Source organism: Sciurus carolinensis, chromosome 16, assembly GCF_902686445.1.
Source record: "Sciurus carolinensis chromosome 16, mSciCar1.2, whole genome shotgun sequence".
Taxonomy (NCBI): domain Eukaryota; kingdom Metazoa; phylum Chordata; class Mammalia; order Rodentia; family Sciuridae; genus Sciurus; species Sciurus carolinensis.
The window spans coordinates 32,891,682-32,998,762 of NC_062228.1; the positions used below are offsets into that span (position 1 = coordinate 32,891,682).

Genomic DNA, 107,081 nt, shown 5'->3' on the forward strand with positions numbered 1-107,081 from the left:
GTCAGTTCAAGACCAGTCTGAGCAACTTAGTAAAATCCCATCTCAAAAAAATAAATAAACATAAAAGGTCACTCTGGCTGTGGTGGCAGAGTACACTGACAATGGGGCAGAGCGGAAGCTCCTGCTTGCCGATGCGTGGCTCTTGTTGAGTCAATGCCAAGGTACATAGACGTGGGGCTGTTTCTGCCCAACAGGGGCATCTGGGAAGATTTTGAGGAAAGAATTTTATTCCAGGTGGAGTTGGACGGGAAGACAGGGAGAATTCCTGTGTCCCACTCCAAACTTTTCCCTTCTGTATAAAGGGAACACCTTTTTCCTTTCTCTGCCCCATATAAAGAAATGCCTATTCATCTGTGTCTTCCAAAATGCTTATGTGTAGGGTTAAACACCAGTAACGACCAACCAAGAGCACGTCCAAGTGCAAATAACTCAACGACGCTGTAAAAACTGGCATAAGTAGAGCAGGGCTGATAATGGCAGCAAGCTCAAGTCTGATCCTCCCTGGCCTCCGAAAGGCTAGGCTGCAGGGAAGAGAGGGTAGGAAATGTCTCCCTGGTTGCATTTCCCGGAGCAAATGAGCACATTTGCTTCTTTGATAAGTAGGGCACGTGTCAACCCAGCCAATCAGAATCGAATGCACAGGAAAGAACTTTCCTGCCAGCTCTTTGTTGGTGACCAGTCTCACAAGGGGTGTTAGAATTTTGCGAAGCACATTCTGTTTATTAAATGTAGTGTGTCTCTATTCAGGAACCTGCCTGTCAGCCTGGGTCATGCGTGTTGGTGAGGTGCCTCTGGGCTCCACTCATCTCTGAACAGTTAATGGTCCTCACTGTATACGTCCTTTCTCCTTGGACTCTCCCAAATATAGTCCCCTCAAGCACACAGATATGCTGAGTTTAGAAACTGCTCTGGTTTTGTTTTCGTATTATCTATTCAGTATCCAATCTCCAATCTTGTGGGAATAAGCACCTCATTTTTCTTGGGGATACCAATTTAGACCAAGTAGCTCAGGTACCACTAGCCTCACACCCAAGCTCCAGGGGGTAGAAGACTTGTGATTTAGTTTGAATTGTTCCTGAGTTCTACTACCATCATTTACACCCTCTCCACTCCCACCATGCCCCTTGGTGGTGATTGGTAGGCACATGATCTAAATCAGTCCAATGAGATAAAGCCATGACTTTTGATGACCCACTAGAGAAAGTAGAATTTATTTTGGATTGTGATCTACAAGGATGTCGCCCAAACATCATTAAAGCTTAACTGACAATGGGCCAGTGAAGAAAGTAGGACAAAGAGCAAAGCAAGCCTGAATCTTGCAACATCATTTGAGTTCCTGGATATAGCCCTACCTGAAGCTTACTTTATTAGGGATGAATTTCTGTCTGTCACACAGATGCCAAGAAATACAACAGCAAGAACCAGGCATCTGGATTTCTAGTCCGGTGCTCTTACCTGCATCAAGTTCCAGGTGACTGCATCCAGCCACACACATCTCCTCTAGTCTGTAGTGTGGCTTTTTTTTTTTTTTTTTTTTTTTTTTTTTTTTTTAGTGTAGAGTGTGCTGAAAGATGGGTATTTCAAAAATAAAAATATTTGATCACAATAGTGATCACATGTCTGAGTCACAGAGCCATGGAAGGGTCCTTGGAGATCATATCACTGAGTGGTTTTCAAAGATTTTTATCGACTCCTTGTCTCAAATGAAATCTTAAGCAGAGCTCCTATGTATAAGAAATAAAAATGGTATCTTGTTAGTGTAAGTGTACTTTATCTTCGAAGTTAAAAGTTTTAATTTTTACTTTTATAATTAATGAAGACTCAAATTTTAAGGTGTTGTTTTCAACGAATGGAATTTGATTACAATACTTTTGCATGTGTGGGGCTCTTTTTTTAAAATTGTAAACAAATGGGATACATGTTGTTTCTGATTGTACATGGAGTAACAGCATACCATTTGTAGAATCATACATTTACATAGGGTAATGATGTTTGATTCATTCTGTTATTTTTTCCTTCCCCCCACCCCTCCCACCCCTCTTTTCCCTCTTTATACAGTCCCTCCTTCCTCCATTCTTGCCCCCTTCCCACCCCCCATTATGTGTCATCATCCGCTTATCAGCAAGATCATTTGTCATTTGGTTTTTTGAGATTGGCTTATCTCACTTAGCATGATATTCTCCAATTTCATCCATTTGCCTGCAAATGCCATAATTTTATTATTCTTTATGGCTGAGTAATATTCCATTGTATATGTATACCACAGTTTCTTTATCATTCATCAATTGAAGGACAGCTAGGTTGGTTCCACACTCTGGCTATTGTGAATTGAGCAGCTATGAACATTGGTGTGGCTGTATCTCTGTAGTATGCTGATTTTAAGTCCTTTGGGTATAGGCCAAGGAGTGGGATAGCTGGGTCAAATGGTGGGTCCATTCCAAGTTTTCTAAGGAATCTCCACACTGCTTTCCAGAGTGGCTGCACTAATTTGCAGCCCATGGGGCTCTTTTAATCATTATTTTTTAATAGTTAAAAGTATTTTAAGGAAATTTTTAAAAAAGAGTTAGCTTTTCTTCTTCTTTCTTTGGGCTTGTGAGTAAAAATAGTGGGCTCCGGAGTTTATTCGACTGTCAAAGTTCTTTTGGTGTCCCGTTCTAACTTTATAGAGAGGTTCCATTTTTCTTGTCCAAGAAAATCAAGTGTAGGCATGAGCTAATGTTCTAAAACGGTGCTTCTCAAACTTTAATATGTATATATGAATCACCCAGGGATCTTGTTAAAAATGTAGATTCCAATTCCACAGTTTTGAGTTAGGGCCTGAAGTTTTGCATTTCTACAAAATTCCCAGGTGCTGTAGATAGAGCTGGTTCACAGACCATACTTAGAGTAACCAGGTTCTAGAATATACCATGGAGAAGCATCCTGAATATGTCCCTGAGGCAAGGAGATGAGAATCACTACCAAACACTAATGTGAGAAACAAATTGGAAAATATCTGGAATGACATATACCGAAGTATTACAGAAAGTGGTGAGGTTATGAACAAAATTTTAAATTTTAAATTTTAAATTTCAAAATTTAAAATTTCTTTCTAGGCCCATCTGTATTTTCAAATATATCTATGATGAACACATATTGCTTAGGCAGAAAATAAGTTTAAAACTAAGTAACAGGATCAAGAGAAATCTAAGATACACCCAAATCTTTAAAAGAAAACTTCTTTTCAGACACTGACAGATGAGATGCTCTTCTCCACGGCAACAGAGTTTAAGAGCAAACACCTAGCCTCTTCCTGCAGCCCGGTGGAGATGGAGGTGGTGAGGCCCAGGGAGGGAAGAGACATGCCCAGGTTTCACAGTTGGTTTTGGCAGAGGGCTAAGACATGGGAGGACTGCACAGCTCCATAAAAGCCCCGAGCCACAGTCTGATAGGAGTCCGTCCAGTACACAGCCACTTGGCACAAAGGGAATTCAAACCTGGGCCCGTCCCCAGAGCAGGAGGTCCAAGAAGCAAAAGGTGGAACAGAAGCCTGGGCCTGCAGCATACCCTGGGCCGGTGTCCCAGTCCAGGGCTCCTAGAAAATGCCCAGCCCTTTCCCCACTTCACCGGGCGAAGTCCGCACCCCACCCATCTCCAGGATCCGAGGCCTGGGTGATCCTGCCTCCACTCCTCTTGCTCATCACACCTCAGTGCGCTGGCCTCGTGGCTCTGCGCCCTTGAACCACCTCTCCCCAGCCCTGAGCAGAGCCTTGCAGGGACTGTACCCTCCAGCGGCTGGCCCTGCTCTCCGTATCCCTTCCTGCCCCTAATCCCTGCTCCTCAGTCTCCTCTGCTTCCATCTTGTCCTTCACTGAGCTAGTCCATCTAGAAGTCCCCCATCCCCAGCTCCATCTCCTCTGCTCACTCTGCCCTCTCCTCATTTGCTCCTGAGGTCCCAAAGACACCTCTGTGCCAAAGCCTGTTTTCAGACCTCACTTCTCTGAGGCCCAGACCCATGCACTCAACTTCCTCCTTGGCATCACCTCTCAGGTCATTCACAGGTACCGCTAACCCCCCAAATTCTTCCTCCTAAACTCTCAGAGTATTCCATTGCGCCAGCCACGCCCCCATGCTGGTCCAAGCCAACACCCTCTCCCACTTGGAAACCATGACACTCCCCAGCTAGTCTCTGACTTGTCTCCTAAACCCACTCCAGTTCCTCCTCCACGCAGAGCTGAAGTGCTCTGCATCAGTCACAAGTCCAGCCGGGCCTGGCTGCATCTCCCCAGGCCCTGCCCAGCCCTACTTCTCCTTGATGTCTTCCTCCCTGCTCTTGCTCCAAGCCTGGCCGTCTCTCTGCCCTGAATGCACCCAACTTGGCTCATGTGGATCCCTCTGTCTGTCTAGTGGATATAGCTGATGCCCCAAGAAGCCCACCTTTCCAGAGGGGCATCCCACCAGAGAGGTATCGCCTGCAGTTGCGAGTGTTGGTTGCCAAGCGCCTGCAGACATCACTTGCTTTGGAGAATTGCCCGGGACCAACTGAGTCGCCTCTGCAGCTGAGGACCCCAGAGCGGACCACACTAGCTGGTGCAGACTATGAAGAGTAGGCCCCGCCCCACAAAGAGGAACCACTCCACCTTGCAGTTTGTCCCACAGTCTCACACAGCTTGTCACCACCGTGGAATCAGACTGAAACTGAGCCTTCCTGACTTTGCTTCAACCCTGCCCTCGCCGGCTGCCCTCATTCCTGAAATCCGGCTGTCCCTGATTGCTGCCCCAGCTGATCCCTAGCTCTACTAGGCTTCCCACGAGGGCACCCGACAGATCTAGGGGGGTCAGAGCTGGATCCCAGGAGTGCCCAGTGGCCTTCCTGCAGAACAGCACACCCGTAATTCAACAGTTATCCGCTCAGTCAATATGTGTTCATTACGGATATATTTGACAATACCGATGGGTCTAGAAAGAAATTTTAAATTGCTTACAACCGCACCACTTCCTGTAACATTTTGGTGTGTATCGTTCCAGATACTTTCCAGTTTGCTTCTCAAAGGCGACACGTGTCTCCCTCACTGGGCCACAGACTCCGTGAGGGCAGGACTGTGTCTATTTCCTCCCTCATCTTCCTAGCACCTAGCATCCCCTGGCACATAGTAGGCACGCAACAGATAGTGGATGGAGTGGGGGAAAGAGAACCTCGTTCTGCCTCCTTCCTATTTGATGGGAAGCTCCAGTTTATCCTTGCGCTGGCCAGAGTCTGGGTCCCAGCGGTTTCCAGGGCTGGCAGCAGGGAGCACCGTGGCGAGAACCCCTGCCCTCCAGCAAGCAGTTCAGGACCACCTGGTGCCTGCGGCACAGGCGGAGCCCCACACGGACAGCTGCCACCTGCTGCCTCCCTTTGGCTCCCTCAGAAGCAGGCATCGGGTTGCTCTGCCAGTGACCGCAAGCCCCTGGACGCTGCACTGTCAACAGCCCGTCACCGTGAATCACCTCAGGCCACTGCATCCCCAAGAGCTCCCACTGAACCAGCCCGGCCCCTGCCCCTCGGGACCTCTCCCAGAGGCACTGACGAGCTGGCCCCACGAAGGCCCCGCACCGCCCATGCTGCCCAATGGGGCAGCTGCTGTGGCTGCCAGGGGCCTGGGCTCAGGAAATGCCACTTCCCTCCACTTGCCAGAGCTCCCCCACCCCAAGTCTCCGGGAAAGCTGGTCCTTCCCTGCCCGTCCTCTGCCTTGACCTTCCCCGGGTCAGGAGCCCCCTCGCTCCCCGTTTTTGCTCACCCACCTGCCGACCACTGTTCCACCTCTTCCGCAGATGAGAAAACTGGGATTCAGACAGGAAGACAAGGGAAGAAGTAGCGCAGGATGCCCAGTCTTGGGAGTTCCTGCCCGCTTCACTGCTGCCCGGGGGGCTGGAGGAACCAGGCCAGCAGAGGTGAGAGGCTCATAAGTCCCTGATGTTCAGGACTTTGGCTCCCAGAAGTCCCTTTTATCAGTTGGCTGAAGAGGATATCTATAAAGTGAAGGGTCACCAACGGGTCTCCAGAACCAGGTCACTGAGTTGGGTGCACACATCCCCAAACCTGCCCCAACCATGGGAGGCTCCTCTCCACCCCAGGATCAGGTGGCCAGAACATTAGCTGTGTCCCAGAGCGACCCCTCCACAGGAGCACCAAGGCCTGAGGCCCACCGTAGGGGGTCACAGCACACATCAGAGTAACTGATCTGCTGAGGGCTAGGAGCCTGACCTGGCCTCGGGCCCCTGGACACCACTTCTCTGCAGAGAGACCAGGCTGGAGAGGGGCCAACTCTGAGCTAAGCCAGGCAGAGATTTCCTGGGAATGCCACACCCCCCAGTGGCCAGCCTTCCACGGTGCCTCTCTGTCCTCCACAAACCACTAAGATGGTCACCTCTGTCCCTGCCAGAAAGAATCCCGGGGTTCTCCTTTCTAGGGAAGGGAGCACTATCATAACACAGTGGTAAGTGTTCATTCATGCATTCAACAAATAATTTTTGAGGAGCTGTGCTGAGCTAACTCTGTGGTAGATGTAGGTGACAGAGCTATGAAGGAGAGACCCCAGACCCCATCCCTATCCTCATAGTGCTGAGAATCCTGCAGAGGAGACAGATAAGAAATAGGTGAACAGATAGGTAACATGACACCAGAGGATATGTCACAAGGGGAACTCAAGGAGTGCAGGTCCAGAGACAGGAAAAGGGTTGATATAGCTTCAGAGAAGCATCTAAAGTGTCACAGTGTAGACAAGGAAGATATGCAGTATTTTAGATATAGAAAAGTATTTTAGATATAGAGAAGAGTAGAGACCAAGGTCCTGGGGCAGAAAGTGGCCAGAAGCAAGCGAGAAGGCCAGTGTGGCTGAGCTGCAGCCATGGAGGCTGGAAAGGGTGGGGCTAGATCGGACTCTGAAAGCCAAGGTGTGGATGTGGCTTTGACTCCGAGTGGGATGGGGAGCCATGAGATAGCATTGCACAGGGAAATGATATTATATTTTTAAAGAGCCACAAATTTAAAAACTAACATTAGCAGTGGCAGTTATTCAGCACTTACTACACACCAGACATTACACCTAGTGCTCTGACCTTGTTATCTTCTTTCCTCCTTGCAACTGCCTTATTGCAGGCCCGATTACTTCCCCTTGTGCTAAAGAGGAGACAGAGGTTCAGAGTCAGGGAGCCCTTTTAGGAGGTGCCAAGGTTGCTAAGCTGGTGAGGCTAAAGCCAGGACTTGAACAAAATTTGTTCATGTCCAGACAGGTAGGCATTCCCTGGCCTGGGTCTCAGTCCTGACTCCCAACAGTTAGATGGTGACTGTTTAGTTTTGCCACCGCATCACCTGGGTCTTCTCAACTCTTCAGAGAAGACTTGCAGTCAGTCCCAGATGGGTGACTCTGGGAGGTCACTGTCCTTACTGTACCCACTCTTCCTTCTGCAAGACGCATATCTGCATCCTCCTCCTGGACTGGCAGCGAGGACACTAACCACAGAACAGACCTGGTGGCAGGTGTAGAGCAGGTGCTCAGCAGAGTTGCGTTAGTTATTCATCCCAAAGCTTTGGGGACTGTGTCCTGGGGATCCATATGCCAGTCAGTCCATCCTGAGAAGAGAAGGCAACCCTTCCTGCTTCCACGACAGAGCCCAGCAGCAAACCAGGCTGCAAGAGAGGCCCACAGATGGATGCAGATGCCAGGGAGGAGGAACCAAAGTACAGAGTTGGCCTGGTCCCCTCCCCGGGATCGTGCTCTTCAGCCGGGAAGTACACAGGGGCAGAGAACTGTCCATCTCCCTCCGCCGCCAACTGCTGCCGGGACCGCCTCTTCAGGACCAGTCAGAACCATCCCCCTCCCCAGGTCTCACAAACCTGAAGCGTTCTCATTAAAGAGTTAAGCAGCGCAGTCATCTTTCCTCGGTCCAGTTCTCCTCATCGCTCCACAGAACCCACGAAAATCCATCAATATCCATTAATGACGATTCTTCAAATCGTCTTCTGATCTTTTTCAATGCACGAGCGTGCGTGTAGGCGCGTATGCATCCTCTTTTGGTCTCGGTTGTAACTGAACACTGTTCCCGACTTGCAGGAAGGGATGTTCCACGCTCTGGTCCTCTTTTTGAAGAGCAGTGTGGTGAGGGGATGGGAAGGAAGGCGGGATTTGGAGGTAGGCAGGTATGGATTCAAAGTCCAGGTAGGTAAGTCATGTGATCTTAGATCAACCACCTGGCTTCTCGGGGCTTCAGTCTCCTCACCGGGAATTGGGAATAACAGAGGTCCTCTGCAGGCCAGGATAAGGATAGAAGACGGTAACACGTGCGACACTTCAGCCAAGTGCCCCACATAGGCAATTGCTTCACCAACAGTCGCTCTCCTGATGCCTCTGTCGTCCTTCCTGCTGAGATCCGCAGCAGGTACAGACGATTCTTTCTGAGGGGATGATATTGTCTAAGCTGTCTACCACTTTGTAACATACTTACCCCAAAACTTAATATATAAGTAAATGCACACTCATAACCTCCTGGTTTCTGTGCATGAGGAGTCTGGGCACAGTTAGGTGGTTCCTCTGCTTCCTGGTCCTGCACAAGGGTGTAAGCAGGAAGTTGGCCTGGGCTGAGCTCATCTGAACGCTTCACGGAGGAAGGATTTGCTTTGAAGTTCAGGTGGTTGTTGGGAGGCTTCAATTCCCCAAAGGCTGCTGGGTCAGGGGTCTTGGGGATGTGGACTGGATCCTCAAGTCTGTGCCACAAGCATGGTGGCTTTTTTCATCAAATCATGCAGATGAGAAGGCAGTGGAGAGCATTGGCTAGCAATACTGATATCGGTGTTGTGCAACCTAATCACAGAAGTGGCTGTCCATCAACTGCTGTATCCTGTTGGTTAGATGCAAGTCCACACTCAATGGAAGGACATAAACACCAGGAGGCAGGAGTCTGGGGGTCGTGTTAATCTGCCTGATAAGCAAGGTGCAATTCAACTATCATTTTTCTAGTGGCTTCTGTGTACCAGGCACAGGACTGCTGCTGGGAATTCCAAAGCGGATGAGTTGGAGGTTCCTGCCCTCCAGGAACTTTTTCTGGAAGGTGTTCTTCTGCTTTGTGCTCTTACTTTTCACTGCTGTGAACATTCTGCAACATATGTAGAATCGCTCCAAAGGGAAGTTACTAGTTCTATAGTGTAGATGAGATAAGCAGATCCTTTTCCTCCATCAGAGGGTGGTCAGAGAAAAGAGGGAACCAGCTCCGAGTTTCTCTCTTTAAGATCCAAACCATCTGCTCAACAGACACAGAGATAAGATGAAGAAAGAGAGAACCAACAGCACCAAATAATTGGTTCCCATCTTCCCTCAGGCAAGCTTCATTCCAGCCCTTTCTGGGCATGTAAACCAATAAATCCCTTTTGACTTACTTGAAGTGATTCAAATTGGATTTCTATCACTTGCCAGCAATAGGGTCCCAACGTATAAGCCCAAAATTTCACCACTGGAAATCAAGATAAAACTAAAGATCTTTCTGGGAGAGGTGATCCAGGAATACAAATTCTCACTGTACTAATCAGCTTTTTCCATTGCTGTAACCAAAACACCTGACACAAACAACTTTAAAAAGATTATTTTGGCTCCTGGTTTCAGAAGTAGCAGTCCAGGGTAGGCTGGCTCCAGTGCTTTGAGGCCTGAAGTGAGGCAAAACATCATGGCAGAAGGGCATGGCAGAGGAAAGTTGTCAGCTCATGGCAGCCAAGAAACAGAAGGAGAGCGTGCCAGGAAGGGACAAAGGACAAGATATGGTCCCCAAGTGGATGGCCCCAGTGCCCTACTTCCTCCAACCAGACCCCACCTGCCCTCAGTTTCCACCACCTCCCAGTAGTCCATTCAGAGTATTAATCCATGCCTTGAAAGCAAAAGGCCCTGAGTTCAATCCCCAGCACCACAAAAAAAAAAAAGTATTAATCCATCAAATGGATTAATCCACTGATGCAGTTAGCACCCTCACGATCCAGTTATTTCCTAAAAGCCGCACTTCTGGATATTCATGCATTGGGACCAAGCCTTCAATGCAGGAGCTTTGGAGGGATGTTCTAGATCCAAACCATAACACTTACCAAGGTATAAATGGCTGATATTAGATCCTTTCTTGAGACAAGGCAGTGATTATGAGCTTATACACAGTAACTATAAGGTTAGCTATAAGGTAACTATAAGCCAGTCAGGATATCCTTTACCATCTCACAAATGAAAAGGACGTGTGAAACCTGGATCTGAATCCTATCTACCACTAACTGGCAACTTACTTCTCTGGGCACCCATTTCCTCATCTATAAAGTGAGAAAAGAGTCTGTCTTACTTTCCCCATCTTACAAGGTTGTCATATAGATAAATATTAACATTATTTTATTTCCCTATAGCCAACATTCCTGGATGTACTATAATAAGCACATCTTAATACAGTATATTTGAGTCAATGTCAATCAGCTAAACTGTGAGTATCCCACACTCCAGGAGGACTCAGCAACTAAAGATAGGAGTGATTGAAAAAAATAGAAAATAAAAACAAGGATGAGAAGAACTTAAAATAGGATTGAGAAGTGAACATCTGTATACAAACTAATAGTCTGCACCCTGGCTTAGTGTGAGTCCAACAGATACATTTTCATTATTTTTTCCAGCTTAATTTAATTCAGATAATTTAACTTCTGAATTTTATCTTTTCATTTTGTCTTTGCTTTTCATTTTATCTTTTCCTTTATTCAAAAGCTGGCACACACATTAGAAATATTTCAGAGACAAGTATAAAACTAAAATAATTTGCTCCCCTCCAGCACTGGCCACCGGAGAGAAACACTGTTCTACAGTTCCGGTGTATCCATCCACAGTCTTTTTATACAGATGTCAACACTTACTTTCATAAATAGATCTTACTAAACACTGGTCCACACCTGCTGGTGGTCGTTTTTAATTAAGATCTTGGAGGGCTTCACCTACCGTCACATAAGGTTTTGTTTGTTTTTTAAATTAGAACCCTTGAGGTGCTGGGTCTGCTGGACCCCGCATCCAGTACAATGGGGTTCAATGGATATTGCTAACAGAAGCAAGGGAAAGTGGAAAGATAGGAGGAATCAGGGAAGGAGGAAGGGTACGAAATAAAAAGGAAGAAAGGCGGGATACGAAAGGCGAAAAGGGAGGAGAAAACAGGGAAAAGGACGGAGAGACAGCAAGCAAAGAAAAAGGAAAAGAGGGAGAGCAAGAGAAAAGAAGATGCTGAGCGACAGGCCCCGCCCCGGCCCCGCCCCCGGTCTGCAAGCTGCAGGGCCACCCCCAGCCGCCAGGGGCCGCCACGCATAGCTATCCGCACACCGAGTGCACGGTGGACCCTCTCTCCCGCCCGTGCGCCGGCCGCTCGCCGCTCCGCTACCGCTGTCCGGCTCCGACCGCGTCTCGCGCCCAGTCTTCTCGTGAGGGGCCTCGCGCCGCTGGGCGCGCGCCGTCCCCCTGCCTCGCGGCGCGGGGTCTCGTGGGCCCCGCTCCCGCCCTCCGCTTGCCTGGCCCGGACCGGAAGCGGCGTCGCACGGCCTGGGCCTGGCGCGGGGGGCGGGCACCGGGGCCCGGTCGGACATGGGCAAGAAGCACAAGAAGCACAAGTCGGATAAACACCTCTACGAGGGTGAGGAGTGGGCAGCCGTCGGGGCGGCCGCCCTGCGCGGTGTTCGTTCTCTCGAAATCGCTCACGCTCGGGCGCCCGAGGCGGGCCAGGCCGGGCCGCCCCTCCCACGGCAGGCCGGGACCCGCGGAGGGGGCGCGGCCCGCCCGAAGCCGCGCAAACCCCAGGCGGGCGGCGTTCGAACCGGGTCCCCTGCCGCGGCGGGCGTCTGGCGGGCAGCTGGGAGGCCGCCCCAAGAGGCCCGGGGGCGTTCGGGCGGGAGGCGCTGCCCTGGCTGGCGAGGGTCTGTCATTCAACAGGTGCTTCGGGACGCCCACGCGTGCCGAGCTCCGCGGCCTGACAGCGCCTTCGTGCCCCGCTCGACGGTCACCGCGCTGTGGGCACTGCCCGGCCACTTCCCCCTTTAACCCAGGCGCGCTCCTTTTGTTTCAGAGTATGTGGAGAAGCCTTTGAAGCTGGTCCTGAAAGTGGGAGGGAACGAAGTCACGGAACTCTCCACCGGCAGCTCGGGGCACGATTCCAGCCTCTTCGAAGACAAAAACGATCATGACAAACACAAGGACAGAAAGCGGAAAAAGAGGAAGAAAGGAGAGAAGCAGGTTCCGGGGGAAGAAAAGGGAAGAAAACGGAGAAGAGTCAAGGTAAAGTGGTTGCATTGCTTCAGTTTTGCTAAAGTCACGGCTCTCTGGGTGGTCCAGTGCCAACCTAGCTTTATCTTTGTGCCCCGTGAGACACTGAAACGCCTGTAAAATCTGGCTTGTTATGAGGTCGAGCAGGGCAGAGTGGAAATTTGAATCATCTGTGTCAGCAGCGTTCATGCTTTAGTGTGTAAGTGGCTTTGGAGCAACTGCTTCAAAGAACATTTATGAACATCTAGGAAGGGTAAAAAGTCTTGCCCAAGAAAGCCTTCGTGTTCTAGGTTTGTCGCAAGTAGTTCTTTCCAAAGTGAATGAGATCTAATTAACTTTCCTTCCAAAAATAATCAAATATGTGTCTGGAATTATCCCAGAATTTGGTACATCCCAATTTTAACCTGCCACTGTGTGGCTTAGTAAAGTCAATTACTGTATCATGAAGGTAAATCTTGGCATAGATTTATTCTGTACAACAGAAGTGTCTTATTCCAATGTTTTCTTCACCCTAATTTTTTATATCATGTCCCTTTCTAGAAGCAACCAGCTTTTTTAAAATTAATTTTTATTAATAATGAAATCATGAATGTAGTTTTTAAAAGTCAAGAGTGCTCAAGACTTTTAATACACAAGCATTCCTCTTCATTATAGTTTTATTTCCTAAACTTTTTGTTTTTTTTCTTTGGATATTTATGTCCATTTTCAAATGTAGGTTTATTTGCCATCTAATGATTTTCAGTTTATATCTTACTGATGCTTAAAAAGATGAGAATTTAAATTAGTGTTCTTGTACTGCTCCACACCCCCAATGGTCTACCTCCATTCTCACCATATTGATGCATCACAATTATTGGTTAAATAAATATTTGTAATTACTTTAAATTGTTCACCAGAGGCGAGTACAGTGTACAAATCAGATCTGATCTTGACTGACTCGTTAATTGCTTCATTTGTTTATCACATATTAATGCTTCCCAAACTATCGTCTTTGTGAAACCCATCAGTATCATGTTTTTCAGATGACTCCCTGTCTAGCTGGTTTAGTTGCTTTCTGGGGCTCCTTTATTCTGTCTCTCTAGATTCTTCATATAGGTTAATGTTTTGAATTGGGTATGGAATTTTAAATTGAAAGTTATTTTCTCATAGAATTTTAAAGGTATTACTCTGTTGTCTTCTGGCTTCACAGTTTGCTGTTCAAAAGTGTGTTGCTAGGGCTGGAGATTAACTTAGTGATAGTGTACTTGTCTAACATGTGCAAGGCCCTGGGTTCAAGTTCTAGCAGCAACAGCAGCACCACAACCACCTCTGCAAAAAAAGAAAAAGAAAAAGGCTGTTGCCATTTTGATTCTTAGTTCTTTGTGTATGACCTATATTTGCTTCCTTGGAATTTTTAGGATTTTCCTCCTTTTGTCTTTAGTGTTTCAAGTTTCACAGTGGATATTTATGCCTTCAATTCTGAGATGTTCTCTGCAAGTATTTCCCATCATAATTTCCTTCCTTCTGTTTTCTCTCTTCTCACTTTCTGGAACCCCTGTCATTTAGATGTTGAACTCCTGAATCAGTCCTCTAATTTTTTTGTTTCCCTCTCTTGGATTTCTGTGTTCTCCAAGGAAAGTCTCTGAAGTTTTAAAATCCTCCTCTTCTATTGGATTTTATTTCAAATGTTATAGTTTGAATTTTTAAGAACCTGTTCTTCTCTAGTTGTCCTTTTAAATAGTATCCTCTTCTTGATTTTAAATGAAGTATCTTTTTTCTCCGAAGATATTAAAGTATTTTTTCCCCTTTAGTTTTCTTTTGGTCCCTTCATTATCTTTATCTCACCCAAGTTCATCAGATTAGGTCTCTCTAATGTTAAAAATATCCTGTAGTTATCTATTTTTATTTAAACCTAAAGCACAAAAGAGCTGATAAATACTTTGTGCCTAGACACAGTTTATCAGTTGATGGATATCACTGTAGAGCAACCAAATGGGGACCTGATATTTTGGTGGGAAATCCCTCAAAGTTTACATCTTACAAATATTTTCTTTGAGTTTCTCACTTTCTCCAGAGAAAAGTTATCCCTTCCTGGGAGTAGGATTTTCAGAATTTCTGGACACACTAGGGAAAAGAATGCTGAAGGTCTTACTATTCTTACTACTAAATTCTCTGCTTTCACTCAAGCATCTCAGCATCTGGAGACTCTGATTGTTCATGTCTCCAAGTTCAGAGCTTTTCCAGGGTCCTAGGATCTTGGCTGTTTTCATAGGAATCCAACTCTGTGCATAGACAATTTCTTACTCTCTCTGTTCTGCATTCCTCTATTTGCCTTCCATCTCCCAAGTAGGGTTGACACCTTTCATCCAGTGTTGTCTCTTTTGTTCCCTAGTCTTGCTATCATCTTGATTAAATAGAAGTTGAATTTATCTATTTTTGGTTTTAGTTCTGGCAGCTACTGCCATGACATCATTAATAAACTCATAGCCTTCTTGATTTATCAATTTTCTCATTTTTATCAACTACATAGTATTTAGTTTATGGATATGCCACATGTTATTTAATACTTTTTTTTTTTTTGGTTCTAAGAAATGCTACCTTGAGCCTCGTTTAACACATTTTGTATGCTTTTATAAGGATATCTTCAGGATGGGTTCCTGGAAGTCTCCCCCTCTGTTCTAGCCACTTGGTCCTTTCTTAACTGTGTCTCTGATTATCATTAACCACCTTATATTTTGATGCCATTGCAAACTAATACACATGTGCATCTACAATTCCATCTGGCCATAATACCGTGCAGTGAAGTATATGTAGGTAGATGAGGAGTGAAGCAAATTTGCCCAAATTTTCACTTTCCCAGGACTCAGGACTACGAACCGTGGGACGTTTTTAGATTCTGGGGTATCATTGTTTCTATAAAAGCTGTTTCCCGACCAGACTGGTCATGGGGAGAGGGATTCTTTTTGCTATTGTCATCTAGGAGGAAGTCTCCAGAGGATGTGCCTCTCTGAGCTGTGTTCTGACTCTTCAGGGAGTTTTAGGAGTCATTGGTCTCTTGAAAAACTCAGCTGTGTGACACCCATCATCAGCCTATGAAGTGTGGTTCTGAGGAGTTGGTGACTCTTAGTCGCATGCAGCAGGATGGAAGAAAAGAATATGAAAAGAATAAATTACACCATTTTCTTTTTAAAATGTTTTTCTAAAAGGCATACATGACTTCTGCTATTTCATTAGGCAGAAATTAATCACATGCCACTCTAGTTAATAGGGAATCCAGGAGATGTTGTCTTTCAGTTGGAAGGAATGAGTGGAGGCATGGTACCTTGCCAAAAATTAGGAATCTGGGTGTAGTGGTACATACTGTAATCCCAGCTACTCAGTAGGCTGAAAGAGGGAGATTGCAATTTTGAGACCAGCCTCAGCAACTTAGCAAGACCCTCTCTCAAATTTTAAAAATAGAAAGTGCTGGGGTGTAGCTTAGTGGTAGAGCACTTGCTTGGCTTGTGTGAGGCCCTAGGTTCAGTCCCTCAGACCTCAGGGGAAAAATCAGGAATCTGTTACATAGAAAATTAAGAAGGGAACACACACACACACATACATAAAATGCAAAACCCTCTAACTTTTCAAGTTGTCTTAAGTGATTTTCTTCTTTTCACTATTAAAGGTTAAATGCCCTAACAGATAGAATCACTGGTATTTAAATTCATCTCATTCATTAATTAAAAAACTATTTAAAAATTGAAAGCATTAACAAATATATTGTTATTTATAAAGCTGAGATTAAAATTTATAAAGAAAATTTAAAACTACTACACAGTAAATTCCAGTTCCAAAGGGGATATATATGCATGAAAACTAACATTTGAATGTTTATTATATGCCAGTTAGTATTCTAAGTTCTTAATGTATTTTTATTATTTTAATTCTTAAAAGCAACTTCATGAGGTAGGTACTATTAGTAGTTCATTGAATGCTGATTTAACTGAGGCAGAATATAAGGAAGCTAATCTCTAGAGAGGAAAGGAACAGCAAATGATTGATGGTATTAAGCAGAATGGGAATTCTGTCAAAACACAATTCATTGACTCATTTGGTGTAACATCTGCCACATGAAGGATCTCAGCCATTATGGCTTTCCCAGATTGGCAGAAAATCCTCTCTCTTCGTTCTTGATGCTGTTCTAAAGTGCATCTCTCCTGAGATTGTCCTCTTAATCACAGAAGGTCTTCCCAAAGAAGGAAGGACTCTGACTAAGGGCATATGAGTAGTGTTGCTCCCATGACAGAAGTAATGCCTATCATCTAGCCAGACTGTACTAGATGCACATGATGAAGATAAATAAGATAGATGATAGAAAAGAAAGGAAGAATGAACAAATTCTACAGGAGTTCATACTTGGACTGTGGAATCAACTACGAAAGGATAAATAAACTTGACAGCCTGGTAAATCCTAATAGAGGTTTGAATAAAATGTTCCTGGAGTCTAAGGAGAAATTTTTCTCATTCTGCCTTGGAAAGCTAGGGGATATCATCATAGAGGCAACAGCTTTCCTGTGTAGCCAATGCTGCTTTCAACCTAAGACCAAAGGTAAGACATAGCTGCAAAGCAATAAAACTGATTTTTTATTGGATTCTAAAATCAGTTTTTAAAGAGGAATTCTGAAATTGTTTTGCACGTTAAATTTACACATTAGATATTCACATTATTCACTTCTGTGTTTTCAGAGATGTGGATAAATCATTAGTGTTGTATGGGCTACTTCATGAAGTAGTGTAAAGATGAAGTAGCTCCCTTTTTAAGTACAGAATACATGAAGGGGATGCTACTTTTGTTGCTGCTTCCAAAAGTAGCCAGTCTGTAGGATAGTACCTATAACTAAGGACTTCAGCTATTTGTATTCATTTATGTTTCTATTTTATGCTGTCTTCTGAAATTAATTAGTACTACAAATACATACTTAGAAAATATTATGTATTAGGCATTGTTGAGCTTAAGCACAGAGCTGGCTAAGACAAGGGCCTGTACTCTACTGGAGGAAACTCCAGTAAAAGAGACAAACATGTCTATAATATAGGTCAATGAGTGTTATAATATGAGCAGAAATTTGCTTCAGAAGTATCACAGATTAATAAGATAACTTTCCATTGAGTCATGGACAAATAAGAATCTAGTCTGAAATAAGTACACTGTTACTTCAACAAGCAACAGTCATAGTAGGATTCTGTAGTATATTTTGAATATATATATATATATATATATAATATTTTTTTTAAAAAGAATAATGGGATGAGAATTTTAGGTAGAGAAGACTTAGGGAGATCAAAGCCTCTTGTGTAAATGAGAAACAGACTAGAACAGTGGGGTGACTTGTTCAGAGTCATGTGTTGATGAACCTGAAGATAGTTCTCCCAATTCCCAACTAGCAATAGCATGCTACAATATCTCCATTTTAGCTGAGTGCAGTGGTGTATACTTGTAATCCCAGCAACTTGGGAGCTTGAGGCAGGAGGATTGCATGATCAAGGCAAGCCTCAGCAACTTATTGAGACCCTGTCTCAAAATAAAAAGACCTGGGAATATAGCTCAGTGGTAAAGTGCCCCTGGGTTCAATCCCCACTGCTCACCTGTGAGCTGGCAGGGAGGGTTTTCAAGGGGGTACAACTCCCATTTAGTTCAGCGTAATTTCCAACTATATGTTTGTAGTCTTTTTCTCTTTTGGACTCCTTAGCCCAAAAGGCTGACCAGATAGATAGATAGACAGACTCCTCCTTAGCCCAAAAGGCTGGCCAGATAGATAGAATTTTTTTTTTTTTTTCTTTTTTTGTTGTACTTAATAATAAAGTTGTTACTGTAGACCAGACTAACTTTGTAAGTTACCAGATAAGGGTAGTTCAGAGACACCATACCATCATACCATCCTTTGGTCCTTTTTCAGCTTTTCCTTTTCATGACCATATTTGACCATCTCACTTGACTCTAAGTAATAATCAACAGTGAAATTTCCATTTTGTGGGTGGTAAAGAAGTCTGGTAAGAGTAAGTGACATTGGGCTGGGACTGTATGTAGCTCAGTGGCAGAGCACTTGCCTAGCATGTGTGAGGCACTGGGTTCAATCCTTAGCACCCATAAAAATAAACAAATTAAAGAAAGGCATGCTGTCCATCTGCAACTACAAAAAAAAAAAAAAAAAAGAGTAAGTGACATTGCATAAGGTCACAGGGTATTTTAAGAGTGAAGATGGACTTCTAGTCTTTGGGTCAGCAAACTGGCAACACTTATCTGGTTTTGTAAATACATTTTTGTTGAAACAGCTGCACCCTTTTATTGATAAAAGCAGTCTATGACTGCTTACATGCTACAACAGCAGAGTTTAGTGGTTATAAGACCTTAGAGACTATAAAGCCTAAATGTTATCTGGACATTTACAAAAAAGTTTGCTGGCTCTGCTCTGCCCTGGCACCTAACCCTAGTTCTCTGTACCTGGGGGAATGCACAGTACTTACTGCCTTTTAAGCTGTCCTTTCTTCACATTTGTGTCTCTGGGGGTCTTTTTCTACAGAATAGATAGTCTGAATCTGCCAGTGTACAAAAGATTCATGCCACTTCGGGCAAAAGAAACATTACAGAACAAAAATCACTGCTATAGAATACATGTTAAGGTCGTAAAAACCAGATGCCAGCCAACTTACATTAATGGCATTTGGGATCAAATACATAATGAGTTCAGTTTTGTTTTGGTTTGGTTTTTTTTTTGTTTTGTTTTGTTTTGTTTTGTTTTTGTGGTGCTGGGGATTGAACCCAGGGCCTTGTGCTTGACAGGCAAGCACTCTACAAACTGTGCTATATCCCCAGCCCAGTGAGTTCAGTTTGAAACCATGTTTGGGGATATAAAATATCTCTCTCTTTAGGTACAGAATACACAACAGGGAGTATAGGATAGTATAAACTGATTATGTAGTCTATATTAGGTGCTTTGGAGCCTGAAGATGGAGTGCAAGGCTCTATGTTAGTCTCAAAGTGTGATTCTGTACCAGCAATACCCACATGCCCTGGAAACTTGTTAGAAATGTACATTCTCAGGCTCTTCCCCATATTTGTTGGATCAGTAATTCTGTTTTATCAAGACCTTTAGAATGACTGTGATGAATTGGGTTTGGTGGGTTTGTTTGTTTTGTTTTGTTTGATCCTATTCAGAACTCTCAAGAGCATAAAATGGGTATTTGGGACAACTGTACTTCCAACTTTAGTTTTAAAAGATGGAAAGTAACAATAACTGTGCATATACACACCTGTAGTCTCAGCTTCTCAGGAGGCTGAGGTAGGAGGATCTCTGGAGCACAGCAATTTGAGACCAGCCTAGGCAACATAGTAAGATCCTATCACAAAAACAAAAATGCAAAGTACAGAGAATACAGAACTGCCACCTGTGCACCAACCATTCAGCTTTAGCAGAGCTCAGCATTTTGCCTTGTTTATTTTTTCATTTTGCTTTTTTTAAAAAAATGAAGAGTACAGACACTGGTGAAGGAATTCTCCTGTGTATTCTTTCAGAATCCCATTACTCTCTCTGCCTTGAGAGACCACTCTCTTGAATTTAGTGTGCATCACATGCCTTTTTAAAAATGATTTTACTAACTCTGCATACATCTATAAAGAATATATGCTTGTAGGAGCCAGATGCAGTGCTTGAAATTCCAGTGACAGGAGACTGAGGTGGGATCGCAAGTTCAAAGCCACTCTTGGCAACTGGCAAGACCCTTTCTCAAAAATAAAAAGAACTAGGCGTGTAGTTCAGGGGTAGAGTAACCCTGGGTTCAATCCCCAGTACCACCGAAAAATTAAAAAACACCACCAAAATATATACTTAGACATTTTTAAACTAAATGACTAATCTTATAACATGATTCTGCAACTTTTTTCCCTCCAGAAATTGTTTCTAAATATAACCCATGATGGTATTTTAGTTCATTTATTTACCTGCTATTTAAATCTGCTGTAATTTACCAATCTATTTTCCTTTTAGTGGCATTGGATAGTTTCCATTTTTTTTTATTATTTGAACTACTGCAGTAATATACTTGTATTCATGTACAATGTTTTGTGAAAGGAAGTTTCTCAACAGTATATACCTGAAAAGAAATAGTTGAGAAATAGGGTAAAAGCTTTTGCAATCTTTGCTAGATAATGCTAAGTGCTTTCCAAATGATTATCCCTATTTACTCATTCATCTGCAAGGTTTGAGAGTCCCATTTCATTTTTATTAAAACTCGACATTTTCAAGTATTTTAATTTTTGCCAATCAGACTTAAAATGCCTTCTAGTTTTTCAATTTATATTTCACTTAGTTTGGGGGAGCTTGAGTTAGTTTTCGTGTTTCTTGACACTTCAAGTTACTTCTGTGTATTACCCCTGATATCCTTTACTAGTTTTATTTTGCCTTATATGGATTTATAAATGGAGTGCTTTGTTAATACTTTTATGAGTATTTGTGTTTCAAGTACTTTATCTCAGTCTATGGCGAGATTTTTAGCTTGGTTTATGGGTTTTAATGAGGCACCAAAATTTAATGTCGAAGTTATCGAGTTTTTCCTTTAGGATTTATTCTTTTTGTGTCTTATGTAAGGAAATCTTTCCCAACTTTTGGGTCTTAAAGTTTTTTTTACTGTTATCTGAACTTCTAAAGCTTTGTATTATACACATCTTTTGTTGTTGTTGTTGTTTTTTACCAGGGATTGAATCCAGGGGTATCTAACCACCAAGCTACATTCCTGGCCCATTTTTTAATATTTTGTTAGAGACAGGGTCTCGCTAAGTTGCTGAGGCTGGGTTTTAACTCAAGATCCTCCTGCCTCGGCCTCCTGAGTTGCTGGTGTGAGCCACCACACCCAGCTTCTGTGCACTTTTTTGGGGGTAGAGGTGTGTGGGGCCAGGAATTGGACTCAGGGACACTCAACCACTGAACCACATCACCAGCCCTATTTTTTATTTTACTTAGTAACAGGGTCTCACTGAGTTGTTTAGCACCTTGCTTTTGCTGAGGCTGGCTTTGAACTTGCAATCCTCCTGACTCAGCCTCCAGAGCTGATGGGATTACAGGCATGTGCCACTGTGCCCAGCTTCTATACACATCTTTATCTGGAATTTACTTCAGAATATTACTTGAATGATCTAATTTTATTTTCTCTTTCCATGTAGATGACCAGTTATCCCAGCACTACCTTTTACTGGCTTATAATGCCATCTGTATTATATGCCAGCATTTTCCTATGTGCCTGGGTCAGTTTCTGACTCTCTAATCTGTTCTGTTGGTCTGTTTGCCTATGCTTATGTTCAACTCACATTGTCTTATTTACCATCACTTTCTACAAATACTATCTGGTAAGTCACATTACTGTGACCTTTTCCAAATCGGGATGTAACTGTTCTTCTACTCTTTAAGGAAAACTATACATTTGTCTTGTTAAATTCCATGAAAAATTGTTTTACATTGATATTACATCGAATTTATGGATTACTCTGAAGAGAATTGACTTTCAATTCATGAACATGGTATATCTCCTTTTTTCAGTTCTTCCATTATGGTTTCAATAATATTTTGCAGTGTGTCCTAAAAGTTTGGCATCTTTTAGTAGTCTTATTCAGCATGTTGTATTGCTTTTTGATTAGTATTATTTTTCTAATTGGTTCTTTCTGGCCTCGAGAAGCACTTTTTTATCCTTTTATATGGATGTTATTCTCTCCTTTTCCAGTAGATGGCAGTAAAATACATAATTTCCTTAACAAAAGTATTTTCCTTTTTCTCACTGAAATTAAAGTGACTTATATATTTAAAGTACCGATTCTGAAATGTTCCTAAATTATCCACCTTTGTCCCATTTAGGAGGATAAGAAGAAACGAGATCGAGACCGTGTGGAGAATGAGGCAGAAAAAGACCTCCAGGGCCATACCCCTGTAAGATTAGACTTGCCCCCTGAGAAGCCTCTCACAAGCTCTTTAGCCAAACAAGAAGGTAGGAGTAACTCTGAATTATTTGTTCTGAACAAAGAGGCTAACATTGTTACAGCTGAAAGTAGTCTTCACCTTCTAAACTAAAGTTTAAAAGTTTTGTGATGAAATGTTTTCTAAAGTTTTCTTATTTTTCTCTTGCTGCATGAGAGCTTTAAATTAGCTTTGGTTTTGAGTTGATATTCTGAACCTTCAACATGTTAAGATAAATGGAACTTCTGTATAAGATAGAAGTATGAATGTAGAAAAGTCATAGAAATGAAATCATACTCTCTAAAATATTCCTTTTTAAAATACCTTTTTCCTGTCTTCTTTGCTTCAGAAGTAGAACAGACACCCCTTCAAGAAGCTTTGAATCAACTGATGAGACAATTACAAAGGTAAATGTTTCCAACATTTTTATACAATAGAAATTAAAATGGTAAACATAGAAGTTCCAAACCACTTCTTCATTTTTTATTATCTAGAGCCACATTTTGTGACCTAAATCCAAAAGTACCTCCTTTTAAAGTGGTTGGTAAATATTTTGCCTGGCAATAGAAGTACTACATAAGAACTTTTAGATGTTCTTATTTGGTTTGTTTTAACTGGCATCTTGTAAGGTGTTACATAATACCTTTAATGGTGAATTTCTCTTTTTCCAGAGTAATTTCTGATGTTAAAAGACTTTCAAGCCAGACTTGGTGGTGCTTGCCTGTAGTCCCAGCGACTTGGGAGGCTGAGGACTAACAATACCCTGTTTCAAAACAAAAAATTTGGGGTACTGGGGATTGAACCTGGGGGCCCTTTACCACTGAGCTACATCCCCAACCCTTTTTATTTTTTATTTTGAGATAGTCCCATTAAGTTGCTAAGGCTGGTCTTGAACTTGCAGTCCCCTTGCCTCAGCCTCCCAAGTTGATGGGATTGCAGGCACTATGCCTGGCTCAAAATAAATTTTTTTTAGAAACAACTTTAAAGCCAGGAATGATTCACATATTTCCACTTCACTGATAGATGGAAGTGTCTTTTGTATATTTGTAGAGCACCTATGCTATAAGCGTTTGCAGTTGTTAAGTGCAGGAGAAAAAACAAAATACCATAAATAGAATGCCCCATTTTTAAATACAAAAATTCCTTCTAAAAATTTCAGCAGACAGATTAAAACAATGTTAAACATTTTTGTTTGTTCGTTTTTAGTTTTTGTTATTTTGTTTTGGTACTAGAGATTGAACCCAGGGCCTTATACCTCCGAGGCAAGTGTTGTATCACTGAGCTATATCCCCAGTCTTTTTTTTTTTTTTTTTTTTTTTGACAGGTGTTTAAGTTGCCCAGGCTGGCCTCCAACTCCTGATCCTCCTGTCTCATTCTCCCAAGTAGCTGTGATAATAGGGTGTGCCACCACACCTGGCAAATGTTTATTAAAAGAGAAACAAGAACTCACTATTAAAACATTTAATATCCTTCTTTACTCAGAATTTGGATTTCCATCTCAAAGTTATTTACATTATTTATAGAAGATTCATAGTTTCAGGGCTTGCATTCTAATAGTTAACATTCTTTTCACTCTTGCCCTTTCATCTCACTGTGTTGTCCTTATATGTTAATGCAGAATACATCACAAATTCTGTTAGAAGATAAAACCTCTAGTCTTGTCTGTATTCTCAATACCTGTTTAGCTTTATAATTAAGATCAGAAGTTACTGGCTTTTCTTCATTTTTATTAACAGTTGTTGCTATTATGTAATGAGTGATTAGTTATCCCAAAAGACAGAGCAGGTAAGTATAAGGTATTCATTCTATCCTAATTAGAAGGTGTGGTTAAAATGTTTGTCCGCCTTTTAGTTTTATATGTTGTAACATAAGGCCAGAATGTAAGTTAATGTCACCCTAAAAAAATCTACTTAAGATCCTAAGTCTAAATATGCTACCATTTCTCAAAATATTTTGAGAATTAGAATCCAGAACCACGTTCTTTTGTTTAGCCTTAGTGACTAGATGACTTCATTCTTGAGACTCAGAGCTAAGCTTGGTTTAAAAAAAAATTGTAATTGATAATGCCATTTTTGGTCAAAACTATGTGGGGTTCTATATTAAAATGTAACTACTATGGACAGCTCAGATTTTGAGGTGTAAGCTCCAGACTTGATGTTTTTGCTTTATGTGTTTGTCATTATTTTTTAGTCTTACAACTTAAGTATCCTTTGGTAGAAAATAGAGGCAGATTTACATAGATCTCATTTCAGATTCCAACTCTATCCTTTATTAGATTGATAACCTAGAACCAGTGATTTTACTGCTCTGAGGCTTGGTATCCTCATCTATCAGTGAGGGTACCATCATCTTGATGCTTTTATGAAGATTAGATATAAAATATGTCAAGTAGACCAGGTGACATGGTAACATTTTAAAATTTTTTGCCGTTATGACTTTATAAGCCATTTTTGCTGTTATTATTTGAAATTTTAAAAAATTTTTAAAAACTTATCTGTCAAAGTCCAGAGGGATAAAAAAAAAAAAAAAAAAAAAAAGTCAACCTAATGACTTAATCATAAATATAGTGATTATCAATCCTGGTAACACTGAAAACACCAATGCCTAATATGCAAATACCAATATGAGAATTCAGCCTTGGAAATTCCTTAAGAAGATTCTGATTTAATAGATCTAGGATAAGTTTTTCCTATCCCACCCCCATTGGAATTTATTCCAAGCTCCTCTGATTCTGATGTACAGCCAGAGTTAAGAACCTGTGATAGAAAACACTGGTTTTTAAAATTTGGGGGTATTAAGAGAATCTTGTTTTAATGTTAATTTTTTACACAGAATAGAAGTTATATCCATTGATTGAGAAAATGTGCATACGTGGACCTTCCTGGTGAAGCCTATTAGTTTAAAAACCAATATGAAGAATTGCAAATGTGCATTTATAGTTATTCTGCCTTTTTCCCAATGTGTCATAAAAAATTTGTGGTACTAATCTCCCAAAGCCTAAAACATTGGTCAGTTAGTCTAGGTTATGTATTTAGCTTCATTTTTTCCCTATGTAGAAGGTGCTTTGAATTAGGCTACATTTTTAAAGAGAAAGATTCTGTCTTAAGGGTACAAATAGTGTGTACTATAAATTTTTTCTTTTTTTTTTGGTAGTACTGGGGATTGAACCCAGAGGTACTCTACCACTGAGCTTCATCCCCAGCTCTTTTTGTTTTTTATTTTGAGACAGGGTCTTGCTAAGTTGCCCATGCGGACCCTGAGCTTGCAATCCTTCTGCCTTTGCCTTCTGAGTTGGAATTACAGGTGTGCACCACCGTGCCCAACTTATATCTAAAAGTTTTTTCCTGATTTCTTCTAGACCTATAAATTTGTTTGTAGTAGAAATAAAAAATAGCATTGCCTTTTTCATATCTTCTCAGAAAAGACCCAAGTGCTTTCTTTTCATTTCCTGTGACTGATTTTATTGCTCCTGGCTATTCCATGATCATTAAACACCCCATGGATTTTAGTACCATGAAAGAAAAGATCAAGAACAATGACTACCAGTCCATAGAAGAACTAAAGGTAATTGTAATTATTTGTTTTAGTTGTTGAAATAGACCAAACTATTATACAAAATAATGTACATTTTATTAAATTGAGATTGGTAGAAATTTGCATATCTGATATTAAGAATTTTCTGATTGACCTTTTATTTTGCAAAAAACTATTTTAATATTCAAAATCTTGTGTTTTTTGCTTTAGAAGACTTTTAATGACGTGATAGAAAACCAGATGAAGTAAGCCTTCTATTATCTTTTATTTATTATTTTTGTGTTTAATGAAAACTTTGACGTGTTCTGCAGTGTATTTTCTCCAACCTTTGTAATGAAAAGATGTTAGATTTTTAATTTGAAATCAATACAAGTAGAATTGATATTTTAACAAAAGTTGAGTTTGTTTTTCTATTTCTAAACATAGAAAGTGTGCATGTCTTCTAGTAAGAGAATAAATTGGCTTATCTGGAAGTACTAAGTTTAATTACATTTTCTAGTTTGATGAAAGTGAATTGCTCCCTGTGTTCACTTTTGCTGTGTTGAGCACATTTTTTTTTCCAACTTTAAGAGGAGAATAAAATACTTAAAAGAACTTAAATACAACTCAAAATTAATGTATATGTCTAATGTTATAGTTGCAGTTTTTTCCTTATTTAAATCGTTTTGGTATGTGTTTACTTCAGGGCTACACTTTTTGTTTTCATTATACAAAAAAAGGGAAAACATATGTATTTAAAATCTGCACTGAACCACCACAAACTTAACTGGTTTAGATAATAACTATTTTACTTTTATTTTTCGACATAAACATGGTGTTGCTCACCTGATCTAAAGTTTAGATCCTAATCAGTTATAGGAGGAAAATAATAAACATTGTCTTCACTTAGTTTCCTTTTTTCTTTTTTATCCATATGTTGATCAACCGAAATTAGGGAAAACACCAACATTTAATTCTTTTTACTGTTAATATGAATATGAATGTTCTACTTAATTCCGAAAAACCTGAGTTCCATTCTCTCTTATTTGGAGAAATGGAAATTTTTCTGAGGGTTTCATCTGGTGAAAATTAGGTTAAAAATGTGTATTTCAGCATATTTCAGATGTTATTGTTGCTTAATAGGAAAAAATTTCACAGTTTGGTTTTTTTTTTTTTTTTTTTTTTTTGTATTTGTTAACAGATTTCCTCTGATCTTTTGCCTATATAACAGGAAAGAGTTGAAGTTTGTCCCCTGAGTATTTTTAAGCAGATTCAGGTTTCTTATAATTGAAATAAGGCATTAAAGTTTTCCACATTAATAAATGTAGGTAGGAAGATTCAGCTCTTTGAGCAACAAAGTGCTATTATGCAGGGGCTGGAGCACACTCCTATAATCCCAGCAACTCGGGAGGTTGAGGCAGCAGGGTCATAAATTCAAGACCAGCCTCACCAAATTAACAAGAACCTATTTCAAAAACCAAAAATAAAAGGACTTGGGGTATAGTTCAATGGTTGAGCACCCCTGTGTTCAATCCCTGGGACCAAAAAAGGAATCTAAAAGTTGCCTTGGGCTGGAGATGTAGCTCAGTGAGTTCCTGGGTCTAATCCAAGAACACAGACAGTCAATAAAATCACCTTAACAGATCAGACCCATCATCATTAGTATAATCCAGCCCTTTCTTGCTATTTCATAGTCTTATTCATTTTCTTGCCACTTTTAGCCAAGGTCATTTACTATGCCTATATGTAGTCATCTAGTGTGTCTACTCACTTGCCTGCCCCCCAGTATATATTTAATAATTCTTGATGGAATGGAAGCTTTTCAGAAAATCTATAGCAAAAGTTTTTCTGGGTCCTCTGAGTAGCCATAGCTAAGTGTTTAGAGGAACCAGGAGCCTGCTAAAATTATATGAAAATTCTTTTTGTAAAGGTGTGTGTGTGTACAGGTACACACATAGGTAACACTTGGGGAGTACCTCTATATTTTTCATCAGATTCTTGGAGGCCCAGGGCTTAGCAAAATCCTGAGTTATTGGAGACTTGGCCATATATTCTTCATGTTAAATGTAGTAGCAGATTTATTGTGACCCTTGAGCCAATCTTATCATTTACATTTTTTTAAAATATATTTTTAGTTGTAAATGGACAATGTCTTTATTTTAATGTGGTACTGAGGATTGAACCCAGTGCCTCAAACATACTAGGCAAGCTCTCAACCACTGAACTACAACCCCAGTCCTATCATTTAATTTTAAATATAATTCAGTCTACCTATTTTAATTCCATTTAAGTGTGACATCTAAGGTATCGTCATTAGCTATTAAACAGATTTGAGTGTTTTTGTTTTAAATTTGGAGGAGTTTATAGGAGCAATTCTTTTTTGTTGGGGACTTATCATTTTGACTTAGTAGGGCCTTGGCATGATCAATGTCACATTTATAGATATGTATATATACACACACACATACACATACACACACGAAATTCAAACCAAAAATACAGTTCTGATAATTTGGCTACTCCAGTTAACATGGTTTAAACTCCTTGAGGTTATATAGTTTATTTCACATTGGTATTTTGCAATATTCTGCAAATTATATTTAATTTATGATAGCATCTAAATACTCAAAAGAAAAATAATATGTTTTGACATTTCTGCTCAGATAACTTGAATTCGGCAGGAAATATTGTGGTAATTTAACATCCTTCTCAGATTTCAGTCAAGATTTGAAATAAAATACTTAATACCCAAATGGAAACTTAAAATATATGTATTAAAATTAATAGTAATATTTTTAACTACATGAACCACTCAGCTAATATTATTAAATGAGATAGAAGTGTTTTCTTCATATTCTATTTTGTATATTAGATTATACTGAAAAGCCATTTAAACTTTTCATTCTAGATCTAAAGTTTATACAGAGGCATTATAAAATGCTTAAGAATTTGAAAACAAGTTAGTAGTATTTGTTTTGTTGGAGAGTCTTAAAACTTAGTAACTTACTATTAGTATTTTTTTAAGAAACATTGCCAGAAAAGAATGTTGTTTTTAAAATTCTTACAGGGTCTGGGTAATTTCAGACGAGGAGTTGTTTTGTTCTAATGTGTTTTCCCTTTTAATATTCTCTCTGTAGGATAACTTCAAACTAATGTGTACTAATGCCATGATTTATAACAAGCCAGAGACCATTTATTATAAAGCTGCAAAGAAACTTTTACACTCAGGAATGAAAATTCTTAGCCAGGTAAAGGAAACTCTTTGTCATAAATAATAATTATTAAATCTATATGCCTGTGTTATATGAGGATACAGATTTGTCTTGTTGGCAGATCATGTTAAAGTAGGAAAAAAGTTGAAACAAAATTTCAATAAATTTAAAGCAGTAAGATTCTCATTTGAAGTTGGTGCAAATTAATATTGTCATCCACTTATAATTAAGAGGTTCCTGAATTATTACTCACCAGATAGATTTGTTTGCTGTGGGAGAAACATCAGACTGAATTCCAGAATAAGATTGGATAAAGTGTGAGACCTTTCAGGAAGAAAGCTGTTTCTCTTTAAAGAGATGGAATCTAATGTTCTGTTTAGCCCTGTCTTCTAAGTCAGACCTTCTAATGGAAAGAAACAAAATACACAAATGAGAAATAATTTGGAATTGTCTCAACCACACAACACGAATTGTCTATGCTTCTGCATACCTTGAAGGACACAAATTAATGCCTAATGGACTTGAGGTGGGAGAAAGATGTGCAGAGGCACGGACGCATCACTGTGAAGCTGCATAAGAGCTTAGACATAAGATACTGAGATAATGGCAAGAAGTTATGTGACTATTGTGAGGCAACAGCTGATGAAAGCCCTCAGATGATAAACAGGGTGATCACTTTGCATCTGCTGGGAGAAGAGGAAAATTTGCAAGATAAGTCTCATGTTTTAAGATTTTCTCACAGCTCTGAGTAGGATGAACCTACTGTTTAGAAACTACTTTCAGGAAATTGAGGGTCTCCCCTGGCACCCATACATAAAGAAGGATTTATCTATGATTTCTAAGATGATTCCTGGCGTAAGTGTTCTTATTCCAGGTAAGAACTAGAGTAGGGGGAGACTGAAAAATAACAGCCAGGCTCAAGGAATGCTGTTGCAAAGAAGTGCGTGGGCAAGGCACAAGACAGGAGAAAGGAATCAGAATTAAGAACTTGAGCTCAGGCGCTGGAGAATTAAAGAATGGTAAAAATGAGTCATATGTGTTGCATGTGGTTTTCTGATTTTTATGGTTTTACATTTTTTAAAAAATGCCTTGGTGTGCTGATGTCTGAGTGTCTGTGTTTCTCTCTGAGAGATTCTTGGATCCACTTAAACTAGGGAAAGAAAAACATTTGGATTGATGATTGTACTTGCACTCTTAATATTTAGACATCCGTTCCCTCCCTTTCCTAAAAACTTGGGAAACTGTAATGTAAGCCAGTGATATGTCTTTGGCAAAATTTGCAGAGGAAAGGACACTATAAAATGTTTATCCCATGTTTTATAGGAAGATTCTCAGAATCTTAGCCATATTCCAAGTTTGAAAACCTGACAATGCTTGTTGTCATTGTATTTGAAGTAAAAAAAAGTACATTCAGCTAGTATAATCTTTATTCTCTCCAAAATATATACATTGAATTTTGGTGGGAAAGTCTAATTTTTTGTAAACAACTCTGATTTACCATTATTTTCTTTAATGTAGTTAATATAACATGCAGAAGATTCTGATATCTTCAGTTTCACTGGGGATAGGGTGATAGGAAGCACAGAAAGTAAAGTTTCTTCTCCCCTTCCTCCCTCCCTCCCTCCTCTTCCTTTTTCTCCCTCATTCCCTCTCCCCTGCTCTCCCTTGTCAGTTGTCTTCCCTTTTTTTCAGATGTCTTCCTGTGCAGGAGCCCTACCCATCCTGTGTTATAGCTTCCTGTTAACTGTTCTCTCCACCCTGGGAGGGATCCTTACAGCACTGATTTTAAAATGTTTAAATTTAGACTTCTGAGTTGACTGTACTAATAACAGTGCTCCCAGGAGAGCCCATCACATCCTTCTGTGAATGCTTTGGTCAGAGATAACATTTTTGTATATTCATTGAAAAGATTGTAGCATAGTCATTGTCTTTTTTCTTTTAGTTATACCCAGATAGTGACGGATAGTAGTTGTTATTTTTATAAAGAAGGTACAGATGAATAATTCTCTTGGTTTCCTGAATAAATACTTGAGTAGAGTCCTGCATGATAGTACAAATAGTACTATTTGTAGCATAGTGACTTTGGAATCAGACAGGTCAAGATTCAAGTCCCAGCCTCACCCTTTATAAATGGTGCGCCTTAGGCCATGCAACCCTTGTAGGAGAAAGTCTTCAACCTTTTTCCTATAAGGAAGTAATATCACTTACCTCTTATAGTTATGTCTGGTGCAGGGAGAAGTACTCAATAAAAGCTATTTTAATGGTAAAGACTAAGCATTTTCAGTCATTTAATATCGTAAAATTGGAGATCAAATAGTATGCTTAATTTGGAGACATTTGGAGAAAAGAAAAAGACATGCTTGCAAAGTAAAATTATACATTTCCCTATGACTTATTTGTTAATTTAGAAAATTTTCTCTAATTGAATTTATTTTGTATGTGTTGTGGTGTTTTTTAAAGTTCAGAAATGTTTTTGTAGTTTCTGCTTTATAAAATTCTAAAGTGGAAATAAAAAGTTTATTTAGAACTTTGTGATCTGAGCTCATTTGTTTAATGATTTATTGAGTAGCTACTATGTGCCAACCTATTTTTAGGGCAAGCTTGCTCCTTTTTTTTTTTTTTTTTTGGTACTGGGGATTTAACCCAGAGATATTTTATCACTGAGCACATCCCCTACCCTTTTTGTGTTTTATTTTGAGACAGGGCCTCTCTAAATTGCTAAGGCTGGCTTTGAACTCACAATTTTCCTGCCTTAGCCTCCCAACTCACAGGGATTACAGGCATGTGCCACCACACCTGGTGCCAACCTATTTTAGGTACTAGATATTTTTTAAGTATGTAATAAAATTAAACATGCTTTCAAAAACCAAATTGGGTAGAGGATTCTTGAGGTCTTTTAGGGTTTTTTAAATGATACTATTCAATTTGGCAAGGATTCAGAGAAACTTTGAAACTAGTATAAACTGATAAAATTTTTCTGGAAGGCAGTTTGGCAGTATCAAAGGCCTTAAAAATACTCATTCCCTCTGACCTCCACTTCTAGGAACTTATCCCAAAGAGAGAAAAAGATTCCTAGAGAGATATATTTATAATATTTATGGAACTTTTACTTGTAATGGAAATTTGGATACCTCAATGTCTAGTTGCAAGTTTTTATTTACATAGGATGTAATATAATACAGTTATTTAAAACATTTTAAAGAGTATTTAATGAGATATCAAGGGGAACTGGTTGTAACTTATTAAGTAAAACATTTTTTTTTTTACCAGATATTTAGTATAATTCTCATTTGCTAAAAATTTTTCATTGCTTAGAGAGCAATGGGATGGTAACCTGTTACACTACTTCTTTTGGATGATCAATTAGCAAGGTTTTATTTTCTCTACCCATATTGTTACTTGTCTATGTAAAATACATTTCTTCAATAGTTTTAAGATTACTTTAGAAGTCCAGTAAAAATGGCAGGGTCCCTGTTCTTAGGGGAGCTCACCATCTGCACCACTGGTAAAACATAGCATGATGAGAAAAGGCCCAACATGAGTGAGAGGAGGACTGGTGCTAGTCACTGGTTCTGTGCCTGTGTGAGTCATTTAGAGCTGCTGGGCTGCACTGTTCTTGTTTAACCTCTAGTCCTTTCCAGGTTCTGTTGTTCCGTGGAAGTTTTCCCTAGTGTTGCAGTGCAGGCTAAGGAGGGTGCATTCCACATTTATCCAGTGATGACTCTCAGGTTTAAAAGGCAGAATAGTTGGTAGGAACAAGTTTGCCTCTTTAAAATTTACCCAGAAACCTCAACCCCTCAACCACAATGAAAATTTCACAGCACATCATTGCAGTGGAAAATTAAGCACATGTTTCACAGAATAGAAACAGGGTTTATTGGTCGGTGAGAACATTATGCACTCTGAGAAAGGAATTATGCTAGCAACCATTTGTTCTCCCAAAGGCATGTCATTTTCACACAAAGCAAAATGGCAGAGTCATCAGTGATCCCCATAGTATGCCAGATTATAAAAGTCCTTCACATGCTCCATGTTTTAAATAATCATTCTTAAGTTTCAAAAAGATTTTTAATATACTATTAAGCTGAATTTTACTTTTTAATTTCACTAATACAAAGAACATTTAGTCTTAATTCACACATTTCTGTTAACTTTTCAGTGGTATGACAAAGTTGTAAGCTTTCTTTCTCTTACATTGGAAATTAAATGATCTGAATTGAAGGAATTGACTTCATTGTCTCGGTTCCTAAATGGGATACTCTTATGGTAGTAATTACATTTAATTATTTTTGTTTCCCTACTTAATGACAGGATGAGTGCAAACTCTTGTGAGGAAAACAATGCATTACTTTTAAAGTTGGTGACACCCATTCAATAAGTATTTTTGGATATTTTTAGGAAAGAATTCAGAGCCTGAAGCAGAGCATAGACTTCATGGCAGACTTACAGAAAACGCGAAAGCAGAAAGATAGAACAGATGCCTCACAGAGTGGGGAAGACAGCAGCTGCTGGCCACGAGAGAGGGAAGACTCTGGAGATGCTGAAACACAAGCCTTCAAGAGCCCCAATAAGGATAATAAAAAGTAAAGAATTTTGGAATATTAAGGTTAAACTTTTATTAAGGTTAAGCTAATAAAAGGGCAGGGGCTAATGATTCAAATCCTGACTTAGGAAGACAAGTCCCAGTGTATCAGTGACTGTGGCTTGGCATGAATGTCCATTCTGATGATCTAATGGTACCTTTCTTCTCATAGAGAGCACTGAATGGAATTGTCCAGACAGTTCAGGAAACAGTTCTGAATTCTTTTTAAAGTATTTTTAAAGCCAGTAAATTATCTTTAGGAACTCATATTGTCAGGGAGTTTATTTAAATAGAACTATTTGTTTCGGGAAAAAAAATGTGTATTCATAACCTCATTCCATAAAGAGAAAGGAGTTTGGCATAAGCACACTTAGAGTGCCTTCTTAGACAAATGGGCTGTCACTGAGATGAGTGCATGTTTTCCACTAAACATCAGCCAATGGGAGCAGTAGAGTCACGGGTCCTCCTGGACACGTCCAGCATAGCTGAACAGCAAGCAAATCCACCTGCTTACAGCACTGACGCCCTGACTGACCCGCACCGCACTCTGTCAGGGAGGACTCGAGTTAGCAGTTTGGGATTTCTCCTGTCTTACTGCAAAGAAAGTAAACGTGTGACAAGTTTCTTTGTTGTTTCTAAGATTCACCCATTTCAAATGTCTGTTTTCTTCTTAAATTTTTAAAAATTGAATTTAAACTATATTCTCCCTCCCTTTGAAGGTAACGTCCGAAGTAGAATTCATTTTTGTTAATGTACCCAGAAAAACATTTCAGACAAGTAACACTGGACAAAAATTTTGGAGGGAAGTAATCACTCCATTAGGTTTGCCTTCTTGATTGTGCATCATTTAAGGCACTTGTCATTAGAGAACAAAACTTTTAATTGGTGACAGTGTTGCAGATGTCTTCACCTACTGTATTCATATTTGGAATTCATTTTGATGTTTTGTCTTGTATTTTTTAACCTCATGTATGTTTCAGGAAAGACAAAGATGTACTTGAAGATAAGTGGAGAAGCAGCAACTCAGAAAGGGAACAGGAGCAGATTGACCGGGCCGTCCTGGAGTCTGGTGGGAAGCTGACTCGGCGGCCAGCCAACAGTCAGGTGGGGGACCTCCTTTCCCTTTTCCACCCACCAACTTGGAGCCTCTAAAACTATTAGCTTTTTAATTTCTGGGGGTGTTTTAATTTTTACTGCCATAGAGCTCTTCATCACTGAAATACTCAGAAGAAAAATAATGTGTTTGTAAAGTTTGATTACTGTGTCCTCTTTTGCTAGGATGTTGTTTTGTTGTTTGTTTTTCCCAGTGAAGTTAATGTGCTCTAAAATTAGAAAGTGAACCACATACTTTAAATTTATAAGAAAGCATTTATATTCAGGTCCTTTGAAATCATACTGTTAGGCACATTAGTTTTAAAACCACCTGGATTCAGACATGACTGAGCAAGTCACTCCCTTTCTCCGGTCTGTAGTATTCTCCTTTGTTGATAGTTGGGAAGAACCAGGAGGGTGACCTTACAGATCCACGCAGTCCTTTAAAATTCTGAGATTTCCATACCCCCCATCTGGCTAACCCGTCAACACCTTTATGCACGGAATACAGGTGTGAAAGTCAGTATTCAAGTTTAATAATGATAGACACCTATAATTTTACTTCGATTAAAGTAAGACTTTCTAGTGTGCTTTGTTTATGGGTGGAATGTATAGTGCTTTATTCCATTTCAATACTTTGGGTTATTGCAGTGCGAATTTGAAAGAAGAAAACCAGATGGAACAACAACATTGGGACTTCTCCATCCTGTGGATCCCATTGTAGGAGGTAGGATCGATCATAGCAAGAGTGCACAGGAACTTGATGCTATTTGGCAAAAGTAACCTGGGTTAACATCTTAAAGTAGCAAGCTTAAATATTGATTAATTCAACCATATCATTATCCACAAAGAATTAGACATCATGCATTTCATAATAACAGCTAACCTAACTTTCACTTAATGTTAATTTATGTTATAAATATACATTTTTGTAATGTCATGAGAAAGATAACTGGGCATATAGAAATTGATAATAACAATCCCTACATTTCAGGAACTAGTCTCCAGTATTTCTTTGGCTGTGGCAAAGCACTGTCATAGGAACTACAATTGGAGCTAGGTGTATAGTGGGGAGCCAAACAGAAGAGACAGGTCCCTTCCTCTTAGATTCTGTGGGATGGGGGAAGGAGGATACACTTACTAATAATAGGAAGAGATATCCGGCATGAATAAATACTACACACTTGTCTGTCATGAATAAGTACTAGAGAGAAATAGATCAACCATGATTATATGTAAGAGAAGGTTCCTTCCTAGTGTTTGGGGGGCCAAGAGGACTTACTTAGGAGATGATGTTTAAGCAAGTAAGGGATGGAGGAACAGGTGAGGGACTAACAGACCACAGGTGGAAAAACCCTGTAGCAGGGAAGAGCTTAGTGCAGCTGAAGACTGAAAGGGCAAGCCTGTTAGTGCTCCCTAAACATTAATAGAAGAAAAGGAGCCAGTACCGTATTTTCTTAACAAAACTCATGTTTTGCTTTCACATGAACTTTTCGTAGTAGAATTTTTATGGCCTTTGGTCACAGAAGATGCCACAGCATTGAAAACATTGTTCTTTATAGTATAGCTGTGGTGAAAATCTGATGGGGGAAGTTGAAGCTAAGTGGATTTGTGACTGTCTGAGATGTGCCTGTTTCTTTGTCTGGTCTTTGCTCTCTGTCTGGTTTCCTGCTCCTGTGGGCATAATCAGATGTGGCCAAAGTTGACTTGACTCCTCACACACAGCCAGCCACTCCCTCGACGGGCCCCTTGGCTGGCTTAAGGAGGAAGACGCCCTGCTCTTTATCTTAGCTTCATCCTCCTGATGGAGGTGCCAGTGCATATTAGGAAAACAAACCGCAGATGATTCACCAAGAAGATACAGTCTGATTTCAGTGTTTGAAGTTTTTTACAGATGCTTTCGTCACCCCTGATCACTTGTGGCAGTGACCTCAGACCAGCTTTATAAGAGAAATCACCCTTTCTGTTGGAAATTATTGCAGACCACTTTGCTTCTGAAACCATCCTTTTCCATCCTCCTAGATGCCCACCTCATAATTTCTGCTTATATCATATTCCCAGCTTCAGTATGAGAAATCATTTTGGATTTACCAAGATCATGTTTTGAAAGGCCATGTTTCATTACAGTAAAAGAATACCTGTTATAGATGTTAATTTATCCTTAATGCATTGTGAGTTCTTATTTTTAAACCAGGTGCTTTTCCTTTACTTAATCTTTTCTAACCTTTCCACTCATTTTCCTCCATCATCTTAACATTAAGAAGCCCAGCTTTTAAATCTGTTTTTTGGGTTTTGCTTTTAATAAAAATCTTTAAGCCATTCATCACCATGCACACCTGTAATCTTAGTGATTTGGGAGACTGAGGCAGGATGATTGAAAGTTTGAGGCCAGCAACTTAGTGAGATCCTGTCTCAAAATTAAAAAAAAAAAAAAAATTTAAAGGGGGGATTTAACTGGGTGGTAAAGTGCCTCTGGGTTCAATCCCCAGTACTCCTCTGCAACCCCCTGCAAAAAAAACTTTAAAGATGAAGTGTAACAAAATTATAAAGAATTCCAGGAAGCAATGGAGTATAATGAAAAGGTCCAGATTTTCGGTCCCAGGTCCACATTCCTGTCTTTCTGAACTGAAATTTACTTGTCTTAAAAATGAATATAGTAAGGGCTACACAGCTCCTTCATGGTCATGTAGGTAAGATGAAGTACATGAAAGCACTCAGCTGCATACCCTATGGATCTTTCCCATGTATGCCTCCTTCATTGTATTTGGTTTTATGTCTTAGAACCAGGCTACTGCCCTGTAAGACTGGGAATGACAACTGGAAGACTTCAGTCTGGAGTGAATACCTTGCAGGGGTTCAAAGAGGATAAAAGGAACAAAGTAACCCCAGGTGAGGCTCCTACATAGTTATCATGTTTTTTCTCTTCTCTTGCTTTAGGGAGTTAGAGAAAGGAAACATAATCACCATTCATTGCTTTATTCACTAGCTCTCTTGGTGGTATTTTTGCAATATGAATTAGATATTTTATTAACTTCAAAAGAAACTAGAAAACCAGGTATTAGTATTCAAAATGAGTTTTGTTCTTTCTGTTTTTTCTCTCCCTTTGTGGAGAATAATTCACTTGAATTGCAGTTTCACAGGTAGGGTTGCCCCTCTGTATCTGGATTCCATATCCATGGATTCAACCAAATGTGGATCAAAAATATTCAGAAAAAAAATCATGTTTGTGCTGAATATATAGACTTTTTTCTTATCTCTAAATAATATAGTATAACAACCATTTATGTAACATTTACTATCTGTATCTTAGATTTGTATACCAGTCAATGAAGTAGTAAAGTTAGAAGGGAATAAACATTAAAACAAGAAATTAGATTGTCACATAAAGAATAGTATTATGGTGTTTAATTATTTCAACAGTGTTATACTTGAATTATGGACCCTACAGTTCTTATGCCCCACATTATGACTCCACATTTGCAAATATCAGCAAGGATGATTCTGATTTAATCTACTCAACCTATGGGGAAGACTCTGACCTTCCAAGTGATTTCAGGTGAGTCACTAGTTAGGGTTCTGAGCACCACATTTCTCCAAAATATTAATGTGCAATATGTGACTTCTGGATACACTTACAAAGTTATCCAAAAGGTTTAAAAGGTGCTCAGTAATTTTTTTAAGTTGACAATAATAGTCCCATAATTACCATCCTTTAATGGAAACAACACATTTTAAAGAGAGACCATATGTCCCTGATAAGTGTTTCTTACAGAAATTAGATGCTGTGTATCTTGTTTGATAACAACAGTTTAGGAACTTGTTACCGCAGAATGTTGATGAGTGCCATGTGCTCTTCTGTCGCATTTTGTGTGTCAATGAGTTATGCTCCTCCAAACTTGATCTGTTTGAAAATTCACAGCACACTTTCCCCAAGCTCTGAGGTATAGGACATGATAACTTGATTCCTAAGGCAACCCCATACAAGCTTGTTGCCCATCATGTACCAGACAGACATTGCATTCCTTCGATTCAGCCATCCCTTGTTGCGTGTTTCTGTGGGACAGTAACTTCTGCGTTCCTATTTAGGATACTGAGCACTTTGCATCCCATCAACATAATGAGATACTGTGCTGATTTACCAGGACTGTGGCTCAGGGTGGGGTGTTGAGCTTGGATATTCCCTTCTCATCACTGGTAACTTGTAAACTTTTATTATGTAAAAGAACTTAGCACTGCAGATTTACCAGTTCCCTGGTTTTCGACAAAGGGGGAATCTGTTTACTTGTACGTAAATGTGTGGTTTTGTTGTTTTTATAGGGTCCCTAAGTTATAGATTGGCTGTGGTTTCAGATCAAACCATCTATATATCCTTAGACTTCAGCAGTGTAAACAAATTCTTTTGGATTATTCATCTGTGCATTCTACAGATAGGCATATACTGCCCACTGTGTGGTGGACATTCTTCTAGATGCTGGGAATTCCATAGGGAAACAATAGTGTTAGAAGCCTGTGCCCTTCTGTCAGATGGTGACATTGCTTTGGAGAAAGGTAAAGCAGTAAAGAAAGAGAGAATGCTGGAGTGAAGGGAAAAGTAGTCAGAAAGGTAATAGGCAGGAATAGATCTTCCCAAGGGAGAGTCTACTGGTAGATTGTGAGCTAATAATTCTGAAAGGATTCCTCTGGCTTCTGTGTGGAGAGTAGATCCCACACACTAGGCAGAAGTTAGGAAACTGCTATCATAAACCAGATGAGAAATGCGCCAGGGGAGTAGCCATTGAGGTGTTGAGAAAGGGTAATTAGTAGGATTTTTCAGCTGGTCGAAGTGGGGTATGAGAGAGAAGACAGGATGACTCCACGGTTTTCAGGCTTAGTTCAAAAGATGTAGTTGCTATTTACTGAAGAAGCATGCCGTTTACTAAGAAGGGGAAGGTTTTAGAGCTTGGGATTCAGCATTTTGGCTTTCAGTATTCTAAGCTTGAGAGGCCCATGAGACATTCAAATGTAGGTGTAACTTGGAGAGTTTTAGTACATTTGAAAATTCTGAGGTGAATGAGATCTGTAAGGGACAGGTATGAAGTACAAGAAGCCCCAAGGACTGAGCCCTAGTCTCATCTCGAAGGTCTTATTTTTCCTTGGAGAGTCCTCAGAATAATTTCATTTTCACTATGATCTTGATATTGTTTAGTTCTCTGGTGACAATAAATTTATTACTGGTAAATATGTAAGTATAGTCTTGCTTCTAGACAGAAAGTTTTATATCGTGATGTGTAAAACATGGGCATCTAATGCAAACAGTTGGTTATGATAGAAGGATTAAGCCAATGGAGATGATTTATGTGGAAATGACTTTCCCACCTCTCTTTTTCAGCATCCATGAGTTTTTGGCCACATGCCAGGATTATCCATATGTTATGGCAGATAGTTTACTGGATGTTTTAACAAAAGGAGGGCATTCTAGGACCCTACAGGAATTGGAGACGGTAAGAATGCTACTAAAGAAACAGGACAATTTATTATTGGCTCAGAAACTTATTAGTCATTCAGTGTTATGAAACCAAGGATTAGCCAGTATGACAGCTGGACTCCATTACCCTGAACAGACAACCCAGCCTGGGTGGAGGCCATGGTGGAGGACAATGAACGGAAAGGAGTCACTTGGCTACCAGGGCCTGTGAGGGCCAGAACATTGCTAATATCTCCTGATCTTGGGAATGTAGAATTCAAAAATGGGGTTTACAACTCAGAAGTCAGTATGTGCCCAATATCCTAACAAAAAGGAAAAGTCTTACTCACTGACTTGAATCTAGGTTCACTAAAACAATAGGAAATGCCCTTTTTCCTTCTTCTGCAGTAATAGCCTAGTGGTAGGAACTTTGGGTTAGAAAGTCAAAATCTTCCTTATAGCTGTCTTTTATTAACATTTATTGTCTGTCTCAGTTCATAATTTGAATTAATTCAGTCTTGACTCAAAAATTAGAGACAGAATATGTCCCTACTAATGCAGAGGAGAGTGTATTTCTAGAATGCTCTCGTCTTTGTCATTAGAGAAGCCCTGGATCTCTTGGAAGTCTTTGCTCCCTGTTTTTTTTGTTTTTTTTTTTTTTTTTTCCTTCCCTTGGTATTGGGGAGTGAACCCAGGGTGCTTTACACACACGACCTTCCCAGTTCTTTTTATTTTAAGACAAGGTCTCACTAAATTGCTTAGGGCCTTGGACTTGGGATCCTTTAACTTTCCGTTACTGATTATGGCAGTATATTTCAAAATGTAATTTTTCTGCCCATTGATCCAGCTGATTCTCTTTTCATAATTTTTTCTAGAAAATAAGTTTTATATATGATGATATATTATTTATAATTTTTAGAAATTGGGAATTAATTAAATCATAATGCAACCTTTAAGAGAAACATTTAAAAAAAATTTTTTTTGTGGTGGTGGGGATTGAACCCAGGGCCTTTGCACATGCAAGGCAAGCACTCTATCAACTGAGCTATATCCCCAGCCCAAGATAAAATTTTTGATTGATATCCATGATATGTTTGTCTGTGGTTTATGTGTGCATAATCTCTAACAAGTAGGATTACAGGAATTGACCACATTCTCTGATAGCATTTGTATATTTTACAGTAATCCTCTACTATCTGAGAATATTGCTTGATTGATACACAGCAGTCCTTAGAGTTCCTTTCTGTCTTCTTGTTAGAGACTTAACCTGTTGTTGAAAACAGATTCCATTTATTCAGTTATTTATAAGGTATTTACCAAATACCTTCTTAGGCATACGTATAGCTTTCTGATTAAGCATGAACTTCAGCATCACCAATAATAAGTACCACAACTCACAATATATTTTCAAAATGCTAATTATATTTAATTCATTGTTTAAAAAGTTACATTCTAATAGTCCACTCATTCCTTTCCCCTTGCCACAAAACTTTGTTTTCTTATTTCTCTATTTGTCATTCCATACTTGTTTTCTTAAAATGTTGTTTTTTCCTTATCCTTACAGTCATCGCCTGAAGATGAAGGCCAGGCTAGGACACTTGACACAGCAAAAGAAATGGAGGTGATTATATTTTATTCTTTTCAAGAAATATTTAAGTGAAAGTAAGTAAAATGATATATTTCAAAGTAAAAATATTTAATATTACCTGTGGTAGAAAAGCTTATCTTTGCCTGTGGAGCTTAGTAGTAGCTTGTAAGGCATTCAGGCACATAAACAAGGGAGTCAAAACCAGTTTACATGCAGTGAGTGCATGGGGTGTGAACACGCAGGGTGGAGAAGCTCACTGCTCAGGTAACTGAACTGGGCTAGCAGGATACAGAGGCATCTCCCAGCAAGCAGGGCCAGATACCTAGAGCTGGCAGAACTGAGTGAATGTGACAGATGAATCTAAGAGAGGAGGGCATGTGTGCAGCAAGCTCAGAAAACATGACCAAGGGTCCCTAGGGAAGACAGGTGGTAAGACTGTGTGGGTGAGGATTCAGTGATGAAGTCTTCTCTGTAGTGCTGAGAAGTTGGAATTGGAATCTTATCCTAGAAAATAGTATATAGTGACTTGTCTAAGCAAAAAAAAAAAAAAAAAAAAAAAAATGACTAGCATACCAGTATAAAGGAAGAGAATAAGGATTTGGGAAGTGCGGTGAGATGAAAATTAAAATGACCTAGTTCATGAGGTAGGCGATAGTACTGTTAACTCACAGGAAGTGCAAGAAAAGGAGCACATCTTTGACAGGGAAAGAAGTCACATTTGGTTTCATATGTGGCAAGTGTGATGGGGACATTGCCAGAGGTGTGGGCCTAGAACTCAAAAGATCTGGGCTGTGGTGTGCATCTGGAAGTTGATGGTGCAAAGGTAGAATTTTATTTCAGTCATTAGAGTCTACAGAGAACATGGAAGAAGGTTGAAGGATAGAACTTACGGAGAAGATCAGTAGTTGAGTCAGGTAGGAAAACCATGGAAGAAGGCTAAGCAGGAAGAGAGTTTGCAGTGTCAAATGCTATGGAAGCCCAAGAAGAGGAGGCCCACAAGTGTGTTTGTACTTGTGATCAGAACAGTCTCAGTACAATGGTGGAAGCCACTGGCAAATGAAGTAAGTGGAGGAAAACTGGGCTAGATGGAGATTTAAGATTGTACAGACTTGAGTTTCCTGAGGGAAGAATGGAGGTAAAGACAGATAAATGATGTAGTGGTATTTACACAGCCATGTTGTTTTCAGGGAAGGAACCAAGAAAGATCATGTGCTTAGTGAAGGGGCAAGAGTGAAAAAAAATCTTAAGAATGGGATAGGAAGTTGGTTAAGAAATAAAAAGACTATCCAACTGAAATGGCAAACCATAATACCTAGTGCCAGGTTGTAGTTAAGAGTTTTTCTCCACTACATACTTTTTGCCCCTATATGTGAAGGTAGAGAAGCCAGATTTTAGAATGATATAATACAAACATAAATGCAATCACTGGCTTTTGGTTACTTATCATCTGGGTTGATGTATTCTTCAAAAGTAGTGTTGAGGTTATGGAAACTCTGAGTCTTAGGATTCCAAAAATAAAACTCCACCCTGCATAAGTTTTTGTTTTTCCATGCAATCCTGACAGCCTAGCTTTGGGGCCTGGACAAGACCCAGGAAGCATCTTATATCAAAGATCTATAGTGATGCAAGTGTATGGACTGGGTGGGCTGAAACATTGGCCTTGGAGTGTCAGAGACATAAGACAATTTAGGCAGTGACAAGGTTCTTGTTACTTTATCTGTGGAATGGTTGCCCTATGAAACAAATGATGCAAATTGTATGGGACATCATTATATTACAGAAAAGTGGATTTATGGACACTTATTCTGCCAAGCTTTGGGAATAGCATTTTTAAAGGGTATACTGGGGAGACATTTTTAGTAGTTATCAAATTGATAACTCCAACGTAACGATGTAGAATAACTGCCTATAAATATACCCATCTTACTAATTTTTATTTAGCACCCTTATGGCTTAGCAAGCTCAAATAACTGCCTTTTTTCTTTTGAAGCAGATTACAGAAGTAGAGCCAGCAGGGCGTTTGGACTCTGGCACTCATGACAGGCTCACAGCACTCAAAGCAGTCACAAACTTTGGCGCTCCAATTGAAGTTTTTGACTCTGAAGGTGAGGGTCACAGACCATAGGTTGCTGGAAATACTGTGCACCACTGACAGTCAAGACTTCCTGTCACATCAGTTAGGTTAACCTAGCCACTCGCCACAGCAAGATCTTGGCCAGCCAAGTTGAACAGTAAAACATGGCTGTGTTTCATTAGATACTGGTTTCATGATACTGGTTTCATTAGAGGGACATTACTTCTTTGAGGGGAGAAGTCTAACCAATAAATAGCCGAGCTCTGAAACATAGGACTCAGTTTGTCACACAAGATTAAACCCAAGTATGCCCAGGTTTTCTTGAATGTGCTGTGTTCTTCCCTTACAGAGGCTGAAGTATTCCAGAGGAAACTCGATGATACCACGAGATTGCTCAGGGAGCTTCAGGAAGCTCAGAATGAACGGCTGAGCACCAGACCCCCTCCCAATATGATCTGTCTGTTGGGTCCATCATACAGAGAAATGCACCTCGGTATGTAGCACCTCCAGTAAGAGGAGAGTGGGGGATGCTTAAAGTAAAATCTTCCAAGTGGAGACATGACTGTGAAGTAACTCTGGAATGAATACCATGGACAGTGTGTTTTTTGCATTAATGCCTTTGATGTTTGTTGGAGATTTTTTTTTTTTTTTTTTTTTAATCTAAGGAAACTGCTTTTCAGTGTCTGGAACTGTTTTTATTTTTATTTCCAGCTGAACAGGTGACCAATAATCTTAAAGAACTTGCCCAGCAAGTAACTCCAGGTGACATTGTAAGCATGTATGGAGTTCGAAAAGCAATGGGGATTTCCATTCCTTCTCCCATCGTAGAGAACAACTTCATAGATTTAACAGAAGGTATGTGCCCTGTTTCTTGTGAGAGTAGGAGGCTGTTGTAAATAGAAGGAACATCTCAGTCTTTTATCTTTAGATAGCCTAAGAAAGGTTTGTCTCTGGGAGTTTTTTAATGTGTGGGTTTTTTGTTATTTGCAGTACTGGTGAATAGAACCCAGGGCCCCTCACATGCTAGGCAAGTGCCCTGTACTGAGTTACACTCAGACCTTGTCTGTGCGATTTTAAGGTATAAAGCTACTTTTTCTTCACAGTGATGACCTATAATGCCACCTATTCTCCATCCTTGAGTGTGGTACAGAGGGCTATCAGCAGCCTACTCAATGCTAGCTTTGTCTTCACTTCCCATTTCTAATGAAAAGGAAAAAAACTAAGCGATGTGATGTCTTCTTTCAGATTTTGAAGAACCTAAGAAGACTGATGTTGCAGAGTGTGGACCTGAAGCCACTGGTATTTGATTATATATTATGTATATATTTTTTTCATTCTGAGCTTGGAAATGCTTTTTAGAAGATATTAACTATTTGTAAATTGTGTTTTTAATTAAACTTTGGAACAGTTAATTTTAATGTTCCAGAGATTGAACTTCTATTAATAAAACTGAACCTGGGAAGAGTATTGTGTGTATCAACTAAGTTACCTCTGACCATTTTCAAGGGTTGTATCTGAGGATGTGATAGAGAACCTTGGAAAATAACCTTTTTTCATGGTCATCCCTTAAACAAAAGTCCTCAAAATAATTGAAATCCCTCAAGTTTCACATTTTCCATAATTCCCCACTAAAGAAATTAAAACCAAATAGTTCCTAACTAATCAGATTGCATCTTGACTTATTAAAGTGGCCTTAGGAAGAAGGAATATGCTTTGGGGCTATTGCATACCTAAGCAGCATTCTTTCAGAATAGTGCTAATACTTTTTTAAATAGTACCATCCAGTTAAGATTTTCCATCATTATACCATTAAAACAAACCCTTAAAATAATTTTAGGATATACTAATATGGCTGTGCTCCTAGCATACCTACCAGGAATGATGTATTGTGTGGTAATTAGGTGCCTCACACCCCCTAGAATAAGCAGATGAGACTTATAGCACTGGTTTTCTTGTTTTTCATTTTTTAGTAATTGGGAACTGCTAAAGGATAAGCCAAATAAGATACTAAATCATCCCAGAATACATCAGGGAATTACCAAACTTAAAAGGAAGTTTATTTCCTGTTTCTCAAAGATCACCTGTGCTTCAGCCATGCCCCCTGAACTAATCATTTTTATTTAAAGTACAAAGATCAAATGCCCAAGCAGAGACCATGCAGCACGTCCCTCTGTCACCTGTCACTGGGTTGAGATGAATTGTGATTTTTCTGGATGTAACCTGTCTAAACTAAAAGGCAGTTAGGGCTGGGTGGAGTTTGATGGGAGAGCATTTGCCTAGCATGCTCAAGGTTTGATCCCCAGCACTGTAAAAATGAAATAAAAAATATAGCATAGTTTAATAGAGAGTTCTGTAAAACACTCAGAAAAGCCATTTTATAGAGGAAAATTGGTTCTCTTGAGAAACTTCAGTTCAAACAGGTTTTTATCAAGTGTTTTATTTCTAAAATATAATCTTGGTCCATCCTTCACCATTAGATCTACTTGGCTCAGGTAAGTTCGTGAAGACCAAAAGAATATTTAAAATCAGAACACCTTGAGACATTCAGGTTTTTCCACATTGCTAATTTAATGTATGAAAAGCAGCCTGGCAGTTTACAAAAATAAAACATTTAAAGCAAATATTATAGATCTATAAATAGTCAATATACAGAACAAGTCCTTATTATTTGCATGCACAGTTTCAGCATATTTCTGTACATTGGCCTATTATATACATAAAGAATACAGTGGGTAATGATCATCTGTTTTGTTGGAAAATTTCCTTGGTAAGTAAACCAGAAGGCTTCAGTGTTAATTTTCGAGAGCAGTGATGCCGCCCTGTAGAAATTTTAAGCAAGTCCTTGACCCATAGAAAAGGTCATTGTTAAAAAATCTGACAGGAACAAGTATCTTTTCTAAAACTGCAGTGATGTTATGGTCACTATCTGAACATTAAAGTATTCTTTTCTTATCTGAGGACAGCACTGTAATTGAAAACTCCTATCTGGAATTCCTGTTTCTGAAGGAAAAAAATAACTTGAATATTGAAAGTAGAAATTTGAGGCTGGTGTACTGACATGTGTCTACCTTTCATCAGCATTGGAAACCTTCTCGACTCCCCAAGGGAGCTCTCGACACTGCTAGGTTTTAAGAACACAGAGTTTAATATAGTACTCACCTGAAATCAGCCCTTACTTGAAATGCCAGGGTAAAAGGCGTCTTTCCCTTACCATCATTTTTGTCAGAAAATTCCTTTATACAGCAAATTCTTACAGTGAGTGCATACTGATTGATTGTATGCAATACATCAGCACTGTCACAAGGCCCCCCAGCACCTTTGTGCAGATTAGATCAGCCCCCCTCACTTCCTCAGGCTGATCAAGCCTCACAAGACACAACACAGATGACAGATGACATTTTAATCCCCTCCACCACCACCACTTGGCTATACCCTGCTCTGTAACAAGGGTGGCAGCATCATGCAGGATCTCCAGTCACTGGTAAACCTAGCTGGTTAGTCACCCTGGCTGCAACCCTGTGTAATCTTTTGAAGGCTCCAGTAAGATTTTATGAGTAACTTGTAGTTATGAGTCCCCTGCAATGTAGTGAAATTCAGTGGTGTTAGATACTAGGGATCTAAGTTCTGGTTATAAGGTGGCAGTGAAGTCAGTTCAGAGCAGGAGTAGGCAGTTTGGTTATTTCTCACCTTGAAACAGGTAGACTTCTTTGACTCCCTGTGGAGTTGAAGCACCATAAGACACCATTGCACAGAGCTGGCATTTTGCCTTGACTTGTTCAGTTTAAAGCAAGAACATCTCAGCATTTGCAAGGGGCTGGCTTCTAGGAATAGGAGCCTCGACATCTCATGAAGAGTAGATCCTTCTGGTTTTAAAGCTCTCCATAGTTAGCTATGCAGACTAAAGAAAGAAACTCATACTACTGCAGGTTGTCCCGGTTCTTGCTATACTAGGAAAAGCAGGACATAGTTGAGTGCTGCAGGGGAGAGGTGAAACATGCGTGCCTAGTCGGGGGAGCTAAATGACTGTACCTTAGCGCTAGGCTCTCAGCTTACTGAACCTGATCAGAAGGCTTGTGGCAAGATTGCCTGATTCAGAGCCGAGGCTATTCCACTGCTGCGTTCTGTGAGCTGCATTCCTCAGAACTGTCCCTACGGCCAGGCTCATCCATAAGCTGACACTGGACAGTAGTCCTGCATACATGAGTCACTGACTAAAAAGATTCACTGGAAGGAGGAGAATTTTGTCTGGGGCCTAAGAAGTCATTAGTAAGGATGAAGCCCCAGTAATAATGTATCCATTTAAAGCAAACACATGCCAAAGATGACAAGAAGTAACAAGTGTCATTTACAGGTTTTTCTCTACAGTGAAATCATTTTGCTGACGTAAAACATGCTTTTCAACTCCATTTACCAGAATGTTTATGTAAAAAATAACCCCAGATTCAGCCCTGCTAGGGAGAAGGGAGGCTCTAGCCATGCCAGACAGCTTGGCTAAGTGCCTAGGAAAAGTGAGTTTCCTTGAACATGCTTACAGGTCACCACAGAGGACGTCTGCCTTGTTCATCCTCTGAGCACCTCCATAGCACCCTGGGAACAAAGTTCTCAAAGTCACAAGCACAGCCTACCAGTGATCTTCCAGATAACCTAGAAACTGTTAGATTGACCACACAGAGGCCCCATCTGCTGCCACATGTCACAATCCAACAGTCACACAGGCAGGATCTGGTGTGGATGTGATCGATCCTCTAGTGCAAGCCCAAAGAGCCACGCAGAGCCATTGGACAGGAGGTGGCAACAGCCACAATCTGTTTGAATGCCTTTGCCATTGGCATGGGGCTGGGTCTCTCCTTGGCTTGCCCAGCGGAGGAAACTGGCTTCCCAGTGTTCTGACTGCACCAGAAGCCCTCAGTTCAGCCCCAACCCTTGAAACTTGGCAGTGTCTGTACACACAAAGTAAGTCCGCAGCTCGCCTTTGCCTTTGACATTGATCAGTCCCCGGCACTCGCAAGAGTAACCTAGTCCCTGGAGGATGGTACATGTCTCTTCAGTAACCTGGAAAGGAAAAGAAAGCCAGGTCCTCAGAAACAGGGAAACAGAGTTGGGGACAAACAGAAGTTGACCGCCAAGCAGCATACCTGTCTGCTTTCTCAAGAAGGTGATGGCTGAGAGTCTCCGTAAGTGGTGGTAGACCTAGGCTTTAGGCCCAGGGCACCTCGGTTCAGGGGAGGATCTTTCCTCTCTGTCACGTGCTCCCAATGGGTTCTTACCTGGATTTTCCCAAGCTCTCCAGTGCTCTCCATGCGGCTGGCAACATTGACCGTGTTTCCCCAGATGTCGTACTGAGGTTTTCGTGCCCCAATTACTCCAGCAATCACAGGCCCATGGTTTATGCCTGCCAGTAATGTTTACGGTTGGCTGATCACAAGAGGCAAAGCCTCAGGCCCCTACCCTTTGGGGAGGCCAGAGAGGCCACAAAAAGGAGTAATAAAACGTAGTCTGCACATGAGATGACTCTTGGAATGTGAGAAAGGTAAGCCCTGGCCTGTACTTGTTCAGATTCTCCAAGACTAGGAAGTCTGGGTTTGTCGCTAACACTTTTCTAGTACCTGCCAGTCTCCCTTTTAACAAAAAGTACATAGGCCTTGAGCACCAGTCTTGAGCTAATGGTGACCAGTTAGCCTGAATAACTTTGCTTTGTTCTTAGTTTATTTTAAGGCCACCTCTTTTTTTGGTGGAGGAGGGGGATACTGAGGATTGAACTCAGGGGTACTCAGTCACTGAGCCACATTCCCAGCCCTATTTTGTACTTTTTTTTTTTTTTTTTTTTTTTTTAGACATAGGGTCTCACTGAGTTGCTTAGTGCCTTGCTGTTGCTGAGGCTGGCTTTGAACTTGGGATCCTCCTGCCTCAGCCTCCCAAGCTGCTGGGATTATAGGTATGTGTCACTGTCCCCAGCTTAAGGCCACCTCTTACAGCTGTGATAATTTCCAAAAGTAACTACACAAGCAGTATGCAAAGGTCAGAATAATCATCCAGCTGCCAGGCTCATCAGATCAGAGGAGTTTCAGGAACTTACTAATATGATGGCCAGTACAGCTTGGCCATGCAGACAGAGAGGGCTTGCTTAAGGCAGGAGCTGTACCACATCCCTGCAAATCCCTGCCTGCCTGCCTGCCTGCCTGCCCGCCCGCCAGCCAGCCCACAATACTCACCAACTCGGAGGCGGAAGGAATTGAAGGAGTGCCTGTTGATGCCGTCCAGCTTGCTCATCAGGGCAATGCTAAATTCCACCATGACACCAATGTGGGTATGCTGTCGCTCCAGATCCTACAGGACACAGAGCATGCAAGATCCTTCCCCACCATGCTTTCCACAGGTCCTTAGACCATCAGGCTTGCTGGCATTGGCACACCCAGCATCAGCACAAATTCCATCAGTGGCCATTGAGGGGCCGTCACTGGGGGTTCCTCTAGATGGTTGCCCCACAACCAGAAATCTCCACGCTGAGTCATGGAAGTGCCTTCACCCATCCCTCAGGACAGGAGTTAGAGAGGCATCTCCTTTAAGGAGTAAGATGACATTCCCTCTTGCAGGCTTGAGTACCTGATTTTCGTGCCCTGAGGGGACACTGAGCCCAGCAGCTGCCATGTAGGTGCTGCCAATGGTCTTGATCTTCTCCACTCCACTGAACTTAGGCTTTAACAGCAGCTGCAGACAAAGGGGAAGCACACTGCAGCTTCAGGCACCCAGGGCGACTCCCTCCCTCCCCACTTAGGTGGACATGTCTCCATGGCCCTTGCATCTGAACTCAAAAGACTAAGTACAGTCTAACACGTGGCCTCCCCTTGCCTCCCTCATTCCTTCCATTCTTGTCAGCTCTCAACCCTTTAAAGCAGCAGATGCACAGCTCAGCATTCTCTCCCAGGAAGGTGGGTTAGTTATCTCCAGCAGAGTTAGACCCAAGCGGATGTCCTCTGAAACAGCCCACAGCATAGGCACAACTGGAAATCAGCCTGCTCAGTAGGAACCTGCATCTAATCTTAGCAAGCTGCCTGTCAGAGAATAGCAAAGCATTTGCCAAATAAAACAACAAAGACAAATGTGTTTGGTTTGCAGTACTGGGGATTGAACCTAGTGGCATCCTACCACTGAGCCACATCCCCAGCCCTTTTTATTTTGAGACAGGGTATTGCTGAGTTGCCTAAGCCGGCCTCCAACCTGAGATCTTCCTGCCTTAACCTCCCGAGTCATTGGGATTACAGGCATATGCCATTGTACCTCGCAAATATGTCCTTTGTCCCCCTCTCCAGGGGAGCTGCCTCAAGTTGGGTTGTGTTTGGTGCTGGGGATGGAACCCAGGGCCTTATGCATGCTAGGTGTCACTCTGCCAACAGAGCTACACCTGGAGCCTGTAATGTCACATTTTTAAATTCCTCAGTCCTAGCCTTACCACACAGGCAGGAAGGCCCAGAGCCCCAGGATCGGGCCAGAAGACGTACCTCATCAAAGTCCGCGATGATCTCGTTTAACAGGCGCAGACACTCCAGCCCTTCTTTGTTGACGTCGCACTCTGTGTAGAACACTTTGAAATCCGGCACAGATGCAAACATGACACACACACAATCGTAGGACTGATGGTACCAGTCCTGGCATGGGGAGGGAAGAAACAGGGCCCTGTGGTCACGGAGTGTCTGAAGGGGACAGGGATGCAGACTGTACTAAACTGCCCCCGGGGCTTTCAGAAAGGGAGCGCGAGGAACGCGTCCCAGCCCTGGCTGTGCAGGCAGGATGCCGGCGTGGATGGCACAGGGCGATTCTGAACTGAGTGGTTGAGGAGGGGGAGGGTCAAGCTGGTGCCCTGCCCTCGGGAGCACCCTGGGTGTTTGTGTGCAGCTGGGGCTGAGCCCCTTAGTGGAGGAGATGGGTTCTACACTGAGCAAATCACAGGATCTCAGTTTCCTTATCTAGAAAATTCTACGCAGAGCTGTAGGGAGTACAGATGTTTTCATCAGGATAGAACATGCAGATCGCAAACACGGGAACACGTAACAGACTTCACAACAATCCGGGACAGCCAGCCACTTCACAGACCAGGCCCAGGGAGGTAAGGCATCAGCCCCTGACTTGGAGACCATGCTTTTAACCACCACCACAGGCTGTCTCCTGGCACATGGAATGGAGGCCAAGACCTAGGAACGCAAGCCCAGAGGCACTCGGTGGCTCTGCACCTGCCCCCAGGGCTCACTCTGAACCTTCAGTCTCCTAACCCCTCGCCGAGCCCCTTCCTCCCAACCACACCTCATTCAGCTTGTCGCCAATGAAGTGGGCAGCCACGTGGGCTGGCAGCACATTCTCCAGGAGAAGACGATTCACATTCTCCATGGTTTCAAATTCCTCATGTTCCTTCTTGAATTTCTTCTTCCACAAACAGTCCAAGCGACAATAATAGTCAATCTGCAAACAGAAACATCAGTGTCTATCCATAGAACAACACCTATCCAGGTTGCTGGTGGGCACAGCTGTGACCTTAGCGATGCTGAGCCAGCCCACAGCGCTGCCCTCCCACTTGTGACCTGGGGAGGCTAGGACTGGAAACCCCCGACCCGGGGATCAGAGTTTCTCCACAGGACCGTGCTGTCTTCATGCCTGAGATGCCCTCCCAGCACACCTTGCCTGCCTGCCCAGTGCAGGAGGGGAGGGGAGTGGAGGGAAGCTGAGCTTGGGGCCCACGTGCACCTGTCTGGAGAGCATGACCAGGGTGGCATAGAACAGGAGCAAGTAGAAGTTGATCATGGTCTTCAGGTCACTCAGAGAACAGCCAGCAGTGCTGTTGGACGCAGGAGGGGAGGAGTCAGCCCCAGCCCCAGGTACGAGTGTGTGTTCACCTTCACATGCTGTTGCCGTGTGGGCAGAGGTGGACGGACAGCTGCACAGGACAAGGGAACCAGGGAGAGGTGGACTGGGAGGCAGCGTGGGCCTCACTGAGGGGACATCTGAGCTCGTCCCTGAAGGACCAGAGTCGGCTGTGGTGGGGATATGAAGGCAGCCAAGAGTTCCTTGTGGGAGGGAGGAGGGAGCAGGGAGCTGTCAGGGCAGGAATTGCAGGTTGCCATAAGGACTCAGCAGGGGCAGGGCAGACAGATTGTTCTGTCCCCAAGCTTCCAGCCTCTTAGTTCAAGGGAGCCCTCTCCTTCATCCAAAGCCAGAACCCCCACGTCCCCCAGGCCTCAGCACCTGTCCAAGAAGGGACCAAAAGCATCTGCTCTTGCCAAAACTTTGGTGATCTGGGACATGCCTCAAAGAAAGGGGCTGACCTGGCTCAAGGTCCCCTCTCTTCCCTCTAAGCTGACCCAGAAATAGAATGACCCTGGTGGCGTCTGTTGGACTAGCACTTCCTCCGGAGAATCCACCAGTAAGTCACACCCTCAGTTCTGAGCACAGGAGACCTGAGGCCTGTGCCAGTTACTGTCTCTTCAGTAAAACAGAAACCCTGCCATCTCCCCCAAATGCCAGTCCAAATGGGACTGCACACGCTGATGCCCCTCAGCCTGACCAGGCACCAAGATGAGACGGACCACCGTGCCCCAGCTGGCCGCGGGAGACAGGCTGCGTCAGGCCCTACCTGGAGGTGCCACCGCTCTTGGTGAGGTTGCCCAGACTGTGGCCACAGCAGTCCCCCTGCCAGCACAGGGAGAGATTGAAGAGCACCAGGTAGGCCACCAGCGCCACTGTCAATAGCACGACCTTCAGCTCCAGGTTCATCCGCAGGAAGACGGAGCAGGCAATGAAACCCAGGATGCAGCTGCAGGTGTAATACTGGGGAGAGAGGGGCATCACTCAGGCTGGCAAAAGTCACCGCACCACGACCTACCTCCAGGAAGCGCGCCTCCGGAGCAGCTACCGAAGGGAGACACGCCCCGCTGCACGGTCCCTTCCCCCAGTGGGCTCAGAGCCAGGCGTCTGCAGCGTGGCTCATCTGACACCTTCCAACAAAAAGTGGCCCACAGATCTGAGAGTCTCCAGCGTGACAGTTCTGCAGCTTTGCTGCTGTGGCAAGTGAGCTCATTTTAAGGAAAAAAACTGGTAAGTAAAACTCCAGGCCCAGGTGGAGGTGGTGGCATGCGCACACCCGGGCACGTCCCCGTCGCGGAGACCTGCTGGAGCTCACAGTGCCCACAGTGCATCGAGTGACGCTCCTGCTGAGTCGTGCTGTGGCTCCCGCCGCCTCCGGATTAAAGATCAGAGTCTTCACCCTGGCACGCCTGCTTCGCCCGACCTGGACCAAACCTACTTCTTGGCTTCGTCTCCCGATTCTCCCCCTCCCTCCCCAGGATACAAATCCCCTGAAACCCTACTGACGCAGACTCCTCAGCTCGTTCCCACACTGTCCCTTCTCTCCCAGCAACACCTGCTCAAAACTCGCCGCCACTCCCCACACCCCAGTCCCACGTCTCACTTGGCTTGACTTAGTCCCTCTGCCAGAAATACCTTGGTGTGGTAGTGACCCTGGGCCCTGTGGACCTCGTCCACTGACCTCTGATAAAACGGCCTCTGCCGAGGAAGTGACCTGGGAAACGCACTGGCGCAGCTGACGCTCACCCCTGCCCCCGTCCCTCCTGCCCAGACCCTGCTGCGCCTGCTTGAGCCCTGTCTCCTCCGCCTCTCTGGGGAGACACTGGACTCGCTCCCCCACATCCCGTGGTCATGTGGACTCAGAACCAGTGCTCTTAACACCCGGAGCTGCCTCCCTTGCCAGGAGCGTCCCAGTGAGGACTCAGTGCCCAGAGGGCAGGCTGGGGTCTGGGCTCAACTTGGAGCCAGGACGGACACTCACCGGGAGGAGCTCACACACGGGTCTGTTTCTGCTGCTGCTTGTGGCCCACAGGCTCGTCTCATTGCCACCAGGGAGCCCAGGGGCTGGGAAAGGCATCAGCGGCTACAGAGGAGACAGGTCTTCATTAGGCCAGGGGACCTGCGACCTGCGAGGGCCAAGTGAAGCAGGCCCAAGACAATCATGGGCACCACAGGTGGCCTGAAGCCACATGCCAGACTCAGCCCCAAGTTCCAAGAGCAGCTGCGCCCCACCCTCCACAGCAACCACCTGGGTCGCAGTGCAGAGAGGGCTGGCGAGAGAAGGGTACAGAGAAAATCACTGGTGCATCAGAGGCGGGGAGGAGGACCGGCGCATCCCATGAGCTCCCTTCTGCAGTGACCCCGAGGGAGATGCCTGGGCGCTCACTCCCACACCACTGCTCTAGTGTCAGGCACGGGGTGGAGGAGGCCTCGGCTCTAGGAGAAAGGGCTGGGCCATGCTCCCCGCAGCAGCCTGCAAGAGCTGAGGGCACTGAGTCCCAGAGATGGCCAGACAGGACCTCCTCCAGCAGGAAGAGGGACGGACGTCAGACACTTGGTGGCTCAAGCATCATGTCTTCATCTAGCCAGCCATAAAAGTACCCTGGGCGCCCCGAGTTCTGGTTGGACCAGAGTGAGGAGCTCTAAGCCCAGGACCTCACAGGGCCATCGACTGAGCTCTGGAGGAGTTAAATCAGATGCAGCCATGAAGGCAACCCACTGTAGGATTCCAGAATCCAGACGTGCCCGGGGTCCAGGAAAGATCCTCCACCCAGGAAGCATACCTCAGGCACCCTGGGGTCCCTTCCAGGGCCTGCCTCCCCGACCCACACTGACCAAGTTGATGATGGCAATGGTGAGCAGGCTGCCAATGGTCAGCACGGCCAGGGACAGCCTCAGCAGAGGCTGTGTCTCCACCCTCTTGGAGATGGCCTGGAGTGTCCCCCGGGCTGGGCAGCACCTCTGTGGACACAAGGGGTCAAGTCACCCAGAGTCAGCAGCTGGAACAGGAGGGACAGGCCACCTGAGGGGAGCTGTAGATAGCCACTAGCAGGTCAGGGGAGGCAAAAGCCTCGGGAGGACTCTAGGACATTCAGCAAGTTGTCCTTGAGGTAGAAGCAGCCACCCAGCCCCTGAACACAGCGAGGGACTCAGACCAACAAAGCTCTCCAGGATGGGTTTCTGGGAGGGTCCCAGGCAGAGAGGGAGGGAGGGAAGGGTCACAGGGACCAAGTGCTCACAGCACTGCAGCTCAGGGGCCTCAGCCACTCACCGAGAACTCAGTGGCAAAGCACAGGCCCAGCACCAGCCCCAGCAGGCAGGCCACCAGCCCAAAGGACACACCCAGAGTTGCCATCCTAGATGGGAGGAAAAAACCTACGTGTCAGGGGTCTTGTGCCCAGGACCCCTCCCATGGCCCCAGTCCTCCAGCTAACAGTCACCTGCCCCTCCCCAACTGCCACTGTACACTCAGCAAGGGGGATCCTTGAAAACTGTGGTCCAAATGCCCCACTAATAAAACGCAAGGCCTGGCCAAAACATGAAGATCCAGGTCAACGACATGTCCTCCTTTGGGCCAAGTATGCAAGAAACAGTGATTTTGTGAACCTTGGAACTCGTGTCTAGCCCATAAAAACGATAGAAAAGCATTCCCTATTTTGTCCTTATACATCCCAAACCTCAATTTCAGTCCATCCTTTGGCCTAACTGCCCTTCTAGAAAATACTAGTGGCTGACCTTTGACCTCTTCCATCCGACCTCAAATCCCTCTTTCTTGACCCCCGCCAGCAGGGGCCCAGAGCTAGAAGCCCAAGTCTCAGGGACTCCTGATCCTAGCTGGGTGTCATTAACCCTCTGGGTCTCATTCTCTGGATCTCATTCTCCCTCCTCTGAGAGGGGATGACATTACCTCTGGTTTTCAGGATCAGTCCTTGAAGGACTCCCAGCACTAAAATGCCTGCGTGGCACACAGATAACACGTGACTTAGAAGGCAAGAGGCATTAGGGAGTGGGGAGCCCTGTGACAGGGGCACATTCAGTTGACAGTCAGGGTTGGTAAGGTCAGATGTGGGGCCACACCCTGGGCTCATCTTCTGGGATTCAGGGTCTGTGGCTGCTTCCAGCCCCATTCTGAGGTTCCTGGAAGGTGTCCCTTTTAGGTCCTGCCAAGATTGCCACCCCTCCAGCAGGACCCAGTGGGCTTGGCCATCTGCCCCCACTCAGACTGACCTGGGCATCACCAAGACATGGATGAGCAAGATGCAGACGAAGACAAGGCTGGCGCAGGCGAAGTCATGGCGGGCCCGGGGGATGGGTGCCAGGCGGTACTGAGGGTGACAAGACCGTGAGGGGTGGCGGCCTGTAGGGCCCCAGTGCCTCCCAGTCCAGACTGACCTTAAGAAAGTGCCTCGCACCCCTCCCTGAGTTCCAAGTGACATGACATTTGATAACTATTTGCCGCTGGCATTTTGTGGTTTCTGTCTCCCTGTCACCCTGCCACCCTGCCAATCAGGGCTTCTGTCTCAGAACTCATGGCCCCACCGGCAGGAACCAAGCCTGTATGTTACCCTGCACTCAAGGAGTAAGGCGGGGCCTGAGCCCCTGAGCAGCAGGTGGGGGACCCTGTGCTCCCCCTCTGCACAGGCACTACTGCCTGATCACAGCCGGGCAGGGCTCCGCAGCAGGGGCGGGGAAAAGGCTCAGGGGGAGGGGCCCCAGCCGGCCGAAGCCCCTCCCTCCCCTCCAGCCCTCCACCTTAGGGAGCCCCGGGGAAGGTAGGCCCCTCTCCGTCAATCCAGGCCACTGAGGGTGTGACCCCCCTCCTACGGTCACACCCGAGGCTAAGGACAGGCTCTGGAACCTCTGAGACTTCTATGAAATGGGGAGCGGCCCCACCTGGGAGAGAATTAAATTACATGACGACTTGTGTGCCCAGGACCTGCCAGAGCCCAGAGCTCTCCACGACCACACGTCACCACTGGACAGAAAGCGTGTTGCCGCCGCCGGACTGGAGAACCCGCGGGCCCCACCCACCCGAGGCTGCATCTGGGTGGGTTTTCTGAGGGACGCTCATGGCAGCCAGAGCCACTCGCTGGCCCACCACAGCCGAGCTTCTGCCCTTGAGGGGCAAAAGTTTTCGACGCCAAAGGGCAAATCCTTGGGGGGGCGGGGGGTCTCAGGTCAGGGAGTGAGGCAGGTAGGAAAGAGAAACAGCCCCAAGTCGGGGCTGTCCTGGGCCCTGTCCCACCCCCAGCCAGCTGTGGGCATTCCCATGCCCTCCCCACACCAGATCTTTTGGGAGTATTGGCTGCCCTGTGGCTTGTGCCCCTGCCCCAGGCCTGGACGACCCTGTTCCTCTGGGGTGGTGGCTGCCCAGGGGCCCTCACCTCACGCTCAAAGCCCTTCTCCAGGAAGATGGACCCAAAGGTGTAGAAATCATCAGACTTGGAGCAGCAGGGCCTGTGGGTGGCAGCGTAGAGTGGAGGCCTGGATGAGGGGAGGCCACAGCAGGAGAGGGAAGGCACTGCCCGGGCCCACGGCTGGGCTAGGCCTCCCGGCACAAGGATATGAGGCAGGCCTGCCCATGAGGGGGACCCCATTCGATGGGTGAGGGGTGGGGAGGCACAGGTCTGGGGGCTTCACCTGGTGGAGCTGAGCCCCTCGATGGCCGACAGCATCTCATCATCATACGAGTCGTCTTCCGACCGCCCCTTGGGGGACGCGCTCCTGGAATCAGACACCCCAGCTGCATCATCCCAGGGACCTGCACCCACCAGCCCAGAGGAGGAGTGTGGGTGAGCCACGTCACCAAGGGATCACCAGGTGTCTAATGGGGTCCCCACGCTCCATGTGGGAGGATAAAGGGATAGTGAGTTCCCCTAAGGCCCACAGAGGGCAGGTGAAGGTCCAGCATCACCCAACTGACCAGCAGCCCAGCAAGAAGTGGAGCACAGAGCCCCAGGGCCACCTCTGCTACTCAAAGCCCAGCGCTGGACGGCTCCTCCCCTCCCAGAAACCCCACGGACCCAGCACGGGGTGGGTACCCAGCAGGCGCTCAGTCATGGCCCTTCAGAAGAGCCAGGGACCCAGAAGTGCTAGAATACTTTGACCCGGCCTCCACGGAGGGCCTGGGTTGGGCACAAGTTGGTGAGGGCCACCTGCCTAGAGGAGGTGACTGTGGCGAGCGGGGGCAGCACACATACCTGTCGGGGAGCCGGTGGCGCCGCAGAGGAATGGCCTGCAAGGGAAGGGAGAGCGGAGACGGTGCTTCCCAGCACCCGGGCCTGCCGCTCCTCCGGGCTGGGTTCACTTCCAGCTCGGGGCAAGGTGTCACAGGGGTGGGGCTGGTCGTCCCAGCTGCAGGCATCTTGAATTCAGTCTGGGGAACCCCAAGGACAGGCATACCCCCGGCCCTTCTGGAGTAGCCTCTAAGTGCCTGCGCTCCCCCACAGACCCAGGAGGAGGAAGGCAGGGCAGAGACCGTGCCCATTTTACAGCTGGAAAAGTGAGGCTTGGAGAGATGGACCCCTTCAGCATCTGCTCCCCTGGACCCTGACCCCACCTCTCTGGATGGGAGGGACCTACCTTGGGTCTCCGCCCATTGGGGACGGGGGTCTCACTACTGCTCACACTCTCGCGTTGGCTGAGGTGCGCAAAGGGCCGCGCAGCCCCCCAGGACTCCAGGTAGCGGGTCATGCGCACCGAAGCCCGCATCTTCAAGGCCGCGTCCCCCCTGGGCTTGGGGAGGTGTTGGCTGGGAGCTGGCGGCTGCTGGCTCTGCGGGCAGACAGAGAGAGGGCCTGTCCCCCTGCTCCCCTCCCAGTGCCCTGCTCCAGCTCTCCAGAAGGGTGACCCTGCTTGGAGGTGGGCTGATCTGTCAAGAAGGGGAAATGACAAAACAGTTCCTCGGCCTGCGCTGCCCTCGGGGTCAGGCTGTCCCGGGGGCTGGCTGACAGGCCAGGCTGCAGGGGCCCCAGCTCCGCTCCTGTCCCAGGCCAGGAAAAAGCTGGTGGTCACACGCCCAGTGCCCAGCCCCTGCGCCCCTCCACAGGGAAAGAAAGGGTAAGGTCCTCATCCTCAGGCCCACATGCCACTCGAGGCTCTTTGGGACAGATGGTCCCTGGGCCTGAACTCCCACTGCCCCTCCCAGGGAGGCGGCACCGGCGCAGCAGGCACCCTGCCTTGCCCACCCACATGTGGTCAGCACACGGTCCTTCCTTCCCGAGAGGAGCAGCAGGAGCCAGAGGAGGCTGGCTGGCACCCTGAGGCTTGGCCAGCGAGGTGCCAGCCTCCCCAGGGCGGCCTTCCCAGGGAGTTCCCCTGGCATGGCCCCCAACCGCAGCCTGGGGCCATCACCTGCCACGTGCCCGCCAGGGCTAGCACCACGCCAGGGACCCAGTGGCTTAGCCAGGCCCTGACGCGGGGTCAGTCCTGCCTCTTCCCCCGGTGCCACTGGGCCACCGCTCTCCCCATTCAAAGAGCCCACTGGGACCTCCCCCAACTGGGACAGCCAGGTAAGGCTGGAAAAGAAGAAGGGGAGAGAAAGAGAAAGATCCCCCAGGGTCACTAGAGACAAGCTTGGGCCACCTTCCGAGAGTCCCCTCACCCCACCCCAAACATTCCAAACATTCTCCTGCCCTCCAGGAGCCCTGTCCCCAGGGCCCCTGCCAATACCCACAGGAAGGAGCACCTACAACCGCAAACACTCGCTAAGCCACAAGTGGCAGCTTTCCTGGAAACTTCTAGCCTCCTTTTGGGATAGAAACACTCTCACGCCCGGAGGCCAGCTGTCTGCCCGCCTGGAAGAAAGAGGCGGGAGGCGGAACTCAGCAAGGGTTCCAGGGTCCCGGGAGGCACCAAGCCCTAGTAAGCAGAATGCACTGGTCTCGGGTGGGGACAATTCTGTCATTCCTTCCACTGTTGACAGTCCTGCCTACACAGCACCCAGCCATTCCAGTTCAAGGTCGCCAACTTCTCCTAGAGTGAAAATAATAAAAGTAAATGTCCACTAAAGACCATCAGCTCCGAGTCAAAATGTGCCTATTCAGAACAGTGTGGGAATTGTAGGAGCCCACAGAAGGCACCTGTGGGCAGCCCAGCCAGGCCACCACTGGGCCACACACCCCTCCAGGCCTCAGACGCTGGAGCCGACAAACGAGCCCCGTGTCCACCAAAGGGAGCTGCATCTGGACAGCGGATGGAGCGCCGCCGTGCGGGTACTGGGAACTGAGCCGGGGCCGCGTGCATGCTGGGAAAGTGCTCTACCACCGAGCTGCAGCCCGGCCCTCTTCGCCCATTTGGGGACAAGGTTTACTAGTTGTCCAGACTAGCCTTGAATCTGCCAACCTCCTGCCTCCGTCTCTGGAGTACCTGGGACTCCGGTACGCACTGCCACACCTGGCACGCCTTCTCAATTTTCAGCCACGTGAATGAATAAAATTAAAGATGGAAAGAAGGCAGAGTGGCCAATCCCACAGGCCGCCATTCGCACCGCGCGACAGTCTGACCAGGCTGCCCACAGACTCACTTGCTCCCTCTGCAGCCCTGTGGCGGTGGGTTTTGGAGCTGTGTCTGCAGCTCCCTTGGGGTAGGGGCTCGGCTTCATTCATTCTGAAGCCACCTAAGCACCTGCTCTGTGCTGGGCGCTGTCTGGGCCCAGGGCTGCAGGGCTGGAGAGGGGACCTGTCAGCAGGTACTCAAGAGGAGGACTCACGAGGGTGAGGACAACTGGGCAGGGCCCCGGGGGCAGAGGAGGAGTGAGGAGGGACTCAGAGCGCTTTCCCGGATTTCCACGCGAATGCGATGTGGCAGCAGCCAGGGGACATCAGCAAGGTGAAGCCAGCAGGGGGCCCTGGGAGGGGCTGAGTCAGGCAGAAGATGCTGGGTGCACCCTGGCTGTCCCCAGGCAAAGCCGAGACCAGAGTGCCAGGGGCTGGAGAGAGCCCACCGTGGCTGGCATTCTTGAGCAAGCCCCAAGAAAGATTCACCTTGGGCCACCAGGCGAGCGGCCTCCCTCAAGCAGAAGAAAATGACCTGTGTTCAGGGCGGGCAGCCAACGGGCCAGGGAGGCCCCGTCTGCTGACCTCACCTGCCCCACCATGGAGAGCAGCGTGGGGCAAGCTGGGCCCAGGAGGAGGGTGGCCGGCAGCAGCCAGCCAGGGGCAGGCACAGCTCAGTCCCCAGGCTGCCCTGGTGGCCCCCTGCTCTCCTGAGTCTCAGCCAAAGCACGCTTTTCTCAAAGCGTGTCTTTTGGAATCGGGGAGCGTGTCACCTCAGGAAAATGAGCTACGAGCAGCTACTACTTATAAATGGTTCACGACGTCCCACGACAGGGTGAGGGTCTCACTTGGCATAGCCCCTGCCCTAGGGAGGGAGGCACTGTCCCTGTCCCCATTTCACAGCAAAGAGCCCTGAGGTGCAGAGTTGTTACCTGGTGCCCAGAATGTGCCCAGTGACGGGGTACTCGCCCCCAGCCCGGGCTGGTCTTGAAAAGAGCCCTCCCTCCGTGCGTGTCCACCCACAGGGTGGACCAGCCAGCCAGCCTCCCCTCATCTTGAGGCCTCGGAGCCCCCGTACCCGGGGGTCAATGACGAGGTAGGTGCGGATGTTCATCTCTTTCAGGTAAGGGTCTCGCTGCTGCCCCTGTCCGTCCTCCACCTCATACGCCTTGTCCAGGTGATTCAACGTGGCCTCCGTGATGTGCACCCGCCTGGGAGAGACCCAAGTCTGACGACGCGAAGAGGGCCGGCGCCCACCCGAGAGGCACAGCAGGCAAGACGGGCCCTGGACCAGCTCCCCTGCGGCCAGGGCGCTGACTCCACCCGCTGCCTCCACGCCTGCCCCACCCTGATCCCCGGCCCAGGGTCAGCCCTGGCCTCTGTCCCTGCCCCAGTGACCTCACCCAGGGACTCCAGCTGCCTCCATCCTGTTGGCCAGGGACACGTCATGGGACCACACGTCGTACTGCCACTTGCGCAGTCCAATGACCCCACACAGCACGTTCCCCGAATGTATGCCCACACGCATGCTGATGTCCACGCCCGTGGCCTCCCGCACCTGCCTGGGACAGAGCAGCCCAGTCACTCCACTCCAGCAAGGACTGTGGGGAGCATCCCAAGCCCTGGGTAGGCGGGAGGTCCTAGGGACAGGGAAGGTGCGGAAATGGGATGGGCTGGCCCCGCCTCCTAGGGAGGTATGGCGGACATGGCCATCCCCAAGGGCTGGGCAGGAGAAATTCCAACGTTCTGGTCACTGTGGCTCATGCTGATGGGCCCACCTTCCATCCCTGGGTGTCCCCTGGCTGCCAGCCCAGCTGAGTCTGAAAAGGCTGTGGGGGTGGACAGAGGGGGCTCAGGACCTCCCGACACCCAGCACAGACAAGGGGCGTGAGGTCAGCCCTCAGGCCTATTGTATCCCCCAATCTCAGGGAGACAGCAGCCCCGGACCACTTGGTATGAGGAGCTTCATGTTGGAGCTCCCTGGGGCCCGGGGTTCCCTAAACATGAGCAAGGCCTTGCATCCCTTTGACAAGCGGGTGAGGAACAGGGAACAGCTGGTACCATTTGTCCACCAACAGGTCTGGGGACAGGCCCAGCCTGCCAAGGGCACAGGCAGAGGGAGCAGAGGGGGACCCCCCACGTGGTACGGGCAGGACCAGCCCACAGGCACACAGGTGGAGAAACAGCTTCAGGCACAGCTACAACCAAGATCTGACTCTGTCCAGAGACTGTCCTGTGGCAACAGTCGTTCTGGGTGAGACTCCAGGAAGAAGCAGCCACTGGGGTGGCCCTGACACCTGGGAGCCCAGGCGGCCTGGCCCCACCCCAACACTGGGCAGTTCGCCAAGCCCACCTGGCCTCCACCTGCTCGCCCACCCTGCAGGGTCTTCCCAGAGAGCCACGCAGGGAGCTGGAGGTGAAGGCCGAGCCCAGGAGGCCCTGGTCTCCCTGCAGCCTGAGGGTGGCTCCCCAACTCCAGGACCTTCCCAGGGGGCAGGGAGCAGATGGAGCCTTGGGGTCGGAACCTAACTCTGGAAGGTCCTCCTGCCGTCGCTGAGACTGTCCTTGGAGAGACAGGGCCCGCTGCCTAGTTCTCATATTGCCTGGCTCTGAGCCTCTGAGAGCCGAGACTCAGCCGTGAGCCGGCCAAGAGGGAGCGAGGCAAGCAGCCAGGTCTGAACCCTCCGCCCGGGCCTGCTGAGCCGTCCAGGAAGCCAGCCCGCCCAGCCGGCCTCAGGTCCTCGTCTGAAGGCAGGACCCAGGCCCCGGCCTGCACCTACTTGATGGCCTCACAGATGTCCAGCCCCATCTTCACGCAGTTCCGGGCGTGGGTGGGAAGGGACACGGGCAGGCCCGACACACAGTAGTAGCAGTCGCCCAGGATCTTGATCCGCATGCACTCGTTGGCCTGCAAGGCGAGGAGAGGCTGGCTGGCGGGAGACCTGGGGCCGCACGGCCGCTCTTCCCTCCCAGCGCAGCCAGTTCCTTGCGGCCAGGGCTGCCTCCTGGGGTACCGGCACCAGGAGTTGCCTCTAATCCAGTCAAAGGACTGGGGACACACGCACTCACCAGGAGGAACCCCCAACCAAGCACGGGGAGAGAAAGCAAAGGTTAGTGAGGGCCTCTCGGGAGGGGCGGCCTTTGTTTCATTTGTCAATGCAATGTTTGAACACCTACTGTGTACCTGGCCCTGGGTCAGATGAACAAGAGATGTAGATGTCTGCAGCTGTGGCATCTGGGAGCACTGACACGGGGCTAGGCACATCTGCAGTGTGCCCAAGAGTGAGAAGAGCTAAGGGAAAAGTGAGGTGCAGGAGGAAGAAGTGCCCAGGAAGCCAGAGACCTTTGGAAGAACAGAGCATGTGAGAAAGACCCAGAGGAATGCAGCGAGAGAGCTGGACCAGGAGGAAGAACACTGTAGGCACGTGCAAAGGCCCTGAGGCCCGGAAGCCATCTGAGACACAACCAGGCAGCCAGCATAGCTGAGTGGAGTGAGTCAGGAAGGGGAAGAGGTAGCAGGTACCTCAAGTCAAGGGTTGGTGGGTTAAGCCAAGAGATCCCTGCTGCCAGGCTGTGGGGGGTGGGGACAGAGCAGAAAGGAAACGCAGGCTGGGATGGAGGCCAGAGGAGGGTGAGGCTGAGTCCTCATAGGAAATGCTCATGGAGAGCTGTCTCAGGGCCCACCTGAGGTCAGGCTTTGGCCAGCAGACCCCCAAAGCCCTCAGCAAGAGCAGCCACAGGTACCCCAACCTTGTGGGTGGGGTATGGAGGACTCTGGGGAAAGAGTCCCAGGCAGACTCTAGTCTTTGCCATGCATGGGACGCTCCAGGTAGGGGGTAGCCGGGGGCTGCTGTACGGACACCCCAAGTCCCTCCGCAGGCTTGCCAGCACCAGCCCTGTTCCTGGAACAGTGCCTGTCTCCAGGTCTGGTCCCTGTGCTGGGCCCAGCCTCCCTCCCCCACCCATCAGACCTGGGGGTGACCGTCCATGTCACCCCCCCAGCGCCCAGCATGGCCCAGCCATCCCTCGGCATTTCCCTGCATCTGGCTGGCCCTGAGGCAGTCCTTCACCAAGCCTCCTCCACCCCCACAGTTCCTGCTGGGCCCTGTCTCGGTGGCCAGAGAAGCCTGAGGACAGTGGCTTTGCAGGTGTCTGGAGCGCACAGGCTGGGGCCAGGCACCGCCCTGGACGCAGCCCTAGCTTTCGGGACTCAGGAGAAGCCACATGTCCCTGGCTGCTCCTCCCTGGGGGTGACACTTGGAAGCTGGGAGGCAGAGTCGCGAGGCCCTGGCTCTTGGGAGGAGCTAACGGCTCTGGAACCTGATCACTGATGGGAGAACTCGCTGGGATCACCCGCCACATCCACCAGAGACTGGCCCTCAGCTGGGAGGCCAGCACCTGCCAGAGCCTCCCTTTCCATACGAACAGGGGCAGGTCGGGCCCCCTCAGGAAGGGAAGGCTGGGTCAGCGGGGACGGGGCAGGGCCGTGGGCTTCTTGTCAGGGTGAGGCCAGCTGTGCCCAAGAGCCCAGCCCCCGGGGCGCGGCCTCACACATAGTGCCGCCCGGCCAGCTCCACCTGCTGGTCCGAGCTAGGCGGCTCCTGCAGGAACGCCCCAGGCCACTGGGACCCTCAGAGTCCTCATTCTATATGTGACGCCCCCCAGAGCACCCCTGGCCAGCCCAGGCCCACAGCAGTTGGCCGGCCTCTGCGACGGGGAGCTCACCCCTGCTCTGGGGAGGCAGGGCCCTCCCAGGACTGACAGCTCTCGCTGTGGCACATCCTCACCAGTCCGGGGCCAGAACTGGCTTCTCATCCGGGTCTGGCCATCGACTCCCCACAGTGACCTGAGAGGCTCTGAGAAGCCCGGTGGGCGTGGGCACCAGCATCGGGGCTTTAGGTTTCCAGTGGTTCGAATGTGCAGCCGGGACAGAGTCACACCTCGCACTGCCCTCCAGCCTCCACTCAGCGGCCTCCCATTCCAGGAAATCAGCCCTGACCTCCCGAGGCTGGGCCAGCTTCTCCCCGGGCTCCCCACCCTGCGCCCCTCTTCCAGTAGATCACAGGCAACTGCGAGGCAGGCCAGGCTCCCTGAGCTCAGGGCCTGCCATTCAGGTCCACTGGGCAAATTAATGGACATCTCTCCTGCCCAGTGCCCACCCCTGCCTGGCACTGGGCATGCCAAGCTGCACTCCTCACTCGGCCATCAGGTCCCTGCGTGTCTGACCTTGTGACTGTCCCCTGCATATCTGCTCCGCACACAGCCGTGTTCACTCCGCCCCAGGCTGCTGCACATGCCGCCCCCTGACTGGAACCCGGCTCCCTTTCTTTCTCAGGTCTCCTTTTTCGGTGTCTCAAACGTTCACGTGTAAGTGACCCCGGGGATCTTGTCAAAGCAGATTCTGGGTGAGGCCAGGCATTCTGCAGTCCTCCCAGCCTCCCAGGTGAGGCCAAAGCTGGTGGCCTTGGGCAGCAAGGATAAACCGTCTCCAGCACAGCGCTGCGCGCACAGCTTCCTGCCAGTGCAGGGGGGCAGCGCTAGACAGGCTCACCTTGGCAATCTGGTCGAACTTGCCGAAGAGCTCGTTCAGCACCACCACCAGCTCCTTGGGGGAGCAGTCGCTGGCCAGCCGCGTGAAGCCCACGATGTCCGCGTACAGGATGCTGGGGGCAGGCAGGGGGTCAGCGCCCAGCCCCGCAAGGCAGGCAGCAGAAGCACAGGGCGCCATCGGGGTCTCCGAGAGCCCACCGTGCGCCTCTGCCTCTCCTTGGCCTCCACAGGGACAGGAGAGACCCTCCCGGCCACAAGACCGATTGAAGTTCTAGCGGCTTTGTTACAGCAAAATGCAGCAAACTTGTGCCTGCAGGCTCGTCGCTGCGATGGCTGAAGGGCGTGCTGCCTACCGCTCAGGGGGCCCTTCTCCAGCTTTGAATCTGGACCCTGCCCTGGGCGAGACCACAGGAATACCCTCCCCGGTTGGATGCGGCTCCTCCACACGCAGCTCTTCACAAGACCTCGCCTCACCCAGCCCTGACGGGGTTCCCATTCCACAGAGCAGCAAACTGAGGCTCAGTCAGGACAGCTGTGGCTTCCCCCAGATCTCCCTGTGAGCTCCTGAGCAATCCACAGCCCAGACAGCTGGCAGTGGAGCAGAACGCTGGCACGCAGGGCCGAGCCCCGGGCAGGGGCCCAGGTGGAGTTGGCAGTGCCCACACCCACTCCCAACTCAGGTCAGTGCCCTCAAGGAAGATTCTGTGGCCCCTGAGGATCAGCCAAGGACAGGCACTGGGACTGGAGGGCTCTTGGTCACTGAGCCCTGGGGGGCTTCGCCTCCTTTGGGGTGGCCTGTGCCCTGTGGAGAGCCACCTGAAAGGACCCTTCCCTCCCAAGCCGTGCTCACTCAGGTTCTATGACTTCGGGAAGACTCTCCATCTTCCCCGACACCAGCTGAGTCTCCTGGGCAAGATCCCCCCACCTGCAGTCCCCGTGTGGGCTGGGGTCCGAGTTTCCCGACAGGACAGGGAGGCCACTGTGCAGAGGGCACAGCCCAGGGCCCGCCGCCCACCTGACGTTCTGGTGCCGCTTGACGTAGAGGTTGTGGAAGTTGTTGTCGGGCACGTAGCGACGGTCCCCGCGCTCCTTGAGCCGCTCGATGATGGCCAGCTTCATGCCCATGGAGATGTGGGCTGGCAGCACCGACAGCAGCAGGTTCTCCTGGGCACATGCGGGGCCAGTGGGGATGGGCAGGGTGGCATCAGGCCCCAGGCCTGGCCCAGCTGCCCACACCTCCCTCATTCTTGCCAGACTCAGGTCCAGCACCAACCCGGCCAGGCACCCGTCCTCCCACCTCCCAGTAGCTCCCTTGTGTGAGACCCAAGTGGACACAGCAGCTCAAGTGTCGGAAGCCTAACAGAGAGAGGAGGGGACTAGGGTGCCTTGGGGCAGGGGGCCCCTGGGAGATGGGAAGGGTTGACTGGGCAGAGGCCAGGCGGTAGCTCCCGAGGAAGGGGGTCCTCACCTGCTGGCGCTTTTCAATGCGCAGCTTCCGCCGGATCTGGATGCATTTGACCGTGTAGGTGAAGAGGTCCCGGGAAGCATCCTGCATCTGGTGCTTGTGGAAGGCGCCCGTGAAGTTCCCACACAGGAAGATGACGGCATTGGCCAGCAGCTGAGGGCCCCAGGGCAGGCACGGTGTTGGCTGGCTCGTCCACCCCCACCCCAGCCCAGGCCCCTGGGCCAGGGACCGTGGCCCCCCCTTTCACATTCCCTGACCCCCAATCCAGTCAGGTGAGCGCTCTTCCTGGGACAGGCAGGGAAACTGAGGCCCAGGCTGGGACTTGTCTAATGAGTCGCTGGGATCACAGTACCAGGATCTGGGCCCTCTCTGCCCCTGCTGGGCACGTGCTCTGTCTAGTAGTCCTTGGGCACCGGAGAGGAGGAAGCAGCCATCTCCCAGAGCCCAGGGCCCAAGGGCAGCAGCCACAGCAGTCACAGAAGGCAGAAAGCAGAGCACCCAGCTGGCTTCCCCGGGCTCTGGCCTCTACTCCATGTGGACACCCAGGCCAGTAAGGGGGACAAGACATCCCTAAGTCCCCACTGGTTGTAAATAAGAGGCTCGCTCAACACACAGAGCCAAGACAGCGGCCAGGGATCTTCCCCCAGCCCCATCAAGCTGGGGGCCCTTGGGGGAAGTGACTAAGATGTCACGGCAGCACCCTAGCCCAGAGGTAGGGCCTGGGGCCACAGGGACCCTCTAGGCCAGCAGTTAAGGCCGGCAGGACAGGGCTCTATCCAGGCAAGTGTCCGGGCAGCCATCCCTGGATAAGCATGACCCCAAGGCCTTGGGGTTCAGCTCCTCCCCACGGGGCCTTGGCCTCCCTGAGGCCCAAGCCACCCTCCCTCCCCAGCCCCCCTCTGCCCCTCACCTGCAGCCCCACCCAGACGCTGGGCGCTGTGAAGGCCCCCATCAGAGCGGCGAACACCAGGAGGTGGGAGACGGTGGAGACCAGCCCCACGGCCACGGCGCCCTGCATGCTGAAGGGCAGCAGCGTGTACACCACGAAGACGAGGAACAGGAAGAAGGGCACCTGGGGACAGGGCGATGAGCAGCCAGGCCCAGGCGGGGCTGACCGCGCAAGCCCCCAGCCCGGCCCGTGTCCTCTGCCTGGGCGGCCCCCTCCCGGCTCCCCTGTGGTGACTCGCAAGGTCCGGCCTGCACGGCTCTGCGGCCAAGGCTGAGCCTTCCTAGGAGTGAGACTCGGCGCCCCTATGACCTGGGGAGCCCCTGCCACGGGCCCTCCCCACAGGAATGTCGACACAGGAAGGTCCCGCTCACCGCCCGGCCCCCACCTGCACTGCGCTGACCCCTGCCGGCAGCCCCGGGGACAAGCCTCAGTCTATATGGTCTCCAGGGGCCTCGCCCCCGCCAGCCACAGGAGCCGTCACAGGCCCTGGTTGTACTGGACACCGTGTGCCACCCCTTGGCGACAGAGGCCATGCAGGCCCGGCAGAGGCTCGGGTCTGGGCTCTTCCAGCGGGGGTGGTGAACGGATGGGTGAGCAGCCTGGGAGCGGCTGCAGCCGTCCGTCCCCACCGGGGACAGCGTGGCCAGGAATGAGACAGCAGGGGAGAGCAGGGAGGAGACGATCGGGTCCTGGTATCCTGCTGGAGCCCCGGCCCGAGCCCAGCCCTTCCTGGCGTGAGAGCCAAGGTGCCCCTGCCTCCTGAGCTGGAGGGCTGTTGTCTCTACCACACAGCAGCCACCTGCAACGCCACAGCTGGGCATCCAGGTGGACACGCCTCGTCCCTCAGCCCCCTCCACAGGGAACTGAGGACAGAACCAGGCTGGGGCCCAACCGAAGGCTCAGAGTCACAGCCGGTGGAACGTAAAGGCCACGGCCAACGCGCCAAGCAGGCGCGTGCTCCAGAGGGGACCCGCCACCCAGCGAGGGCTGCAGGGAGCGTCCAGCCCCGGGACTCGGGGTCCCCGCCCTGTTACCTGTTCCCACGCACAGGCCGCCTTCTTCCAGGAGTCCACAACCAGCACGTAGCCCAGCGTCACCAGGCAGGCCCAGGCGAGCAGCGCCAGGGCCCTGAGCCACCGCCGGACGAGGCACTCGGTATACACCAGCACGTACAGAGCCACGAACACAGCCAAGGCCAGCGAGGCCGTGCCCAGGACAGCCTGGTGTCGGGAGGGCTCCTGGACAGAGGGAGAGGCACGTAAAGGCTCTGGCTTCCTCCCGCGGAGGGGCTCCTCCTCCAGGAAGCCCGCCCGACCTCACTGGGGGGCCCTCCATGTGGGGATGCGGCGCCCCGACACCTGGCTCTTCCCACCCCGCAGGCCTGGGTGTGTGCTGTCACCTCTGCTGGGACTGCCTTTCCTCAGTCATCTCCGGGCCCAAGCGTCCTCCTCCCCCAGGCCCTGGGAGGACAACACTCTCCACCCAACCCTCCTGCCAGACGGCCTCTGTCCTCCAGTCCACAGCACCCTGTGTGTACCTGAGGAAGACAGGTGTGACCACAGGAGCCCAGGCTCTTCCCCAGACAAAGCCTAGGTGTCACGGTTTGGCTCTGGAATGTCCCCCAAAGGCTGGTGTGTTGAAGGCTTGGTCCCCAGTGCAGCAGTGTTCAGAGGTGGGGCTTTGGGAAGCGATCGGATCAGGTGGGCTCTGAGCTCACTGATCGAGTGAACCATCGGTGCGTTCATGTGACCACATTATTGGGAGGAGGTAGAAACTGTAGTTGTCCTTCTCCCTACTTCCCAGCCACCAGGAGGTGACAGCTCTGCTCCACCCCACCCTTCTACCGTGATGCCCTGCTTTACCACAGACCAGTGGCAATGGAACCAGCTGGTCTTGGGCTGAAACCAAATGAATCTTTCCTCCTTTAAGTTGCTTTTCTCAGGTATTTTGTCACAGCAATGGAAATCTGACTCACACACTTGGAAAGTGCCTGGGAGGAGGGACATAGAACCTGACTCAATGCACAGTGGTTTGTGGATGAGAAAACAGGCATTCTGCACAGGCAGGTGCTACAGCAAAGGCACAGAGGGGGACAGGAGGGGCCTGGGAAGAATGCTGCATAGCTGGCACTGTGCCCAAGAGGTCCCCACCACAGACCCTAAGGTCCATGAGGGCAGAGGCCTAATGCTGTACAGTCAGCCCCCAATAGCTAACTGTCTAGGGAGTGGCAGGAAACAAGTGTCCTGCAGTTAAAAACATGAATAGGTCCAGCTGACAGAATACCCAAAGGGTTCCAGCCACCTTACACAGATTGACACCCTGTAGTCTCTGATGTCTTCTTCTAGAACATTCTAATTACATTTTTGTTCATTTAAAAAAAACCGGAAGCTGCAGGTCCTCAGTCACACCAGTTGGGTTTCAAGTGCTCAACAGCCGCACACAGCTAGTAGCTGTCTCCAGGCAAGCGCTCCGGTCAGAGATGACGTTGGTGGCGTCTGCCTGGAGAGCTGGGCTGAAGGATTCTGAGCCAGGCACGGTGGCACCCTCCATGCTGCCAGCTCCTCAGAAGGCTGAAGCAGGACAGTCACCAGTTCAAGGCCAACCTCAACAACCTAGCAAGACCCTATCTCAAAATGAAAAATAAAAAGGGCTGGGGGTGTAGCCCAGAGGTAGGGAAAAAGGGGGCAGGGGGAGAATACTAGACCAGAGCCAGGTCAGGGGATAATCAAAGACGTCTGCTGTGGCCGGGGACGTGCTACACAGGCCATCCCTGATCAGGTCCTCAGTAGAACCCAATTTCATGGTGGAGAAAAGTGAGGGTAGATTTTTTTGGCCCCGTTAATATAATCTCTAAAACCAACTCGGACTTCCAGATTCAGTTCAGATGAACCTGTCTTCCCGCAGCCCCACTGCTGCGCACAGCCTATCACAGAGGAGGAAACCCAGGCTTCAGGAAGATAGCCGCTGGCCCGAGGCCTCGTGAGTAGCGTAACAGCTCAGATCGGAAGCCCAGAGACAGTGCCACCCCCAGGCTCACCCCGTGGCTGAAAGTGATGGCAAGCAGCGCCACACAGGCGGCCCCGGCCACCGCGAGGAGCATGAGCAGCAGCGGCCCGTGCTGGCTGGTGAGGCGGTACTTCTCGTAGAGCGCAGCCTGGTCCGGGCCCTCCTCGCCCTCGTTGAGGAAGTAGCGCCCCTTGGCTGGCATCCTCCTCGTTGGGAGCCGAGGTCTGCAGCCCACTTGGGAGCCCCCGCCGCCCGGGGGCATCTGTCTGCAACAGCCTCCTCACAGGCCTAGGCCAGCGGCTTCTCCCCAGCTGGCGATCCGGGTTGGCCAGAGGTCCCTCGAGCCTGCAGCTCCATGGGTGACACAGGCCTGCAGGGCTCCAGCCTCCAGGCCACTCACGGACTCGCTAGCCTCTTCCCTGGTGTCCAGGATGGGCTGAAGGCACACGCCGAGTCCTCAGCTCTGCAGAGACAAAGCAGACCCAGGATTTGATGTGAGCTGGCATCAGGGGAGTGTGGGGCTCAGGCCGAGGCCTTTCTGGGCAGCACTGCCCAGTTCAGCAGCCACTAGCCTCCTGTGGCTATGTGAAAGTGAATTTAAGGTAATTAGAAAGAAAATAAAAATCCTGTTCCTCAGTTGCTCTAGTCACTTTTCAAAGCTTCCCTAGCTGAGCCACACGTGGCTGGTGGCCACTGCAGCGGATGGGACAGACGCCGCACTCCCACCGCAGAGGAAGCTTGCAGCGCACTGTGGCTCTGGAAGTTCTGCTGCTTTCTCCCAAGTCAGACTCTGATCTGCTTCCACGCATTCTGCATGTGGCGTGAGGTGCAAATCGAGGTTCTCTGCTATTTTGCAAGTAGAAGTCTAACTATCCCAGCAGCTTAATGAATCGACCACTCTCGGGCCACTGAATTGCAGCAGAGCTGCCTCTGACCTAAATCAGGGAGCATGGACATGGGGTCCCAGTCCAGTCTCTGTCCTGTTCCCAGGTCCTTGTGCAGGTACCACACTCCCTGGATCCTGGCATCCTGGGGCTTTTTAGTGAGTCTTGTGCCTTTAGGTCCAGGGGGTTCCCACCTGTGATCCTGGCAGCCTTAGGATTTGGGGACTGCTTCAGGGCCCAGAGGGGACTGGGAGGCTGAGGGGCACAGGCTGAGACCCACACTTGCTTCAAAGAGGGAACCCCCTGCACCTGAGATACCTTAAGCTTCCATATGAAGTCTGGGGTCTGCTTTTCTTAAAAGGACCCACTAACACAAATTTAAGAAGTTTACAAACCCCACTTCACAGAAAGGAAGCAGAGTAGACCCAGCACCGTTCATGCCCATTCACTCCAAAAAGGCGTTAATGACAGTCTCCCTAGACACTGAGACTGGGGCTGGGGCAGCCGCCCTCTTTCTACAGGAAATTCACGTTGAGAGCAGCCCTGGCCTGGCCCAGACATCAGGCACCTGGCATCTTCCAGGCCTGCCTTGGATCAAAACCAGGACATGGTGGGTGGCAGAGGCCAGGCTACCCTGAGACACGGAAAGGCTCAGGGTGGTCACAGGGTAGGACACAAACAGCCTCCAGGAGAACCTTCAAAAGAAACTGGTCCAGAGGAGGGAAGGTGACCAGGAGAGCCTAAGCCCCCAAGAGCAAAAGAGCAGAATATTCAGAGTCCCCGAGTCCGGGTGAAGACCCATCAGCTGCCGGGAGGTCCTAGGCTGCCGTGGGTGTAGGCGCCACCTCGGGCTCCACTTCCTCTGTGCGCTCACCACAAACCCAGGAACCAAATGGGAAAATCACATATGTGGGGATGGAGGGAGGGGACCCTTGTTCCATCCGTGCCTGGGTCCCTGGGCCTTGGCACTTGTGTGACCAGGGACAATACTTTGGTGGGGTAGGGGGTCAGGCCCAGAGTTGCCAAAGTGCCCAAAGCATTTAGCCAAGCTACAGATCTAATTTTATATGATTTCTTTTAAATGCTGACAGCTAATTTCAAATTTTTAAGGCGTATGGCCCACTAGATTGCCACCTCTAAATCTAACCCGTCTTTATTCCATGGGAGACACTGACTGAGCTTCAGCCACACACCCCAGCCTATGCACGCTGTGGGGCTTGCAAAATAGGTAGGGTCCCTGTCCATTGCAGGCGCCTCTACGATGGCTCTGTGCAGTGATCACGGTGGCAGCCCCTATACACCAGGCCCCTGCTCACACGCTCATGCTGGTCTTCCTAACCGCAGAGCCACCTGTCTTACACATGCAGATCGGAGCCCAGAGAGGTAGAGCGGCTTGCCCAAGATCACCCCGTGGGAGCTGGTTGGCGGAGGGGATGGGATTCAAACCCAGGGCAACCAGCTCTCAAATCACATCTCCTCAGATGCCCACAGACAGCCCAGGGTACCAAACCAGATGCCACAAAACACGAACAGCAACGCTGCCTGCTCTGCTCAGGCCCCAACACCACTGCACTGGGATCACCAAGGGGCTGGGAGCCCCTCAGCTGCCCCATCCTCCAGGCAACGCCCAGACCCGTCGCCCAGGGCCACAAGGATGCAGGCATGCGAGGCGCGGGTGCACACGGGCACGGCCGGCCCACACGCTCGCCCTGGGCCCCCTTGCATCCCAGACACGCAGCTGCCCTTCCAGGGCCACAGAGCCGCGAGCCAGGCAGAGAGAGCATCTGCTGAAAGGTTCCCGGGCCGTGGGAACCCAGGCCGGCAAACACTCCTCTTGGGGATCTAACTAGGCCACTTCCCGGGCAACAGTGGGCGGGAAAGGAGGTGGACAATGGGCAGCCCTGGGCACAGGACTCAGCCCATCCAGGGACCTCATCCAGCTCCAGCAACAAGCTGGGCAGTGCCCAGCAGGGCTGGGGGCTGGGAGGCATGCGGCTGTCCTGAGAGAAGACCCAGGGCCCCCCTCCAGAGGGCCTCTGCACAGGCCAGCTCCTCTGGGCACGGCTCCCCGAAGCCAGACCCAGAGGCACCGCGGCCGGGGAAGGCTTCGAGGCCCTCCATCCAGTCACCACTGACTTACCAGCAACTGGAAGGGCACCTCTGAGGCCCCGGGGGAAGGAACCCTTTGCCTCATCTCCCACGAGTGACCCTGCAGCCTGCACACTCCTGACAGGGCAGTGTCCTCCCTCATCCTACCTTAGGTTGAGCCAAGCCCTGACTCCCTGCTGCTCCCCACCCCCACCCGCTGGTCCTGTCCAAACTCCAAAGCTGCGGGTGAGCCGGGACCCCTTCACTTGGAGGGACTATAGTCCCAGAGGCCCCTAAGGTCATTCATACCTCCTGACCACCCTGTTGGCAGAGCAGCCCCACCTGATGGAGGAGGGGGACACTGCCAAGGTCCAGATCAGGGAGGGTGCTCCTCGCTTCGGCTGGGCAACCCTTGGATCACGAGACCCAGGTCTGGATACTCAGCAGCCCCTCCCAAGCCCCAGTCATCAAGATCGTTCCAGTGGGAATCCTCTTTGGGATATTTACTACCCCAGGGACGAAGCTGCTAGCAGACCCCTGAGCCACCATGAGGAGAGAGCCCCCCTGAAAATGAAGCCAACATGGAGAAGGGGAGATCCAGTCCTGACCACCCCAGGCTGAGGACCCAGCTGTGCCTAAAGCTCAGGTCACCCAGGGCTCAGTCGCGTGGACAATCGATGCCCCTTCAGCTTGAGCCAGCTTGAGTTTCTGTCACTTGCAAGCAAGTCCCAGGCCTCACATCGGGCTTCCTGGCCCAGCTGTTATGTCCCAGAAGCACTGTGGCCCTTCCATGTGTCCAGGACTGAGAGTGGACCCTGCAGAGCAGCCCATACTGGCTTAGCCCTGCTCTGGAAGGGAGCTAGGCCAGGGAGGGGACATCCCCCTCCCCATCCCTCTGTCACCATGCCCCAGCCTCTACAGTCTCGGCTCAGCCAGGCCACAGAAGACCTGAGGCAGCAGAGAAGCAGGAGCCCCAGGGCTGGAGTCTGTGAGGCAGGCAGGGGCCCCCCATCCTCTCCAGTGGCCCTCCAGAAAGTCCTGCGTTGGGGAGAACTTAGGGAGTCCAGATGTGTACTTAGGCATAAAGGCATATTGCCAAGCAACCTCGGTGGCCCCAGCTCCCCGTGGCTCCAGCTCCTGAATAGTATCTATCTACAGATACTGATCTCTCTCTTCTATTCCCCCAGCCTGCACACCTGCCCTGTAGGTATGACAACTGCTCCCATTTCACAGACAAAGGAACTGAGGCACAGAGAAGTTCAGTTGTTGCCCATGTTTGCACAGATGGTAAAAGAGCCGGGACTTGAACACAGGCCACCCAAGGTACACTCTTTGTCCCTCCTGTCCCCCTCATGGGGTTGATACCCAAAAAGCCTATAACATCTGAAAATGCCCACCCCTTTCTTGACCGTCCCCCGACAAGGTCCAGGATAGAACTATGGCCAAGAGGGTGGGGGTTAAGCAGACATCAAACTGTTCCTTCTGCCTCGCAGGGGCGAGGCCAGGCAGTGAGATTCAGGAAGGCCTCCTCCTCCAAGAAGCCCCTGAGTACCCCACTCTTCTCCCTTACTTGCAGGGGGGCACCGCGGTCTCCTGTCAAATGCTGACTGACGGGTCAATTTTCCCTGCTGGAAGAAGTACTGGAAGCAGGAGGCTGGGAAGCTCTAGGCCTGGGCCCCAAAGGGTGCTCAGGAGACCCTCCTGCAGAGGACCTGGCTGAGCCGGCACAACCTCAGCCCGCCCCCAGCTGTCCCAGATGCAGACGGGGCCTCACTTCCTCACCCAAACGTGCTGGCAGGAACCCCGGCTGCTTCCTCTGGCCAAGCCCAGCAGGCCCCTGGCTGCACAGGGCCTGAGGCCTGGTGGCCTCAGGAAAGGGAAGTGGGGGCCTGGAGGCGTGAGGGGCAGGCAGGCCCACACGGGGAGGCTCTGCTCAGGCCCCCAGGCCCACATCCATCCAGCAATCACACACTGACCAAGACCTACAGCGGTCTGGCCTCCAGGCTGGCTGGGTACTGAGCTCCCTTGGGGGCTGGGTACGGGCAGATTTCTGGTTTTGCTGAGGGGATCACTTGACTCAGAGATCTTGAACTTCGTGAAGCTGCTTTGCACAGCACAAGGCCTAATCCAAAGGGGCGGCTGGAAACTTCAAGGGGACCAAGGGATTCCAATCTCATGGCCTCACTCCCCACTGTCCCCAGAGTCCTAGCCTCAGGCCTCCGCACACCTCTGCTCCCCTCCATGACCTTCCCTCCCTGCCCCTCCCGGATTCCCATTCCATTGCCTGCCTCCCCAAATTGTCCTAGTAGGACCTGCACATCTTTCTGTCCACTACCGGTCCTGGCGAGTGCTTGTGGAATGCACGTGTGAGCAGCAGAGTGAGGTGGCCGGAGGGTGGGAAGGGGCAGGGCCACCGGTGAGCAGGGAGGGGAGGGAGGGCTGCGGGGCAGAAGCAGGAGAGCAGGAGGAAGGGCAGCCCTCGGCAGGCCCAGGGAGGCAAGCGCCGGGAGAGGGGCCCAGGTCCCAGCCCAGCTCTGCCGCCATGGCCTGGGCCCTGCTCTCCTTAGTACTGATGACCAACTGGTCTGACACATGACCAACTGGTTTGCACGGACAAAGTTGCAGGTCCCCCAGGGGCCACAGACCTGCATCTGTGTTGGTGACACCAGTCACCAACCTGCTCTGTGATCCTGAGCAAGCCCCTTGGCCGACCTGGGCCTCCATTTCTTGCTAAGGGGCACTTGTGTCAGACGGGGCTGGGGGGCAGCCAACTCACTCAATGGAGAACAAGGTGCTGTAGGTAGACGGAAGGAAAAGGACTCATTCTACAGGCAGAGGGGCGGAGAGTTGTTCTTTATAGCTGAAATGTTCCCTTCTGCTTCCTTCCCTGGGTTAAGCATGACCTGAAGTCAGTCTCTCCTTTAAAACACAAATATGGAAAAGTCAGCTTGGCCATCTCTCTGCCACTTCCAGTGAATGAAGCCTGCCCAGGAGGAGGTGGTCGCTCTATTCTCTCATCTTTATTTTCCTTCAGCAGATATGCACGAGCACCCACTGTGTGCTGGGCACCAGGCCAGGGACCAAGAGGCAGCTAGCTGCTGTTCAGGCACAAGTTCCTGAAGGCAGAGACCTCATCGCCAGCCCCACCCCATCAGCTAGGACTCTGTGCATCGGGCACCGGTGCTCCTCCATGGACTAACCAATCAGCCAGGCTCCCTGGCTGCAAGGAACATCAGCATCTCCCCCACCCTTGCCCAAATTCCACCATTTACGATTCACCTATTTAAGCGTGGCCCTCAGGAGGCTGCCCCTTTTGGAATAGAAACACTCTCACAGCCACAGCGAGTAGATTTCTGATCCCTCTTCCCTGGGTAAGGAAGAACAGAAAGGGGAAGTCTAGTGGCCTTTCAGGAGCTCACGTGGTGCTAGCCAGGAGGCTGCCCACTGCCTTCACGCTTTGCCCCACCCAAAAGGACCCATGGTGACAGCAGGCATGAAGAGGGACGTGGGGAAAGAGAGGCATCGTAACCTGAAGGGCAGGAAGGACGCACATCTGAGTCTCAACTCCTACGCTGCAAGCAGATTGTTGAAAAGTAACAGCCCAGAAGACAAGACAGCGGGGTAACCTAGACAGGAGGAATTCCACAGAGACTATGAGAGGACTCCTATAATGCTGTTTTCACCTGATGCAAAACCCCAAATCCCTGAAGAAAAGACTTAACGTGGGTTTACTACATGGTAAAAAACTAACAAAAGCATAATCAAAAGACAGGCGACAGATAAGGGAAGCATAGTTGTGACTCACATCACAGGAGCTAATCTCCCTCATATGTAAAGAGCTCTTGCAATTAAAAAAAAAAGACCATAACCCAGTTGGAAAACATATGAACAGGAAGTTCACAGAAACAGCAATTAAAATGGTTTTTCAGGAAAAAGGATGACTTTATACCATCATAAGAAACACAAAACTACCATGAAAAACCATCACCTGGCAAAGATCGCTGCATTTCATAAATGTGTGTTTGAAACAGGTACCCACATTCACTCCTGGGCAATTCTAGGTCAGCACAACACCTGGGAAGGCAGGTTAGTGACCTCTAACAAAGGGACTGCCTTATACACATACCTTTTGATGTACCAAATCTGCCTCAAGTAATGCTTCTTACAAACACTCTCCCCTGTGTGCAATGGCATCCCTGCAAGATGATTCATTATGGTATTATTCACAATAGCAAATGGTTGAAACAATGTGTCTACCAGCCGGGAACTGGTGACATAAATCATGATGCGATACATCCTTACAACTGAGTACTGTGCAGGCTGAGGGCCTGTGAAAACAGACTGAACGGAACACCAAACTGCTTTAGCAGAGTGGCCAATCCCACTTCTCATTTTCAGTTTCTATTTCTATTGTCATATTGCTGTGCAAGTATAAAAAAATTCTTAATAGAAAAAAAAATGGATCCCAGGTCTATCCTGTCTAAGCTGCATGACCCTGTGCCTCAGCTTCCACTTTAAAAAAAGGGGGGAGAGAATACCAGGCTGAGCACACAGGGAGGAGTTGTGGGGTCCTGCAGGCAGGGTGCTGAGCCTGCATCTGGGACAAGATGCCCACATCTGGGTGGCACCTCTTATCAAGGTATCAAAAAGCACCACGGAAGTGAGCGAGCCCAGAAGCAGCCCTTCCCCTCACCCCAGCCCTGCCATGAGCCATCTCCCACTCTGCCCGTGTGACCGCTGGGTGGAGAGAGCAGCGGGTCACCACCTCAGGATGGCTTTCGGTGCCGTGAGTAGCAACGCAGGCGGACACTGGTGTAGGGCCTAGCCGGGCCCAGGGAGCTACCTTGAAGCCCGACCAGATCAGGGGACATGAAGATGCTGGTCCCAGCCAGAGGGAGCTCACTGGTAGCCTCCCAGGAGACTCTAGGCCCCACAGCAAGACAGGAGCCATGCCACCCAGCCCTCGAGACATGCCCTGCCACCTCTATACCCCGCCAGGGAGAGAGGCTGGAGAGCAAAACACCCAGACTGGTCCCTCTTCAGACCTTCCAGAGGGGGTGGGGGCTGCCCGCTCCAAGGGGCTCTCGCCGCACCTCCAGCCAGGGGCGCCCACCCTGGGATCCCGACCTGCTTGTCACGCTGGGACTGGAACTCAGGCTGCTCCTCTCCAAGCCCCAGGCTCAGAGGCTTCTTACCCTCCGCCTAGGTGTCCTGTGCCATGCTCTGCCCAACAGTGGGGAAAGCTCCATCGCCGAGCAGTCCCCCGTCACAGGAAGCCCTGGGCTCACTCCACCCTCTCCCCCATTTACAGGTCCCCTGTACCGCCAGCACACCTGTATTCCCAGCTACTCGGGAAGCTGAAGCAGGAGGGTCACAAGATTGAGGCCAGCCTCCCTCAGCAACTTAGGGAGACCCTGTCTCAAAAAATAATAAAGGGCTGAGGATGTGGCTCATTTGTAGAGTGCCCCTGGGTTGAACCCCCAGGACTGCGGAGTCGGGGTGAAATCCCCTGCACATTTGAGCAACTCGAAGGCTCTGACAACCCCCACAGGAGAGAGACCTGCTGAATTCAGCACAGCCACGTGTTGTTCACAGGACTCTTTTGCAAGGAATCTCTAGTGACCTTCCTTGAGGACATGGTGACTTGGAGCTCCCGCAGTGACCTGGCCACTATCCTCTCCCTTTCTGACAGGCTGGGGCCCCGTTCCCCCACCTCCACCTGACCCTGGGTTGGGCTAGAAGGCGCCGTGATGAGGAGGGGATCCAGCCCATGCACCTACTTGTGGGCCAGGGACCACCCTGACCACGCCTCCCTTGGTGGGCGTGAGGGGGCAGTGGGTGAAGAGGGCCTGGGCTCTCCAGCACGGTGGGCTCAGCTGCCCTCCCTCTCGGCCCCTCAGCTGGGAAGCTACCTGCCCTGCGGAAAGCAGCCAGAAAAGAACTGAAACGCCAACCAGGAAAAATGCTCCTGTCACATTTCCTGACTCTGGTGGTGCAATGCAGGGATGCCTCAGTTTCCCCATCGGCCCCAAGCAAGGTAGTGCAGGGGACAGCGCCCTGGATGGAACACCAGGAGACCTAAGAGACCAGCCCGGCTAGGCCTCCCCCTCCTGTGACTTGGGCCCGGATCCTCCACCTCTCGAAGGCCCCTGCCCTCTCAGACCAGTGGCGAAGCCAGCCAGAGGTCACACAGCAGTCCCTTCAGGGAGCCCACCGGAGCACTGCTGCCTGGTCAGGCTCCCCGTCCCAGCAGCAGACCGGCCCACCCAGCCCAGAGGTCCCGATTTGACCCCACGGCACCACCTGCCCCATCCAAGGTAGTGACACCCCACCTGCTGGAGGCTTCCTGAGGCCTCCATCAAGGCCGGGGGCAAGTGAGGGACGGGGGCGCCTCGGGAAGCCAGGCCGAGGGCCGGAAGAGCCTTTTGCGGGGGAAGGAGCCCCACCCGGCCTCCCCACCAAACCACAGCCCCAGCTTCCGGAACTGCAGCCACCCGGGGGCTCGCAGGCCCCACCACAGCTGTCCCCAGGGCCCAGGGCCTGCTCCTGGCCACTCCTCCCTTCCTTCCAAGCTCTTACCTCCCAGAGGCAGCCTCCAGGTGGGCAGAGGAGGATGGAGCCTCGGTCCGCCGCAGCCCCGTGTCCCCCTAAAACCAGACCTGCCTGGGGCTGGCCCACCGGGCTCCCCACACCTGTCCAGGGCCCCAAGAACAACAAGCCCAGTCCTTGCTCACCCCCTGGACAAAACCTCCTCCAGAGCTTCCCAGGGCCTTCTGGGTGGCTGTGTGATCGGACTTATTTCGCTTCCCCAAATAAGCCCCACCCTTTGGTCTCCTTCGCAGCCTAAACGCTGCCACCTCCCACCTCCGCTGCCGGGAGGACGCCTGCCTGCCTGTCCCTGCCAGCCTCCACGGCCACCTCCTCCAGGAAGGCTGCCCAGCCCCTCCCCAGCACCTGCGCCCAGCCTCCTGCAGCCCACACGACCCGGGCCTGGTGGACGCTCACTCCCACAGCCACACGCTGGTGGTCAGGGGCAGGCTCCAGCCCTGGAGGCCCCGGGCCGTCTGCCTGAGCTTTGGCAGGTCACTTGCGACTCAAGCTCTCATCTGAGTGATGGAGATGAAACACCCCCTCCCTCCAGTGAAATCACCTCCTGGCTCCAAAACCTCCTCATACATCCAGAAACTCTGCGCATGGGCAGGGGCCCACCCGCCACTGGGAGAGAGCTTCCTGCCTCCAGGCCCCACCCAGCAGGGGCTCGCTGGGTACAGGTGAGAGCTGAAGCCACATGAGGAGAGACAGATACGGGGCCCTGTGCAGCTCACGCTGGGGGAGGGAGGCAGCCCCTAAATGAGCTAAGTGAGGAAGAAAAATGCCAGGATGAAGCCCGGGCCCCGCCATTGGGAAGGTGGCAGAGCCTAGTGGTTGGGAACACAGGTTCCACCTCAGAGAAGCTGTGTGGCTTTAGACATGTTCATTAACCTCTCTGGGCCTCAATTTTCTCTCCAAAAGAATGTGCTAGTAATGGTACCTAGTTCTCAGGGACTTCGCAGAGAACAGTTTGCAGTAAGTGCCAACACACAGCGTCAGGACAGCTGGCTCCAAACAGCCTGAGAAACAGACACCAGGGGACGCTTCAAGCCCCAGGAGTCTAGTTTCCACTTCCAGCCAGCCCCCCAAAAGTAACTCTTGTCTTCCCTCAGAGAGCTGCCCCAGCCCCACCCCAGCCCTGCCCGCACTCCCACGCCCACTCCTCAGGGAGAGCGGTGGCTCCAGGGAGTCTGGGCCTTTCAAACGAGGCTGCCTCCCATTAGCCCAGGCCCCCATTAGAGCAGCCTCCAGGGACTTCAGAGGGCCCCTCCTCCCCAGCCAGAGGGCCGTGGGCGACAGGTGTGGGAGGACCCGCAGGGCCGGGCGCCGGCACGTCCCAGCCCAGTGGCCACCCCAGCCCACACGGCAGGAAATTCCCAGGAGCAGAACCAGCCTGCCCACTGCGGAGGTGGGACACTGAGGCCGGAAGGAGGCAGCGAGGGGATGGCAGCAGAGCAAGACCAGGGGAGCCCGTGGACAGGGAGGGGTCCCAGCACAGCACAGCTCCAGCCAGCCTGGAGGACAGCAGCGCCCAGGCCTGTGTCCCCGTCTGCACCCCACGACCCTGGATCTCTCCCCCTCGGCCAGTGAGAGCCACGAGGCCTGAGGCTGAGCCGCTCCGGAGCCCACCGCGCGGCAGGCTGCCAGAACAGAGGCAGGACAGAACCGCGGCAGCGGGCAGGAAGGGCCCGAGGAGCGTGCCGTGGGTCCCAGAGACGTCAGGGCCCTGGCCCTCAGAGCCAAGCAGCGACAACACCCTCGCCTACCCACCAGGGACCCCGTGCTCCCCAAGCCAGGCCTGCTGTGACGCACGCCCAGCCAGAGGTGGAGCCCACTCCCTCCCGCCATCACCACCGGGGTCCGACACCCAGGGAAGAAGCAAGAGGAGGTGGACCTTAGGGGCTGGGAAGCACAGCTGAGGACCGCGGATGTCACTGTCCCCTCGGGGAGGGGAGAGCCCTTCCAGCAATCAGCATGGCAGAGGGGCCAGATGGACAGAGGCACAAAGCAGGGAGCAGAGAAGAGGGTCTGCCCAGCATCGCAGGTGCCAGCATCCGCCAGAGGGGGCGGCAGAGGGGGGCGCCGCCACTTGAGTTCCCTTCTCCCTGGGCTCAAGGACCCCTGAAAGGGGCCACGTGCCAGGGTGGGGAGGCCAGGAGAGAGCGGGTGGTCTAAGGGGCAAGTCGGGAAGTCGGATGAGAAGGGCAGAGCTGAAAGCGAGGGCGGCCCGGGTCGAGGAGGGGATCAGAAGCCGGATTTTAACATGACACCAGTGCTGTGTTGGAGAGCCCAGGGACCTCCACCTCCGCTCCCAGGCTGGAGGCCAGCCGCCCCACCCCATGCCGACAGCAGGGCTCACTCGGGTTTCTCAGAAACAGCCTGGGAAGTAGACCTGCCAAAGGGGACAGCAGACATCAGCAGGAAAGGGTGGTCCCAGGTGTCCCAGGTGAAAGGCCACCAAAGAGAATGGAGCTCTGGTCCATGGCAGTCCTCCCCACCCCACCACCTAGTCCCTCTGGAAAGGTCTCCCAGAGAGCAGGGCACTTGAGCCAAGCGGTCTGCACCCAGGGTTGGGCAATGCCCGACCATGACATGACATGGCCAGAGGTGAGATCCGGGGACAGTGGCAGGTCAAGTCAGATGCCTATGCCTAGCCAGGGTGCTATGCCACCCTCCTTAGTGGAAGCAGGGACACTGGACAGAGGAGGCTGGTGGAAGTTCCCACGCCCAGGCAACAAGGGCTCTGGCCCCTCTCAGGGGCCTGGGAAACATTTTTCGAGCATCTGACCCTCCCGTGACCCTACCTGGATACTGCCATCAGCCCCATTTTACAGAGAAACTGAGGAACAGAGAGATACAGTGATGAACCAAGAAACGCAGGTTCCTGGGGAGGTCCCGCAGCCCTGCCCTGCCCCTCCTCATCTCCCAGGTTCCCCCAGAGACGCCCAGTCTCCCAGCCAAGGCAGAGGAGAGTCCCATGACAACGAAAGTGACCAACTCTTCCACTTCGGTGCCGACTCTTTCTTGCCAGGGCAGTACGTAAATCTCATTTAATCCCTCAGCCCTCTGATGCCTTGGGTACCACCAGCAACCCATTTCGCAGATGGGAGAGACAGGCTCTGTCAGCTGCTTGTATCACACGCTGCCGGGAGGAGCAGAGTGGCCCTTGAATCAGACCAGGGTGCCATCTGGCTCTCTTTGGAGGTGAGGCTGGACAGGTGACCTCCGGCTTCTCTGGCTGGTGATCATATATGGCCTCGTTCACTGATCCAAACTCACCCCCAGCTCTTGGCTACACGGTGCTTCCCTCCTGACCCACGAGAGGGTGGAACGGGATGCTCTGATACAGGCACCCAGGACACTGACCCCTTGGCCTGGGTCCCTTGGCGGCCCTAGAACTTTCTCCAGCCAAGTTAAGTGCAGCCCTCCACCTGGGAAGAGGAGAGGGTAGGCTGCCACCTCAGTGTGAATGAACCCCACAGGCTCCTCCCCCGGAATGCAGTGGGGGAGAAGGCAGTCCAAGGGACAGGCCACCCGGCCACTCAGCTTGACCCTGAGCAGTGGTGGAACGGCAAGGACAGATGATCCCAATGTCAGGATCCTCCACCTCCCTGATGTGGCAGGACCTGACCTCATGTCCAAGAAGGCAGGGCCCAGCTGGGGCAGGAGGGCCCTCACTTGGCCCAGCCACATGAAAGGCCTTGTGCCACCGCAGTCTCCCTGAAGTGACGCTGGGCCAGCCACAGTGGACTCTAGGGAGGATCACCCCTCCAGAACTCCTCAGCACCAACCAGAGCCCCTGTCCCAGCCTCGCCAAAGATGAGGGGTGGTATCCTGACCCACCCGACCTTGAGTACAGCGGCTCACCGCAAGGCTGCCAGAGCCCAGCCCGTGGGGTGGTCCGAGAGGAGACAGGACCCTGGGGCTCTGCGCTCTCCCCTGCACCCTGGGGTGGGGTGAATGGTACCCCACACAGGCAAGAGGCCGGGAAGGTCAGACTAAGAGCCGCACACCGCACGTCCCTCAGGCGACAACACATCGGACCTTGGTCTTCCTTTGGAGAAGCACCTTTGGCCTGTCACTCCTGCCCCCTCCCACCTGGCTACGCCCCCTCCACCTCGTTCCCATAGGAAGACTCCAGAATACCCAGGGGCACTGGAGATGGCGCTCACACTGCAAACGTCTCTCCAGACTTCCTCGCAGTCACAGCCACCAGCTTGTCACCAAGCATCCCCGTTAGCTTCGTCCAAGACAATAACACGTTCATGATGTCACAGATTCTGCGTCCTCTTCACAGGCTTTCCTCACACACACAAATACAAACCCTGAAGCTTTCGGTGTGCTCAGCCACACACAGGCAACGGCCAGCCCGCGTGCCAAGAGCAGGAGACGGGCAGGTCACACAGCCCCTCCAGGCAGCCAGCCCAGCCGGCCTCCGTCCAGGCCCTGGGGCCAGGACCCTCCCCACCTCCAGCCCCACCTCTGACTGCCAGCTGGCGATGGAACCCAGCCCCCACCCCTGCTGGGCAAGCCACACCCCCAGCTCCACTTTCCGAGGGTGTTTTTGTTGGTTGTTGTTTTATTGAATCTGTTCCCTTGCCAGATCGGTCTTCCTTTGAAAAGAGTAAAAGGTACTCGTAAATGTGGAATCACAATCTTGAAAGCAAAGGGGGACATGTGAGCGTCTGCAGTTCCCAGAACTCCAGGTGGCCAGGGAACAGCACTGCGGTCACAGCTTAACGGCTCTTTCTTGTCGGCTGCTAAAAGCTGGTGACAAGTTATCTCTGGTCCTCTGCTGAGAGGGAGCCACCCCTGCCAGAAGGAGCCCCTCCCCCACCAGCCCACCGCAGCCAGGCCCCCGCGAGCTCAGCTCCTTCCACCCTGCCCAGTGGGCGGAGGTCCTGCCCGTCCCCTTGGGCCAGGCCACAGGGCAGATGATGCGCGGTCCCCACACCCGCACCCGGCTTTACCTGGCTCCCCTGCGGCCCCTCAGTTGTCCGGCCGGGCTCTGTGCCTGCAGGGACGTCCTCAGAGGGCGTCCAGTGTCACACATGCGAAGGCTCCCTCCAACGGCTACCTAATGAGAGTGAGTCACATCGGGGACCCGCCACTTCCTGCTCTGGCGGCGGCAGCAGAAAGGCTAGCGCTGGGCTCTGCGCTCAGCCCTGCTCACCGTCCTGTGGGGTGTGTGGGCCCCTCTCCCAGCCAGCCGAGCCCTCCACGGGAGCGGGGCAGTGCCAGGCCAGCCTCCGGCTCCAATGGCTTCATGGAAATTTGAAGCTTGAAGCTGGAACAATTTTGAAGAAAAAAATAATAAAACAAAAACCAAGGGGCTGGGGATGTAGCTCGGTGGTAGGGCGCTTGCCTAGCATGAGAGAGGCCCTGGGTTCAATCCCTAGGGCCACAGGGGGGAGAAAAAGAAGAACCGAAAACCTCCATTAGAAGCCCCAAGATGCCTGCTCCAAGCAGGAAGCAAACGCATCCTCAAGAAGCAGAGGCAGACAGCCTGCTCGGAGCCTCTTCCTGGCTCTGTGTCCCACACACAGGCCCTCGGCTGCCCGGGACTCAGTTTCCCCATCCAGTGGTGAGGTGACCCAGGAGATGGCCTGAGAGGTCACAGGTCTTCCAGGACAGCCTGCTGCTTCTCCATTTCACATCTGCCTGGTGGCCGGGGCCAGGGCTGGGGTAAGGAAAAGGCTCAGTCTAGGAATTTCTATTCCAAACAGTGGAGCCCCTGGGGAACCCCAGCAGCCTGGGCACCGTGAGGCCAGGGATCAAACGCCAGCTCCCCTTCCATAAAGCTGGGGAGCCCAGTGGGGAGACACCAGAATGGGAAGAACAGGAAGGAGGGACTTCCAAGACAGAGGGGCAAGCTTCCAACCTGGCTGCGGACAGCTCTGGCTGGTTCTCAGGGACCCCTGCTGAGCATGTGACTTGGGGTCTCCCCACATCCCGCATCGGGTGTCAGGTACTCCCGGGCCTTCCAGCCCCTGCCTCTTCCCGCCACAGCATCCCTGCTGCCCTGTCTCCCAGAAGGCAGCTATTCTATCAGAAGCTCCGTCCCTGGCACCGGCGCTAGTCACAGAGTGTGCACCCAAGCAGACTGGCCGAGTGGGACTATACACGACAGAGCTATTGCAGTGCCAGGCCCCGTGTTGGGGGCCAGCAGGTGACCTAACGGTCTGCCCTGTGGGGAGGAGACAGGCATAGGATCCACACAGGGCTGTGGGCTATTCCAGAAGGCAAAGGAGGGAGTGAAGGACTGCACAGGGAGCCTGGCCATTGCTCTTCCCTCCTTTTTACAAACACGTTCCAGGCCTGGGCATTCGAAAGCAGAAAAGGAATAGATAGCACTGAGAGGGAAATGACAAACCATGGACTAGGAGAAGGCATCCACAGCAGATATGTCTGACCAAAGCTTCCTCTCCAGAATACATAAAGATCATCCATAAATCAAGAAGAAAAAGACACCAAGTTGAGCATGGTAACACACACCTGTAATCCCAACAACTTGGGAGGCTGAAGCAGGAGGATTGCAAATTGAAGGCCAGCCTCAGCAACTTAGCAAAATCCTGTCTCAAAATTTTAAAAAAATTTAAAAAAAAAGCTGGGAATGTAGCTCAGTGGTAGAGTGTCCCTGGGTTGGATTCCAAGTACCAGGGCAGGGGAACCCTGAGAGTCCATTATACCACTAGAATAACTAAAATTTTAAAAGGAAAATACCAAGTGTTGGCAAGGATGCGGAGCAACTCCAAATCCCACACACCACTGGTAAGAATGTAAAACAGTGCAGCCGCACTGGAAAATCCTTCTGCAGTGTAGACTAAGCTAACCATATGCTTCCCCAATGACTCAGCAACCCAGCTCAGATATTTACCCAAAAGAAGTGAGTACATGTGCCCACAAAAAGATCCTATCCAAAGGCTCAGCCTCGATCATAACTGTAAGCTGGAAACAACCCAAATGCTCTGCAATGGGTAATGGAGAAACACATTTTCACAGATGTGTACAATGGAAAATCACTCAGCGACAGAAAGGAGAGCCTGTCACACACACCACGGCGACCAGCGCAGCACCGAGCAGAGCTAAAGGCTGGGGCTCATTTGTACGTGTTTCCACTGACATGAGACTTCAGAAAAGATGGATCTCATCTCTGTGACAGGGAGCTGGGCAGCCGGCCCTGGGAAGGATGCTGATGGGAAGGGACCCAGAGGACCTCCTGGGACCAGAGATGCTCTAACTGCCACTCTGGCGCTGGAGCGTGGGTGTGTGCGAAGGGGGAGGCGCGGCTGCAGCCGCCCCGCCTGTACCCTCCACGGCCCTAAATCACACATTTTAATGGGCACTGACTAGTCCCGATCCGTTCCTTCGTTTGGGGAGGATGTGCTGCTGCCGACTGCGGGAAACGCGGCAGGCCGGCCTCGGCTCTGTGGGCAAGAGGCCGGCCAGGGCCAGGCACGTGGCCGGAGCTGGAGGAGACCTGCGCCCAGGCCCTGAGGGGAGCAGGCTGTGAAGGAGCCTGTCCAGGGACACCAGTGGGTCACCAGGCCCTGAGGGGAGCAGGCTGTGAAGGAGCCTGTCCAGGGACACCAGTGGGTCAGCAGGCCGCACCCCTCAAAGGCAGGGAAAGTCCAGGCGGGCTGGGGCTCCTCCAGGGAATGGCGGGTGGGGAGCAAGGGCCCCACTGGTACACGACCTCAGCAGCAAAGCGGCCGGCGGCCTGAGCAGGGCCTGGAGAAGCCTGGACAGAGGAGGGGGCTCCCCATGGGGCCATGAGGCCTGGATACCCACAGCTGCCCACAGCAGGGGCTGCATGACAATAAGCCTACTGTGCGACACCTGAGGCTCAGCGCCACCCAGCTCTCCCCTCTGAGGACACAGTGGTCAGATGCCCTCCTGCCGCACCCCAGCTCCAGCGCACCTGGCAGACCACACCACGTGCCCACCATGTGTCCTCCTGGGCGGAGGCCGGGCCCCCGCAGTGGGCATCTGACGCGTGCTGTGTACTTGGTGGCGCGCCAAGATGTCACACGCACGGCCACGTGAGAAGGTCCTGCTACCGTCCCTCCTCTGCCGAAGAGGAACCGAGGCTCAGAGGGGCCAGGTCACTCGGGATCCAAGCTCACTCCGCCAGCTCCACGCCTGAGCTCCCAGACTCAGCACTGACCCTCCCGGGAGCAAGGAAAGGCTTCCTTGGGGACAGGCTGCCCCCACAAGATCTCCAAGCCCTGGCGGGTGGTGACCCCGAGCCGACAGAGCAGTCCCCCCTCTCCTTCAGCTCCCCCAAAGAAGGGTGGCCTTCCCTTAAGTCCCCAGGGAAGACTGGTTTCTGTGTGCTCAAGGGGCCGGGGCCAGGGCCTGTGGCACAGACCAGCCCTCTCCTTGCCCCCTGCCCAGTTCCTCATGCCAGGGACACAGAAGTGACGGGTACCGACCCAAGCCTGGGAGGAGGGTCTCACCAAGGGCACTGCATACAGAGCCAGGGTGGGGGGGAGAGCAGCCCTACAGGCGAGATATGGGTCCAGACGCACAGGAGAATCCGGAGCCACCAGGGGAGACCTGGGGCCTCTAGGAACAGGGGCCAAGACGAAGCTGTGAAGCCATGGCAGGAGGAACAGAACTCAGCCAAACCACGGCGGACAGAGTCCAGAGTCGTCGGGCAGCCAAGAGACGAACCCACGGTGCTGAGCGTTGAGCAAACAGCTTGGCATTGATGAACCCAGAGGCCGGTCCCTCCCCCGCTGCACCCCAGTGCCTTTCAGACTCTGGGCACGCATCTGCAGGGGGCAAGGGTGTGGGAGGGAAATGTGGTCCCCACCCGTCCCCTTTCCCCTTCTCCAGGCAGAAGTGGGGCCTCCCCACGCCCCGGCAGAGCCCTGGCAGGGGTCTGACCCCCAGGCTGGCCACTGACCCCCAATCCAGGCCCTGGTCCAAGGACAATGAAGGGCACCCTGGAGTCAGAGCCTCTGTGGGTGACCTCAGCTAAGCTACAGGACCTCAGGGAGCCCACCTGTGAGCTCGGGACCTCCCAGTCCAACTCCATGGGGGCTGCAAGGTAAGCTAAGCGAGAAGCACACAGAGGGCACAGAGTAAGTGCTCCTTTAACACCAGTGGGCCCGGGAGGCCAGCCAGAAGCTGTTCTCTAGGTCCCAGCTCGACTTCCTGCCTCTCTTCCATGGTTTGCCCGTGCCTCCTGAGTCAGTCCTGGCCCCTCTCCTGGCCTCTGAGACCCCCGTGCCCAGCTCAACTCACCTTGCCACCCTTATGTCCCGTGATCCACTGTCCAGCCACCTCACTCTTCTGGGCCTTCTCTCAGTCCTTTCCACCTCCTGGAAGGGCTGAGGACACATACCCTGACAAGGCAGATACAAATGCCACCTCTTCCAGGAAGCCTCCCCAGGGCCCCACCGTCACCATCTCCGGGTCACAGTGCCACAGACCTGCCCTGGGCCCCAATGTGGAGGACATTCATGGTCAACCTTTCTGTAGCAGCTGTTTTGACTCCTGTTCCTTCAGGGAAGTAGCCCGCAGCCCTCCAGGGTGGGCTCCTGACCAGTGTACCTGAGGGATGGGGGTGGGCCTCAGCGCGGGCCACTGAGACGCAGTTCTGGGGCTTTTGTTGGAACTCCACGGGAGAAGGCGCTCTCCTTTCACTGGGCTGCTAGGATGGAAGCTGGGACCCCAGGGGCCCCTCAGCCTCCTCCTGACCCCGACTCCTGCCTTGGCTAGCCTCCCCCACTTCCTGTGTGACCAATCACACGTGTGACTTCTGAGGTCACGAAAGGCATCACAGCTTGCACCTTGCTCTTAGATTGTCCCCTCTAGTGGAAGCCAGACACCATGTCAGGAGGACACTCAACAGCCCAGTGGCAAGTGATGTTGGAGGAACCAAGGAAGCTGCCCTCAGCCAGCCCACCCCAGACGGAGCCACCTTGGAAGCCCAGTCAAACCTTCCGGTGCCTGCAGCTTGACGGACAGCCTGACCACAAACAGCCGCGGCAGTGACCCCAGCCACAGCCACCCAGCTGAGCATGAATTCCTGACCCAGAATTTGTTACGCAGCACCAGATACAGATGCCATCATTGTGTGGGAGAGCCCGCCTTAAAATGAAGCAAAGGCACGGGGAGCAGCAGAGTCTCCATGACGCCCCAGATCAGGAATACTGATTCCCTCAGACCTTCACTTACAGCACCTCTAGGTCCCCTTTCACCCCTGCCCTTGGGCTGAAGTAGGTGTTCTGGCTCTTTCAACTCAAAGAAAATGAACTCATTCTTTCATCTTCTCTCTCTCTCTCTCTCTCTCTCTCTCTCTCTCTCTCTCTCTCTCTCTCTCAACTGCTAGAAGCAACCAGGGGCTGCCGCTTCTCTTCCATTGGACCCAGCTTGCCCAGAGCAAGGACAAGCTCTCCCCAGCACCAGGAACTCAAGAAGCCCTCATGACATTTCTGCCAGATTGAACTGTGCACCCAGATTCTCCAGGGAGAACACGGAGCCCACTCTGCAGCCGGAATCAAGAGCTCCCCAAGGCGCACCCCCTCGAGGCCCACCCCCGGGAGAGGACACAGCCGGCTCAGTCCTGGCCTTGGGCCCCCAGCTCTGCCACACTCAGACCAGGAAGGGCAGAGGCGCCGCTTTCAGGTTGATTTTGCACACGGGGTGGGGGGCTGGGTAGCATTCCAGAGCATCCGCCCACCTCTGGGCCTGTGCCCTGGCCTCCCGCTGCGGGCTGGGGATGAGCAGGGATCCCTTCCTCAGGGAACTTAGGAAAGTGCCCTGGTTCGCACCTTCATTCAACAGGCAGGAAGTGGGGTCTCCAGAGGGGACGGGGTCGACTGAGGTCATGGAATCAGTTACAAGTTCCAGGAAGGACCTGAGGCCTTGGTGCTTCAAAGCCGTGTGGTCCTGAAGGGTGCCCTAGGGAGAGCCCCGAAGCTGCTCCAAATAAACGCATGTTCTAAGTGAACTGTACATTTGACTTTTTTTCTTTTTTTTTTTGGTGGGGGGCCGTGCACATGCTCTAGGCGAGTGCTCTCCCGCCAAGCCACACCCCGGCCTGCACCTTCGCCATCAGAATCAGCTCCCCTGAGCCACTTCCCCCCATACAGAAATCTAACCAGCCAAGGCTTGCCCGGTTCCGTGCCAGGGTGTCGAAAGACGGACCCTACCTCCCGTGGTCCTGTGGGTGGTGCGGCCTGCTGGAGAGCGGGGGCCGGCTCCCGAAGCCCCCAGGCCGCAGTCCCTTCCAGGCGTGGAGACGGGCTTTAGAGCAGGCCAGGGGCAGCCGGGGTCACGGCGTTGAGTAACAGCAGAGAATCCTACAAGAACAGATGTGAAAGCAACTGCCCTGCCAACCAAAAGGCCTGATTTCCCTTGAAAAACTTTGCAGCTGGGCAGCCGCCTGTCCTTCCCTGCACCCAGCCCTGTGTGACCCTCAGAAGAGCAGAAGGAAGAGGGCGCCCCTCCCGGAAGATCCCGGGAAGCGGGGACAGAGATGCTGGGAAGGGAAGAAAGCAGCTCCGGAACTGCGCGCAGGGCTGGGGTGCAGCCCGGGGCCAGGGCACGCGCCCGGCACCCCCCACCAAATTCCAAATCTTAGGAATTATTGCTAGGTAATAGAATTTAGGAGAGTTTTCATTTAAATCTTTTTTCTTTTTTTTGGTACCGGGGATTGAACCCAGGGGCACTCCACCACAGAGCCAACTCCCCAGCCCTTTTTTATATTTTATTTAGAGACAGGGTCTCACTGGGTTGCTTGGTGGCCTCACTAAGTTGCTGAGTCTGGCTTTGAACTCGCAATCCTCCGGCCTCAGTCTCCAGAGTCACTGGGATCACAGGCGTGTACCACCACACCACCAGCTTAAAGCTCTTTTTGCTTATGTCTGTTTTTAATTTTTCTCTAATAAAACACTACCAACCACTTAAAAGATACCAGTAGCAAAAGCAACTGCAATGAAGAAAAAGCAGGAAAAACAGGAAAGGGTGCACGGAGATCAGGGGTCCTCGAGGCAACACCCAACTCAGCACCCCTCATGGCCAGGTAAAAACTGGAGTTTTTATGATAATGAAAAATATTATATTAAGATGAGTGTGGTGGTGCATGCCTGTAATCCCAGCAGCTCGGGAGGCTGAGGCAGGAGTATTTTTAGTTTGAAGCCAGCCTCAGCCATTCAGCAAGACCCTAAGCAATTCAGTGAGACCCTGTCTCTAAATAAAAGACAAAAAGGGATGGGAGCATGGCTCAGTGGTTGAATGCCCCTGAGTTCAAGCTCAGTACAAAAAAAAAAAAAAAAGATGCATATATATATATATATATATATATATATATATATATGCCATCAAATATCAGTGGCTGCTGGTACTACAGAAGGAACATCAGCAAGACAAGCCCACCTTCCAGAAGTGTGCAATACCATCTCCAATGCACCACTGTGTGCAAAAATCAAAACTAAGTTAGAGGGAGCCTCAGCTACGACCCATTTACAGGATGCAGGATCCAGGGAACACGGCACACCCTACAGGAAGCTCTCCAGCAGGTAAAGGCACGGGCTTCAACCTACCACTGAGACAGGGAGCAAGTGAGCACCAATTCCACAGATGACAGAGTTGGAAACCATCCCATTACGTGCACATCATTTGGATCCTGATTTAAAATTTTTAAAAACTAAAAGAAAGAAATTTTTTTGAGATTTACAAAACAATTGCAACACTGAATCACTGTGATCTGATTAACAGTGCTAATTTTTGGATGCAATAGTTACATTCTTACTGCAAATTCAATAGTTATGGGATACAAAGTTGTATCGGTACACCACGTGGAATGATTTCACACCACGTGGAATGATTAAACACAGCCCTCACCTCAGAGGCTAACCATTTTTTGTGGTGAGAACATTTAAAATTTGGAAATGTACATGGTACGCAGTGCCATAGCACTCTTGAACCTAATTCCTCCCATCTAACCAAAACTGCATCTTTTCACCGCCATCTCTCCTGCTTCCCCTCAGCCTTTGGTCACCACGTTATGCCTCTGCTTCTGAGCGTGATTGTTTCACGGTATGTTTAAAAGTGAGATCACGCCATATTTGTCCTCCATGCTCACCTTCTGTCACTTAGCAAAATGTCCCTCAGGTTCATCCAGGTTGGTGTGAATCACAGAATTTCCCTCTTTTTAATGGCTAAATACTACTCCATCGTGTCCAGCACCACCTTCTCTTAACTGGATGGACATGTAGGTTGAGTCCCTGTCTTTACTGTGAATAGTGTTGTCGTGGGTGCACAGATGTCTGGACATACTGACTTCAAATCCCGTGGGTAGGTATCCAGAAGTGGGGCAGCTGGATCACATGGTAGTTCTATTTCTAACTTTTTGAGGAATTCATACTGCTTTTTCTTTTTGCAGTGCTGGGAATCAAAGCCAGGACCAGGCGACCACTCTGTGCTGAGCGCACCCCAGCCCTTCCAGGCTGTTTCGTAATGGCTGTGCTGACTTCCACGCCCGCCAGTGCCGTACAGCCCTGGGCTAGGGTTTCCTTCTCTCCACATCCTCGCCAGCACTAATCTCCGTAGCCATTCTGACAGTTGTGAGGCGAGATCCTCTTGTGCTTTTCATTTGCACTTCCCTGACAAACAGCGATGCTCAGCAATTTTTCTCACATCTGCCGGCCTTCCCTGGCCTCTGGTACTGGGCATTGAACCCAGGTTGCTCTACCACTGAGCTCCATCTCCAGCCCGTTTTATTTTGAGACAGGGTCTTGCCAAGTTGCCCAGGCTGGGCTTAAACTTGCAATCCTCCTTCCTCAGCCTCCTGAGCCTGTGGGATTACAGGTGTGCACCACCGTACCTGGCTGGTATGTCTTCTTTAGAAACGTGTCTGTGCAAGTTCTGTTTTTGTTTTGTACTGGGGATGGAATCCAGGGTCACTTTACCACTGAGCTACATCCCTAGACATGCTTTGTTTTTGTTTTTGATATAGAGTCACGCTAAACTGCCAAGGCTGACCTGGAACTTGTGATCCTAGTGCCTCAGAATCCAAAATTGCTGAGATTACAGATGTGCTATCATGCCTGGTTACATTTGTTTTTTTGTTTTTGTTTTCTGTTTTTTGGTTTTTTGGTACCAGGGATTGCCACTCAGGGGCACTCGATCACTGAGCCACATCCCCAGTCCTTTTTAATATTTTATTTAGAGATAGGTCTCACTGAGTTGCTTCGGGCCTCGCTAAATTGCTGAGGCTGGCTTTGAACTTCTGATCCTCCTACCTCAGCCTCCTTAGCCACAGGGATTATAGGCATGGGTCACCGAGCCTGCCTTTTATTGGTTTTGATGCTATTATAAATTACATTTTTCTCTTTTGGATATTTTATTTTCAGTGTGTTGAAGCTCTGTTGATTTTTGTGTGCTGATTCTGTCTCATGCAACTTTACTGTACTTGTTTATCAGTTCTAACAGTTTTGGGGTGGTCACATGGCTTTTTTTTAAGCGTCCCTATCTTTTCACAATATAGGCACCATTTTTTACGGAAGAAGTGATCTGCTCTCTGGCGGGGAGTGTCGACACAGATGCGTGAGGCGGGCGAGTCTGTGGGCAAGCGAGCCTCCTCCCGCTCCCGTGTCAGCTGGGTTTTTCCGTCTGAAAGGTTGAAACCCTGCCGCCAGAAGAGCTCTGGCACCTGCCGTCTCATCCGAGTGGCACACAGGGAAGAGGTCACGTTTGGGCCCTTTCTACAGATGAGGAATATGTGGTCCTGAGAGGGAAGTGACTCACCGGGGACTGGAAGCCAGCATCACAGAACCACACCAACCCTGCCCCCGACTGGAGGGAGGAAGATAGACGGTCAGACAGACAGACAGACTTACAGTCAGACAGACACAGGTCCTCCCCAGTGCCTCCTGGAAGCACAGGATACTGCAGATCCCCTTCCTGGTTCCCTTCCAGCCACCTTCCTGTCCCCACGGACCTCCCACTTCACCCACAGGGCTTAAAGGCTGCAAGCAGCAGCCTGGGCGGCGTCTTAACACCTCCTGGTGGAGCTCTCTCCTGGGAGCCCCTCCCGCTGACCACAGAAGAGTTTACCCCAAGCAGAAAGCTCCCAGCTCAGCGCCTGGCACAGACAGGCCGCCAGACGCGACCCCACCGCAAACCCACGTTCAGTCTGCGGGCCCCACAGCTGAGAGATGGACCTGCTTTAATTCACCCTAAGAAAAGGATCCCCAGTGGATGGAGGCCTTAGCTCTCAGCTGCTTGGTGCATCTCACTCGCAGCACAGATACTGGAGACAACCCAAATGTCCAGCAATAGGGGACAGAGAAAATCACCTGGGGCTCCTCCTGGGTGGAGCGCTAAGTGGACCCTGAAGTCTGTCTGAGAACCTCGGTTTCCCCAGCCCAAACCCACGCAAAGCCCGGGATAGACAAAACCCTCCTCAGAGGACAATAAGGAGAGTTGTGAAGTTCAACTTTTTTTTCTTATCATATGTTTAAAACGAAAAGTCACACCTGTAATCCCAGCGGCTTGGGAGGCTGAGGCAGGAGGATTGCAAGTTCAAAGCCAGTCTCCGCAACAGTGCGGCCCTATGCAACTCAGTGAGACCCTTGTCTAAATAAAATACAAAAAAGGGCTGGGGAGGTGGCTCCGTGTTCGAGTGTCCCTGAGCTCAATCCCCATACCCCCCCAAAAAAAGGCCACTTGCAGGGACATACATCAATAGGCTAATAGGTTATTTCAAACAGCACAGTTTCTAAGGTTTTTTCTCCTACCTCTTGCTGTATTTTCTGATTTTTCAATAAGCAAATGTGAGGCTCAGAGAAGAGACGAGAAAGAACCAGAGGTTCATACAACAGACTAGGGCAAAAACCACGGCAGGGCCCCTCTGAGGCCCTCCTGCACCCTCCTCACGGGGGAGCAACCCGGTATCCCTTCTTCAGAGCCAGGCACACAGTTCAGGGCTGTAGGCAGGAAGGACTGGAACACAGTGGGACATGGCAGACTGGAGCCTCAAGCTCCCCAGCCCAGCCCCCGCAGCACCCCAACCTCCACAGCACCCCAGTCCCACACCCGCGCGCCCTAGGTGCTCAAATAGCCGCACAGCACGGCTGGGTGGAGGCACAGGTGTGGGGAGAGAAGAACCTGGGGCTCCTTCCCCAGGTCAGCAAACCCAGAACCCCTGGAGGCCAGGAGGGGACACCAACCCTCAGACCACTGGCCAGGTAAGGACTGGAGCAAACAAAAGGTCCTGTGTGAGATGTTGCTGAGTTTCAGCCAGCATCTGCCACGCGGCAACATGGCCAGAGGTGCTGGCCTTGAGTTTGGCAAAGGAAACTAGAAATCTGGGTTTTTGTGCAAAATCTTGTGGTTTTCAAATGTTGGCAATTAATCCAAAATAAACTGTATTTCTGCAATTCTTCTATTAGTGCCCGGACTCACAACTGGGTGGCCCTGAGCAAATCACTTAACGTCTCTGGATTTCAGTAGTGTGATCTATAAAGTGAAGAAACAAAACCTACTTCTCAGGTTTACTGTGCCAACGGGACAGGACAAACTCACACGCTAATGAAAACAAGAGCAGCGGTAACACACGCGTGTCCACTCAGGGCTGAGTGCCGTTCTAAGCAACACGGATTGTTATTTTGTTTTTTTAAGTCCTGTTGCGGTGGTTGCAATTTATGATCCTCCTGCCACATCCACCTGAGATGCTTGGGGGATTGCAGGCATGCGCCGCCATGCCCAACTATGACAGGCATTTTTAAAAGCTTTGAATTTGAAATATTTTAAAACCTTCAGAAAAGTTAGGAACTCTCCTGAATTCTACCCAGATGTGTCCATTTGTTATTTTGCCTCGTTTTCTTTATGTCTACACATGTGCTTCTCTTTAGTATTTCAGCATAGATTAGAGGTAAGTAGACACAGCCTGAGTAAATATTTTAGCATGTATTTCCTATAAACAGTTATCGGCACACCCGTGTTAATACTTTATCATCCATATCCAGGCTCATCCATATCAACAATAGTTTTGTACTGTCTTCTCCGACCGCAGTTCGTATTCTGCATCTTATTGGCCATGTCTTTTTGCTCCCCTTTAATCTAGAACTGCCTTTAAGATAAATATCCTCATCATTCCCATTTCACAGATGAGAGACTGAGAGTTAGAGAGGGTGAGGCACTTGCCCAATGTCACACAGCTAGGAAATGTGGAGCTGGGGCTCAAGCTGGGGATTCCTGGACCTTGCGTTCTCATCCTCCCGGTCCCAGAGTTTGCAGATAATAGCCTTTGTGTTCACAACTGAAAACAGGGGCCCTTCTGAGCGCAGGTGGACACCTGGAGCCACCTCACAAGCAACAGTCCGTCCTTGGTGAAAGAGGGCCCTCCGTCCTTGGTGAAAGAGGGCCCTTGTGCATACAATGACAAGGGCCTCCCTGCACCTGGCCCTGGCTGGATGCCACCCCCTGGACCCTGTGGGCCTCATTTAACCATTTCCAAATAGAAAGCTCAGGTGCAAAGGAGTCACCTGCCTCTGGCAAGCTGGGGGACAGAGAGGGGAGGGGAGGGCCGCCCTCTTCTCTTAAAGTAACAGTCCAGGCCCAAATGTCTGAAAGGCAGAAGGTGGTAAATGCCCTGGAGACAGAGCTTGAAGCGCTAAGAGCCCCCAGGTCATGCCCCTCACCCACAGACCACCCAGGCCGACAGGGACCACTGAACTCCACTGTCGGAGAGGGGCCAGGGCACCTTCTAAGAAAGAGCTGCACTGGAGGGAGGGGTGAAGGGATGGGGGTCACACACAGTCTGCCACATCTGGGAAGAGGAGGAGGGGCCTGCAGGCAGACCCACAAACAGCCTCCTCAGCAAGATCCTCAGGTCCCTGTCCCACGCCCAGCCCACAGGGAGGTGGAATCGTCCAGTACTCTGGGGACCAGAGCTCCCACCCCACAATTCCAGGCTTGGCAACACTGGCTCCCAAATTGTGATGGCTTGGGGCCTGGAGCTGTCAATAACCGTGGTGCCACTGCCCCTGGCCCAGTGTCCCCCGGGAGGGGACCTCACTCCCCATGCAGCCAGCCTCCAGGCAGTGTCTATCAAGTGGCTTTCCAGCAGTCACGAGTCACAGATCTCAGCGGCGCACAGCGGAGGAGCCAACCCTGCCAATGAGAAACTCTGCAGCTGACCAGCAGGGCGCTTCTGCCCGAGGTCCAGGCCCTTCTGTTGGGTTTTGTAGCTGGTTTGTAAGGAAAGACCTCACAACCTGCGGACTTCACTGGAAGCTTGCATCAGCCCCTAGACCTCACCTGCAAACCCAAGTCCAAGGAGCCACTGAAGGACTGCTTTTGAAATTTTACCAAAACAAATAAAAGGAATAATTGCTTTTCTTCCTATTGTAGTTGGGGTGAAAATACAAAAAGCTCGAATAAATAAGAAAATCATCTGTCAACAAACTCCCCCAAAGATACCCGTAGAAAGATCCCTCCCTGTTCTCCTCTGGTACACAGTAGACAGACTGGCCTGCCTGCTGTGGGTGGGGTCAAGGTCAGCCCACTGTGTCTTCCCGGTAGGCCAGTGGCCTTCTGTGGGTAGGGTCACACCTGACACTTGCAGGGCCACATGAGACCCCCTGGTGGATTCAGCCAAGGCCTGACATAAGCATCAGTAGCTCTGCCTGCTCAGCTACAGGGGAAGAGGATCCAAGAAGTGGGGATCGGAAGCAAAGGTCTGAACTGCCATCAGGGCACAGGATAGGAACAGGAAGAAGGGAGAGGTGGACAGGCACAGGCTGAGAAATGTGTTCTTCCCTTGGTGGGTAACTTAACAGACCCATCTGAGATTCTGCCTTCGGGCCCAGAGTTGGCTCACTTGTGGGTACTCAACTCAAACTCCAGGAAGCCTGGGAGGCCATTAGTCCCAGCTTCAGGCCTAACTTGCTAAGAGACCTGTTTTCCCACCTATAAACAGAGCTCCAGTCCTGCCTTTTTTATTTATTTATTTTTCTTCTCTCCAGTATTGGGGATTGAACCCAGGATCTCACCCTGCTAGGCAAGTGCTCTAACCCCCAGGTCCTTTCCTAACTTATGATCAGAGGACACTCAGGGTGTTCCGGGGTTTTGCAAGCAATCAGGCCTCCACGGAAGGCCCTGCAGGTCCCACTTCTCCCCGCCTAGCCTCCACGACAGGCCCAGGGGCGCCCACTCACAAGCACCGAGTGGCAAGGAGGGCCAAGAGGACCCTGGCGATTACGCACATCTCTTAGTGCTAGAGGCTACACATGTGGACCCAATTCACCATGCGTGAAGCTGCCTAAGGCTCTTCCCAGGCTCAGCCTGCCACTCCTGTGGGTCCTCCGCATAGACCTGGGGTCCAACCTGACACCCCCAGCCAAGCCAAGACGGACAGGCTCGTCACCCATGGGGCATCTGCCCACATCTGACAGCAGCTGTTGAATCCTAGCCCCCTGTCTCAAGGCCCCTCTGTGCTATCCTACGTCCCTCACTGTCCCAGGGAATGGTCTGAGGACAGTCTCGGCCCTCTCTCAGGTCTCCGTCATGTCATCCGGAAAGTGGAGCCGGTCCCCAGTTCCTGCAGCAGGGGACCGGTCTAGGAAGCCTCCCGTGGCTGTGCCCGAGAGGAAGGGGCGTCGGAGAAGACCCGACCCAACCCACGCTGGCGTGGAGAGGCGCGCGCCGAGGGGACCCGCGCCTCCGCGGCCGGGCGTCCAGCTCCGACCCGGCCCGAGGTCGGGAAAGGCACCCGAGAGGGGCCGTCCGCGTAGAGCCCGCGCCCCGCGGACCCCGCCCACCCGCAACTCGGACGTCCCGGGCCACCGGCCGCCCGCCGCTCTCACCCGGCCCGGTCCGTCCCCGTCCCGCGGCCACCTCGCCCCGCGCCCGCGCTCACCTGCCGCCTCCCGCGCTACAGCCGCCGCCGCCGCTGCTGCCGGAGTGGCCGCCCGAGTGGCCGCGGGCGGGCCCGGCACTCCCGGCGGGGGCGGCGGAGCGGCCGCAGGCGCCCCCCGCTGGCCGCCCTGCCCAGGCCGGGCTCGGGCCGGGGAGGCCGGGGTGGCCGGGGTGCCCCCCCCGCCGCGCCCCGCTCCATCTCCCCGGAAAGGTGGAGAACTCACCGCCATCCCACCTCCAGCGCAGCCTCCCACGCCGCAGCCGGAGCCCGCGACCAGCCACCTTAGCTGGCCGGCAGGAACTACCGCCTTTTCCAAACAATTTTCTCAAAGTAACTCGCGCACGTGCTCGCGAGCGTCTGGCGCCCCCACCCCCGCACCATCCCCATCCCCGTCCCCAAGGGCAAACACTTTCTAGCAAACGGTCTTCAGCTGGTTTTGCTCCAGATCTCCCCCACCCTCCAGTAAAGAACGCGTTTCTGGAAGGCTGTCCAGGCTGGTGCCCTCCAGCCAAGATGAGGAAGCCTTGGCCCCAACGTCTGACTCAGGCCTGACCTCCTGGGAGGGTCAGGGGTGGGAGCCGCCGGCTCGCAGCCCTGTCAGTGCAGGCATTAGAGACCTGGTCTTAGTAGGCACCAGGAGAACAAAGCCTGCCTAAGAAAGTAGGTGTGTAATCCGGTAGGGACCCCTATAGCCCAGGGTGGGGCCCAGAGTTGGCAGCAAAAAAAGAAAAAAAAAATCTTTTGTGTTCCCGAGGCACCCAGGCTGGGAGAGAACCTCTGAGTCAGGCTGGGTGGGATGGAGATCAAAGGAAGGAGTAATCAAACTAAGGAGGGTATTTAACTCAGAGACTCCCCAGGTCCCTCCACCCAGCTTGTCCAGAGCTCCCTCATACTCATGAATGAGGTTCTCACTGCAGGTGGCTCCCCAGGGCATTCCTTGGAAATGTCTAGGAATCTGCAGTTTAACAAGTACCAGGCGATCTTGTAAAAAGCAGATTGGAGAAACTCTGGTCTATTTGGAACTCTCTGTAGGATCCTGGGACCAAGCACTCCAGCTAACCCTAGAGGCAAAAGACCCTGAGTTATCCCAGCCAATCACCCACAGTGGGCCTGGAACCCAGCCCAGAGGCCGCCCACTTTGAAACCATGCTGAGGAATCAGATGGTGGAATGCCGAAGGTGAAGATCTAATCTCCACTCCAGATGGCTAGTGGGGAGGTCCTCGCTGGGGCTTACACCCGTCTTCAGTAGATCCTCCCAGCTGCCCCGAGACTGCTCAGGCACCTCCTCTGGGCCTCTGAGTGCCAGGCAAGCTAAGACGTTTGGCTCTTCTTAAGCTGCTCCACTATAAACCCCACCCCTGGGAGCCCTGGCCAGGTCACCGAACCATCCCAAGAACTCTCCTGAGCAGCTCGGAAATGGGAACCCTGGCAGGAGGTAGATGGTGATCCTCATCAGAGTCAACTTCTGAAGGGCCCACCCTTGCCTGCAGCCTATCTCAACAAAACCCACGCAGCAGGGAGCCCACCTGTTTGGCCCAAGGCTTCCAGAACACCAAGTGCCTCTGCTCTGCACAGAGGCGGCAAGAGTTCCTGGCCTCTGCCCTTGGGCTTTCCAAGCAGTGTTCAAGGTGCTCGGGCCCTCTTCCGGGTGGGGTAGGGCAGGGAGCAATGCTGTGACCTCTGTCCCTGCCCTCTGTGTGTCATCTTCACACAAATCCATGACCAACTCTTGACAGCAGATGGAGAGCTGGAGAAAGTGAGTTAACCACGCTGCCTGCGTCAGTGCACACGGTCAGCTGTCAAGACATCCCCATCCTGCCTCTGCTGTGACTCATCAATGACAGCTGCCTCTTGGGACATTCAATCCTCCATTGGTATTCTCAGACAGGTCAGCAGCGGAGTCACCCAGACGTCTAGTAAAAATACACTGCCTGGCCCACTTCTGATTCAGTAGCTCCGGGATGGGAAACCAAGCGTCTGACTTCTACCCCAGGTGAGGCCACTTCTCAGCCTCAGGTCAGACTAGGTAGCAAAGCTCTCAAGCTCTGGTCTCCCAGTAGGGCTGGGGTCCCACTCTGAGAGTCTACTCCCAGGGAATATGCATTATTTTAAAACCCTAGGTGAGTTTAGTTAAGGATGGTACTTCAAATCCAAGGACAAGGAACGGTTTCCTCCAGACACTGTTGGATGAGTCCACTACCATCTGAGAAGAAACTCTGATGCCACCTCATATTCATGTTTTAAAAAGAAAAGAAAAAACCAATAGGGTAAAATATTTTTGTGTTTGAAAATCAAACCAAGAAAATATTTTGTTAACTTTGGAGTGGAGGAGTCTACACCAGGATGTGAGTCCTCACTGAAGGGTGGCAGGTTAAAGCAGGCTGGCCCTGCCCAAGTGACAGGGTTGTCTAAACGGCCACACTCCTAATTTTAATCATTGGCTGTGCAGAACTCCAGGACACATTTGCTTGAAGTCTTGAATCTCCCCCCGGAGGCCCCAGAACACTCAACATTCACGCCCCCTCCGTTTCTGTGCTTGCAGCAGTTGGGTGCCTGGTCTCACCGGTGCAGGGAGAGGGTTTTAAGACCCAACATCAATCACTGCAATGGAAGCTAGAAACTGTTTATTTCGGTCAACTCAATCTTAGCCTTTACCAGGCAACAGAAACCACAGGCACGGGGACAGCACAGAGCCTGTCAGATCCTTCCACCTTCGTCTCTTGTCACTCAGGGAGCTGGGTGTTGGCCTTCCCAGCCACGTGGCCTGCTGCCGACCTCAGGGAGGAAGGGGTTCCTCTTGCCCTCACTCCCCCACAGTGCTCTCCTGGTGACCGCAGAGGCTCACGGGCACAGGCAGCACAGCTCACATTGTTCACCAGGAAGGGGATTCGGTACTTCGCAGCAGAAAAGCAAACAATCCAAAGGAGAATTGCCCCTTCCTGCCCACCCTGCCTTCATGCCACTCCCGGGGACGGCGGAGTGTGAAGGTTGGGATATGCTGTCTACACTTCTCTCCTGCCAGTCCAGATTTATGTTGGAAAACTGGCCAGGAAAGATGGTGGGCTGAACCCCGATCAGCCTCCCCAAGCCCAGTCAGATGGCAGTAAGAGGAATTTTCCCCCCAAGGCTCAAAGAATGGAAAAAATAAGAGAAGCAGGCACAGCCATTGGGAGGGGGAGGCAGGGGGTTTAGTGTAACCAACTCGGTGGCACAGCCAACGGTCTACCTACCCTGGCATCTGGGAGGAGGATCGATCACTGCTGCACTGGTCAAGCTCCAAATCCTCCCAACTGGAAATGGCAGGCAGCTCAGGGAGTCGGGCAGGGTGGTCATCTGAAGCACAGGGGCACCCGTCTCCACACCTGGCTACCACTCCCCACCCCAGCAGAAACCTGGAGGGCTTTTCTCTGGGAAAAGGTAAATTGAAGAATCTCTGGGGGAAACCAAGCCTAGCATCAGGCAGGGCTACCTGAGAACAGAAAATTTAAAAGCTAGTTATACGGGAAGCTGAGACACATCTCCAATTCAGTCCCCTTCCATTTTCTCCCAGGATTTGGCAGCCAAGCTCCAGGCTGGAGAGATTCTCTGGAACCCCACAACCTGCTCACCGGTGAAGGCACCCCGCTGGCTGTTCACACTGCCTTCCAGAGCTCCCTGGATTCTTCATTAAGGGCAACCAGGAATCACCAGAAATCTGAGGGAAGCCTCTAACACCAAGAGCGGAAGAGCTAACAGCAGGCAGACAAAAAACTCGATAACAAAATGGTATCATTAACATCCTCAGAGACTCCAAAAATATATTGTAACCATGAAGCCAGAATATATTGAAACCATATTTTTGTCTTTGTTTCCTGGAATTGAACCCAGGGGTGCTTAACCAGTGAACTACATCCCCAATCCTTTTTATTTGTTGAGACAGGGTCTCACTATGTTGCTGAGGTTGGCCTCAAACTTGTGATCTTCCTGCCTCAGCCCGCTTCAAGTTGCTAGGAAAATAGGCACACACCACAGAATTTTTTTTTTTTTTTTAACAAGGGACATCTGGCGGGGTGGTGGGAAACTTGGAAGAACATGACAGCAGAACTGCAAGATTCACAAGAGGGTTGGAAGATAAAGTTGAACAGAAAGTCAGAGGTGGAAAATAGGGAAGATGAGAAAACTAGAGGTTCTTTCTAAGAGACCCAATGTTTGAATAACTGGAGTTTCTTAGAAAACAGAAGGGAGGGAAGTAAACAGGAGTTCAAGATCTCTCAGTTACTGAAGAACATGTGTCACAGGATCAAGTGCATACATGACATCAAGTGCCAGGTACAATAGATGAAAACCTAATTTCCATAACATTTCAGAACACTGGGAACAAAGAAGATCATAAAAGTTTTGAGAGGAGAGAGGGAAGAAAGGTCACAATCAGCTTTAGACTTCTGCCAACAACACTGGGAGGGATGAAGCAATGCTTTCAAATTTCAAAGGAAAAATGTTTTCCAACTCGGAATTCTATAGATCCAGCTAAACTACTACTTGAGCACAATGAAGAACACATTTTCAGGTATTTATCGCCTGTGCATTCTTCCCCAGGAAGCTAGTAGGGACTATGCACCAGTGAAAGGGGAGAGTTATCAAGAAAGAGGGAAACACAGGACACAGAGAAGAGGAGCTGCAACGTGGATGGGTGAAGGGAAGCTCCCTGGTGAAGGTGGAGAGGCCAGGATGGTGCCTGCACACCAAGCGCAGCTGGTCAGAAGCTGTAGGAGAGACACTTTGGCAAGATGAAAGTGCTAAAATACCTAAGGCTGATGAGAACTTGCAGGGCTTAGAGCACTGGCAGGGTTTGGATGAATTAGTGAACTGCATGGAAAACAAAAACAAAAACAAACTCCAGGAAACACAAAAAACCTGTTCAGAAAAAAAAAAAAAAAAAAATCAGGCTCATGGTATGGCACAGTGTTTGTAAAGCATGTGCTTTGTAAGCACCAGGCCTCAGGTTCATTCACCATTGCCAAAAATAAAGAAAATTTTATTATACAGTTTATTTGACAAAAACAGCATTCACATAGCCATGATAATGTAAACACTGAATATTGTACTAAACAAAACTTGGAATAATTCTACTGAGAGGCTGGGACACAGGAATTCAGGGGTGGTGGGAAGTCAACACAATGACAAGAACTAAAAATCAAAGGGTGGCAATAGAGGTATGTTATTTAGAAACACAGAGGTAAACACTTCCCTGCCCCCAACAAATAAAAATCCCAAAAGATGAAAGTGGTTGTCTCAGGAGATGGGGAGAGTGCAAAGAGAGGCTGGGGGGGAAACTTTTGGAACCACTTGGCTTTAAGTTTTGACAAAACTGATGTCCTGCCACTTGCCCTGCTTTTCACTACCTTGGCAGGGCCCAGTCCAACTCCAGATCTACCTGTGCCTGCCTGTGTCTCCAACACACCTCCCCTGACAGGCTTTTCCAGTGTTGCCTTTCTCCTGGGGAGGTATCTGTGTACTTTAGCCTGGTCTGTGAAAGCAGTTTTCTTGAAAAAAAATTCTGTTTTTCTTTTTGCAGTACTGAGAATTGAACTCACTAAATCACATT

At 49.9% G+C, this 107,081-nt stretch overlaps 2 protein-coding genes across 12 annotated transcripts; one reads left to right on the top strand and one right to left on the bottom strand.

Annotated features, from left to right (window-relative positions):
• Positions 1-11,351: 11,351 nt before the first annotated feature.
• On the top strand, positions 11,352-45,203 carry Brd7 (bromodomain containing 7). 2 transcript variants are annotated; one of them, XM_047529397.1, is made up of 17 exons: positions 11,352-11,647; positions 12,077-12,285; positions 22,134-22,263; positions 22,582-22,639; positions 25,652-25,796; positions 28,883-28,993; positions 33,356-33,540; positions 34,520-34,643; positions 35,283-35,358; positions 37,413-37,520; positions 38,052-38,187; positions 40,000-40,111; positions 41,639-41,695; positions 43,653-43,767; positions 44,086-44,229; positions 44,448-44,591; positions 44,982-45,203. In XM_047529397.1, the coding sequence occupies exons 1-17, from the start codon at positions 11,599-11,601 to the stop codon at positions 45,041-45,043; spliced, it is 1,965 nt and encodes a 654-aa protein (XP_047385353.1). In that variant the 5' UTR covers positions 11,352-11,598; the 3' UTR covers positions 45,044-45,203. The 2 variants fall into 2 exon arrangements, with proteins under 2 accessions (XP_047385353.1, XP_047385354.1); XM_047529398.1 differs by having other exon boundaries at positions 11,353-11,647; positions 43,656-43,767.
• A 1,080-nt stretch (positions 45,204-46,283) lies between these two features.
• Adcy7 (adenylate cyclase 7) lies at positions 46,284-101,550 on the bottom strand. Of its 10 annotated transcripts, none has more exons than XM_047528577.1 (28): positions 101,497-101,550; positions 92,783-92,932; positions 86,588-86,694; positions 72,086-72,517; positions 70,083-70,286; positions 69,010-69,171; positions 68,103-68,252; positions 67,650-67,798; positions 66,636-66,747; positions 63,865-63,992; positions 62,488-62,646; positions 62,163-62,295; positions 59,172-59,363; positions 58,790-58,824; positions 58,230-58,313; positions 57,974-58,046; positions 56,817-56,914; positions 55,861-55,945; positions 55,425-55,550; positions 54,571-54,672; positions 53,359-53,552; positions 52,473-52,563; positions 52,035-52,190; positions 51,236-51,382; positions 50,340-50,444; positions 49,949-50,063; positions 49,004-49,128; positions 46,284-48,788 (listed from the first exon to the last, which is right to left on the bottom strand). In XM_047528577.1, exons 4-28 carry the CDS (start codon positions 72,314-72,316, stop codon positions 48,642-48,644), a joined length of 3,303 nt encoding a protein of 1,100 aa, XP_047384533.1. In that variant the 5' UTR covers positions 72,317-72,517; positions 86,588-86,694; positions 92,783-92,932; positions 101,497-101,550; the 3' UTR covers positions 46,284-48,641. The 10 variants fall into 10 exon arrangements, with proteins under 10 accessions (XP_047384533.1, XP_047384524.1, XP_047384529.1 ...); XM_047528568.1 differs by having other exon boundaries at positions 52,473-52,662; XM_047528573.1 differs by lacking the exon at positions 86,588-86,694 and having other exon boundaries at positions 52,473-52,662.
• Positions 101,551-107,081: the final 5,531 nt, after the last annotated feature.

Excerpts from the sequence above, each read along its gene's own strand:
- Brd7 (XM_047529397.1), top strand. The coding sequence starts at position 11,599 with ATGGGCAAGAAGCACAAGAAGCACAAGTCGGATAAACACCTCTACGAG. Across the intron at positions 12,286-22,133 it reads GAAAACGGAGAAGAGTCAAG|GAGGATAAGAAGAAACGAGA; the intron begins GTAAAGTGGTTG and ends TGTCCCATTTAG. Across the intron at positions 37,521-38,051 it reads AAGGAACAAAGTAACCCCAG|TGTTATACTTGAATTATGGA; the intron begins GTGAGGCTCCTA and ends TTATTTCAACAG.
- Adcy7 (XM_047528573.1), bottom strand. The coding sequence starts at position 72,316 with ATGCCCCCGGGCGGCGGGGGCTCCCAAGTGGGCTGCAGACCTCGGCTC. Across the intron at positions 52,191-52,472 it reads TGGTCATGCTCTCCAGACAG|ATTGACTATTATTGTCGCTT; the intron begins GTGCACGTGGGC and ends TTCTGTTTGCAG. Across the intron at positions 48,789-49,003 it reads GAGAGCTTGGGAAAATCCAG|GTTACTGAAGAGACATGTAC; the intron begins GTAAGAACCCAT and ends TTTCCTTTCCAG.